This window comes from Tasmannia lanceolata, unplaced genomic scaffold (genome assembly GCF_043159265.1).
Source record: "Tasmannia lanceolata isolate RefF3 unplaced genomic scaffold, GAP_Taslan_0.1 ptg000037l, whole genome shotgun sequence".
Taxonomy (NCBI): domain Eukaryota; kingdom Viridiplantae; phylum Streptophyta; class Magnoliopsida; order Canellales; family Winteraceae; genus Tasmannia; species Tasmannia lanceolata.
The window spans coordinates 17,595,648-17,739,826 of NW_027518714.1; the positions used below are offsets into that span (position 1 = coordinate 17,595,648).

General features: G+C 39.3%; 4 protein-coding genes and 1 long non-coding RNA gene across 5 annotated transcripts in view; 3 read left to right on the forward strand and 2 right to left on the reverse strand.

The window, feature by feature from the left end:
• The first annotated feature begins 11,927 nt into the window (after positions 1-11,927).
• On the forward strand, positions 11,928-13,536 carry LOC143860870 (uncharacterized). The gene is made up of 2 exons (XR_013239823.1): positions 11,928-12,173; positions 13,231-13,536. It is a non-coding gene; the product is annotated as an uncharacterized LOC143860870 (long non-coding RNA).
• A 10,002-nt stretch (positions 13,537-23,538) lies between these two features.
• Positions 23,539-42,617, reverse strand: LOC143862621 (ankyrin repeat protein SKIP35-like). The gene is made up of 4 exons (XM_077373680.1): positions 42,461-42,617; positions 41,133-42,316; positions 40,041-40,473; positions 23,539-24,580 (listed from the first exon to the last, which is right to left on the reverse strand). Exons 2-4 carry the CDS (start codon positions 41,771-41,773, stop codon positions 23,777-23,779), a joined length of 1,878 nt encoding a protein of 625 aa, XP_077229795.1. The 5' UTR covers positions 41,774-42,316; positions 42,461-42,617; the 3' UTR covers positions 23,539-23,776.
• Positions 42,618-44,252: 1,635 nt separating this feature from the next.
• URH2 (uridine-ribohydrolase 2) lies at positions 44,253-64,936 on the reverse strand. The gene is made up of 9 exons (XM_077371972.1): positions 64,777-64,936; positions 64,485-64,600; positions 64,194-64,253; positions 62,713-62,898; positions 62,525-62,629; positions 54,350-54,446; positions 46,344-46,451; positions 46,131-46,266; positions 44,253-44,604 (listed from the first exon to the last, which is right to left on the reverse strand). The coding sequence occupies exons 1-9, from the start codon at positions 64,820-64,822 to the stop codon at positions 44,496-44,498; spliced, it is 963 nt and encodes a 320-aa protein (XP_077228087.1). The 5' UTR covers positions 64,823-64,936; the 3' UTR covers positions 44,253-44,495.
• Positions 64,937-69,504: 4,568 nt separating this feature from the next.
• LOC143861280 (uncharacterized) lies at positions 69,505-80,588 on the forward strand. The gene is made up of 4 exons (XM_077372220.1): positions 69,505-69,858; positions 77,778-77,984; positions 78,179-78,370; positions 80,070-80,588. The coding sequence occupies exons 1-4, from the start codon at positions 69,505-69,507 to the stop codon at positions 80,586-80,588; spliced, it is 1,272 nt and encodes a 423-aa protein (XP_077228335.1).
• Positions 80,589-141,320: 60,732 nt separating this feature from the next.
• Positions 141,321-144,179, forward strand: part of LOC143860459 (MLO-like protein 1) — a 14,335-nt gene continuing 11,476 nt past the window's right edge. The window contains exons 1-6 of the mRNA XM_077371125.1: positions 141,321-141,757; positions 141,869-141,926; positions 142,857-143,080; positions 143,690-143,806; positions 143,920-143,980; positions 144,164-144,179. The exon at positions 144,164-144,179 is cut by the window's right edge and continues 76 nt beyond it. Coding sequence (XP_077227240.1) covers positions 141,629-141,757; positions 141,869-141,926; positions 142,857-143,080; positions 143,690-143,806; positions 143,920-143,980; positions 144,164-144,179 — 605 coding nt within the window. The 5' untranslated portion in view covers positions 141,321-141,628. The remainder of the gene's footprint in view (positions 141,758-141,868; positions 141,927-142,856; positions 143,081-143,689; positions 143,807-143,919; positions 143,981-144,163) is intronic.

The following is a 144,179-nucleotide window of genomic DNA, read 5'->3' on the forward strand; positions in this document are numbered from 1 at the left end:
CCCGTGATAGCGTTCCTTCAACCTTAACCCAACTCAACCCGATCCTCGGGTTGAGGATGGTCAACCCTAACCCAACCCGTCTCTAAATCTCTCAACCCTAACCTAATCCTTCTACCCGAAATCCTGGGTTGGGTTGGTTTGGGTTCACCTTAGGCCAAACAAAAAAATATAATAACCCAAAGAAAATCAAGATAAAATTAGAAGATGGAGGTCGGGTTCATATCGGGTTGGGTTGCCAAGGCCTCAACCATAACCCAACCCGAAATAAAACCGGGTTGGCTTTTCGCAACTAGACCTGGAAAACGGGTGGGTCGGGCCAGGTCAACCCGCGGGTGATGCGGGTGCGGGTCACACGGGTCGGGTGAGAAAATGACCCGCATTTTTGCGGGTCAGAATTTAGGTGACCCGCGCAGCCCACGGGTGGGCCCGGTCAACCCGCGGGTCACCCGCAAATTCAAACAGTTTCTTATTTTGGGAAATGTTATCACTGGATTTTGATGAGGGTGGTATGGCTGGCACCGTGGGATGATCCAAACCGTCCATTAGATGGCCCACAGGCTAAATAGGTGTTGCCCCAAAAATCATTTCAATAGGTTGATCCTAACCCTCCGATCTATAGAGGGTCAGGATCAAGTGATCAACCCTCTAACATTCAAATCGGAGGGTCGGGATCAACCTATGGTGCTAACCATAACCTATTCAGGCATCAAACCCTTAAAAAATAGATTAGCATGACAAAATCACCATCATTGGCATTAGAAGAAAAAGCCATCTAACTAGATTAGCATAACAAAATCACCACCCTTGAAAAAGCGGGTGCCCGCAGGTGCCAGCAGGTTGACCCGACCCGACCCGTGTTTTTGCGGGTTCGGTCACCCGCGGTTTAGTTTTGACGGGTCACTAAAACTCAGACCCGTGCCCGCAAATTTGCGGGTGGGTCGGGTCGAGTTTGACAGGTCTATTTGCAACCCTAACCCAACCCAACCCAACCCAACCCGAGGGTATGCCAAACAACCCCAAGCCAAAATCAGGTTTAACCCATCGGGCGGGTTCGGATTGAGCCCGACCCAAGTTGCACCCGTAATTCCTACGTCTCTCTCTCCAATAAATGAAGTGGGCCGTCTTTCAAAAAGCTGCCGTTTGTTGTCATGATAAATTATGGAACCTCATGTCATGATCGAGCCACGGATGGATGAGAATTTAATTATTTAATTGAGGATAGGGATTCTTAGTCAAAGTTCATGGAATCATGTCTCTTATCCTCTGTCTTCGGTATCATAAGTAGTGATTTGATTTTGGGAGAGAAACAAGGAATCCAAACCTAACCAGTAACCACCAATATCTCACTACGTCTTCATTTTTCCATCAAAACAAAAGAATCTTCCCTTTCCAGTAAGTCAAGACAAAGACCCAATCTCTAGAAATCTCGCCCACAGAATCTCTAATACCAAGTCCTCCACGCCCCTTGTTTTTCTATTCCTTTTCTCAACACCCTTTTCACTACCATCCATTGTTCTGATAAAACCACCCATTTCTTATGAGATAAAGAATCGAACCTTCATTAGTAGGCGTTTTTCTTCCTTTTTAGCCGAAGCCCCTTCATAAAGTGATGATGGGTCAGCCTCACATGCTATCAGCCACCCTTTTTTATTGCTTTAATTCGAATGCTGAAGTACTGACGAATGGGGTGTGTCTATCAAAGCAAGGGGGCATAAATAAAGTTTGTTTTTGTAGGCCCACAACTGACGGGAAAACATTTTCAAAACCGAAAAATACAGACCAGAATTCAAATGACCAAATTACCCTTTGTAAAGGGTTATATTTTCTCTCAAATGTTACTACTTGTATGGCTGCCTCCGGTCGACCATGCTTAGCAGGCCGGAATTTCCTCCATTGCCACAAGAGCTCTACCCCTGCTAGCATTGGTTGCATCCCGTAACCAGAGATTGCTTTGTATTGCTTTGAAAATTTCATCTAAAAATAGGGGTATTTTTGTCATTTTAATGGAACCCAAAATCCACACAGATCGAATTGTTCCCTAAATACACATTATCTAACAAATTGTATTACCTCATTATTAAGTTTCCCCGAAAAATCTGATTTCTACTAAGGGAAATGATAAATGCAACCCTTTTCATCACTTGGGACACCCAGTAGCAGTGTATCAATGACTGCACAGGGGCTGATGTACTTCACGTCCGAAGGATTCAATGGATTTGATTGCCACGTAAACTGCAGTTGGGTGTCCCATGTGATGAAAATGGCCTCAGGCAGGCTGATCCATTATCCCCCCTGCTCTTCAGTTTTGTAATGGAAATGTTATCCCATCTTCTATCCTCCTTCCAAGCCCAAGGCCGAATTTCCTCCCCCTTCTCTAAAGGAGATTTAACCATTTGCCACACCCTATTTGCTGATGATGTTATGATCTATGCCGAGCCTACCATCACTTCAGCTGCAGGGATCATAAAATGCCTAGAGTCATTCAAGATTTGCTTGAGCCTTGAATTTAATCCTGGCAAAAGTGAGGTCTTCTTTGCAGGCATCCAAAACAACAGCAAGAGAACTATTTGCAACATTCTTAAGATCGAAGAAGGAAAGCTTCCAATAAAATACTTTGGTCTTCCCCTAATCACTTCAAGTTTGACCTCTAGAGATTGCCAGCCTATCATGGACAAGATCAAACAAAGGATCTCTTCGTGGTCAAACCGTCACCTTTCTAGAGCTGGTAGAGTGGAGTTGGTTAAATCTGTTCTCAGCACTTATCAAACCTATTGGTTTGCAGCGTTTCATATCCCCAAAGAAACTCTCAATAATATTGAGAAAATCCTTCGAGACTTTATCTAGGCAGGTTCAAATCTTGAGAAATCTCATCATCTAGTATCTTGGAACACAATCTGTAGCCCAAAATCTGAAGGAGGCCTAGGGATCAGAAAGGTATCAGATTTGAATCTGGCCGCCCAGATCAAACAACTTTGGCACATCCTTACCAAGAGAAACTCTCCCTGGGTTACCTGGTTTGATCGGAAATATATCAGAGGAAGAAGTTTATGGCCTCTCCCCATGCTTGCATCCCTATCCTGGGCAGTAAGGAGCATTATAAAATCTCGTGACATGGCCAGCAAGCATGTCTGCTTCATTGTCGGAACTCAGGCCTCTCTACAATTTTGGACAGATCCTTGTCATCCAAATGGTCCCCTCTCTGCCCAGTCTTCCATTATGACATCCTTCATTCCCCAGAAAGCTACTATATATGAGGCTAAATTTCAGGGTGGGTGGGATTTGATTCAAGTGCTTCCTCATCTTCAAGAGCTTAAGCAGATCATCAATACATTTCACAGAAGCTGCTAATTCTAACCCAATTTGAAAGCCGGGATCTGATGGCAAATTCAAGCTACGTAGTGCTTGGAACGGTAATAGATCTCCTAATCCCAAACCTCCTTGGGTATCATCAGTTTGGTTCGCCGGTCACACTCCGAAGTTTAGTATCACAGCATGGCAAGCTCTACAGGACAAATTGAGTACCAGAGATAACCTTTATTTCCTCCGCCCCAACCATGATCGCTCCTGCCTTCTCTGCAATTCTGCCCCGAAAGTGTCAACCACATCTTCTTCAACTGCTCTTACTTGCCATGGATTTGGCGCTTGATTCTCCGTCACATCTCAGATAGAAGAAAGCAAAAAAAAAATCCCCATCTGATGAGGAAAACTGGATTAGGAGCAAATTCAAGAAAAAATGGCAGATCAACACCCTTGTCCGAACACTTCTCACTGCTTCAATCTACTTGATATGGCAGGAAAGGAACTCGAGACTATTTCAAAAAAAAAAAAAAAACCCATAAAAGGTTCATTCTAAGTAGAATTATCAGTGCAACGATATCTCGTATTTTGGCCCTTAAGCTGGAAGACGAAGACTCTGAAGAAAACCAAAGAATTTTCAACACCTTTAATCTTCCCCTGTTCAATAAAGCCACTGAACCAAAATTTGTCATTAGGAACCTCCTGCTGCCTATGAGATCAAGTTGAATTCAGACGCTTCCCTCCCTAGTGATACTGCCTCGATTGGAGGCCTTCTCCAAGACCACAAGTGTGCAATCCTTTCTCTCTTCTCTGTTAACTGCAATCCTCACGCAATCCAAGAATTAGAAATCGAAGCCATCCATCATGGAATCAAATTAGCCGCACAACACCAAGTTAAGAGGCTGTGGATAGAATTTGATTCGCTCATCGCTGTTGTGGCCATAAACCTGCTTTGGTTGTGCCCATGGCGGAAAATCCCAACGCTCGAAAAAATTAGATCCATGCTCAACTCTTTTGAGAGCTGGAAGCTGACCCACATTTGGTGTGAAGGCAATAGAGCAGCTGACTTCTAATCCAAACACAACTGTATCTGTAAAGGAGACTCAATTACTCTTGAATTGGTTCCAGAGGAACTTGCAAATATTTTTACTGATGATGTATCCGGAATGATTTATCCTAGATTGTAAATTTTCTTTTTTTTAATATAGCTGGTGGGGGTCTGCCTAACCCCAAATTACCGATCAGAAAAAAAATAAAATAAAATGGGAGCATTTATCATTTCCCTTCTACTAATCATCTTTCACTATTTGGATGCAGCATTATTTTCTAAATAAATGAATTTTCCAGGGTTTGGCAGAAGTTCTATCGGTCTCTCAACCATTAATCCCTCTCCAAAGACCATCTCTCTTTGTGAGCCAATCATACAAAAAGAAAATCCAGAAAAAAAACCCATAAAAAAGTTTCCATAAAATATTAATTCTTGTAATTTTATTTTCCTTAGATCCAGACACACCCTACGTTTGGTTAGCCACTACTCATGTGACAAGGATGCAAATCCTAGTTTGGACACATCGGACACCGTAGCATATATGTAAGTATCGGCTATTGATCTTAAGGACTACAAGTGTCTGGTTTCATGAAATCTTGTTATTTAATATTCCATTATTTTGGGGTTGGAATAGAAAATGCTAAAAACAAAGGGAAGTGATATATTAGCCCTATTTTCTTTCCTGGCCACCCCGTCTAAGAGGTCCCGGGCAAGAGAAAGGGGAAAATATATCATTTCCCAAAAGAAAGTCACTTACATGCTCCCTATAAGCTACTTGCTGGGTCCCTCTTCTGTCTTATGTATCGAATCGTTGATCCGAATGGCAATCATAAGTCCAACGTTGCTATGGAGAGTACTTTAATCAGATGATCCCCGTGAGAAGCTTGAGACTACGTGGTGAGACACGTTGCCTTCCAGCTATGATGATCCCCATGAGCTAGCATAGTTCTCTCCAAACATGGTAATGCCAGAAGTCGTGCGCCTCCCCACCTGCTAATCAGGAGCCACCAGGAGACCTAGGGAAGAAGTAGCACTAGTGCCAATCATGGCACCCTCTAGAAATATCACGTTCATGGTCAGAGCCACCATGAAAAAGGATGAGCGGACCGGCTGCACCGGGAAAGGCACCAATCCCAGCCCTCACCGAGATCACACGGAATCCACACGTTCCAAGGGAACTCCGCCTATAAAAAGGAAAACCCACAATCAAGAGGAGAAGAGGCTCAGTGCATAGGCCATTGTTTTGAGCTTATTTACATATGTTACTTCCAGAGCTTACTTGAGTGTCAAAGGATTCCCTCAAAATTCCCAAGCACTGGGTGGCCTTAACCATTAAGCGCAGGTTCCTCCCTCAAGATCCCTTGCAAACATTCTGAACTACTGAGCACCCCAAAGAAGGACCCACTTGGAACAGTTGATCGGATTTGGACCACGACATACGAGAAAAGCTAAACCATTAATTTTCTATAGTGCTTTATCTTGCATATGGAATATCTTAGATATGGAATGTTAATTTGTTCGGGTTGTGACCAAGATCATGCAGCTTACCTCATGATCTTCTGCAAGATCAACGATCTTGATTTCGTAACTCAAATTTGGGCATTCGTTGTCAAACTTGAGGTGGGTGAAACTCAAGTTTGAAAAAAAAAAAATCTTGGCAAAACCCCATGTTATGTGTATTTTCTTATGTTGTATGTGGGGGTTAGTTAGTGCATAGTAGTGGGTATGTGTTTTAGTGTAATGGCCATTAGTTGTAGCTAATGTGTTTAAGGTAGTGGGAGTTAGTTACTTGTGATGTGTCTTGTTAGTGGGTAAGTGTGCTTGTGATGTGGCACTCCCTCTTGCTTGTATTTATGTAGTAGAAATTCAATGAAAAGAGAGGAGGAAGAATTCTACAGCAAAGGAAACTTTGTTTTGGAGAGCCATGGCTCCTCTCGAATTGAGCCGTTAGGAGGTCTGGTTGCCTCGAAGCAACCTCTCTTTTCTATTTTCTTTTTGTTTAATTTTGTTATGGCCAATTAGGCACGTAACAAATTGATATCAGAGCGGTAGATCCTACAACATAGTTGTACCATAAGAGATTTTGGAATCCCTACGTGATGATTTTTAGCAAATCAAAGTGTTTTTTTTTTTTTTAAATGATTGAAGAACACCGACAATTTGCGGAAAACTTGAAAAAAATCAGCAAAGAGATCAAAGAAATGCGTAAAGAAAGAGAAAAGTTAAATCTTGAAAGTGTTGATGTTCATGTGGAGAAAAATGCGAGAATCGATGGCGACAAGAATAGTTTTGCTGAAGACACCACTAAGGATCATCATGATCATTTCATCATTTTGAAGCGGCTTCATGAAAAATCTTATTTCGTCCCAACTTTGATCACGATGGATTTTGGAGGCGAGGTTCAACTGATCGCGACCATTAAGATTTGGGACCCTGGTGGAATAAATTTTTCTCCAATAATTCGACCTTGAGGAGAAGGACGTTTGTAAGGGGGAAGGAATGTTATGTGTATTTTCTTATGTTTTATGTGGGGTTAGTTAGTGCATAGTAGTGGGTATGTGTTTTAATGTAATGGCCATTAGTTGTGGCTAATGTGTTTAGGGTAGTGGGAGTTGGTTACTTGTGATGTGTCTTGTTAGTGGGTAAGTGTACTTCTGATGTGGCACTCTCTCTTGCTTGTATTTATGTAGTAGCAATTCAATAAAAAGAGAGGAGAAAGAATTCTACAGCAAAGGAAACTTTGTTTTGGAGAGCCATGGCTCCTCTCGAATTGAGCCATTAGGAGGTCCGGTTGCCTCGAATCAACCTCTCTTCCCCTCTTTTCTATTTTCTTTTTGTTTAGTTCTGTTACGGCCAATTAAGCACGTAACACCCCACGTGGATGTTTGGATCTATGGCAACAAATTTCTTAAAAAATAATTTCTCCCCTGTTTGGCTATTACTCATTTTTGCGTACTAATCTCCCTATTCTCTAGAAAAAGTTCAAGCCTCGTGTGGACCTTGGTTTTTTATTTTCCAAGAATTTTTATGCTAGATCCAAACACATAGTAAATTTCACCCTAATCCAAAGATCCCTTTAAATAAAAAATTTCAAACCCCAATATACGTAGGAAGGAGCCTGAAAGTGACTTTCCTTTTAGCATCTTCCTATTAGAATACACAGATATCCTTACCCTTTTTAAGAAGAACATTTAATCGGCAAGCAAACAAATGCCCAAGAGTAGGGCTGCAACTCGAGCCGGGTTTTACCTGACCCGCATCGACCCGACCCGAAAATAGCCTGGGTTGGGTTCAGGTTTCATGGGTTTCGGGTCGAGCCGGGTTGAGCATTCAAAAGCCCGCATGAATCTCGGGTCGAGCCGGGTTTGAAGGGGCCCGACCCGACCCGACCCGAGTAACATAAGTTACAGTATGTACATTTTTTTTCTATTGTTAGTTAAAAGTTAAAAGTGAAAACCCATGCACCCACTGTTATTGCGTGTGAGTGTAATTTCTGCTTCTATGAGTTGAGCTGATTCAAGTGTTTGATTCAGCATTGTTTGATTGTAATTACAACATTGTTTGATTACAGCATTGTTTGATTCAAGTGTAATGCGAGTGTAATTACGTCATTGTTTGATTCAAGTGTAATGTCAGTGTAATTTCTGCTTCTATGAGTTGAGTTGCCTTGCCAAACAAGAATTTTCCTTAAAAAATTGCGTCAACGTGAAAAAACCCGAACCGACGAGACCCGACCCGACCCGAGATATTTCTCGGGTAGGGTTGGGTTCTCGAAAACCCGACCCGCCCGACCCGAGTTGCAGCCCTACCCAAGAGGGCAAGAGGCTCGACTCTGAACTAAGATCCACTATTTGACTTGTATTGATCATTTTCGATCAAGACCAGGTTCCACCATTGCCTTAGCTCCACCACAGTAAATCATGGTGGGCCTAGCTCTATCATATATGTGGAACCCACCTTCATATACCTGAACCATCCGTTTAATGATCTAAACTGTTTCAATCAATAGTCAACAACTAAAATGTAAAAAGATCTAATCTATGGTTCATTTTTAAGAGCTAATAAAAGTTCTGTTGATTACATAAAAAGTATGCTAGGCCCCATCATAATATGGTGGATCTGCAGTCTATTAGGGGTGGTTATTTGGTTATAACCGAACCGATTAAAAATTCGGTTATTCGGTTATAGCTGAATAAACCGAATAACCGAATAGTGGGAGAAAAAGAGGGAAAAAAGCAAAATCTTGGCTTTGATCGGAGGACTAGGATCATCCAATCGAAATGATTTTTTGAGCACAACCTAATTAAATTGTGATCAATCAAATGGACGGTTTTGATCATCCTTTGGAGTGCCGAAACCGAAACCGAATAACCGAATTGCCAAAAAAAAAAAACTGAAACCGAACCGAAAAGGGAAAAAACCAAACCGACCGAACCAATTCGGTTCGGTTCGGTTATTCGGTTTTAACCAAATAATGAACACACCTACAGTCTATTACAAGAAACAATTATATTTTGAGGAATGATAGATGCATAGGCCCTCTTTATGCAAGGGCCGGAGAAAGGCCCTTGAATAGTTCCACGTCATTTTTAAAATCGGTTGAGAAACTGCATGTAAGATCACCGACTGTTGATCTTACAAAGTGTGATTAAGCAGCACGACATACTCACATGATATTGGTCTCATCCCCAATAGACATCTCATGTGTAAGATAAAGGATCCTACGAAAGTGGGATCCAGTAAGTGACTTTTAGGAAAGCGCATAAAAGTTATAGCCGTCTAGGTGGACCGAGAATTAAGGCCCCACATTCACAAGGGTGATGGTAGGATTGTCCCATATGGAGAAATTTTGTGGTGTGGATCATTCATGATGGCCCCACGTAAATGAACGGCTTGGATTTTATCTTCACTTGCCTGAAGACATTAATAATTCCTCCTCTGAAGATCCAAAATCGCTTACTTAGGCAAGGAGCGAAATTCAATTTTTGTTTGAACAAAGACCACCATACTTTTCTCTTTTGAATGGGGACTTTGGATATGTAGAATTTTGCAGACAAGCTGGGTTAGGCAGGTCCACCTAAATGGTTCCCTTCTTCTATTTGATAGACAAGATGAGTTTGGGCAACCAAGTTTTCTAAGATCCATGCATCTGTGAAAACAAAGAAAATCTTACAGCCCCATTTCTAGACATTTTTCATTTTTCTTCACTTTTGATTGGACTTTCTGCCTCAAAACCACTCAACATAACCATCTCTCAAACCCCATTTTCCATCTATCAACAGTCCATACATTGAATATCGCAACCATTAGGTGTAGTTTGTTTTCTTCAAATCCAGAAAAGTGGATAGTGGCCCAGACACATAAAGTAAGATCCAAAAACACTCCGAAAAGGATCGGGCAGGTAAGGAATCTGATTGGATCATGACAAGACATAGGTGGACCCGATCTGAGTTAGACCCATTGACCCCCTTCCCATTAGAATTAATAATGACCATCGATTATTCTTTTAAATTTGATAGCGAGATATCTGAACGTGGCCCACCTGATCAACGGCTCCAATCACTATGTTTTTTTTTTTTTAAATGACAAGAATTTTATTAAATAAGAAGAATCGATTTTGAGTCATCACAACATAACCCACAAGAAAAAAAAAAAAACATAACCCATAAGAGTAAGAGATGATTCTTTCTTTTTCTATCTTCCAAATGAGTATAGCTTATAAATTCATTCTATCTTTCCCGTCTGATATAGTTGGCAGGCAATTTCATTTTAATACTATATGTTTCTATATTATAATACTGGCAAAAAACCCCGCGCATCACGACAAAGAATTGTACATACCACATCATAGGTTGATCTAAACCGTTCATGTGATGGAACACAACATAAATAGCCTGTAAAATAATTTCCATAGGCTGATCCTAGCCCTCCAATCTATAGAGGTTTCCATAATTGTTGTTCCTCTTAACGTGCGCAGAATTCATCAATATTTTTACAGGTGTCCTGCATTCGTAATATCAACCTTTTCATAATTTGACCTGCACATAGTGAATAAGGAAAAGTAGTTCCCGATTTCCAACCCGACTGGGTTCAACCCGACCCAACCCGATTTTCAATTTCCTCAACCCAACCCAACTTGATTTCCAATTCGGGTTGGGTCGGGTCGGGTTGACCCGAATTGATATGGTACCAATTGTTGACGACCTCAACGCAAGCCGGGTTGTTTTGGATTTTGAGAACCAATAGTGAGTCACCAATAATCAGTTTTTAACTCACAATCGGTTCTCAAAATCCAAACCAAACAGGGACTAACAATTAACAAAGGAAAATGTTATCCGCACTACTATATTTTGATGATCACACTCCTCACTTTATTAAAGTACGGTATGGCCCGCACCATAGGATTATCCAAACCGTCTATTGTGGACTGTGGAGACTATTGCAATGTTGAAAAAGAAAAACACATATACAGAACTTCTTCAGATGGAACCCAAATTCGGGTTTCGGCTCGGGTTGGGGCGGGTTGCCCGGCAGCCCAACCTGACCCGACTCGATTTCCAATTCGGGTTGATTTTTCCCAACCCGATTTGCGAAAAAACTTAACCCGACCCAACCCAAATTCGGGTTGAACCTGATCTGCATGGGAACATCCAAGTAACAACGATGGTTTCAAATTATATAAAGTGCTAATGTCCTCAGTACCATATTTTATAATGGCACTACTCACCGTATTTTGGTGATCGCCCTCCTCACTTTATTAAAATGTACAGTATGCCTGTACCATAGGATGATCCAAACCGTCCATTAGATGGGCCACTGCCTACATAGGTTGTGCCCCAAAAATAATTTTCATAGGTTGATCCGAACCCTCCGATCTGTAGCGGGTTATAGGTTGATCCAAACCGTCCATGTGATGGAACACAACATCAATTGGTTGTGCCCGTAAAATCATTTCCATAGGTTGATCATAGCCCTCCAATCGATATAGGCTGATCCTAGCTCTCCAATCGATAGAGGTTTCCATAATTGTGGTTCCTCTTCAGGTGTCCGGAATCCGTCAATATTTTGCAAGTGTCCTGCATGAGTAATATAAAATAGTTTTTTCGTCATTGTCATACTTTTCGTATGTAGATTACGATTTTATCCTCAAATAATTTCTCATAAAGATAGATGTTAGATATCAGCAAAGGGGTTAAGTGGTAAAAGAGTAATGCTGATTTCTAAATCTCACTGAAATATAAAACAAATTCCTTTTTTTCTCTAGCTATATAGTAGTAGATTTGAAGCATACAATTGCATAAAGGAGTAAGGGTACTCATTTGGAAAGAGACATTGTATAAGAGACAAAAGAGCCAATATTTTTTTTTCCTGGGAGACTATTTTTTTGGATAATCTAAAAGGATACTCTAAAAAAATAGAGTTGTTTAAATAGAGAAGGTAGGTAAAGGGGAGACCAATTTGGATTTTAGGGAGAAAATTCCTCTAAGGTCAATTTTTAAATGGGAGAGGGTAAAAGTACAAAGGCCCACTTCATTGTAAGGTGATTTTCTAGACCGAGATCATAAAAACATAAAACAGAACATGAAGTCACTTTCCTAGAAAGAAAGAAAGAGACGTAAAAGGAGACAAAAGAGGCCAGGGGTGAAGAACCTTAACATGCACACCGCTTTTTATTCAATACTGTCCCCTTAGGCATGGAATGAACCCACTTGGATTGAATTCAGTGAATCCACCCAACGGCTACATCACCCTTTGCTTTTATACCTCTACATACATATCCTCATTCCAAGTTCCAACATCACCAACAAAAAAGAACATCATCATCAAGGTATTGGCTTCTCACCTTCCATCTCTTTGCACTCCAATCTCACTTTCTTTATTTCATAAATAAAACTTATGGGTTTTTCTCATCCATCCCTTTTGTGACTTGGGTTCCAAGGGAAGATACATGAACCCTAATCTCTCTTTCTTTATAGCATTAAAAAAAACATATGGGTTCTTCTTATCTCCTCCTTTTAAGTTTGTGACTTTGGTTTCAAGGGAAGATTCAAGAAGTCTAAAGTGTTATTGGATTTATTTTCTCTAGTTGCCTGATTTGGAACCACATCACATGTATTGTTCTTTTACTTTTATTTTCTCTTCCTATATTATCATGGGCTTCATTTTTTATTTTTTTTTGCATAAAGAAGATCATCTGTTTCCTTCTTATTCCTGTTCTTTTACTTTGTATTCTGGTTTTTTGATGGCTGAAATGCAAATGGTTCATGAGGGATCCTTTGTTTGTTGACATTTTTGTTGGCTGATTTGGAAAATTTTCACTCCTCATCTCAACAGCAACAAAAACACCATCAACATCAATATCATAGTCAAAAGGAAGTTATCAGTTTACTTCCTCTTTCAGTCACCATCATCACCACCATCATTTTTCTTGTTACTTAAAGTAAATGTATTTCATTATCAAATATCATGGTTAGGGTTTCAAGAGAGCTGAAATGCAAAAGATTTTGAGGTTTGAGGAAACCTATTTTTCTTATTGCCTGATTGAAAATTTTCCATTTCCTTATAGTGGGTGCATGCCAAGGGTTGTAGGTAAATGGTTGATCAGGGCTTCTATTTTTCACTTTTTTTTGTAGGAACGATATGGTTAACACCCATTAACTGTCAACAAAAAAAAAAATGAAATTTCAATTATCCTTTTTGCGAGATTTAGAGATCTTTGGGCTGAATTTTGTGGCATGTTGAAGTTGTTGGGGGATATTATTGTTCTCGATTTTTATCATGATAGAATTTATTTTCTATTTTTTTCTTCTTAGTTTCATGTTTGTGCTTTGAAATTTGAATGTAATTGTGTGGTTGATTTGGGATGGTCATTTCATTTTTCACAGGTTGAAGTTGGGCCAACAGCTTTCACAGCAGCCTTGATCTCATTCATCTGTGAGGTGTTTTTGAGGATTTAAAAGTCTCTTGCTGGTCGATTTTGCTAGACGCTCTTCTTGTAAATTTATGTTTGGTTATGGTTTGGAAAATGAAGCTCAAGTACCATTGCAAGTCTTTTAGCATCTACTTATTTCAGCATGGATGTTAGGTTCATGTAGTTTATCAGAGGTTGATGATTAGATGCTTTGATATGTTCTGATGCTTTGATATGTTCTGAGAGGTAGAGGTGATAAGGAATTTCAGAATTGCAGGTCTTGTATAGTGTTTCAGTGCGGCTGTTAGACTTGTATGGTTCATTGTTTTGTAAGTTAATCGACTTGGTTCTTTGATATGGTATGAGCTAGTTCTGAGAAGGAATTCGAGTTCCAGAATCTTTTCAAAGTATATCTACCCAGTTCCAGATTGTTTCCACTTTCCACTTTGCAATTGGAAGGGGAGCCTTGACTAGTGATAATCCTCAAGGAATTCTGTGACCTGGTTGTGAAATTCGCGCTCATTTGATATTTCCTAGAGAGAAATTTAAATGAGTTTTGAGTCCTCGGATGTGGAGTTGAAGGTATCACAAGGTCTAATTAATCCACAGGCTCGTTGGGTTGGTTTAATGGAAGGGACAGCAAGGAGGAATTTGGTGGAGGGAAAGAACAGAGATTATAAGCCTATTTCACGTGTTAACAGCAGGAGACCCTTATCTTTGAATTATTTCAGTATTGAATCCTTCCTGGTACTTCTCTTTCTCACGGCTTCCTTGTTGATTCTTCCTGTTATACTGCCACCATTGCCTCCCCCACCCTTCTTGCTGTTATTGCTCCCTATAGGCATACTTGTTGTTCTTTTGATTTTGGCTTTCATGCCCTCAGATGTTCGAGATATTGCTTCGTCTTATGTGTAATGGGACTGCAATGTCCATTTTCTTTTTTACTCAATACGAATAATTTTTTGTTTAGAAAGAGCGCAATACAATGATTATTGACTATATTTTCCCTGTCTTCATGTTCAATAGAGAAATCTGCTTTAATCACAGCATAACTTTTCCCAAAATTTCTTTCATACTCAGTTATCTGAAATGTGGAATGTGGATACAGTGATACTTTGTGGTAATAATCGCAAAGGGGGTTGTTGAAAATGCAAAGATAATAACTGTGAATCAACTGCAAAAAAGAGGTTAAAAGTGGAGATGATCAAGCACTGATTCCTTCTTCCAATAAGAGGACAAAATGGGATGTGATGGAGCTCAGGTTTCTCCTTATAGGGGATTTCTTGCTCTTGATGTTCGAATTTAGCTTGCATGGGGGAGAGTCTCCTTTTATAGACTTTTCTCTCCGCAACAATCATGTTGGAATCGTTCATGCTTTTCCCAAATATTCAAGAGGATTTAATGTTCATATGTTATAATGCATTTCATTAAATATCCAATAATGTCATCTCCTATGGATTCGGTTGTAGTTGTCATAAACTTACCTGGCAAGAAATTAATATGAGAAAATCTTCCACTGATGTTGGGTGCGGAAGCTGAAAAAAAACTTAAGGGAAATCAATCTAAAGCCATGTTAGTTGCCACATATTCCTCTGAAAATATCAATCTATGAGAAAACAACTTTAGAAGGGCAAAGGGGAAGGCAAATTTTATACCAGAGAATAACGAATTCATGAATAATAAATTTTTAGGGGAAGGGAAATAATTGTAAAAACCATGGAGAGTAAGCAATCTGAAGCAATGTTAGTTGTCCCATCTTTCTCTAAAAATACCAAGCTCTAAGAAAACAACTTTCGAAAGGGAAAAGGGAAGGGAAATTTTAAAGCAAGGAATGACAAAGTAAAAAATAATTAGTAAATTTTTAAGGGAACAGCTATAATTGTAGGAAATTTGGAAACCTTGAGTTTAACTGTTTTGAATAAAAACAAAGGAAATAACCATAAAAATGAGTATAGAGACACTGTCTGCATAGTTTTTGAATCCCTTTTAGCATATGGAGATGAACGCGCATGGTTGATTAATTCTGGCTCCAGCCACCATGTGACTAGACCCATAGAGGACTTCATAGAGATGAAGTATAAGCCAACGATCGTGTCTTCATGTGGATCACCACCTACGGTGATGTTATGGGAGTAGGAACACTCTGCCTAAAGATGCCTAGATATAACAACCCTCTTCTCTGAGTAAAAGAGTTGCTTCATCTTCTACATGTTTTTATGAGTCTTTTAATGTAGTTGATCATTTTATATGATGCATGAGATTAGGATATAAACAAAGAAAAAAAATGAAGAGAATGTGTTAAATTAATTTAATCCCTCAAATGAAGATATAATGTTCTACATGTAGACCATGTTAGAGTGGTAAAATAACAAGAAAACCTTTTTTAAAAGGATAAAGATCGTCTAAACTATTAGCTATAATGTATTAAGATATATCCGTGCTATAAATATAAAAGGGAGATGATATTTTCACCCCCTCTGCAAGAGAGAGTCAGACAGCTAAGTGGGGCGAAAAAAAAGACGACAAAAAAGGCGATTTCAAACGCTCCCTCCCTAGGTCGACGGTAGCCTAGGGAGGGAGGCAGTCTCTCTCTCTCTCTCTCTCTCTCTCTCTCTCTCTCTCTCTTGCTCGTCTCCCTCTCCCTCTCTCTCGTCTCCCCCTCTCTCCCTCTCTCATCTCCCCTCTTCTTCTGTATTTTTTGCGCCTCGCCCTCTTTTTTCTCGTCTCTCCCCATTGCTGGCTCTCTCTCATCTGCCTATTTTTCTCTGTATTTTTTGAGTCTCCCCCTCTCTTTCTCGTCTCTCCCATGGTTGGCAAAAAATGAGCCGTGGAGGCCAGATCTGGAGTATGGCTCTTTCGTGGTGGCTAGATCTGGGGCCGTGGAGGCCGTGAAGCTGGATCTAGAGCCAAGGAAAATCATGGAGGTTGCCGGAGGCCGTGAAAGGCGGTGGAAGGCTAGCTATAGGCGGTACGAGGCCGTGGAGGCTGTGGAGTATTGGATTTGGAGGCCGTGGAGGATTTGAGAGGCTGTGGGTTGCCAGATTGGCAATTGGGTTGTTGGGTTTGGCTGTAGGAGGCTGTGGTAATCGTAAGCAAGATCTTGGGTGGTGGCCTGAGGACGGGCGTGGTGGCCAGTGGCAATGAAGGTTGCAGGATTCTTGATGACGATGGTGGTGGCTGAGACTTCGCCGACGGAGATGATTTTTGTGGAGGAGATGGAGGTGGGACTGGAGGTGGTGCCCGCGGTGATTGGTCGTGGTACGGGATGGAGGTCGCCGGAGATCCGACGATGTTGTTGGATGGTTGGCTATCGTGCACGGTGAGGGCGCACGATAGCTCTGGGCCTTCGAGTGGGATTTTTTAAAATCGAATTCGGAATGTGGTGGAGACGTTTGTGTGACGTGGTAGGTCACGACCTTGGCTGGGTGGGCCCCACAATATGGCATTTTTTGTTGGATTCGATGCAAATTAAGGCTATTGGGTAATGTAAGGGGTAATTCATACTATGTAAATCTCGTGGGACTACTGGTCCCCATTGTAAATTTGCAGGTATGAATAAATTTGTCAATTTTAAAAAAAAAATTCACCCCTCTGCATTACACCTTCGCCCCCCTTATGACGTGAACAGTGGGCAACTTAAACGCTTTTTGACGTCAAATCACCTTAAAACGGGGACGAATGCGTACTGAAAGGGGGTGAAAATATCATCGCCCATATAAAAAATTAGAGTAATAGAATATTTTATAACATTTACATATGACTACTCAAGATATGGGTATGACTATCTAATGTATAAAAAATATCTTTAAAGTATATAAAAATGAAGTTTAAAAATAATAAGGCTGATGTGGGATAATACACTAGACAACTTGAAGGTGATATCGTTAATTAACCATTTCTTGTGTGAAGATTCTTCGTTACTTCATGTTCATCTCCAAGTACGACCTTAGGCGTAGTTGGATAGAGATCTGCGCTAGTAGTGAGTAGGCAGAAGTCCCTCTCCTAGGTGGGGATCCCTCCTAAACCTGGGTTGTTGAATCTTAACTTTGATGGGTCTAATTTGGGTAACCAAGGGCTGGTTGGAGTAGGTACAGGTCTTAGAGATGAGAACAGAGTGGTGGCTTTCTCGGGCCCAATTGGGATCACAAATTCCAATGAAGCGGAGAGGGCGGTATTACATGGGATTGCTAAGAGTAGAAACTTCGGCAATATATGATCGTAGAGAGAGTCTCCCTTAACATCTGCAGGTCATTGGATGACAGGCATCCTCATCCTTGGAGAATTTCACACATGATTGATGAGATCCAGGATCAAGTGGTGGGCTTTTCGATCACTTTCCAGTGCTTTTGGAGATCGGCTTACGGTTATGCTTACAGATCGGCTTCCCCTTTTCTTTTTCTTAATAAAATTATCTATCTTTTTTTTTAATGATAATAAAATTATCTATCATTCAAAAAATCAAGTGTTGGGCTTTTCGATCACTTTCCAGTGCCTTTGGAGATCGGCTTACAGTGATGCTTAAAGATTAGTCCGGACTTTCCAGTGCTTTTGGAGATTGGCTTACAGTGATGCTTAAAGATTAGTCCGGGCGAGAGTGGGCAGGGACATCTCGGTGGCTTCCCCTTTTCTTTTTCTTAATAAAAATCTATCTTTTTTTTTTGAATGGTAATAAAATTATCTATCATTCAAAAAAAATACACCAAACAACAATACCTTATACACTACCACCAAAATGGTGTTACAGAAAGACGAATCAGAACCTTAATGGTTCTAGTAAGCTCTATGTTTAGCCATTCAAATCTTAGTTCCAATTTTGGGGTGAGGTTTTATCCGGTCATGTATATTCTAAACAGAATTCCATCTAAAGCTATAAAAATGATAGATTATGAGCTTTGGAGAGGCTTTAAACCTAATTTAAGTAACCTAAAAATTTGGTGATCGAGCGCTCATGTGTGGGTGCCTAGTCAAAGGAGAGATAAACTGAGTTAAAAAACAATTAAGTATATTCATATGATATCCCTAAACTTCTAAGGCTAATTTATAGATTTGCGATTCATCATGATGATGGATCAGTTAGAGTAGGACAAAGTATAGATGCTCATTTCTAAGAGTGACATTTCAACTTCTAAAGCTTCATCATCCCACCTAGCCACGACGACTCACTAAATAATGTGGCAGACATTGACGCCTGTCATCCTATTAATGGACATGCTCTTGGATGCAGCAAATTATTCGATTAAAAACTTCATAGTGATGTATAAATACTTTGTAAATTAGATCATTCATATAAACAGTGTGTGCAGGCTGCAGCAACTGTGTTGGAAATTAATTCCATAACAAACATTTTCTGCGCATTCATCGCTGTTGATCGAGGGCCGATGACCACACAATCCTACACTAACTCCTGTAACAAATTCCAACCAACCTACATTCTGTAATTTGATTCTTAAATTTAACGCCCTCATTTCAAATTGAGAACTGATGTTGATTTCATTGTAAGTTTCAAATCTGTCATCAGGGACTTGCTTCTGAATGGCTTGTTTTTTTTTTTTTTTTCTAACTATAAACCCGGTAGATTTGTACTATTTCCACTCATCATATTTGCTGTTTTCATGAGTTTTGCATCCATTAGCAGTTCAGCACTTTAACTGATTGTGCAGAGCTTTTAGAATCTAAGATAATTTTATGTGTGAAGCATGATACCTATGCTAATTTCTGGGTTTAGGGGATTTCTATCCTCCGTTCAAGATCTTACCGCCTCAAAAACGTGGATATTTTGAAAAGAGCTAATAATATATAGTGTTGAAATCCCATTCTATTTTTATATGCATGAATCATATGTTGGAACTGAAGAAACATCATTGTAAAAATCAACTTAAAAGTGGAGGAAACAAGAAAGCTATTGATGTTTACACTACCATGTTTTAATAATTGCACAAACCCAGCTTGTCTTTTCTCTTTTAACTGACTTGTGTTGTGTTAGCCTTTTGGAAACTGTAATAACCTTTGGCAGCCCTTTAAATAATAAAAGACAAGATGAGTTATTTCAATTATCAAAAAATGATGTGCTGATATCATTTCCTAAACAAGAATGATGCGTGGGTAGAACATACAACAATAATACAGAACAGTTACAAATCAATTATTGGGACTCCTAAAGAAAATCAATACTTCAGCAGAACTGTGCAACAGTGAGAACACGCCGTTTACCCCAACTTTCACCCCCTTAACAAGGAACAGAGAACCTGAAAGAATGCCCCCCTCCCCCCCGCTGCCCACACACACACCAATTTTCCAGCCTCTACAACCATTCACTTCCATGTCAAAATTTCATGGTTTCTGCTCATAAAATTGGAATTGGGATTATCATGAAATATAATCTAATGTTTAAGAGAAAAACCTATATTTAGTTCAAACTCTCCCCCAAGAATCTACCTTAAAGCCCCACTAATGACACTCTGAGCATGTCTATAAAGCCCAATCCTCTAGGTTTCTGTTTTCGGCCCAAGTGATGTCTCACCAAAAGGAAATGCATTTGTAAGCAAGAAATTCTCCCAAAGCCCCACTAGCAAAACTCTGAGTCTGTAAGCACCAATCCTTGCACAATTTTTGGGATTTACTAGATCTTTCGACCTGTTTTGGGTTGCCACATCATCTACTAATGGTGTTTTGTTGCAAGTTTTAATTCCAACTACTAGAAGATTACTTGCCTTGTCTCTTCCTTGTCTGCCCATGTGGGAATGAGTTTTGTCCCCCACTAAACTACTTGAAGAAATGTGGAGGTTTGCTAGTAGAATCTTAGGATTTAGCACTTTTCTATCTTTTTATCTATCTTTTCTCTCTATGGGTAATGACATCCCTACTGCCCCTTATTTTTGGTAATGACACTCCGCACTATGAAACTACTCCAGCTGACAAACAAGCACTACTATTACTCTATGAGGAGATCACAAGTTCACAACACTGTTATTACAAGGCAACTATGTGTAACCAAACTGACCCGAAGCTTCTCCTTTGGCATGGCTTCATATGTCTTAGCAAAGAGGGGCTGCATGAAAAACAAGAAATCTCTCATATCTCATTTGAAAAATCACATCGACCAGAATTGGTAATGGGAAAATTGAAAGGCCTAAAACCTGACCCCAAAATGTTTCAGAGAAATACCAATAATTAATGAATCACATTCAATGATCCACCTTTGAGGCCCTTTTGGATTTTGAGAATCAATTGAGTTCAAAACTGATTATTGTACTCAAATTTTTTTTTTCCGGCTACTGATGTTGCCACTATCACGTTTTGATAATTCCACAAAATCAGCTTGTCTTTTCTGCTTTATAATTGGTTTTTAGAGCTTTTTGGGAACCGTGATAAGCCTTTGACAGCTGTCAAAATAATAAAAGACAAGCTAGTGAAGATGGAGAAATTATATGATGAAGGGCTGTATGAACACGTACTCATCATCTCATCCTAGCATCCTAGATATTTGATCCGACAGCAGCTCTCTTAATGAGGAGCTGAAGTTGGATCAAATATCAAAGGTGGTACCATTGTCGTACCACCTATATGTGTTTATACGTCCTTCATCATGTGATTTCTCTTAAAAGAAGGCTAAGGATTTTTCTGGAAAAGTTTGGAGAGGTAAAATATTTGTAAATTTACTTACCTTTATTATCCATGAAAAAAAAAACTTACCAACCTTGTTCAATTTTTATTTAGTTGGACCTTCAATTTATGATGATATTCTTCTAAATTAATTAAGCATTATCATAATATTTCCCTCTAAATTGTGAAAAGAGAAAAAAAATCAAATAAAAAATATTCCATTAGAAAAAATTTTCTTGCAATCCAAACAGGGACTAATTGAATAAGAATAAAATCCTATAGTGTCATCAATTGAGGAAGAAGACACTTTGGCTTCTTTTTCCCTTATTAAAGGTTTGTACTGCCGTTTCCATAAGGTTAAAAAATAAGGAGGCTTGCAACTTACGAACTTCTAATCTCTCACACCCAATACGACCTCCTCTAGCTTCATATTAGTAAGTAGCAAAAGCCAGCTTTGTTTTTATGTTCAGTACCAGAAAATCAAGCAATGCATGGGCATCGAGAATGAGAAAACAAATGCAGAACAAAACAAACAGCATGTTAGCTAAAGTTTTAAGAATATTATTGCATGTATATTTTTGTTTATGCATGCAATAATGATAAGTCGCGGTACCACCCTTGATATTTGATCCAACATCAGACCACCTTTTAAGAGTCTGCTGTTGGAACAATATCAAGGGCGGTATTTTAATCGTACCGCCCACACTGGACTTCTACGGCTGGGTGTTGGTGTATTTTCAAAATAAAATAGCCTTTGAAAAGTGTTTTCAAAGAAAAGTGCCTTTGTTTTGTAAAAGTGGTTGATTTTAAGAAAGAGAATAAAGTAGCATTGAAAAGAAAGTCCCAAATCGGTCAGGCAAAAAGTAAGAGAGAAGTTTATATAGCTTTTCTTACTTCTCTTTATTACTTTAATGCACAATGGGCTTTAGCCATTGGGTAGACCCATGGGACGGTGCGTTACCGTTCGCGCACGCGCGGCGTGGGCAATGGGCTATAGGGCGCTAGTGGCGCAAATCAAACAGAAAGGGTGCTAGAAACTCTATAAAAACATCAGAAACGATCCATTGCATATAGAATGGTCAATGAGCTATAGGGCACTGGTGGTGCAAATCAAACAAAAAGGGTTCTAGAAATTCTATAAAAACAACAGAAACGATCCGTTGCATATAGAATTCGGAAATACACTTGTGGGACTTATGACTGTTTTCTGCATAAACAATTTTCTACAGAAACAGTAACTAGGGTCTCATAAACGATCCATTGCATATAGAATTTGGAAATACACTTGTGGGACTTATGACTATTTTCTGCAGAAATGGTAACCAAGGTCTCAAATACTTGTTTCATCTGAAGGTGATTCCTTAGTGCAAATTGTTCGGTCTGAAGGTGATTCATTAGTGCAAAGCGTCAAATACTTGTTTCGTGGTACCCGTTGCACACTTTATTGGTGGGGGCGAATATTGTCATTTTGGAGGCAAATTCGTGGTACCCCTTGCACACTTATTGTTGGGGGTGAATATTGTCTTAAGGAAAGTGACATCAACATCGTGCCTTGAAGCATCTCTTGTCTTATCTATTTTCCCCATCTCCACAGCAGACATTTCCAACACTGGGCAAGATATAAAATCTCTACAAAGATGTACACATCTTTTAATCCGTCCTTATAAGACCAAAACGCTTATATCCATTGAATATGTTTCTGTTTAGAGTTTCTCTAAACTGAATGGTGCCCTCGCAGAAATGGGGTGAAAGGGCGCCCCCATTGGCTGGAAGGGGCGGTTATGCACTCTGACTTTCAGACATTATAAATGCACGACCGCTCCAATGGGGGCACCCTTTCACCCCATTTCTACAAGGGCGCCCTGCAGTTTAGAATGCCTCTTCTATTCATTTAAGCTTTTCTTTTTTACTATGTTTGCTTGATGATTTTCTCATCCCATTTGTCTGTGATATCACATTTTGCTAACCATCAAGTACAAGCATGTTCGGCCGCTGGGTCACCCACTTCAGGGTACGCCTTCAAATAACAAAAAAGTATCTGCCCCAGGTTTCCAAACTGTAAGAAGAGCTTTGTGAATTGACTAATAGGGTGAAAGGTAGAGTGACACCATTGCACGCCCTATTAGTCAGGCTTGAGAGGGGTCCGACCCCTCTCACATAAAGGTTTCGAAGCATGCTTAACATTAATGATAGGCCCTGTTGACCTTTCGAAGCACTTTCTAGTGTGAACAGAATGTCACCACGACCCCATGACCCTACAAGCCTTTCTCATTTCAGTGCTCGTCAAGTTGGAATGTTTCTGCCAACCTTAACACAAACGTGTTTTGAATTTTGATATCGACTTCCATGCAAGAGTTATCAAAAATCTAAGCTAAAAAAAAAAAAAACAGTAAAATGAACTACCACACTGGCTATTGTAATCACCGACCGCAAATCAACCATATATCTTAGACCAGGGGAATGATTGGTGGAAGCTAGCAACTAACGTCCAGTGATAAATAAAACAGAGAAACAAGTCCCCCTCTTACAAAACTCTGGTTACGGGTGTTGTTACAACTGATAACCCACCTTTAAAACTATATACACATACAAAACAAAGAGCAAAGGAATTTTTTTTTTTTTTTTTAATCTGTTTTATGACTGATGCTATATATTCTTAAGAATTAAAGGGTCATGGGTCTTCACCCTAATAACTTTTCTGGAATGCTGGATATATCCTCATGTTTTATCTTACAATGTTCAATATACCCTCCCATTTCTATCTTCTTGATCTTACATACAGATCAAATACATAGCATAGGAAAAGAACACACCATCCCACAGATTAGCAAGTTGTACTCCTATTGTAGGAAACATTAAATCACTTGATAATCAGTCACCTTAACCCCTCCCAACATATATAATCAAAGATGGATGATCTAAGGCGGAGACACATGAGCCAAAAATGGGGGAAGGTGGTGCTCCAAAACTGCCAAAAGCTCTCTCCCCTGGCTCCCCTCGTCAACAGGTCTATTCCCAAGCCTTCTCACTGCTTCCACGAGATGCCCTCGAAGCCGTTGTGGCAACAGGCACCCACCCATCTCCAAACACTCCCTGTACAGCGGCAAGTAAGCAATAGTAGTTCTCAGAGGCGCCGGCAAATCCCTCAGGCAAATGGGCGACTCCCCTCGCATTAAAACCCTCATGACATTCACATAGTGGTCCTGCCCGTAACTCAATCCATACACAAAAGCTGCCTCTGACCAGTGTTCTTGCAAGAAAGCTCTCAACTCCGTTGCCACGGCTTCATCGTCTGACCTAGCAATGGTGTCTGCAACAGCATAGGTGGCAGCAGGGTCCCCAAGGAAGTCAGAGCAGAGGAGGAAGGCAACGCCTTCGAGGGACCCACCACTTCGTTCCCCAGCAGCTTTGAGAATCTCAATGCTAAGGGCCGCGAGGACATGGCGGGGCACATGGGGGAGGAGGTAGGCGGCTATTCTGATCTGACTACTGGAGGTGGCGGCAGTGAGGGCAAGGCAGAGCTCCATGTCTCGACATCCTCTTTCGACGAACCACTGGACAACCTGCAAGCATCCTCTCTCTGCCGCTCTCATTAACGGGCCCAAGAAGGCCATGGCATTACCTTCTTCGACTAGACACTCCATGGTGCTAATTTTGCAATAGTGGGAAGCAAAGCCCAGAGCCAGATCGACATCCACATCTAAGCTGTTCCTCTGAGCAATCTAAACAGAATATCCAAGCACTTGAATTAAAAAGATAATTAAGGCAACTCAGAAGAACAATATGCGATTTATAGTTCCACCAATGTTCAGAAACCGGCTCATCAGCTTGGGAACCAGTTTAACTCCAATTGGTCAGGACAAGCTCTGTTACTAGAGCCGGACCCAAATATCAATTATAAAAAAAATGGTTGTCTGGTGACATTCGGACTCAAAAACTGGTTCCAAATACTGATTTGGGTGTGGGTTTTTTTAGCACGTGTACTATCAGACAGTAGGCATACACTTCAACAAGTTTTTTTAAAGAAAAGAACACTGCAACAAGTTTAGAGATAATGAAGTTTGCATATACGTGAAAATGAGATATTCATGAAAAAAATGCAAAACTTTTTCTACTTGGTTTATGTATGTTTTGAATAACTATATCGGAGCATTAATGCCAGTCAAACCAGAGATTGTGGAATGACCTTAGTTACCAGAAGTGGCAAGCAGGAAGCAATGAGTGGTAACATAAAGTAGAAAATTAAAATCCTGAGAATACAAACTGAGAGCATGCATTTAGTAGAAAATTCGTGCAACGATAAGCAAAGAGAGTGTAACAGATACTATATTCAAGACATTCAAGTTGACCAACGGTTTGGTATTTCTCATCTGGCTTTAACATATCAGGAACACATGCATTATGTATGCCTGTTTCAGCAGCATGTCCTATCTAATGTATCGGTAAGAAGTACTGATTCTCAAATTATAGCAAGACTTAAAAGAGAGATATTTATGCGGAAAATGCAGAGAGTAAGGTACAGAGAACCAAGTGCAAACTTATGATTATCAGAAGACAGATTTACAAGAGAATGAATAAAAATGATGTGATTCGGCCTTGTCTTCCCACTGCATGTAGAGACTTTTTATTTATTTCACTTTTTATTTTATTTAGGACTCCATATTTCAGCATATTATTAGTCTAGAGCCTAGATGTGGGGGATGTCGACATCATCTAGGGCACACGTCACTCAATCAACACCTCACCCCTACCCTTTACTTTGCCTTGACCATGATTTCCATTTTGACCTTTAGCCTACTTTTGAGGTATCAAATCTTGTCCATTTGCCTTGATTTTAGTTCCATTAGAAAAGTTTTTCGATTACCAATCTAACAAGCCCGACACGCAATATTGACGTGAGTTGAGAAAATTGTTGACGATTCATGGTTGTGGTACACGTTTTTTTTTTTTCATGGTTAAGCTGGGGTTAGGCAGACCCCTACCAGATATATTAATAAAAGGAAGGATATAACAATAAAAAAAGAGGAGCAAGCCCTAACACACATAAGGGGGGACAACATAGAGAGCCAAAAGGCCCACAACAACAAAGGTTCAAGAGAGCTACAAATCACAACCAAAATGAACACAAAACTAAAATCAGAACAAAGGCTCAAGGTGGTACATGTTTATTATCGGATTTCTATTTTAGGGTCGTTTTACTATTAAGGATAATTAGGTCATTATATTATAACTGAAGTTAAGTTACATCCTATTTGTCTATAGGGTGGGACCACTCATTTAAGTTATAAAATAACCCATTGACTTTTAGAAGAGGGCCCACTTTTCTCACTTAAAACCTATTTAAAAAGGCCAAAGGGGACGAAAATTCAATTTTTGGAGAAAAATTGTGAGCCCTTTTCTTCCTTGTGCGTTTGACACAAATGGGAAAAAAAACCCTCGAGTTTTTTTTTACTTTATTCATTTCTTCTTCCCCAATCGACACCTCTTTTACCTTCTAGCTTCTTTTCTTCTTCTCTTCCCCTCTTCTTTTCTCTCTTTTTTTTTTTTTTTGAAAGAAGGTAGTTTACTCTCTTCTTTTCTTTCTTATCCCTCTTCTGCCCTTTGTTCTTCTCTCCTTTTCCTCATCTCCTTTTCTCTCTTTCTCCTTATTATTTCTTTCGTTCTCACGTTTCTGCCCTCTTTGCAATCGTGTGGAGAGATCGTAGTCCACGACTACATCTAGCCCTTCGATTCTCCTCTTCTTGACTCCCCTTCTTCTCCCCCTTTTTTCATCCTTCTCATTCCTTTCTTGCCATCCCTTCAGTTTTTAACTACTACGCAGAGTTTTAAGGTATGTTCAACATAACCGTCCCTGTTTCTCCTATCCTTGTCTTGGTTCTTCACTTTGGTTCCTCCTCATTCCTTTGTTATCCGAGAGTGAACGATCATCTCCGCACCATATTCTCCCCATCTTGGGTCTCCTATTTAGTACGATTGCGGCTCTCTGGCTATCTTGGGAGGATCGGACTTCCCGGCTTCTCCACCATACGTCATGGCCTCCCACGATCGAGATCTGAGGGCGATACACATACTTCACCAGGTGAGATCTAACCTCTACTGCTTCAGCCCTTATTAGACATGATTTTTGTCATCGTCACCCATGGCTTGCCACCCGTACCCTTAGCCTTATCGCTAAGACTGTTTTCCCTTAGATTAGTAATTGTTATCGGGCCCTAGATATGACATTTCCTTGGTTTTATTATTGCGATCAGACCTTACATTTGTGCTGCTATTTTATTTGATGTGATCTATTTGAGCCATGCATGGTCTGGACAGAATTTAATTTTATTGCTGATTTAACTCTAAGGTTGGATTAATTTGTCAATATGAGTTGATTAATTTCTAGACTCCTAATCTGAAAGCGAGACTGATTTGTACTAACATACCAAAAGAATAACCCATTTAACTCCTAGGGTACTCCAAAAATATTGAGGACTTTGGATTGGGAACCCAAGGATGACGTGTACTTTGTATTGCGGACCCAAGGATGACACGTAAGGCCCCCTTATGTAAGGGGCATTGGAGGTTAGGTGCATCTTGAGACAATCTTTGATTTGGGTTAGCGAGTCTCAAGGTCGATTTGTGGTGAAGTCTTCCCTCAGTTCTCTTAGGAGGTATGATGACTTCATTGCACCAGTGGTTGAAGTGTGGAAAGTTCTAACTCCCCACAGAGTTGAAGCTTTTCAATGGCATAGCTTGGCAAGATTAAGGCTCCTGACAAAATGGAAAATAAAAGGTGTGCTTTCTAGATGACCTAATAATTGCTCAGTGTGCAAAGAAGAAGAGGATCCAAGCAACTACTTCAATGCAGAACTTCTTAAGGATTGGAGGGCTGATCACCTAGACAATAAGGATCTTATTCTATGGGCCACAACGTACATGATAGTTTGGGAGATTTGGAATAGTCTAGTGCTTGGGTAAAAAGTGCATCAATGACAAAAAATAATTAGGAGCATCGAAGCGCTTCTTATAAATTGGGGTCTAGCCAAGGAATGTAGGGTTGGTTTCTTTATCAACATCCCGCATGTGGTCCTACATGATGATAGTCCTGCCTTTGAACATGCTTAGGATTTAGTCTTTGAATGAGGGCCTGGCTGTTAAAGTTAGATCTACTTGCCTACAACTATTCAAGAGATGCGGGATAGGCTTTTTGTCAAAGGACATTCATCCAACGCCAGAAAATGGGGCATCAAAACCATAGCCAGAGTCCTTGGAGTCTTGAGCATCCAACGCAAGCTAAGATACAACCGACACTTCGAATTTATTGCTGACACACGTGTCCTGCCGTGTCCGACACGACACGCGTGTCCACCCGTGTCGACACTCCTTTGGACACTTTTAAATGTATTGCCACTTAATGTGGGTGTGTGGACACGTTTTGTGCCATGTCAAGTGTGACATTCTGTTTTACTATTGCATATTGTGTTTTCCTCTTTTATTATTAACTCTTATTTTAGGGGAGTGATAAATTGACTCCCAAATTTCTTAAATCGACTCCCCATGTGTCTTTCTCTCTCCACTTTCTCTCTCTAACTCAGAGGAGAGAGAAAGGCACACAGGGAGTCGATTTAAGATATTGGGGAGTCGATTTATCACTGCCTTTATTTTATTATAAACTCTTTCTTAGCTCTTCTTTAACTAATTTTTGTTGTTGTATCATATATACTTTCTATTTTAGCCGTGTCCTCGTTTCTAAATTTTGGGGGTTCGCCGTGTCCGACACCCCATGTCAATGTCGACACACGACACCTGTGTCCGTGCCCACAAATCATAGAACGCAAGTAAATAAGTATAGGTTGCTGCTTCTTTTGTTCATATTGGGAAAGAGGCTAATGATTTAGCGGACAGCCTTGCAAGAGAGGTTGTAAATAGACCAGCATTATGTATTAGCCCTACTTTTTTTTCCTGAAAACGATAACTCGATAAAACAAAGATATATACGAGAGGGACGAGCTGTACAATTACATAGAAAAAGCCAAGCTTTAGACAATTGGAAAATGATCACTGATTGTTAAAATAGATATGTTTTTTAATGGTTGAAATAGATATGTTTTCTGATTAAAATAGTTGTCTTAGCCCTAATATAATATTTTGTTCTAATATAGTTCTTTGTTGCTGTTTCAGGGGAAAAAAGGGCTTCAAGTAAGACTGCTGTTATGGTCCCACCAATTATGGGAAGCCTGAAGTTCAACTTCATAATCAGTTCTCTTAAAAGCTTTCAATTGTTTCCTTCTTAATATCTTCTTTTGTCCTGAGCATCTATGGCAAAAAATTCACCTCAACAATAGAAAACATCCTCCACAACTTGATCCTACTGGTAAAGTTTATGATATCTCATTCCTTTTCCAAAAGTAGTAAGCTTTCTTCCCTTAATATCACGACATGGTTGATATCTACGAGATCAGCAGCATCTGCTATTTGGGCATGTAGAACAGTACAAGCACTCTTGGCAAAATGAACCGAAGCAATTCAAGCCAAACAAAAAATACCACAAAGAGCGTAAGAGACCATAAATCACATGCATTATGCGGCCTAAACTATGAAACTCCCAACATAGTTGAGTTTAATAGTGTCCTCCGAGGGTGATGCAGGTGTATTCCTGCTACAATGATACTGCCCGATTTTCATGCCCATTTTCGAGCTATTAGAAGGAAGAATCTGGAAAATTGATAAACTAGGAAGTTGTAGCCCTTTTTGAAATGTTTCCAACGAATATTTACACTCTTAATTTGGTCAAGTGGTTAGTGAGTTATAACTGTTTTAGTGGACTGTGTCTGTTAGTTCTTTGGCTAGCCAAAGAGTTGTGAGTTCCTAAGCTATTAATGATGTATTTGAGTCCCTAAGCTAGTAGTGGAAATGCTTGGACGTTTTTCACCTTGTATTCCTCTATAAAAAGAATAGCAAACATCTGTAATGGCCATTATTATTGAAGAAGAAAAGTTTCTGAGTATTTTGGAAAGAATTTCACTTCTTGTTCTTCCTCCACAACTCTAAGGATTGAGTTTGTCAATCTAAACGGTATAAGAGGGTTCCACCCATCGAGCGGTTACAACTTCCTTTTTGAGTCCTAACAATACTTTCCAATGTTGATTAAGTCCTGGTACTTTATTTGAAATTCCTTTCTCGCTAAAAAAACACAGTAGTACTGTGCTCCTTTTTCACTAAAGCCCATTTCATTACCTCCAAAGGTGGCAGAGTTGAGACGAGTTCAAACTTTGATGGATTTTTATTTCACAGATAAAAAACAGAACATGTTATTTGTTGCTATAGTTGTGAAAGAAAGCTTTGGTCTTCATCAATAAGGTTCCCTGTGCTTAGAATTATAATCACTATAGACTGTAAGTTCCATCTTTTAGTAATGGTGCAGAGGATGAGTAGTAACTTGGGCGGTCAGTGAAAGAAATGAAGAAGTTTCATGAATCTCATCAGTTTTTTCTTTTTTTTTTCTTTTCTTTTTATTGAATGATAAAATCATCAGTTTTATCCAAGGTTTTAAATTTCGGTTTCGGAATGCGTTTCGGTCCTCACCGAAACCGAAATTTCAGACGAAATCAAATATAGTATTATTTTATACCGTACAAGATCTCGGCCGAAATTACAGAAATTTCGGTAATTTCGGCAGAAATTTCGGGAAGATAATAAATAATGAATAAATCCCAGATTTTTTGGTGAAATCCCTTAAATTTCGGACCGAAATTTCGATCGAAATAATGTAACGTTTCAGCTACTATCGATTTTGATTTCGGTATTGACCGAAATCCGAAATTTAAAATCTTGGTTTTATCCAGTTATGTGCTCCCTCCTGAAAATTTATAATTTCAAAGTTAGATTAACTGCATGCAGAGGTAAGCATCTATTCGGCATAGTAAAAGCTGTTCTTAATAAGTAAATCCTTTCAAATTTGTCACTACTTTTGTTTAATGTTTCAAAGACTTCATGGTGGCCAACCGTGAAGTCCTGTGTGGGCGGTACGTCAAAAGTACTGCCCTTAATGTATGATCCAACAGCAGCCTCTTAAAAAGTGAGCTGCTGTTGGATCAAATATCAAGGGCAGTATCACCCTCACATGACTTCACAATCGGACACCATATGAAAACTCGAGGAAGAAGATCGTGCTTGCTAACAGATCCATTTTAGAAACATTAGATCATGTGTCACTACATTGTAACTTCTCTTTCGGGATATGGAGGGAAATCGTTAGAAGTTATTGAATGCATGGCTGTTCCATAGATCGGTAAAGAAAGCAATTCTACATTGGAGTAATGGCCCGTTTGGAAAAATGGGGTGGACCCTTTGGAGAGTGCTAGCATATGCCTTTATTTGGCACATTTAGAGGGAAAGAAAAGGAGAAGAGATTGGGAAAGATAATAACGGACATTAAAATTGACCTTGTTGTGTGGGGGGAGAATAACTCCACATTAGAGGCATACTCCTTGAGGAAATCCTAAGAAATTATAGGACAGACATTTTGGAAAGAGAGATGAAGACAAGGGAATGCCGAAATGGAGCCCACCACCGACTGGTTGGATTAAATTTAATTTTGATGGCAGCACCAAAAGGCACCCAAGCTGTGCTGGAATTGGTGGGGTATTCCGCGACAACACCGGTCGCAAGATGATCTCATTCTCTGGCCAGTCGTGATTTGTGGATCCACTTAAGATGAAGCAAGAGTCTTCCTTTGGAGGTCAAAACGGTTTGTGAAAGGCAGGCATCATCTTCCTTTGATTATTGTTGAAGAGTACATTGGTCTTTATACGTGTTGAAGGGTATTGTAGTCTTAGTACCATGTAGCCCTAAGTTGGGCCAATATGTGCATCATATTACATGTGAGCTCCCTAGTGGAGACTCATCATCATCTCCATTCACTCTTCTTCTTCCTCTATTCTCTACTCATTCTAACATGGTATCAGAGTCAGATCTGATCTAATAATAAATAAATAAAAAGAGGAGGCAAGACAATAAACGCCTTGTCATGGGCTAGTTGCAAAGCGCAGGGACAGTGGAATCTAGATAATATAATCACTAAAATCCAGGACTTGTGCAAAATCCTAAGCCCAAAGTTCTCACACATGAGGTGGTCTGCAAACAACGCCAGGGATCGACTTGCAAAGGATGGGGTGGAGCAAGAGGCCATGGAGACTCTTGACCATTAGTTTGGACTTTGGACTGCACTGCTTGGGATATTTTAGGATTAGAGTGATTCTGTATTGCAATGGCCAATCTTGTAAGGGCAGCACAACAGGGGTCAATTTGGCTGAATCTATTCTGCCAAAGTGAACAGGAATTGCTCACAACAGCTGGGGTTGCGACTATTCCAGTAACTGCTATCAATATGGGTTGGATTCCTTTCTTATCCAAAGGCAGAATCTGTCAGTGCATGATCGTGATAGATATCAAGCCTTGGGCTATTCTGGCTGCTACTGATTAGGGAAAAGACTACAGGGAGTTGAAGAACAAGAATTCTGTGTTATAGGTTGCTTTCACCTATCAAAATGTATCCAGAACGAGTTTGAGTTGGGTATGGTTAGTGGAGGTAGGTTGATGAGCCTGTTGGTGGTTTTTAAGTACGTAATGGGAGAGGATTGGAGGGCATTCAGACTTCAGAGTCTTCGCTGTACGAGTTTTGAATAGACGCCTGATCAAATCACAAATGCTGTTGAATTTAAAAGGGATTTCCTCTGAAATGGGAAAAAGACCCAAAAGAGAAGGGTTTGTAAACTGATATAGGTATGACTAATGAGTCATGCCATGCCAGCTTAAAGGATTGGAGTAAATCTTTCAACAGTGACAGTCTAACAGCACAGCTTGGATCCTCGTAAATGCGGATGAAGGATTTTGGGGAAAATGTATAGAAAAATATGCAAATGATTGAATTTTAAGTTGAAACTTCAGGAACTCCTAGAATAAGCACAAATACACACTTAGAAATCATTATATAAGCTTATCGTTCAAAAAAATCATTATAGAAGCAAGAAAACCATCCATAATGGCTTGGCAACATCAAACACCTGGTGACATGCATTGCCGCGCAGGTCTAATAATTAAGTACATACTACATTTGTAAAATAATTAAGTGCATACCACATTTCATAAGTAATTAATAAAAATATTTAGACATAATTAATACACACTATTTCAAATGTAATTCATATAAATATAATCATATAACATACACTGATATAATATACCAATAATACACTACGGTTTTGGTTGCATTTCGATGGGGATGGAAACAAAAACTGTATGATATAATATACCAATAATACACTTACGGTTTTGGTTGCATTTCGATGGGGATGGAAACAAAAACATTTCGATCGTTTCGTGTCGGTTTCGGAGAAAATATAAAATCATGCTAAAAATATATGAAAGAATGGGATTTGGTATTTGTTCTACAAAAGAGACTCACCTCAGCTATTTTTAATTGGATTTATAGTGCGGTCCCATGCAAAAATTTCTTAGTGACTTCAATGTGTCTTCTCAAAGAACCCTTGTCATTGAATGTTTTGAGTGGATTGTTGACAAGATCGTTAGATGACTACCGTCATTCTCTTCACAGTGCCATTCTCATTAGTCAACTTGCAATAGCGTTAAGCCCATTGGGAAGGATATATTACCATTACATTCCATGACACCTTTAGAGTGTGCTCTTGCAATGGAACATAAGGGACCACATAAGGAGCTGTCTTCAAAAAATATGTAAGAGACCTTCTCTACACATGCTCACTTATTTTCATCGGTTTCGGCAGGCACAAAAACAGAAACATTTTGGTTTCGATTAGAAATTTCGGTGGAATTTCTGTGGAAATCTTGTAAAAACACGGAAACATATGCAAATGATAAAATCTTAAAATAAAACTTTGGCAAATGCTAGAATAAGCACAAATACATACTTAGAAATCATCACATAAGCAAGAAAGTCATCCATAATTGCTTAATCACATTGAACATGTAGTGACATGCGTTGTCGCACATGTCTAGAACAATAAAGTCAAAAAAGAAGTACAATGTAATTAAGTACAAGTAAGTACAATCACCAGTCTCCCCTCCAAGGACCCTAACTATTTACATATAGTTATGAGGTATTATTGGTCCTATGCCTATCTGACATCCCATGCATAAGATATGTTTAGATATGTTTACTTTGTTGTGCAATTCAATGATGCTACCAACCAAATATCATAATAAAATACAAAGTAAAATGGCTTACAAAAAAACATTTTCCCTTTTTGTCCTTAGTTAGAGATTCATGATGCTTAAGTTTCAAAATTTGAAATTCCTGTGACTTTTGAAATGAAAAGTGGCCCCACCTTCAATTCAACTAGGATGGGACTACAAAGCATGTTGACAAAGATTAAAAACCTTAGATGTTTTTTTACATGGTTTTTCGGGAAAAAAATCCATGAAAAAGCAGGAAAAAACGTGTTTCTTTGATTTGCAGTGTTTTTCGATTTAGAATAGATTATGGCAGGATTTTTTTTATTTTTTTATTTTGAGAAAAAATAGATTTATACGTTGTAAATCATAACATCCTTCTATTTTTTTTGTCGTTTTGACCATTTCGATCAAATTTCAGAAACCTCAGTCGAAAATTTTAAATTCTGATGAAGATAATGAAGAATGAATTCATTGAGATTTTGTTTCGGTGGGGATGGAAACAGAAGCATTTCGGTAGTTTTGTGTCGGTTATGGTGGATTTAAAACCATGATTTTGATTCAACCTATCAAAAGAGCCCATATTCTAGACTCCGTAAATTGGCATGGTTGTGTCATTTTGAATTGTTGCACCCTCTATTTTACGGATAGAAGTAATGGACAATCCTTTTCTAAATTACCTTTTGATAGTCAGGCCCGGGCCTCTACTTTCAGCATGCCCGAATTTGTCATATTTTCCAAGAGGACAGGTACCTTTTGTACCACTGAATCCATCACATCAACTAGTTTCAATGTTTGGACCCTTGCTATTCTCCCAATTCTTTAACATCGTCTGAATGAGAGACATGCTTGTATCTCTAGAGGTAAGGCATTTAACAGACAAGATTTAGAGTAGGGTAATGTTGAGAGAATCATCCTCCATCACAAACCGATTAAGAAGGCAGGCGTCATGATCTGCATACCATGCAAAAGGGTATGAACGACTGCCTCGTTAGAATCAGCCTCGCTAATGAGATCCAAAAGTGCCCAATGAACAAAGCTATCATCACTACAGAGAAGGTCCCCAACGCCCAAAGATCCAAGGTTCCCTAAGTTCGAACGATTGAAGCTAAGCTTCAAAAACCTGAGAATAGGAGGAGACCACCTGGGGACAGGTGATAAACTTGGATTGCACTCAGCATGATCACCATTGTTTAAAAACTCCCCAAGTCAATCGTCAACTCCCTTTTATTATGGCTGAGTTTTTGCTCGAGTCTACTTTTTGCCCTACCAAGTCAATCAGAACTCTTTTGACAAGCCCAAGTTGATGAAAAATTGAATGTGTAAGTCACTGAATTGCCTGAGTCGATTCTCTTTTACCTTGGTTGTGTTCTAGTTCGAGACTGAGTCTAGAATAACGGCTAATTACATCACAAGAATGGAAAATGGATGGCTCAGATATACATCTGAAATCAGGAAGCACTACCACCCAACAGTCCAATGAAGAAAACATACGTTGTTGGATGTTGCACATGCCTTTGTTGGAACCCTTAAATATCCTACTATTTCTCACCCTCCATACCAGCCACAACACTGCTGAAAAAGAAAGATTCCATAGCACTCTCCCCCTGTCCTGCCAAGGAGCAAAAGCTCATGCCTCAAACAAATTGACAATAAAGAGGTGATCCACAATGTCAGCTGCATTACACATGTAAAAACTGTTGTATCATTCAACTATTTGAGACCAACTGAAGTCTAAAATGGGATCCTTGACACATGGACCCCCCATCATCATCCCCAAGCTCAACGCTGAGTGTTGCAGCACAATGAAATCTGAGGATAGCAAGCGAGGGTGGTCAAATAATAGCCAGTTTTATCTCTTAATGTACCACAGGTCGTAATGGTATTAAATAATGAAAAGTCATGGTTTATAGTGATCATGGAAATTCATTTTTGCCTTAACTTTCTAAGTAAGAGCAGCTATTGGTTTCAAAGAAAGCTCAAGAAGAGAAGCTGGTCTTCCCATATCGGGGCATAGATATCATGCATGTGATCTCTCCCTGCCTTTCCTTTTGTATTCTTCATTAGGGATTCGCGTAAAGTCATAAGTGATTTGCCTCCCTTAATCTTTATTGTATAGAGGCTTCAGCTAACACTTATCTATCCTCATTGGAAAGACGTGCCTATCGTTCTTTGTCCCAGGCAGGGGAGATCATTTCCCTATCAAAAACGTTGTAGTTTTTAGGGATTTTTTAATTTAAGAGTAAAGGGTTTCTGGTTTGCAATGGGCTTTGGTCACCCACGACTCCACCTGATCGGGCATGTACAAAGGTGGGGCTTCCACCCTTGATATTTGATCCAACAGCAGCCCACTTTTTCAACTTTTTAAGGGGCTGCTGTTGGATCAAATACCAAGGGTGGATGTATCTGCCCTGCACTTGTACATGCCCGATTCCCAACAGGCCACAATGGGAACCTCCTTAAATACTCAAAATAAACAGATCAGAATATAAATAATGCTCAACTGAAATGAGAAGTACCCCTTTTCTTGTTTGTATAATGCTTTTCCCTTTCGAATTGAACGGCTAGGATCAGCTTCTTATCGAATCAGCTCAAATGAAACTCTCTTATCTCTCTCCTTCGGATCTCCCTTTGCTAAACTCCTCAAAAAAAAATTCGAGAGCTCTTCCTCTTTGCATATCATCGGTAAGATTGTAGTCTGAATCTGGCAGGAGCTCACCGGAGAAGAAAGAGGTTGGCAGAAAGAAATAAGGAGAAAAAATTTAGGGTTTTGAAGCTTTTCTCACACACTCTCTCTCTAGATGTTGCCAAGGTAAAAAGTTATGAAAATGGGCGCATTTAAAAAGTTAAGGATTGAAAGGACCTGATTGCATCATACACTGCATCTGGGTGTCTCAAGTTTTTAAAACTCCTTGACTCGACAAGGAACTCGCTCGAGTCGACTCCTTTTTACCTCGGCCACTTTCCGCATTGCACCACATCCGCATTCCGCGTTTTGCCGTACAGAGTCAATAAACTCCTTTGACTCTCCCAAGTTATGACCGCTTCAACCGTGTCAACCACGTTCTTGGCCGCGTCCAAGGATTTTTCTTGGCCGCGTTCCGCGTCAAATCTGTGTTTTTAAACACTGGTCCCAAGTAATGAAAAGGGGCGCATTTATCATTTCCCAAAGTAAAAGAGAAACCCCAACTCCAATTTATGAGCAACACATGTGCGGGCAACCGACCCTGGCACTTCAAACTGAACTCTTTCTTCCCCCTCAGTTCATATAAGTGTTACTTTGTTTGACTTAAGCATCGGAGGGTTTTCTAGAGCACCTACTCTGAGCATTCCTAACCATCTTCTTTGATCATAAGTCACTGAGTTGGGAAATGATAATTGCACCCCTTTTCATTACTTGGGACACCCAGATGCAATGTACAATGCAATAAGGTCTCTTCAATCCTTAACTTTTTAAATGCGCCCATTTTCATAACTTTTTACTCTAGCAACATCTAAAGAAAGAGAGAGTGTGAGACAAGCTTCAAAACCCTAACTTTTTCCCCTTCTTTCCTCTGGCCAACCTCTTTCTTCTCCGGCGAGCTCCAGTCAAATTCAGACCACAATTTTACTGACGATATGCAAAGAGGAAGAGCTCTCGGATTTTTTTGAGGAGTTTAGCAAAGGGAGATCCGAAGGAGAGAGAGAACAGAGTTTCATTTGAGCTGATTCGATTAGAAGCTGATCCTAGCCGTTCAATTCGAAAGGTATAAGCATCATACAAACAAGATAAGAGGTATTTCTCATTTCAGTTGAGCTTTATTTCTATTATGGAATGTCATCATTTTAGATATTTTCCTATGAAGCGTTAGATTTATGATTAGTCAATATTTATGTGACAATTATCGTCAATAAATTCACTATTGTGGTAAATATCTGAAATGATGACATCCCAAAAAAATGTTTATTTTATCCTTAAAGGAGGCATGCTGAGTTAGTATCTGAAATGAATTGTGGAAGGGTTTTGAAATCCTTAACCAACCAGTTTTCGTCTAATGATTCTCTCATTCATAGAGAAGGCAATGTAATGGCTAAGCATCCTTATAAGTGTTTAGCCGCAAAATTGTAATTCTTGACCTACTATTCAGCTCTTGTTGCTGTAAGAGAATTCCAGATTTCCCCTTCTTTTTGGCATCTACTTTCCAGGCTGTTCTCTATGTTTGGAATTCTATTTTTCTTTCTAAAACACAGTTCATTTCTTTCCACCACAAAACAAATTGCCATGATCTTCGAAACCAAAATTCCAAATTTCCCGCATAATTGTCATTCTTGACCTACTATTCAGCTCTTGTTGCCGTAACAGAATTCCAGATTTCCCCTTCTTTTTGGCATCTGCTTTCCAAGCTGCTCTCTATGCTTGGAATTCTCTTTTTCTTTCTAAAACATAGTTCATTTCTTTCCACCACAAAACAAACTGCCATGATCTTCGAAACCAAAATTCCAAACAAAAAAAAAAGCATGAAAAATGTGGTGACAACAACCAAAATTAAATTCAATGACAAGTCCATGTCTTGCCACTCCATGCAAGCCCGACTGGAAATCCATCTAAATGAAGCCATTCCATCATCTACGTCTCAAGGCTTAATCAATCCCTCGATTCTTAATTGATTACACAATAAATGTTAAATGTACTGCAGCCAGTTGCTACTCTGTCAAAGTAGTGTCAAACTATAACATGCTCTGACAATTAGAAAATATGAAATTATGCACCACTGTCATTCATTTCATTAATCTTAAAAGAGATCCTTCAATAAAAAAAAATCCCTTCAAACAAGTTTTAATTTACCTTTAGCATGATTTTGACATCTTTGAGTTGAATCTTAAAAGAGCTTCACGATCAATTTGGCAAAATGATAAACCATAGATATTCTAAGTTTAAACCTTTTTTTTTTTTTTTTTTTTTTTTGAAAATTGACAATTTCATTGATACTATGAAAATTACATTGGGGACCAGGGGTCCCAACTAGCTTTACATAGAATCAATTAAGGCTGGCTAGGATTATAAACTAAGTTTAAACTTATGACAATTCTAACAAACATGGAGAGTGTCATTTGATCAACAAGCAATCCTACATCATATTAATGACATCTGATCAACAAACGATGCTACATCATATTAACTTTAGGGAAGAAATACTATCAGTTGAGATATTATCAAACCCAGGGCACAGATATGGAATGTTTCTTTACACAAGTGGACATAAAGTAAACTTGAGAAAGAAAATGATATCCTTCAGAAAACCAAAGTCTTTGCCTAACGCAATAATGTTAATCAAGAGAATAATACTAGAAGAACGTTCATATACATGTGGAACAAATAAATCTCAAGCATAAGACTGGAACACAAGCCATTGAAACTTCCACTCAATTAAAGACAAATTGAAATCCATGGGCAAGAACCTTTTCAAAGTTTCCTAAGTAATAAAAATTACCATGTGATAACTACAAAGTGAGCGGTTATATATATATATATATATATATATATATATGAGGAAAATGATTGTGAGCTTGAAGCTCATATAGCTTATATGAGCTTGAGGGCCCAAACACATGGGTCCCACATTTTTTGTGGTGATCCAAACCATTCATTTGCAAGGCCCCATCAAAGATAGGGTGTGTACCAAAAATCAGCTCCATTGGATCATCCTAACCCCTCCAAAAGCGGAGGGCAAAAATGGGCAGATTTGTGGCAAACGATGTCTGTCTATTTTGCCCACCACTTTTGGATGGGTTAGGATGATCCTATGGAGCTGATTTTTGTACACACCCTATCTATGTAAGGGCCTTTTAAATGAATGCTTCGGATCATCCTAACAATGTGGGCCCACATGTGTTTGGGCCCTCAAGCTCATATATGCTATATGAGCTTCAAGCTCACAATCATTTTCCTCTATATATATATATATATATATATATATAATATCAATTACATTAACCAATGCACGTTACCTGCAATAAGATGCGTACAAGCTCAGTGCTTCCGAAGCGTGAAGCTTCAAGAAAGCATTGGTTGACATTGTCTGCGCCCCCTTCTACCAATATTCCGAGCAACCCTTGAATTGCGGTAGCTGAGATTCCAGATGCCCAACCAGGATCAAAGGAGCCAGAAAAGAGAGTGAGAGGGAAACATGCCGCATCAAAAGCCTCTGTGAAGTCCTTCCCTGTAAGTTGATTGCCAGCAAGATCCAGAAATGTCTTGAATGCGGTCAACTGAAGTTGAATCTCGACAGCTGAGCTGTGACTAACTCTGTCTTTATTTCCCTGGCAACGTGAGTGAAATCCGATGCATTTCAAAGCCCATTCTGTGAATTTCTGAACCTTCGCACCAGCCTCCGCTTTCAAAACCTCATCCCCATTACATTCATGGAGACGCTCGTGCAATCTGATAAAGATGCAATGAGAAAAACAAATCAATTGATCCATCCACCCATCCCATAGAACAGAAATATACCCAAGTGTAAGAACAGACATAATGCATCATGGAAAGGTCAAGAAAATAATGCTAGTTAGGGTTTCCAAAAATGTGGAAATAAATCATATCCCATGTTGCATCGGTACGGATACGAGTGTCGGAATCCGAAACAGGTATCGAGTGTCGGATTCGGCAAACTTCAGTAAGAACGATTCGTGGATTCGCCAAAATATTTTAATCAATTTTAAAATTTTGTTTCTAGCATAATAATATGGTTATAACAAGAAATATATTGAAAGATTTATTCAGTTAAGTAGATATAATATTTTATTTCTATTTACGGAACTTACAGGTAGCATGGGTAACATAAGGTAATTGTAAAGTTGTGGTAGTGGTAAGCAGAAAAAACAGATAAAAAAGATCTAGAAGTGTCTCAGAGAACCCTGAAGTATTGGAATCTGAGACATGTCCGACACAGATGCTTCGCTCATTTAGAAGAATCAATGTAACATAGATTATATCTTTTACTTTTTGGATTTTCCGCTAGCTCCCCATGAAATCTTATGTCAGAAATAGCAGTCATTTAATATTACAATTCATCAATGAAAAAGAGTTATCAGAGTTCATACCTTTGAGCCATAACAGTTACGGTATCTGCTAAACTCATTGTCCGGCTCTGACAAGCGGAGACACATGAAGCAAGAAATGATGTTCTCAGAGCTGCCCTTGTGAAGTCATAAGCACCGTTAGAAATAATCTCCTTGATCAAGCCCGTGATTCCAACAAGTTCTTGCTGTGTTCTTAAGAACCAGATAGAATCCAAAGCTATACACAACGCATCGTTGAGCGTTTGTGGATCAGCCAACAGAACCAGGCTCACCGAAAGCTCCCAATCGTGTGAACTCACAGCGCCCTGAAACAAGCGGCCCAACTCAATCCGGTCATGTCTACTCAGCTTCCTATCCTGTCCATTTTTATCCTTGTTGCGTAGCTCAAGTTCTTCTACCAACATTCTTGTTTTGAGTTTAGTGGCACTGCAACGACAAGTGCTGGCAAATCTTGGGTCTTCACTCAAAAGAGGAGATTCCTTGGAGAAGACCACATTGCTCCCCTCACCTTTGTCTGATATGAAAGCTTCCTTATCATCTTTCAGAATTCCGATTCCACTCTCATCGGTTTCCATATCCGAGCACGAGTGATCTTCAGATGGGTTCTTATTTACCAACTGTAGAACGTCCTTTTTGCTAACCAACATGGGTTCCTCTTCCATTCTCAAGTTTCAAACAACAATCAAAATCGACGGTATGTCCCACAACCCAACCTTTGAATCAACGCTATTGATTGATCTCTCCAAATAACACATCGGTCCTCATCAAATCCAAAATCCAAGCATAAAGAAACAGATTGAAAGAATCCAGTCACAAGTACTAATTCTGCGAAACCCAATACTTAATACAAAAAAAAGAAACCCTACACACAAATTCCTTCAATTCAGTCGAGAACAGGCATGCAAACCAGATTGAAAGAGAACCCAGTTAGCAGATGATTCCAATGATCAAAACCAATCCCTAAATGAAAATGAGATACTAGACCTTTTTTCCAATAGAGATCGCCCTAACCCTATTTTTCCGGGGTTTCTTTACCAATCAAAGGAAAAAGCACATCAAAGAACCACAATCACCCACTCAAACCTTTCCAAAGCACCAAATTCCAACATTCCCTAAAAGAACTATAGAAAAATAGCAAAATATTTCAATAGGCCTACAGTAAAAACCCTAAAGAACCCACCATGATCAAATCCACCAGAACATCCCTGAAAATCAGAATCCAACACCAACCCAAAAGACCCAATTCGATTTCATCACCATAGAGCAGAAAAAAATGAAAAATATTAAAAAAGAAAATACAGATAGATAAAACAATGGTGTAATTAAATACAGATAAAAGCACAACTAACCTGGTTGAATGGGGAGAGAGAGGAGAAACCCAGATGGTGAAAATCCCTGAAAAATGAAATGGGTTTTCTCCCTTCTTCTCAAAGACGCAGGGAGCGCGAGCAGGCCCTAGGGGTTCAATTTACTAAAAACGAGTCTCTCATCAAAATGAGGGTCAGCACTACCACAACACAGACACCGCTAAAGGCTCTTTCATTGGTGGGTCCCACCCTCTTTATGCTGATGAAATCACTTTATTGGTGGGTCCCACCCTCTTTATGCTGATGAAATCACTTTATTGGTGGGTCCCACAAACCCTCTCTCTCTCCTCCTCATCTCTCTCCTCCTCATGGAGAAACCACTTCACTCGCACCCTCTTTTTTATAGTTTGCACCTCCTCTTGTTTGTTTTTTCTTCACAGGAAATACTGCATTACCACCTATTTTATTTGTCTTTTTCTAAAAAATGAAATGAAATTCAGAAAAATAAGATGAGTAAGAGGCAGAGAAAGGTGTGGAAATATATTTCCCTGAGATTTTATACAGATTTTATGTGCATGAAGACTGGCGTATTTTTTAAAAATAACAGTGGGTCCACTTCAAAAGATGATCTAAATCGTTCAATTGTTGGGCCACAATGTAAATATGTTGTACCCTGTAGAGCATCTCTATGTGATGATCCTAAGTTCCTAACATCTTAACCAAAAGAAAGATGACACATTCAGGTATGACAACCGTTATCCCAGTCATTGAGACACACAAAATAGGAAAAACAGAGGACTCAAATTATCCAAAAATACTAATGAGCAAACTGATGGCGAATAAATATATTTCGAGCTCATCGGATTTTCTTTGGATTCCAAAGGAGTCAGATATACCATTTTTTCCACTCGGTGCCTTTAATGTTCTAGGAGGTCTATCATCTCATGAGTGATGACTCAACTTCCTAGTTCTCTGGCTCTTACCCTACTTCTGGGCCTTTAGGGGTGAATTTTAGATATCTTCTTGGTGAGCTTTGAACTTGATCTCTTGCTCTTGCTCTTGCTTTGTTTTTGAAATATCCTCATCATTACTTGTATGTGTTTATGCTTCTGATTCAGAGGAGTCTTCGATTTCAGGGTCATCTTCTGAATTTAAGATTGTGAAACAATTTTTTAGGGAAATATGTTCTTGTTTTTTCAGGACTATGTGTTAGGATCATCCTATGGAGACAATCTATGGGGTATAGCCTATTTACGTTGTGGCCCATCAAATGAACGGTTTAGATCATCCTTGAAGTGGGCCCCACTGTACGTTCTGAAGAATGCTAGACTTCACAGTTCACACAATGAGCATATTGAACCTATTTCTTGTATATTGAAGAGAGAACGTAACATATGTGAGTGTGAAGTCTAGTATTTTCAAAAAGTATAGTGAGCCTTAGCGCAACGGTAAGGTTGCTCCGTTGTGACCTGGTGGTCACATGTTCGGGTCACGGAAACAGCCTCTCTACAAAGCAGGGGTAAGGCTGCATACATCTAGCCCTCGCTAGACCCCGCAATGGTGGGAGCCTCATGCACTAGGCCGCCCTTTTACAGTGAGCCCACTTCATAGATTGATCCACACCGTTCATCTGTTAGTCAACAACAACATAAATAGCCTGTATCCCGCAAACCATTTCCATAGGATGACCCTAACTCTCCGATATCTTGACTCTACCACAAAATCAGAGTTTAGGCATCCTTCTTTGGGTCCTCTCAAACTTTGTCAACTGGACCGAGTGCAAGGTGTAATATTGTTTCCAAACAAAAATCCCCTGTAAATCCCTCGAGCTAAATTGAAGTTCCCAACCCAGCAGTCTCAAGGAAGACAACTGCTTACTTCCCAGATTATTATCAAATGTCATCTACACATTTCAAACGAACAAAGCTAAACAGAATTGAGGTCCAAACTTCGATTATATTGAACTAGTCATATAGGCCCATCACCACATTCCACATAAAAACACAATGCTGCTGTCAAATCACAAACCGCCACATGGCATTCTGTCACAACATCGGCCACCTTTTGGTTCCCACTGCTATGAGTTCATTAGCCGTTCCATGACCAACTTGACAACTGCGGGAGCATCCACCGTCACCGCAACCTTGACAGTGGGTTTTTCACACCACTCTGTAACTTCAGCAAACCTGATTTAAAGAGCACATGTGTTAAAAACATATCAATTTCTTCTTTCTTCTGTTTCTGCATTTTGATCTATTCCCTTTGACATATTAAAAAATAAATTGTCTTCATTTTTCTAAAAACCCATTTTGGGTACCAAGAGATAAGGAAAATAAGACTGAAAAGTGAAAATAAGAGAAAAATATTCAGTATCCCTTTTCTTATGTGGCAATTTTTAACCATACTCGGAAAAATTTCTCGGGAAGGGTGTATCTCGTGTGTGTGTAACACTTTCTACACACAAGTGTAGATAAGTTATCTACACACTAGCTTAAAATACAGTGGCAGGCATATTGTTTGGGTGATCCAAACCATTCATTTGTTTGGCCCTCACATAGATAGGGTGTCCACAAAAAATCAGCTCCATAGGATCATCCTAACCCTATGATTTGTGGAGGTAAAATGGACGAGTATAAACCTTCACAAATCTGTCCATTTTTTGCCTCCACGGTTCGAAGGGTTAGGATGATCCTATGAAGCTGATTTTTTGGGCACACCATATCTATGTGAGGGCCCATCAAATGAATGGTTTGGATCACCCAAACAATGTGGGCCCCACTGTATTTTAAGCTAGTGTGTAGATAACTTATCTACACTTGTGTGTAGAAACCGTTCTCTCTCTCTCTCTCTCTCAATCTATATATATATATATATATATATATATATATATATATATATATATTTGTTATTTTGAGTCTATACTGGGGAAAAAGCTGGGAAAATAAATTATTTAAGAATATATACATTTAGAAAAAATCAGGGCAACAAATAAGATCTTGAATGTATCACGATATGTTCATGATATTTTGCAGTAAAAATAAAACATGACGATATCTCGATATTTTTTCCAAATCTTGAGAAAATTTCCGGATTTTATTATTTATCAAAAAATATTGGAGATATCACGATATTTCCAAAAATATCAGAGATATTTGTCCATATGCTTTTCGCATACTAACAAAAATATAAGTTGTCTAAATACTCTCACATTCTTCAATCACGTAATGCTGGTTTCATGTGAACCTACGTCCATATAGTTACACGAAAGAGAAAACGCGAAATATACAGAAGTATAAAGTGTGAGATATCTTTTTCAAGCACAAGTGCCCAATAAGCTGTTTTCTCAAATATGGATAATATAACTACAAAGAGAACAACCATATACATTGTACACATGCACCTTTCCCTCCAGAGTTTCTTCATTCTTGTTCTATTTATAATTTGTTGTGGCTGCAATCATAAATAAAGAAATTATACAACAAGTGAGCTTACAAACACGTAAAGGTGGTACGATGGGAGGAACACACTTGATATTTGATCCAACAGCAGCTTCTCAAAAAGTGAGAAGCTGGTGGATCAAATATCAAGGGCGGCACCACCATTACGTGTTTGTCCGCACACTCATCATATAAAATCCTCATTTTTTTAATGGCATCATATAAAATCTCATAAATAAATGTTTGGATTTTTGGAGGGAAAAAAACCATCTGACCTTTTCTTTTTGTTATCAAATATGGTGAGGCCCCTTGTGATGCCACTAGTCTGCACCCTAACTATGCCCTCAGTGTAAGTAAGCAATGAAGGATCCACAGCTGCAAGAAGAGTCGTTGGATCATGAAGGTAAACCCCTGCACCCAATCCAATACATTCATCAGCACATAAAGAAACATGATGGTTCATTCCTCCCTCATCCTCAAAAACTGACCTCGAGTGTCATAAGCATCATGGTGGTAAGAAAAGTATACATCTAAGATCTTGCATAGGTATTGTGCAAATTTTCCCTCAGATCGAGAAAGTTTGTCACGATCAGCATCTGCAATATATGTCGATGACAATTAATGTGGAATGAAGAAGAAATTGCATCACTAACTATGAAGTATACATCATTAAACTTTAACAAGGCACTTATCTTGGGACTATATTCAAACCAAACCGCAACTCATGTGGTGTACTAGAGAGGCCCTAAATTGTTAAATAAGATAAAAATAACCAAATTCATTGGGGGCAATCAAGCTTCACCAAGGCAGAAGCAGTATTTCCTAGAGGAGTTAACCTTCCTTTTAAACAGTACATGAACATCATAAAGAATCATTTCTTTTTCTACACAAGAGAAGGGGGACACTATTTTGCATGTATTCCATGGCTATTGGATCATGTTCAGATATGACCTTTCCTGGGGGGGACACAATATTGAACCAACATAATTGAATTAATGGGCATGCCACTGAACACATATAGTAATCCAGCAGTGATAAAGTAAATAAAGCAATTAAAAAATAACAGAGAACCAGTGTCTTTAAAATCATATGCATAGTTTTTTATATCTTATAATTTAAGGTGAAATGCAAATATAATCCATTTTGCCTATTGGCATCATATTACCATGGTTTTTTTTTTCAATTTTTCATGAGCCATATCCAGACTCCATGCCTGAGGAAAAGAAAATACTCATGAATATTAGATCTTAAGATTTTTGTTGATAACGTCGATTTGAATACCTGTCTAGATGGTAGGTGGTGTTGTACTACAAACACACGTCAAATCTCCTACACAACGTCCTTAAGAAGTGACTAAGGAACTCATTGTCATGATTTGAAGTAATAGTAATGGAGGACCATCTGAGATGCCAATGAGAATCAAGGAGTTAAGAAGATAGATTAATGTTAAAAGAGTTTTATTTAGTTTTTAAAGCGTTACTTGAGTCTTTTTAAGTCATAGGAGGTAGTGGTCTTTTTCCTTCAAAATCACTGAAGTTCTTTGAGTTATGAGTGTTTTAGATAGGAAATTTTAGATGGAGAGAGTCTTTTGAGTCATAAGAGGGTATTTCAGACCAAAAGTTACGGTCTTTGCATAGGGTTTTAAAACTTTCTTGCTCTTTCTTTTCTTTCACTTTTCTTTGATGCATGTTATGGATGAATGAATGAAAATCAATTTTTTCTTGCTTTATTACAAATCATGGATGTGAATTCTACTTTTCGAAGGTGAGGCGCAATGCCTCATAATAACTAGTGGGATTCTAGCACAAACTTCTTTTTCAGGTGCAAACCCTTGAAAACCTGGGTGTGATGCCTAGACAAGATATAGAGTGATTCCATGTCTGATCTTTCTCTTTAATTTTTAGCTTTAATCCTCTTTACTTTCAATTCTTGATCTCTACATGTTATTCTTTGATCCCTGCGTCCCTTAGTCTCACCAAAAACCCTTGCCTGCACCTTCCCGACATATGTACCTTCTCGGCATACGCCTGCACATTCTTGGCATACGTCTGCACCCTTATAACCTAATAGAAATAGTCTTCCAATCTGACCACATAATTTCCAAAACCCTAATTTTCACACATCAAATTCACCCATAATGTCTTTTCTATAGATCCTACATCAGGTTGGCATCAGAGCGAAGTATTAGTCCTTCCTTCGATCATCCTACATCAAATAGTCATGGGCACTACATGCAATCTAACAACCTCTCAGAAGATTAGGTTAGCTATAAGGGTTGCATCCGTTGTCTTCTTACAGACATCTTGGAAAACCTGTCAACCACCACAAATACGAAATTTATACCTCGTCGACTCCGCAGAAGAGCCAACAAAAAGAACATGGATAAATCCTCCTACCATGTATTTGGCACGTAGTGGGCTGTATAGACCAGAATTCTTAGCTTGGACCTTAGCAACTTGACACGCATCGCACTATTGCACAAATTTCCCCACGTCTCGCTTCAACTAGGGGCTGATAATACCTCTCATTCATAATAGCAATACTCTTATCACGACCCAGGTGTCCTCCTAAGCCACCTGCATGCAGCTAGTGGATAATCTGCTCCCTGAATGAATGCCTTGGGATGCATTTTTATTTGAAGAGATAGCCGTCCTGAACATGCAACTCTATAGTTTGCCTAATCTGATGACTAATAATCTCGTCATCCTACTCAATGTGTTTCCTACCTTATCATGCTGAACTAATTTATGCGTCAACGCAAAGGTAAATTCCTACAAATAAGAAATCCATCAAGCATTCATTCGATTTACATTAGACTGACTGTGAATATATCTTAAAGCTTGATGGTCAGTATAAAGAACAAACTCCCCTTGGCTTATATAATGTTTCCAGTGATGCAAGGCCTGATACATTGCATCAAGCTCTATTTCATTAGTCAACCACTTGTTGCAAGCATCACTCACCTTCTCACTAAAAAGGCGACTGACCTGTTCTCCTAGGATAGGATAACTCCTATACTTACATATGATGCATAAAAATCCACTATGAAGGCTTTCTCAAAGCTTGGCAATGCTAAGACGGGGGTGGTAGATAATTTTTCTTTGTTCAGTGCACAGCTCAATGAAATTCCTCCTTCATGCATTCAATAATGAGCACTGTTATGGTGTTGAAATTTTGAACATACCTTCTGTAGTTGATCGCCAATCCAAGAAAGCACCACATATCATTAACATTCCTAGGAGTTGTCAACTCCCTCATAGCACTCACCTTCTCCTCATTCACACAAATGCTCGAGGCACTCACAATATAGCCCAGGAACATGAGGCTCTATGTCATGTAACTGCACTTCATGTATATAAAAATTTTATTTTCTTTCAAGAAAGTAAGCACCTCTCTCAAATGATTAAGATGTTTTTTCTCCTTACGGCTGTAAATTGAATTATCATCAAAACATAACACGACTCACCAACCAATGTAGGGTTTTAGACTTTGAGTACTTTATTCATCACTTGCATGAAAGTACTCGGGGAGTTAAGAAAACCCAAACAACATCCATAGTCGCTCATACATTGCTTGTTTAGTTTTAAAGGCCATTTTCCACTCGTTGCATGATTTTATCCTGATCTGGTGATACCCACTCTCGATATCAACTTTGGAGAACGCCTTGGATCCTTCCAACATGAACAGTATTTTTCTAGCCAAGCAATTGAAAATCAATATTTACTTTAATTTTATTTATGACCCTACTATCAATGCACATTCCAAATTTCATCCTCCTTTGGCATCAGAATTGTCGGTACAACTCATAGGCTCATAGTCTCCTTGGTCACCCTTTTTTGGATCAACTCTTTCACCTTTACGTTGTAGAATTTCATTAACTTTTGGGATCATGTTGTGATGTGAAAGCTTAGGCAGACTAGCACCTATGATGAGATCAAGATGATGTTGTATGTCCCTCATAGGAGGTAATCCATCAGGAAGATCCTCTGGCATAATCTTCTCAAACTCTCATCAACGGGTTTAGTTTTTCGGGACCCCTGTGGCCACCACCACATCTTCACCTCTAGACAATAGGGAATAAATTAGTCTAGTCTCTTTTGATTCTTCAATAAAATTACCCACGATTAGGAAAGACTAGGAAAGACTAAGTTTCCGCTTTGGAAGCATTGGGAAGAGGGGGCTAGAGCATTTTTTCTTCAGTGAGTGACATCTAGGTTATATTGACATGGCCTCCCATGAAACATATGGCATGCATCCATAACTCAACTCAACTCAACTCAACTAAGCCTTTGTCCCAAACTAGTTGGGGTCGGCTTATGACGTGCATCCATAATATCTATAAAAACATATGCTACTTCATCCTAATAATATTTTCTAATTTAAAAAAATGTGACATTGCTTACATACCTTTGTCACATTGACCTTCTTGATCCAGGCAATTTTGCAGGGCGTATAATGCCTCTCGGTTTTTAAATGCAGTTGGTCCACTATGGCTCGAGATACAATGTTTGCATTGCTACTGCCATCTATGATCATACCATAACCCCTTTGATTGATCGTACGTCTGGTCTTGAATATGTTGTGACATGTGGGTTACTTTCTTGCTTTGGCATGTACATCAACCTTCGTAGGATGAGGGAGATTCCTTCATCTCCATATGTCACCTTCTCATCTTCTTGGTCATACTTGGCATCTCTTTTTTTCTTTCGTCAATCTCCGAATCACCCCCTTGGCCTTATTTACCATCCTCCTCTTAAGGAACTAGTTAGATCTATGCCCAGGTTCTCCACACCATAGTACTTGCTTGGCTGAGTATAAGGATTCTCTTCAGTAGATACCATCCCTTCAGTTTGTTTGGCCTTGCACTCCCCGAATCACAGTTTATGGGTGTCATAGGTCCAGATTGATCCCTCATAGGAACCTTTCCTCAGCTCTGGATCGTGGATTGTGATGAATCAGAGCTAGTGGAACACCATTGGTCGCCAGATAATCAACCCTTTGCATTGGACCTTTCTAATTGCATCATAACCAATTTCAATCTTGACAACATCGAGTAAGGGCTTGACTAGTAGTATCATAAGACGATCCTATATAGACAAGCATAATCGGCCCATGAACCCTGCCACCTGTTGCGATTCGATTTTTACCAGATCGTTACGAGTGAATTGTTAAAATTCCACGATGTACTTTTTCATGGATCGACTCTCTTGTCTGCAATTTGGTATTGGTGGAACATAACCTGATCATAATTGGGTGGTAGGAATATCCACCGTATCACTTGCTTCTTCTGCTATCACATTCAAATGGGTGCCTTGCCTTGACGAGTCCTGGAGAATTACAGTTGCATCCAATAGGTCGAAGCTCCACCCTTAATCTTGTACACTACAAGCTTGACTTTCTTTCCTCCTGGGATCTCCATGTAGTCGAAAGGTCACCCAATATGTTGAGGCTCCACTCTTAAGCTTGCACACTACAAGCTTGACTTTCTTTCCTCCTGGCATCTCCATGTAGTCAAAAAGTCATTCAACTTACAAGAGTTAATCGAGCAAAATTCTCATTGTGAGATTTGGCCATTATAGATTTGAAGATTCACTCTCATCAGGTAGTTTATAGTCCCAGTCATGATTAACATCTTCTAGCCCTCCAAGAATAATCTCTTCGAGCTCTTCATTGTTGGACTCCCATGTGTAGGTTTGCAGCCTATGCAGTTCTCTAGAATTGATACCGCATGTAAGAAGATCACGAGCCTCTTTGATGATCTGTGGCCTACTGTCATCACGAACCTTAGTACGTCCCATAACTTCCACCAACCGAGTGATTGTTCCTTTCATCCCTTCATTGATCACTGGTTTTCACATTGGAAGGCCTCGAAAGCTCCTACTATCATGGGTTGATCACCAGGAACATCTTCTGCGGAGTTGTGGCTATCTAATCCATTATTCGACATCAAACCAGGGAAAATCTGGTTCAACTACAAAATAGCTTCGTAGGGATCACAAGAAGAGAACAAAGGAGAAAACCTTCAACCTTAAGCACACTTTGAACCCACAAGGAAAATAGGGTGATTCATATTGTATTCTATGGAACAACCAATTACTCCAAAAGCTTAAGCTGTTAGAGATGGTGTTATTTAATCTTTTATACTTTAACACTCCCCTTCACGTGTGGCCCCTCTGTTTAGGGTTGGCCTACATGTGGCACATGTGGCCTTTGGGTTGGCCATTACATGTGGATTTTTATTATCAAGGAGTTTTGAACCCAGGACCTTTGTTCTGATACCATGTGAAACAAACAATTGCTCCCAAAGCTAAAGCTTTTAGAGATGGTGTTATTTAATTGTTTATACTTTAACATATTCAAGAGAAGAAATGATTTTTTTGTTACAGAGCAAAATATAAGAGTCCCAACCCCTAATTGCTCCAAATAATATTTTTCCCAAAAATAATAAAATTTTTAAAACAATTAAAAGAACTCTCTTGACTTTAAATTCGTAACTAAGACTTCCCTAAAAAGAAATAACTCAAAAGCCTCTATATCGGCTAAGAAATAAATTTACTAAAAATGGTAAAATAAATTAAATAAGTGAGATTCTTGGTTTTTCTTCTGTTTTTTTTTTTTTTTTTGCAATAATCTTGGGCTCAATTCGGAAAATCTGGATCAAGCCATTGTAGAGCTCGTCGAGGCAATTCCAAATGTATCTTATAAGCCTGATCCAACAGTCGGATCAAAAGTTATGAATGTTTGAAATTTTAACCCTCTTAATTGCTTTCTTTTGATCCTGAATGCTTAGAAACTCTGGCACACTGTCCTGCACGCTACATGACACTAGCCAGATCACAATCCACCCACAATCTACCACGCACACCTGGATATAATAAGAAGAGAACACACCTAAGCTTCATTGAAATTCGTGATTCGGATGGGAACTGAGGCTTTCACAATTTCACCTCTATCTGTCTCTAAGCACGCAACTACTTTCAACCAGGCCTGGAATTCATGAAGTACAACCTTTGATGGTGAGGTGTGGCTACAGAGTCCATTTTTGAATTTTCTATTCATTTGGATTTCGTAAATAACTTCACTCCAATTTCTATAGAGATCTTGGGTCGTCAGTCGTCACTACTCACAAATCACCAAGCAATAGTGCCCATGAAAAAATTAAGGTTCTTCTACAGGATATAATTTTTCCCATGGAGGGAACCTTATCCCCAAATGTTCACTTATTCTTCTCTTTCCAAATTCTCTAATCCATCGCAAAAATAACTGAAACCCATGTTTATAAAATGTATTTTTGGAACGCAACCTATAGTTATGAAAATTGAAACCATGATGAATTCGATTGAGAAAACCTAAACCCAATATCTTAGTTGCACAACATGGGAGCTAAAATGCCAAAGTTTTAAAAGAACATACAAAGCATTGTCTACAAGGGGAAGCACCTGTATAAACCATAGTTTTAAAACTCTCCCACGCCATCGTGGACTCCCTTTTCCCTTGGCCGCATTCTGCCTTTTTCCATCACGATCCGTGTTTTGCCCTATAGAGTCAATAAAAACTCGTTTGACTCTCGCGAGTTATGGCCGCGTCAACCGAGTAATCAGTTGTTTGACTCTCCCGAGTTATGGCTGCGTCAACCGAGTAATCAGTCGCATCAACCGAGTACTCGAGCATGTCGTGCCGAGTCGACTTGGATTTTCTTCGACCGTGTTTTGACCCGCATCTACGTTTTGAAACACTGGTATAAACTAGCATCAATAGAGATACAAAAGTCAATGAATACTAGATGGAGTAAAAACAAATCTTGATGGAATCATAGTAATGGTAGATGTGGTGGGAGTAAAAAGAGGTTTTCAAGTGGTTTTGGAGCGGGAATGACACCTCGGTAGAAAGTTCCTACTACTAAGCTTAGGAGTAGATGTGTTGCTAAGTAGTATTTCCACAGTCAATCTAACTATTGATAGATCCCCTACAATTGAGGAGGTGGCAAAAAGGTAGTAGCTCCATCTCGCTGCAAGGAGTCTAGGAAGAAAGAACGAGTCAGAGAACCCAAAGTGTGGCAGATATTGGACAATGCCGTAACCATGGGCACGCTTTCTAGATTAAGCTTAAATAGGAAACAAATGTGACTCATGAAACAGCTCCTTTCTTTCTCTTTTTCTTCTTTTCTTCATTTTCAGATTACATGAATACACAGTTAAAAAATGATTTCCATTAAGCTCTGGGATAAAAAAAACTTTGGGCATTAACAGGCAGTCAGCTCAGTTTCTTATAATCTCATGCAACCTAATGAAAATGAATGGTTCATCTACCAGCCTAGTCTCTAGAAGCACCCTCTCAGCTATGGAAATTGGAAAATGAGTCCTCTCTCAGTAGGCAATGAAGTTGATAGGTTTACAATTCAAACAAAATAAGGCATATGAAATTCTAAAATTAACTGCTTAAGCTACAGAAGAATGGCCTACTAAATGGACTATACGAGATTCACAAAGGGTACCTGTCAAAACAACTTGATGAGTAACATTTATTCCAATGGCCAAAATGTCTGCTCCGCATGTGAACACAATATCAGCAGCCTCTGGGTCACCAAATATCTGATTATCTCAATTCAAAGACCAAGAAGGATAAAATGATAAATAGTCTGTAGAAAGAAAGCAAAATCAAATCTTAAGTCAAAATACTCGATGGCAAAGTGGATTGAAGGGTCAAAACCCGTTCAGGTAGAAGAGCCAGAGATAACTTAAGACCTCTTTTAGATAAAGAATGACCGCAAATGAATGTATCAGTACCATTTCACTGATCACCGTTGTTCAAATTTTATAAACCGGAACCATGGCAACTCTAAGTGACCCAAGGATACAGTTGATATAGAGTAACCAATTGGTAAGATGTAGAAGACCATCGAAAAACTAAAAAGAAATGACAGCTTTATTATGTTGGATTCATCCATGACATGTTTAAATCTATATTTTGAAGATGGATTGTCATCGTCAGAGTCCGTATCAATAGCAGGATCTTTTTCTTGTTTAGTCAAAAGAGGAAAAACTTTAGTGGCTCTTGAGCACGAAACCTGCTCTGAGTAGTCTTTGAGAGGCGTCCCTTTGATCTTTCTCAAAGATGTATGGGTAATGTCTGGCTTTAACAGCGCCCGTGTTCAAAACGTGTTAAAGGCTGCAAAAAAGCCCTTATAGAATGAGATTTGAGCTTAGCGTATGAGATCAAGTAGCAGTACACCACCAGTACAGGCATATATATCACCAATCTTTAAGGAATTATGTATCGATGGATCATCAGTATTTACTAGAAATATATACATCATTATTGTTAACCGAGAGTTTAGAGAGAGAATTGAATAAGTTAGGGTAATCTCCCCCTGACTCATATCTTTATACTAAAACATAAAGGAATGTACAAAGTCCTAAATGCCCTTAGGCAAGTTACATATTCCAACACTCCCCCTTAAGCTGGAATGTAGATATCATACATTCCTAGCTTGTTACATATATCACTCAATTTTGACTTATTTAAGGACTTTGTAAACATATCAGCTAATTGGTCCCCTGACCGAGTAAACACAGTACAAATCTCTACAAATCTCTCTTTTCTGGATTCTTTGACGGATAAAATGACAATCCACTTCAATATGTTTGGTGCGCTCATGGAAGACTGGATTGTTGGCAATGTGTATTGCAGCTTTGTTGTCACAATAAAGCTGCGAAGGAGAAGATGAAATGAAGCCAATTTCAGAGAGAAGTGAACGTAGCCAAATAAGTTCCGTGCTTGTCTGTGCCATTGCCCTGTATTCAGCCTCTGCATTGGACTTAGGTATAACATCCTGCTTCTTACTCTTCCATGAAACAAGATTGCCACCTACAAATGCACAATACCCAGTGGTGGACCGTCTATTTGCTGGGGATCCAACCCAATCAGCATCAGAGAAGCCTTCAACTTTCATATGGCCATGTCTTTTGAACATCAATCCCTTCCCTAGAGCCCCTTTCAAATACTTGAGAATCTGTATCACCGCAGCCCAGTGAGAAGTACGTGGAGAGCTCATATACTGACTGACAACTCCAACAGCATATGAAATATCTGGCCGAGTAACCGTGAGATATATAAGTTTACCGACAAGCTTGCGATACCTGCCAGGATCCTCCAACAACTCTCCTTCTGGAACGAGTTTCACATTAGGATCCATGGGTGCAGAAGCTGGTTTAACTCCAAGATTGCCTGTTTCTTTTAGCAAGTCCAAGACATACTTTCTTTGTGATAGGAACAAGCCTCTAGAAGAACGAGCAACCTCTATCCCCAAGAAATACCTGAGCTGACCCAAATCTTTAGTAGAGAATTCCTTTTGCAAGAAGGTTTTCAAACGTTGTATACCTTGTGAATTGCTTCCTGTGATGATTATGTCATCAACATAAACTATCAACAAAATACACCCAGCTGAAGAGTGATAACTGAAGACTGAGTGATCCACTGCGCATTGTTTCATGCCAAAGTGCATGACTGCTTCACTGAATCTCCCAAACCACGCACGCGGAGATTATTTGAGTCCATAGAGTGACTTGCGTAGGCGACACACGTAGGAGGAAGTCTCCCCCTGAGCAACAAACCCTGGTGGTTGCTCTATATACACCTCCTCAGTCAGGTTGCTATGGAGGAAGGCATTCTTTACATCCAGCTGAATAGCTGATGAAGGGGTCAGCTATGATTAACAGCAAGAGACAGGAGCACATGTACAGAGGGAATTTTCGCAACTGGACTGAAGGTCTCAGTGTAGTCAACACCAAAAGTCTGAGTGTATCCTTTCGCGACTAACCGTGCTTTTAAGCGCTCGACAGTACCATCAGGGAGGTATTTGATGGAGAAAACCCACCGACAACCAACAGGACGAGCACCAGGGGGTAGGGAAACCAAATCCCATGTATCATTACTATGAAGAGCGCCTATTTCGAGGTGCATAGCATCACGCTAGCCAGGATGTTCTAGAGCCTCGGCCATTGACTGTGGTAAAGACATAGAAGACAAGGAGGAAACAAAGCTCTGGAAGATACTGGTGAGCTTATCATAAGAAACAAATTTCGAAATAGGATGTGCAGTGGAACGGGATCTCCTACGAGATGCAATAAGAGAATCAGAAACAACAGAGGAAGGTGGAAGAGAAGATACCTGAGAGCAGGAGAGAGGGATCATCGGCTCAGAAGATGATTGTGCGAGAGGAGGTAGACGAGACTTATCTGTAACTTGGCGCCGCTGATACTGCTGTGTAATTTTAGGTGGAGCTGGCTTCTCCAACGTGGCAAAATAAGTAGAATCTGCAGAAGCTGGCTGCACGAAAACAGGAGATGACGGAAGAGAAGCAGATAGATCGGGTACGGGAAGCGAGACCTCGGACTCGAGAGAAGGGGTGAAAGATGCCGCGCCATGTTGGAAGAATGCCTCAGACTCAAAGAACGTAACATTGGCTGAGACAAACCAGCGACGCAGACGAGGGCTATAGCAACGATAGCCTTTCTGCGTACGGGAATACCCCAGAAAGACACAACGCTCAGATCGGGGATCGAGTTTGTCACGGCTAGGTCCAAGGTGATGAACAAAACAAACGTCCAAATACACGAGGTGTCAGAGGAAACTGTTCCTTACCAGGAGATAAAATCTCGAAAGAATAAGCACCCTCTAAGACGGAGGAAGGAAGGCGATTTGCTAAGAAACACGCCGTGAGAAGGGCATCACTCCAGTATGCCTTAGGAACACTCATCTGAAAAAGTGCGACCTACTTCAAGCAAATAACGAAGTTTCCTCTCAGCAACACCATTCTGTTGAGAGGTGTACGCACATGAAGACTGATGTAGAATCCCATGTTGGGAGAGATAGGATTGAAAGCCATTAGTATCAAAAAAGTATTCTCTAGCATTGTCAGTGGGAAGACATTTAATATTGCAACTATATTGATTCTTAACTTCAGAATGAAATGTGCGAAAAGCAAAGAACACGTCAGATCTACTCTTCAGTAAATATAACTAGGTCATGCGTGAGAAGTCATCAATAAACACAATAAAATACCGAAAGTCAGTACTAGACGCGACCCTAGAGGAGAGGGTCCCCATACATCAGAATGGACTAATTCAAATGGACTAGATACTCGACTAATGACCCGGGACGGAAACGACACACGACGGTGTTTCCCGAGTTCACAGGACTCGCACTGAAAATTAGAAAAAGGTCCGGGAACCAGAGAAGTCTGCAGCAGCCACTGAAGTGAAGGATGCCCCAGGCGACAATGCCACTGAAATGTATCCATAGAGCTATGTAAGACAGTAGGCGGCCGGCAGTCAAGATGATAGAGTCCATCTACTTCACGACCCGTTCCAATCGTCTTCCCAGTCGAAAGATCCTGAAACAAGCAGTAAGAGGGGAAAAATGAGACAGAACAATGAAGAGATTTCGTAATTTGGCTAACTGAAAGTAAACTAAATGGTGATTTTGGTACGCATAAAACAGAAGATAAGGTAAGAGCAGGATGAGGGGAGATATGACCAACACCAATGATAGGTGTAGTGGACCCATCAACAAGGGTGATAGACTGAGAGGGAGACGAGAAAGAACGAAAAGAATGAAGATGAGAAGAGTTACAAGTCAGGTGGTTAGATGCGCCAGAGTCAATGATCCATGACCCTGAGCTAGATAGAAGGGTAGTGGGTGAACTACCTGGCTGGGCGAAACCTGCAGAGGGAGGACGAGAACTGAGCCTCAGATGCTGGAAATCCTCATAATCGGCATGGGATAATGTATAGGCGGAATCCGCTGGCGCAGGAACAAAAGCAGAGGGAGCGGAATCTGAAGCAGAAGCAGTAGTAGCACCCATGTGAGCCAAGCGTACCTGACGAAGCTCGGGATGCAGGGTATAGGAATGGTTAATATAATGTCCCTGGAGATGACAGTGAGTGTAAAAAGAACGGCCACAACCAGCACAAAATGACCACCACCACGGCCACGACCAGAGGAGGCCCCACCACGAGGCGGACGAGTACTGCCATCATAGGTCGCGAGAGCAGAACCATCAATAGGAACAGATATCACTGGATCACCAGGAGAGCACTGCTGGACGCGGGAGTAAACTGCAGTAAGGGAAGGAATATCGCCAGAACCGATAATCTGCTGACGAAGATGCATGTACTCTGGACCCAAACTCTCAAGGTACTGCACAACACGGATCTGATCCCTCTGACGGGCAGCCTCTATGAGATCCGTGGTAAGCGGCATGTAAACATCAAGCTGCTGACATAGGCCAACGAAGTGGCTGTAATGGGTGGCAAGAGGGAGATCACCACTGCGGAAACGCACCCACTCAGAATAGGTAGAGCAGATCCAACTAATATTTGCCACGCCAGAGTAAAGAAGAGTAACCTGATCCCAGATCCGTTTTGCAGTAGGCAGAAGCATCAATGGCCCAGAGACGTGAGGGGCCATACTCTGCCACAAAAGGGTACAAACAAGAGCATCCTTCTGTTCCCATCGATCAAAGGTGGGATCCGTCGTAGGAGGATCACGACGAATGACGTGGGTTTTTCCACGGGCAATAAGATACTTTTCGACGGCTGCTTTCCAAGTAACGTAGTTTGCCCCATCCAACTTAACAGTAGTGATCTGTGGGAATGAGCCATCCACAGAGAGAGATGATGATGAAGAAGACGCCAAAGAGGGTGTCGGATGAACACCAGGAGTCACTCCTGTGGAAGGATTGTCAAGCACCTCCTCCATAACAACAAGCAAGAAAGAAACAGACAAGCCAAATAAAGACGAATAACAGTAGATAACTGAATAGGTGGGCAAACTAGGACACGCCAAGAAAGCTAGACGCGGCTCCAAGAATGATGGTCATCGACGAAGCTTGACAAGAGGGAAGACATGGGGCACACAGAGGAGCCGTAAAGACAAACAAGAATCAAAGTAGGATAGGAGATGAAGATCTAACACATAGTAAGATGGAGAAAAGAGTTTTAGACTTTACCGAGGGATGAGAGGAAGAGGAGGAAAAATGAGGTGGGTTGAAAAACTTGGGGTGGGGGGCTTACCTGCAAACCTAAGAATTGGGGGCTGGAAAAAAAAATTCAAGGGCAGGGCGGATTGCAGCACTGGAAACTATTTTCTGGGAAAGTAAATTTGTGTGTGTGTGTGTGGAGGGGGTGCAAATCCTCGTTCTTGGAAAAAAATTTCAGGGCTGGGCGGCTGCAACGGGGCGAGCAAAGGGAGAACCAGGGGGTATGCGCGGGGAAGGAGAAGATAGTGGCGAGGGAGGACTGATACCGTCGGGTCGATGGAGACGACTCTTTCTCAACAGAAAAAAGACAGCGTACCGTTGTGCCTCAGATTTAAGTTTGGCCGGAGTTGGGGTTAGGGTTTCATGACGAGAGGGAAGGGGGGTTCGGCTATGTGAGGGTGGCGGAGAAGGTGGAGGCTGATAGAGAACCCTAGGGATCAGAAAACCCTAAGGCTTTGATACCATGTTAACCGAGAGTTTAGAGAGAGAATTGAATGAGTTTGGGTAATCTCCCCCTGATTCATATCTTTATACTAAAACATAAAGGCATGTACGAAGTCCTAAATGCCCTTAGGCAAGTTACATATTCCAACAATTATGCATGCCCAAAGAATGAGTACAAAACAACCCATTTGTTTGTATTTCTTTTATACATTTTACTCTTGGAGGTTTATCGGCTTCGTATTTATAGGGATAAATTCAAATTTTGACATTTTTATCGTCATAATTATTATCAGAAAATTATTGCAAAAAAAACTCTTCCACCTCATATCCAAGCTCACAAACATAGCAGCGGACCCCATTTTCCCTTTCTTCTTTTGTCATGCTTAAGCTCTAGTTCTGGTTCATGAACAGCCCTTTCTTTTTCTCTTGTTTATGCTTTGATCATAGTTTTAAACTCCCTCGCGTCATCGTGGACTCCCCCAAGTCGACTCCCTTTTCCTTTGGCCGCATTCCGCATTTTTCCACCGCATTCCGTATTTTGCCCTACAGAGTCAATAGAAACTCCTATGACTCTCCTGAGTTATGACCATGTCAACCGAGTACTCAACCGTGTCAACTGCGTTCTTGGTCACATCAGCGCCTCGAAATTTTTTTTTCTTGCCCGCATTTTGACCATCATCCGCATTTTTAAACACTGGTTTTGATTCACTTCAGGTGCTCTAGTTCTTGTACATGCTGCTCCACCATATCTTCAACCTCAATGTGAGTTTTAGTATATCATGAATCCATTAGATACCAAAGAGAGAAAACAACTGGCAATACACTCCTCACAAACTCACAGTGAAGAAAAATGTGGTTACAGGTCTCCTTGGCTTTCTTGCAAGGATACATACTTGCTAAATGAAACTTCTTCCTTTTTAAGATGTCAAGCGTGTTTGATTTTCGATGCCCCATCATCCAACAAATACCCTCGACTTCTAGTTAGAGTGAACTATATCCAAATCTTCATCCAATTGAAACATGGGGGAGCCCCTTTCACCAAACAATGTTAGAAGGACCGAACTTGAAGGTCCACTTGGGGTCCATGGCTGAAAAACCTCCTATCCATAGTGGAAGAAGATACAAACACCTCACCAAGGATGCTAAGAAGGGAGATAAGAGATGCAATCTCCTCCTTTTGAAGTTACATTGGAACATGGTTTAAAATTTCGGTTTCGGTAACCGTTTCGGACCCCACCAAAAACCGAAATTTCGGTCCGAAATTTGGTAATTTGGTTCCAAATTCCGGACCGAAATTTTGTAACACTTTTTTTTTTTAATAAATAATGCCATTAAACCGAAATTTCGGACCGAAATTTCGTAAATGGCAAAAAATCGAATTTCGGGAATTTTCGGTTTTGGTCCCCACCGGTATCCGAAATTTCGGATTTCGGTCGAAATTTAAAACCATGCATTGGAAAGACCAACCCCCCACACACATACACAACAACCCCCACACAACCACACACTACTACCACCAAAAAAAAAACTCTCTCAGAGTAATCCACAATATTGACCCCCCATCGCAAACCTATATAGTCTCGGACAGGCATGGCACAACAAAACACTACATAACCACAAATCTTCCAAAAACCTAACCCCGTCCCCTTCCCAAAAACCCACTCAACATATTAAGTACCCATACAATATACTTTCACTTTAACTCATGATACTTATCAATGTTGCCGCACTTATGACCGCGAAGATGTTTCAGACCAACTTTAATTAGTCAAAAATTTGTTCAGAATTCTCTTCTTTCTTTAGAACAAAATGCTTATTGATATAATGGAAATTCAAATCTCTGGAAGGAAATTTATTTGATGTCCACCATGATGTCTTCATCAAACTAGCATTTGCGAGCAAATAAGTAGAGGCTGCCTACTAAGGGTTTTTCTTTTTTTAATGAAGAATTTTTTGTTCCTAACCAATCTTGCATCTAGTAACTATTTTTCTTCTTCATTTAGTATTATTTTGTCTAATATCCACTTCTAGACTTCCAGTAAATGTTTTCCTTTCTTTCTTTCAAAACGATATTTAATAATGATGAAGATACGACTACAATCTAGCTGAATTAAAATATCCCCAACCTAATATGAATATAAACTACAAAATGTACCAAATCGATCAGAAATAGATTTTGCATACATTGGCCTCAGCAGCAGAATTAACATTCCCATTGACAGAAAAAGCACCACCAAGAAGAACAATCTGCTCAATATTTTTCGAAAATCCAGGATCCATTTGAATAGCCTGCAAAAATGAAGGCATTCATTGGTAAATTTCAAGGAGTAGTTGTTTATTCAAAGCTCGTGTTCAAAGAGCAAGAAACTTACCAAGGCAATATTTGTAAGTGGGCCAAGTGCAACCACGGTAACTTTTCCAGGGTATAGGTTTGCTTGCTTAACAAGAAAAGCTGCAGCGGACTGTTCGATTGGCTTTCCTTTTGGTGGAGCAAAGTTTTGGTTGCCAAGCCCATCCGCACCATGGACAAAATCAGCAATACGAAGCTTTGTACCTTTCTTTTCACATCAACGAAAAATTAATTCAGGAAAGTATTGACATAAAATTCTGATTCATAACTATTCCAAGTAATTGTGTGTGGGTGCAGGCATGTATGAATCTGCCTTTTCTCTGCCCATATGTGAGAAGACATGAAAATCTTGTTATATATTCTTTGCAAAATGAACCCAATATGGAGGATTCTCTCCAGCGAGGATGAGAGAATGATGAAACATTAAACATCGATGGAACAATCAGATTAAATGAACAAATCAGCTTCCTACTGATAAGTTAGCTAACTAAACCCACCCAAAAAAACTAAAAAGAAGTTTATCAACCTAGAAAAACTTCAGAACTCTGGAATTTCTGAATTAGAACTGGAATAGATTTCCTTCATTGGTCAAATAGAATTGAAAATTGCTTTCCTTGATTGGCCAAATAGAACTGAAACTAACGCAGCAGCAGCACAAAAATAAGACTTAAGAGGAAATACATAGCTAAACATATAATATAAGCTCTGGAATTTGAGGAACTAATAGAAACTTATTGCCATAAAAATGAGAACGGAGTACTGTGAAATCATTTACTGACCACAGTCAATTTATATAGACCGAAATCTCCACCAACTCCTCCTACTTCAATTCAAACTTCTATGCTACTCTAACTAAACTCCTACAACTACTAGGACATAAAATTCCTATCACAGTAAACAACTGAAACGTTAAATTTCTGGAGTTAACTCAGAAGCTTTACACCTTCCTTAGTCAATCATAACTTATAATCAACCAAAAACATCCAAGTAACCTTTAAACTCCAGGCTTTAGTAGGATCTCCCTTCATCGGGTTGTGTTGATCCAGATTTCAAGATTCTTCTGAACATGACCATTCCAAGAGTCAGTCATGACATCCACCAGACTACTTTAAAGTTTAAACTTAACCATTGAAGGCTTGGACAGAGTAGCCCCACCCCAATTCAAACTATCAGAGCAAACGTAATTTTTATAAGATTTGCTTGCCCATTAATGAATCTCTTTCTCCAAAGAAGGGAAAATGACTTCAGACTTCCATAAAAAAGAAAAACATAAGTTTGGAAAAATCCCACTTCCATTTAGAGCAGAATTCATAATGGATCGAAAGGTACTTCAGTAATGACATGGCATCATATGCCTGATGTGTAACACATAATCAGATCTATCAACTGCATGCTAGGATGGACTTACTAATGAAATTTCTTGCTTAATAAATAAAATATATGCATATATAGTGAGCATATGTATGCATGTATGCATCCATTCATGGAAGGATGAATACATACCATGATTGTCATGTGTGATCCCTCAGCTACTGGAATATCAGTCCTCCCAGCAACCTCCAACTAAACCAAATAAAGTGTAATCACAATAATTAGCAAAAGAGAACTACAATTAGTAGAGTGACTAATAGACCGAAATAAACCAATCGAAAGATCAGATCGAGAAAATTGATTGCATGAAGAGAATCAATGAACAGTACTAATCTAATCCAAACTTTGATTGGTTTTCCTTTCCTAATCTAATCATTGCATTCACATAACTCATAATTCAGATTAATATAGAATGATGATTACCAAATGCAAAGCGTTCCGCGTGGCCAATGTGGTATAAACATTCCCAAATATTGTTGTGAGTCCAATCACCTCCACTTCAGGTGATTGTAATGCCAAAAGTATCGCCATGGCGTCATCTGAATTCATGAACATAGATAGAGAAAAAAAATGCATAAAAGACCTAATTATAAACCCTACGGATCGGAAATTACAGCCCTAAATCGACAAAATCAAAGTATGAGGTAGGAAATTACAGAAAGACTATAAACATTGAGAAACCTCTTTTTTTTTGTCTTTTCGTTTCTATTCTTACCGATTCCTGGATCTGTATCGATGATGATCTTCTTTACAGATCCCATGACGTCTGATTCAAATGACAGAAAGGAAACTACGCATGCTGACTTTATAACTGACGAAAACGGAAGGGAAGTACGAAGGATATGCTTTGTGACTATTATTTTTACAGTAAAAGGGGGTGGCTTGGGGAAGAAAGGGGGGTGACTATATTATTTGCCAGATGGAAGGTTAAATAATAAATACGCACTGGGTGAGCGTTAGAACCTAGAAGTATAATAATACAATGGATTCAAAAAAAAGAACGTGGCACTTTAAATGTCGCTTGTATCGATACCCTACGGCGGCGACATTGCCCGGTCTCGCCCATTGCTTGTTGTGACAGTTATGGACATTGTGTTGCGTAAGAGAGCCTCAAAGGCTACCGGATCAACGGCATTGATTCAATCATGGAGCAACTTTTCTTCTTTGTAGACCTGGCAAATGGGTGGGCCCGGCCGGGTTTGACCCGACCCGTACAGGTCCGGGTCATAAGGGCCGGGAAAATTTACGGGTTGAGCTACGTTTGGTTGCCGGAATTTTTTTGATTCTTGGGACTGTTGTGGAATTTCCGCAGCAAACCCACGTTTGGTTGGTGGGCCCAAAATAATCCCAGGAACCAAAATAACCCGGCACGAAACCCTAGGAAGAAAAAAAAAACTCCCTGGAACCAAAAAATAAGCTTGCGTAAGAATTTTTATTTTACTGGGATACTTCCAGGTAGTTTTTATCCCCACCAATCTCACAGGAAGTTTTTTGCTCCGCAAAAATCCCAAGAACCAACAAAATTGCAACAAAATGGAGTTACATTTGTTGCTAAAAAGGACAAGTCACGCACCTTTTCAGAGTTTATGCCATTTGTCCGCAAATCTCCCAATATAATAGGCTACAAGTTTTTTTGGAGGAGTTATATGGAGTCCCCACTTAAATTTCCAACATGTAGGGTCAACTGGTTCGGTGATGCAAACCATTCATCTGCTGGGCCGTACAATGAATGAGTCATAGACCAAATATCTCATGCAGAGACAACCATAGCCTTCTAATCTGTCGGTATTTTCTACACATTTGTTTTTTAAACTTAGTGTGACCATAGAGAAGTGACCCAAAAATCATGACAGTGACAAATAAAACTGCAAAACAACTGAAAATCCAAAAGCAAAACCATGATAGTGACAACTTAAAACAACTGACTGACAAATCATGAAAGTGACAAATATTTCGCTTCATTTTTAAGAAGAAATTTGTACTGTGTTAAGGGTAAAATCAGTATACCCGGTACCGATCCTCAAACTTCTTCTCGACCACTCAACTGAATCGATATAACCCCCGCAGTAACTCCCGATAACGAACAACTCCGGGCCTCCTTGATATTCTCCCTTAACCGGTATCGAGTTACTAGGGAAGTTGAACACAATTGCGGGGATCTCGCCCCCAAACGACTAATCCGGACGGCCGTTACATGTAAGGCGCAGCTTTTGAATTCAAAACATCCCGCCTAAGTCACCATCCATAATCTCCGCCCAAAATCATTAGAAATCTATCTCCACGATTTTATTCGCCAGCCATCACGCTCCACGTGGGCTAAATCCAGGGCATGATTGATATCTTCACGATCTTACTCTCCAGCCATCACGCTCCACATGGGTGAGATCAAAGGGACGATTGATATCTCCAAGATCGTGGATCTCCTCCCCTATAAAAAGGGGGCTACGCACTCAAGCAAGGGCATTGAATTCTCCCTCTCTTCTTCTTTGGTCTGGTAACTTGACTTAGCCCTCTCCCATTCCCTGTCCATTGTCTGTGATTGCCCATCCCTGACTTGAGTGTCGAAGTGGTCGTCCGGAGCCACAACTCCCGGCCCGCTGACACTTTTTCTGTGAGCGCAGGATTACAGGTTCTGCAAAGCTAGTTCGTGTAGTTAGATTTTGGACGTCATCAGATTGGCGCCATCCGTGGGACACGACTATGCCAAAGTCGAAAGCTACCTCCAAACTTAACGGTGAAATGGTTATGAGAAGCCAAGCAAGTCAACGAGACCGCGAGCCACCAGAAGAGATGGGAGAGATGGTTGCTTTCGGCGACTCTCCAGTAACAATGACCGTCTTCAACCAACTCACACATCAACCGGGAAGTGTCGCGGCCGTCCTCCAACAAGTACTCCAAATGATCCCTCCCCAACCGGCAGCACCACCTCCGCCCGTAAACCCGCTGGGCAAAGGAATTCATCCTGTCGAGATTTCAGAGGAGCAGGGATCCTCAGAAGGATGAAATCCTTGGAGTCAAAGACCCTGCCAACGTCAACAAGGGTCTGCCTCAATCACCAGCTCGCCACCCGACCATCGCCGTGATGATCGGCATCGAAGGGGTGACAACTCGATGATGGAACCAGCGAACCTACCTCCGCAAATAAGAAGCCTGACGAAAAGCATCCAAGCAGAAGAAAATCCCGCCATCATGGCTGATCTCCAGCGTCAGATGAGAGAACTTCAACAGCAAATGAAGGCACCATGTGATCCGAACCTCTTGGCGGAATGGGATAGCGAGATCGCTTCCCCATTTACCCCAAGAATCGCCAACGCCATCGTCGCTACGAATTCGGATATGCCTCGGTTGGACCTCTATGATGGGTTATCGGACCCTCTTGAGTTTCTCCGAACTTACCGCTGTGCGATGGTAATCAAGAATGCTTCAGGCGCGATGATGTGCAAAGCCTTTTCCGCCTACCTAAAGAAAGACGCTAGCAATTGGTTCAGCTGATTAAGGCCCAACTCCATCGATTCATTCCACGCACTGGGAAAGGAGTTTGTCGCTTACTTCATTAACAGTCGGCCCAGAAAGAAACCGGTCGACCCTCTTCTGGCTTTACGGCAAGGTAAGGACGAAACATTACGGAAATTTATTGATCGGTTCCTAGTGGAACTCCACCAAATTAACAAACGGAACTTCGATATGGTTCGCGCTGCACTCCGTCATGCCATCCGAAATAGAGAAATGAAAGTCGCCTTGAACGTGAATCCCCCTCGCGACCTCCAAGAACTCATGGCCACTTTGGACAGATACATCAACAATGAGGAATCATTTGCCATGGAAATGGAGTTGGAGAACACCTGAGGAACCGAAAAACGAAAAGACGACTCAAGGGCGCTACCGAGTCATAAACAGGCGAGGCACAATGATCGACAGAATCGTTGCGCCCCAAATCCTCAGTTTGATAGGGTCAACTACACTCCTTTGAACAGCACCATCTCAAATATCCTGTACGAAATCCGTGATAGAAAACCCATACACTGGCCTGAAAGAATGAGAAACTCGGGAAAAGGTAAAAGCTCTAACAAATATTGTCGTTTTCACCAAGATCATGGGCACACCACCGACAATTGCTATCATCTAAAGAATGAAATCGAAATGCTCGCGGGACTGAGAATGATTGACCGTTACCTTCAAAATCCCCCAAGGAGCTAGCAACAACCCCGATCTGAAATACATCGTCCGAATGAACGTCATCGCTCTCCAAACCACCATGCAAAAAGCAGTCGGCAAAGAGCTTCGAATCAGGAGGAAGCACCTAAGATCACCTGAAATATTGCCACCATCTATGGAGGTCTTACCGACGAAGGACGCGCTCTTTATGCAGGACAAATTAACTCCATAGAAAACCCCTCCAAGAAGTCAAGGACGGACCCAAGTACCAGTGCGCCTATCACCTTTACCGAGGCAGATTATAGAACAATAGATCGGCAGCATGATGACGTTGTGGTAGTCCGACTCACCATCGCTAACTTTAACGTGTGGCAAATCTTGATAGACACTGGAAGCTCAGTCAATGTCCTCCATCAAGACGCCTTCGCCTAGATGGACATCAGCAGTGATAGGTTGGAGCCTGTTGACTGGTCCATCTACAGATTCTCCGGAGGAGAAGTTAGGGTACGGGGGAAAATCAAACTTCCTGTAACATTTGGGGCTCACCCGACCCAACGCACCATCATGCAAACCTTCGTAATAGTTCGCGTCCCTTCCACTTATAATGGAATCATCAGAAGGCCAGTGCTGAATGAACTGGGGGCAGTGGTTTCCACTGCCTACTTGAAAATAAAGTTTCCCACAAAACTTGGCGTAGAAGAGGTTATCGGTGACCAAGAAAAAGCCCGTGAATGCTACGCCGCCCTGCTGAAAAAGAAAAAAGGCCGTCAAAGAAACCTTCTCCATAGGCGGTACCGACCCTCAAGCTGAGGTGAAGCAGGGAGAACCGGTCGAGGAACTCACGAAAATTCCTCTGTTCCCCGGTGTCGATGAACAAACCGTCCAAATAGGTTCTCTCATGTCAGGTAAGCTTAAAACTGACCTCGTCAATTTCTTAAAAACTAATTCGGATATCTTCGCCTGGTCCGCCTCCGATATGCAGGGAATTCCCTCCAATGTTGCGGTCCACAAATTGAATGTGGATCCAAACTCTAAGCCGGTCAAGCAAAAGAAACGCAATTTCGCCGCCGAGAGACAAAAGCACTTCGAAGTAGATAAACTCCTTGATACCAAATTTATCAGAGAGATTCGCTACCCGGAGTGGCTTGCCAACGTTGTGATGGTCAGGAAATCCAACGGCAAGTGGTGAATTTGCATAGATTTCACGGATCTCAATAAAGCATGTCCCAAAGATTATTACCCGTTACCGAGAATCGATCACCTCATTGACGCCACCGCCGGGCATGAGATGCTGAGCTTCATGGATGCCTTCTCCGGGTACAACCAGATTCAGATGTACGGTCCTGACATTCCAAAAACTTCCTTCGTCACCGACCAATGGCTGTTTTGTTACGAAGTCATGCCCTTTGGCCTCAAAAATGCTGGCGCCACGTACCAATGCCTCGTCAATAAGATTTTTGCCGAACAAATTGGGAAGAACATGGAAGTATATGTCGACGGCATGCTCGTTAAAAGCCTCAAAGCACAGGACCACATCGCCGACCTTGAAGAGGCCTTCGCCGTACTCCGGCGGAACCGAATGAAATTGAATCCCGCCAAGTGTGCTTTTGGGGTTACCACCGGAAAATTCCTAGGCTTCATGGTTAGCCAGCGAGGAATTGAAGCCAATCCCGAAAAAATAAAAGCATGAAATTCCAAGGGTGGTCCCTAGTACGGCAACTATGAGGAGTGAGAATTAATTAGGTTTCTAACAAGTTTTAATCTTTTGAAAACTCAAACCTAAATTGAAAATTAAGAGATCAAAATGAAATTCAAGCACACAAGTTAAATCTAGAGGTGCAATGCAAAGTAAAGAGCTAGAGTTCAAGAGAGAGTTCACCCGAGATTTAAAGTGGTTCGGTCCTCAAAACGCAAGGCCTACTCCACTCCACCAACAAAGACCCGTTGATGGTTTCACTAAGAGATCTTCTTAACTTCGGCGAAGATCGGTGCCGATTACAAATTTCGATCACCTTTAACCTTGGTGGCAATCCTCACTACGGAGAGTGGGCTACGCTTCTCCGAACACTCGCCCGAATACAATTTCTTGAATACGAAAGAAAGAACAAAAATCTCTCACAAGGGTTTACAACTTTGCAGAAGATGTACAAATATAGCCTATAGATCCGAATCCTAATCTTAGATGATGAGAGGCATAAACAAGTTTGATTCACTCTAAGGATGTTCAAGTAGGTTTTTAGAGTGTTAGGATTGATGATTTGAATGTTTGGAATGCCCATATATATAGGAAAAACCAAATATGACCGTTCAATGGCATTGTGGTAATTCCAGCAAAATTCCAAACGGCTCTTTTTCCGACCGTTGTAGTGTTCTCGGAGTTCCGAGAATATTTCTCGGAGTTCCGAGAAAAAATCTCGGAGTTCCGGGAATACACACAGAAGTTGAAAAAAGTCTACTGGACCATTTCTCGGAGTTCCGAGAAGCCTATGAAGAGCAAATTTTCACTTCATGTTTTTGGGCTTCCAACTTAACACCGAGATGGGATTGCTATTAGGGCTGCAACTCGGGTCGGGCGGGTCGGGTTTTTTTTCGGAAAACCCACGATTCCCAAACCCGGCCCTACCCATGATAAATCTCGGGTCGGTTCGGTTCGGGTCGGGTTTTTTCACGTTGACGCAAATTTTTAAGGAAAATTCTTGTTTGGCAAGGCAACTCAACTCATAGAAGCAGAAATTACACTCACATTACACTTGAATCAAACAATGATGTAATTACACTCACATCACACTTGAATCAAACAATGCTGTAATCAAACAATGTTGTAATTACAATCAAACAATGTTGAATCAAACACTTGAATCAACTCAACTCATAGAAGCAGAAATTACACTCACATACAGTAACAGTGGGTGCGTGGGTTTTCACTTTTAACTTTGGGATAATTACATTTACACCCCCTCTAGTTTCTGACACATCCACTTCCACCCCTATAGTTTAAAACGTGACAAATACACCCCTGTAGTTTCAATTTGTTTAAGGTTTGCCCCCTCAGCTGAAGGTTCGTCCATAAATTGAAGGGTTAGGATGATCCGATGGAGCTGATTTTTTGGGCACACCCTAACTATGTCAGGACCCATCAAATGAACGCTTTGGATCATCCAAACAATGTGGGCCCACATTATTTGGATGATTTTTTGGTAGTGTTTAGATTCGGGTAGGGGCCTACATTATTTGGATGATCCAAAGCGTTCATTTGATGGGTCCTGACATAGATATGGTGTGCCCAAAAAATCAGCTCCATCTGATCATCCTAACCCTTCAATCTATGGACGAACCTTCAGCTGAGGGGGCAAACCTTAAACAAATTGAAACTACAGGGGTGTATTTGTCACGTTTTAAACTATAGGGGTGGAAGTGGATGTGTCAGAAACTAGAGGGGGTGTAAATGTAATTATCCCTTTAACTTTTAACTAACAATAGAAAAAAATATACATACTTATGTAACTCGGGTCGGGTCGGGTCGGGCCCCTTCAAACCCGGCTCGACCCGAGATTCATGCGGGCTTTTGAATGCTGAACCCGGCTCGACCCGAAACCCATGAAACTTGAACCCGACCCAGGCTATTTTCGGGTCGGGTTTTACCCGGCTCGAGTTGCAGCCCTAATTGCTATGAGGGTTCCAAGGTGTTGGAACTCCACAAATACAATCACTTATATTTTTAGGGTGTGTGTTTATTTACTTAATTATGCCTTTCAAATCTAAAACTAAGATTGGATCTTAATACAATCTAATATAACTTGATCTTCAATGGATTCTTCAAGTCTTCATTTGTCTTGGATTTTGATGTCTTTGGCCTTCATGAAGTGGTCCAATGAGTGCTTCTTGGCCTCAATCCAAGCAATGTTGTCTTAGCACCAATGTGATCTACAACTTAGACAATCAAACACATTAGAGATCATAAATCACTTGTGTATTTTAATCATCAAAATAAGATGGGAATGCCAAGGTGGAAACCATTGGGCTTACAAAGCACTTTTAGAAATGATAGCACCGAAGGAAGTCAGAGATGTACAAAGACTCACGGCAGAATCGCGGTCCTCAGCAGGTTTATGTCTAAATTTGCCGAAAGGTGCCTGCCCTTCTTTAAAACTCTCCGAAGCGTGAAAGACTTTCTATGGACAGAGGAATGTCAGACGACCTTCGACCAACTAAAGGCATATCCCCAAGCGCTTCTGTTACTCTCAAAACCGGTACCGGGGGAAGATTTATACCTGTACCTAGCTGTTGGGCCTGCCGCGGTAAGTTCTGTACTTGTTCGTTAAGTAGGAAAAACGGAGCAACCTATTTACTATGTATAGACACCCCCATTTTGCTCTGCTTTAATCAACAAAGAAGTTAGTGTTCTTGTTATTAGTCTTTTTCAGTGTTTTCCATTCTCATGTCCGTCCCTTAGGCTTTCTCAATCTTTCCGATCATTTCCGCAATGTTCCGCATTTTTCTTTTCGCTAAGTGTTGAGAATGGTTATTCAAAAGAATCCAAGCCAGGGGAGAATTTGGACCCATTCGGTGGGCCCGCATTGAATATTTATTGAAATTTGGACCCGTGTGGTGGGCCCGCATTGAGCATTTCGATTAAATATTGGATCGAGAAAGTTGGCCCATATAAGAAATATTCGAGTTATCTATGGAGTTTATCGTGGATGTTAACGATCAAATTTTATAGGAATAAGTGTGCCCAACATGGAGTGGAGTTCACTAAGTTGAAACAGGTGGACCCGCCTAAAATTTCGATGAATGGATCTCACGGGAAATTCGGCTAAGGAATAGGCCTAGCATTTGGTTGAGGGATTTAAAATGGAGTGGCCCACTAAATATGCGTGGGGCCCACCCAAAGTAATTCAATCTTATTCTTCGGGATCCATATTGAAATCTAACGGAAAAGATTTGTGGGCCACCAATTGAACAATATGGAGTGAGTTAAGAGGTGGTGTAACCGATCCACATTGCAGCCTATCAATTGGACAGCCAAGATCAGCTTGCGACAATAAATTAGAATAGCGAATCATTTGTAGGGCAGCCCATTGAAATGGATGGTTTGGATCATCTCGTGAAATTGATTTAGAGGGGGCGTATACCATATATATTGAGGCCTACAAATTGGACAAGTTTGATCGTTTTACAGACATGATCTGAGAGGTACGGTTGGCTTACATCGAATGGATGGCTAGGATTGTATAATGGAAATAGCTTAATAGACAAGCTCTCATTGAAGCCTACAGAATGGACGGTTTAGATTATCCCTGTGAAATCAATGTGAGAGCCTAACCTGCTGACATTGTGACTCCACAAATGGGCAAGTAGGACAATTCGATTGGGCAGTTTTTTTTGGAAAGCATCAAATTAGTAACTCTCCCTCTCTTTTCCAGCCAGCAAATCTATCAAATCTTGGATACATCAAACAAAGATGGGAAACTGGCGTGGAGTCTTGAGGAAAGTTTTGGCCGAATCCTTTGCTTTCCAAAAAGTGACCGAATATTGTTTCCATTGAATTGTCTTTGTTGCTATAATCAATTCGGACCTTCCCATAGATGGGGATTGATCATCAGGAAAGAAAGGGAGGGAGGCTCTGGATTTTAAAGAAGAAAAGAAGAATCGTGTCCTCGACAGCAGCGAGGAGGAGAGGAGAGGAAACGAGAGAGGACAATGGTGGTCTTCATCTTCCTGATGTTTCTCACAAAGTAAAAGTTACCCCCATAATCACCTCCTCCATCTCTCAGTTTTCATTTTACCCTCCTCCTCCCACACTCTGTTCACCCACCCTCTTCAACCCAGCAGAATAGAAGCTTGAAAAAAAAAAAAAAAAAACGCACAAAGAAACAGAGGCTCTGTTTTTTTGGTTTTGGAGAAGAATACTAGCTATCGGTCCCCCTCGTCTCTGGATCTCTCCCATTCTAGTATCTCCAGCCATCTATCCCTCTCTCTCTCTCTGTTTGGATCTATCTCTTATTCTCATTCTCCCTCCATCTCGAAAAACAGAGCATCGGTTTCTGTTGTTTTGTTTCAAAAAATATATATATATATAAAACCAAGAAAACAGAGTGTCGGGTATCTGTATCTTCCTTTCTAGATCCCTCAAGCTTTGTTTCTCACACCCTCTCTACATCTATCTCTCTCGACCCATCTTTCACTCCCTTTCTTCATCTCTCTCACCCTCATCAGCCCACCAACATACAGAAAGAAGGAAAAAGGCAAAAGATCGGTGTTGGCTTTCACTCTCTCACTTTAACCTCTGTGTTTCTTATCCCACTCTCTCAAATCTGTCACATTCTCTATACCCCTCTCACCCTCTCTTTGTCTCCCACTCCCCCACTCTCCCACTCTCTCATTCTCTCGATCACCCTCTCATCACCCTCTATCACCCTCTCAACAGACCTCTCATCACCCTCTCATCACCCTTTGCTCATTCTCTCTCAGTTTCTCTCTGTCAACCTCTCTCTCGTTCACTCTCACACCCTTTGTCTCCATCACCTCCCTCTCACTCTTTCTATATACTCATCCCTATCTCTCTCTCCTAATCCTTGTTAAAAAAAAAACAACAAAAAAAAGAAGAAGAAGAGAACGAGGAGAAAAAACAGAGTGTCTCACAACACTCTGTTTTTCTCTCTCATTTCTCTATCTCTCTCTTTTGCTCTCTCTCTCTCTCTCTCTCTCTCTCTCTCTCTCTCTCTCTATTCCTCCTCTCACCCTCTCTACCAATCTCTTACTCTGCCAATCCCTCCCTATCTCGCACACTCCCTCTCCTCACAGTGGTTTGAATTTTTCAAAAAAGAAAAATAAATAAAGAAGTAAAGAGGAAGAAAAGCGGAGCGGATCGCAAGTCAGCGGGATTTTTTCGGACTCTGCAGCTCTCGGATTCGGCGTGGAACTGTATCACAGGTAGGTACACTGTTCTCGAATTTTTCTGAAATTATTTGGTATTTTTTTAGATTTTTGCATGATTTTTAAGCAATTAAATGATTTTAATTCAATATTAAATGTGTGAGCTAAAAATCATGATCTGCGTGAGTGTTTCAAATCCGTTTCGTCCCAAAATTTAATACGATGTTCTACTTAAATAGAGTAAAATAACTATCGGATCGGATCGGACATTGGATCAACGGTTTTTTAGAATTTGAGTGAAGAGTGGTAATTTATTTAAAATATTGGCTGAGTAATTATGAAATTCGAAAAAATAGCCATCTCAGGATGATCTATTTTTTGGAATTTTAAAATTTTTTTGCGTTCATCACATCAGAACAAGGTTGGAGGACGTTTTTCGGAATCGTAATTTTCTCGAAAATCGTGTTTTAAAAATAGAAAACTCTTCAAAAATATCTTTTCGACGAAAAAAAATAAAATATATACTAAACGAATTCCAAAATTAATGAAATTTTGTGGGAAAATAATATGATACTGATACATTCTACCATGAATTGTTGAGAATTTTTAGAATTTTTTTGGTATGTTATTTTATGTTTTCTTTGAAAATTATCAGATTTTGGGGAAATTTTTACTGACATCAAATCACCCTTAAAATTCACAAAATGTTTACAGAAGTCTTATATTCTATATTTCTTGTTGCTGTAAAAGTTTCAAGTACTTTGGACCTTTTGTTATATGGGATGTAGTGTTAATTCATAATCTAGGCTGAAAATTGAAAAATTCTAAATTGATAGTAAATAGTTTCTAAAATTCATGAAAATCTCACAGCATGCTATAGTTACTTATATCTTATTTCTGTAGAAATTTCATTGGATTTTGATTTCTATTTCTAGTAGTTTCTGTGTTATTTTTGCAATCTGATTAATTAATTATTAAATCAAAATTACATATGGGCTTATTGTAAAAATCTGTAAAAATCTTTCAGTAAGCTACATTTCATCATATCTTGCTGCTGTAGAAGTTTCAACTCATTTCGAATTCGTTTACAACAGTTTCACTTGTAAAATCACTCATATGTTTAAAATTGGTAAAATTCGTTGAAAATCCGAAATTAATTGAAAATCATCTGAAAATCTCTAAAGAACCTTAAATCTCTGTCACATTTTAACTCCTTAATCCATTGAAACAGAAATCTTAGGATCTTTAGATTTCCCTGGAAAAATGGCCAGCGCATTCATAATCGTATCCCAATTGCAACCGATCTTTGACAATTTGAATATTTAAGCTATAGCACGTTGTTGGCTCCGAGGTTACTGTCCACGGAAATCCTGAGATATGCCAAGCAATAAGGTGCTATAACCTAAGTATTAAATTGCACAAGGAAAGAGCGCACGATTCCCTTCCTTGGATGCTGTTCTGGGCCGAAATTGATGAACCCTAGAGCCATTGGTAATCCTTAAATGTCCAGAAACTGAAAATCCTTGAAATCTGAAATTCATTAACTTCAAGAACTTAAATCGATTCATCTCGTGTCTTTCGGAACCATTGGATTATGGTTTCCGTCGTAAGAACCATTAGAGGCCAATTTAGGAACGCTGGTGTCGTGTCGTGTCCTAGGTTTAATGGAGTCTTAGGTTTTAGGTAGTCCTAGAGTTAGGAGTCCAGCCTCATCACGGACGTTTGCTATGTATAGCAACCGTGTCATAGGTCTAGTTACACTAGTCGCCCAATCTTTCCCTAGGACAAGCCTAGTAAACTAGGATGTAGGCTAACCTGCATTAGTCTAAGGAACAACTTGCATTTAGATAAGAATCATATAGCATCTTAGATAAAATCCTAAGATAATAAAATCCTCAACTTGAATTAAATAACTTCTCCTAAAACTGTTGAAACAGTCAATCCCGTCTAGGTCGGTGTCTAAGTTGAGTTAGGCATAAGTAGCTTAGCTTAGGTGCACCGAACTACGTCGACTCTGATCCCAATGAGGCTTGGGTACGTAGGCAGCTTGGATGTCTGATGGCATACCAACCGCGAGTCGGCACTACAACAAATTGTGGTGTTTTGTATATTAATTTTCTTGTAAATGCTTAATTAAATCACTTAGGATTTTTTTATGAAATTAGAATTTTAGGAGAACTTTCACTTAGATTGAATCCAGATAAATTAAGAAATCAAGATACACATTTAGGATTCACATTGAAATTAGATCATAGGATGCATGTCCCGTAGTTAGCACATTAATAGAGAGTTGAATGAGTCATTTAAAATAAATTTAAAAGAGTTGGCTTTTGGAATCGAAGACCGATTATCGGACAGGAATGGTGCATGTGGTGGATAAATCCCCATACCTTCCATTCTTGTAACCAGGTAGCGAGTCTAGATTTCTGGTTAATTATGGGTCCTAGATCCCACATCTAGGTGGCGACTCTGTCAGTCTCTTTTGTGTGGAATTCGGATTGCCTTAGTGGTCCCAAGTTCACATAAAAGATGAATTAAAATCAATAATTAAAATGCACACGCCAATCGCGTGGGTACGAGAGACCAAGAGAAGGCGTGGCGGCTCGCGCCCCACCCCTCTCGCGGGATCGGGTCCCACACTATGTTAGTAGAGTACTCCATGACGCTGAAACTCGATATCAGGAGATTGAAAATTTTGCCTTCGCTGTCGTCATATCTGCGAGAAAACTCCGTCCATATTTTCAAGCTCATCATGTTACCGTACTTACTGACCAACCTCTCTGGAAGATATTGCAGAAGCCCGACACTTCAGGGCGTCTAATTAATTGGGCGGTTGAATTGGGCAAATTCGACATCCAAATAAAGCCCCGTTCAGCGATCAAGTCCCAGGTGCTGACGGATTTTATAGTGGAACGTACGGTACCGATAGAGGAATCCGAAGGACCAAGTCTCCCAGCCGAAGGAGCAAGTCTGAGCCAACAGAGCCAAAATCCACTATGGATGTTGTACGTGGATGGCTCCTCCAATCCTGGGAGCAGTGGTGCCAGCCTAGTCATAACAGGGCTAGACAATTTTATTGCTAGTACGCCCTACGCCTAGATTTCAAAGCATCCAATAACGAGGCAGAATACGAAGCTTTGATAGCAGGAATAGCTCTCGCCATCGAATTACGAGTTAGTCGGATCAGAGTCCACAATGATTCACAATTGGTGGTCAGCCAAGTAAATGGATTCAGCGAAGCTAAAGAAGAGCGGATGATCAAATATCTAGAAAAGGTGAGAAAGGAAATCTCCACCTTTGAAGAATTCCAGATAGTGCAGGTTCCCTGGACCTTAAATACCCGCGCCGACGCTCTCTCCAAGATGGCCTCGTCCGGAATGTTAGAACCAGGAAACATCTATACCGAGATCCTCTCTCAGCCTAGTGTTGAAAAAGAAGAAATCCTGCAACTCAACGAGGAACCTAGTTGGATGGATCCAATAATACGATACTTGAAAGACGGTGTCGTACCCTCGGATAAAAAGGAAGTGCGACGCCTGGTTGCCAAGGCCACCCATTACATCTTCGATGGATAGGAGCTGTACAAGCGGTCCTTTTCATGGCCTTTATTGAAATGCCTCCGACCCTCCGCTGCGGAACTCGCCATGAGAGAAGTCCACGAAGGAATCTGTGGCGATCACTCAGGCGGGAAGGTATTGGCTCACAAGATCCTCCGCCGAGGTTTTTTCTGGCCAACTCTCCAGCAAGACGCATCTGACTTTGTCAGAAAATGAGAACAATGCCAGAAGTTTGCTACCATACCTCGTCTCCCTGCAGTTCCCTACAAACCCATCTCCAATCCGATCCCCTTTGCTATGTGGGGAATGGATCTGTTAGGACCTTTTCCTAACTCAACCAAGGGACACCGAATGATGTACGTTTCCATCGACTACTTCACTAAATGGGTCGAGGCCAAGGCAGTGAAGAAGATTACTGCCAAAGAAACGGAAAACTTCTTCTATCATGATATCATTTGCAGGTTTGGTATTTCGCAGGTCCTTGTGACCGACAACGAGACCCAATTTGTGAGCCGAAGGTTCAAAGATTTTTGCGGGAAACTCGGTATCGGCCAACGATTCACCTCAGTCGGTCATCCACAAGCTAACGGACAAGTGGATGCGGGTTCGATTCCCGCTACCCACTCCATATTAATTATTATTATTATTATACGTGCATCGTTGATTTGGATATGCATCTTTTCTTTATCCCCTAAAATCTCTCACATACAATACAATTCGTTTATAGGAACGGGCGATAGGAAAGCAAGAATGCGAAAGAAGAAAATCAGAATGAAAAGCAAAGCGCCCATTGTCTAATGGATAGGACAGAGGCCTTCTAAACCTTTGGTATAGGTTCAAATCCTATTGGACGCAATTTATTTCCATCTATTTTTGTAGATTGCTATGCCAAGAAAGATATTTTGAATGATTCGAACCGGAAACACTTCTCAACGATTCCTTTCCTCTTGTACTCAGAGTGATCAATTTCTTTATGTTTGTTCCTGAAGTATAAACAGTTCCATTTGTTCCAGAATAGCTTCCTTCAAAAGGGCTTCTGCTTGTTCGGTGAATGTCTTGGTAGAAGATATGATTTCTTAGAACTGAGGTTTGTTTGTTTTTAAGTGGGTACGTAACTGAACGAGAAATTTCTTTACCTGTCCAATATCTAACGGATTAAGATACCCATTCGCCCCAGTATAAATAGTAAGTATTTGTTCTTCCACTGTGAGAGGGGCTGATTGAGATTGTTTGAGCAACTCGCGTAATCGTTGACCTCTTGCCAACTGATCAAGATCAGCAGCGAATTGTGCAAAGGCTTCTAACTCTGCGAATTGAGCCAGTTCCAATTTTGATTTACCAGCTACCTGTTTCATGGCTTTAATTTGAGTTGCGGATCCTACTCTGGAGATCGTTAACCAATCAGACTCTCTTACAGGGGTTGAAGAAACGCGCAGAAAACGCCCGGGGCTTATGGGCGGACGAATTACTGAATCTCCTCTGGGCCTATCGAACTACCCCCAGAACCACAACAGGAGAGTTGCCATTTAGTCTCGCCTTTGGGGTAGACGCAGTCATACCCATTGAGATTGGAGCCCACTCTCCGAGGCTTGAAGCATACAATGAAAGGGCCAATCCCAACCACCTAAGGAGCAGTCTCGACCTGGTTGAAGAAACTAGAGAAAAAGCCCGAGTCAAGATGGCCACGTATCAACACAGGGTTGCCCGATACTACAACTCCAGGATGAAAGAGAGAGCAGTAAGAACGGGCGACTTGGTGTTGCGACAATCCGAAGTCTACTACCCTCGCAACTCGGGAAAATTGGCTCCCACATGGGAGGGACCCTACCGCGTATCCCGCACTCTCCAGCTGGGATCATACCAACTGGAAGACTTAGAGGGCAATCCCATTCCTCGCACTTGGCACATTCCGAATTTGAAGAAATTCTACCAGTAGGCAAGAATGTAATTCATTTTCATTTCCTTACTTCCAATAAATCTATGTGTTAGTTCTTTTCTTTGTGATATTGCAGACATGTAATCATTATCCCCAAGTAATGAAATCTCCCTTTCGATTCTCCATCCACAAGAGTGGTTACTTCCCAGCATTAACCAGTCTCCAAATTGAACAAGCTACTGTAGACACCCTCATTTTGCTACACTTTAACCAACAATAACCTAATATATTGATCCGGAGAATTTCATTGGTAAAATAGGCATCCTCAAATTTTCTGAAAAACCAAAATGATAAAGAGATGTACCTGGTGAGATGATTAGATCCGAAAAATTGAAAAATACCCTGATTGGTGAATTTAGTGTGTTAAATCCATGTGAGAGCCCCTCTATCATGGATTTATATGTTTTGTCATTATGTCTCGATCTGACTTTACGGATCTTCAATCGGGACAAAATAAGCTAGGATCACTTCACAGCCCGGGACCTGATTCCATTCCGAGAGCCGATTTTCGTAAATCGTTAGACCAAGGGCAGATCTTGACCCGGGTGTTTTTCCTTACCAAGAATTTGTGATCATTTAGTCAAAATAAGATCGATCAAGGTTAATCTCAAATTCAGATTAAGCATTGTGTCACTTAATTAAGCAAAAACCCAGTGAAAAATCACGGATCAATGTGGGTGAACGAGAGCCGTCGAAATAATTTAACCAAATTATCAACAACGATGCTTTCAGTACTTTAATTGTTGACAAAATTCATATTTCAAAGGTTAGGATCATTCATAAAAAATTTGATCAAGTTGGTTGGACCAATCGAATCGTCAATTTGATCAACGGTTGGAAAAACGATTCGCTGTTAAAAACCGACGGCTCGCATTGGTCAAAAATTCTGAAAATAATATTTCTATGGCAATATTGGGCTTAAATGAAAGAGGAAAAATCAACGATTTTAATGGTGAAAGAATTATCGAAATCGGACTTCAAAATCTCCTGAAAACCGCGTTTTTCGATTTTTACCTTCAAAATATTTAAAAAATCTTTTACAAGATTCTAGGAGATTTGGAGACATCATCTCGTCCATTCTTTCGATCAAAATTGATCTCAACCACCCAATCTTATTCCATATCATTGCAAAGATTTCAGAATATTTGGAGACCCGATCTCGCCCGTTCTTTCGATCACATAGAGATTGCAGTTAATCGCAACCATCCAAATCGTTGTCATTCTCTACAAAGGCAACCAAATTGGACATTTTCTTTGCCTTGAAATTTGCTTCCAAAATCTACAAAGATTCTAAGGACAAATGTCATCATCTTGGACCTTGAATTGTTCATAAATCTTTAGTACTTGATCCTGGCCGCATAAGTGCCTGCCATTTTGAACATAGCCATGGCTTAAATGGAAGATGCCAAAGAAGAGGGAGAATATTTTAGAAAAATCCGATCTTGGCCATTCTTTCCCCTTCTTTTTTCCATCACTCAATCTCCACCCTACACCTTTAGGCCCTAAAGATGGCAACCTGGCTCATCCATCACCTATAAATACCCATGCTCTCTTCTTTCAAAGAAAAAGAGGAAAAAAAGAGGAAGAAGACTCAAAGAAAACTACTAGAGAAATCCTCCATATCCCCGCCTTCAAATCTTGTCCTATTCAAAGGATACCCAAAATCTCCATCACAGGTAGGTGCACTATTCTCAGATTTTTTCAGGATTATTTGATATTTTTTTAATTTATTTTTGCACTATTTTTAGCATTTAATTGAATTTAATTCAATATTATATGTGTGTGCTCAAAATCACGATCTACATTAGTGTTTCAATTCCGATTCGTCCCGAAATTTAATACACTGATCTATTTAAATAGACTAAAATAACCATCAGATTGAATCGGACATTGAATCAAAGGATTTCGAAAATTTGAGTGATGAGTGGAATTTTATTTAAAATAATGGCTGAGAAATTACAAAATTCGAAAAAATAGCCATCTCAGGATGATCTATTTTTTGGAATTTTAAAATTTTCTTGCGTTCATCATATCAGAACAAGATTAAAGGACATTTTCTGGAGTCGTAATTTCCTCGAAAATCGTGTTTTAAAAATGGAAAACTCTCCAAAAATATCTTTTCGACGAAGAAAAATAAAATATATACTAAATGGATCCCAAAATTAATGAAATTTCGTGGGAAAATAATATGGTACTGATACATTCTACCATGAAGTTTTAAGAATTTTTGGATTCTGTTTGATATATTATTTAATGCTTTCTTTGAAAATTATCAGATTTTGTGAGAATTTTTACTGACATCATATCACCATTAAAATTCACAAATTTTTTACAGTAGTCTTATATTTCATATGTCTTGCGGCTGTAAAAGTTTCAATTTATTTGGATCTTTTTTCCTATGGGATGTAGTCTTAATTCATAATCTGGTCTGAAAATTGAAAAATCTGAAATTGATAGTAAATAGTTTCTAAAATTAATGAAAATTTCACAGTATGCTATTTTTACTTATATCTTACTACTGTAGAAATTTCAATGAATTTAGATTTCTATTTCTAGTAGTTTCTGTCTTATTTTTGCAATCTGGTCTCGTTATTGTTAAATCAAAATTAAATATGAGCTGAATGTAAAAATCTGCAAAATCTTCCAGTAAGCTACATCCCATCATGTCTTGCTGCTGTAGAAGTTTCAATTCATTTGCAATAATTTCACTTGTAAAATCATTCATATGGTTTAAAATTGATAAAATCTATTGAAAATTCGAAATTAATTAAAAATCATCATAAAGTTTCTAAAGAACCTTGAATTTTTGTCACATATTAATTCCTAAATCTATTGAAATAGATATTTTAGGATCTTTAGATTTCCCTGGAAAAATGGCCAGTGCATACATAATCGTATCCCTATTGCACTCGATCTTTGACAATTTGAACATTTAAGCTATAGCATGTTGTTGGCTTTGAGGTTACTGTCCGCGGAAATCCTGAGATATGCCAGGCAATAAGATGCTATAACTTAAGTATTAAATTGCACAAGAAAAGAGCGCACGATTCCCTTCCTTGGATGTTATTCTAGGCCGAAATTGGTGAACCCTAGAGCCATTGGTAATCCTTAAATGTTCAGAAACTGAAAATCCTTGAAATCTGAAATTCATTAACTTTAAGAACTTGAATCGATTTGTCTCGGGTCTTTCGGAACCATTGGATTATGGTTTCCAATATAAGAACCATTAGAGCCCAATTTAGGAACACTGGTGTCAGGTCATGTCCTAGGTTTTAGGGAGTCCTAGAGTTAGGAGTCCAGCCTCATCACGTACGTTTGCTATGGATAGTAACCGTGCCATAGGTCTAGTTACACTAGTCACCCAATCTTTCCCTAGGACAAGCCTAGTAAACTAGGATGTAGGCTAACCTGCATTAGTCTAAGGAACAACTTGCATTTAGATAAGAATCATATAGCATCTTAGATGAAATCCTAGGATAATAAAATCCTCAACTTGAAATTAAATAACTCCTCTTAAAACTCTTGAAACAATCAAACCCGTCTAGGTCGGTGTCTTAGTTGAGTTAGGCATAAGTAGCTTAGCTTAGGTGCACCGAACTACGTCGACTCTGATCCCAGTGAGGCTTGGGTACGTAGGCAGCTTGGATGTCTGATGACATACCAACCGCGAGTCGGCTCCACAACGAATTGTGGGGTTTTGTACATTAATTTTCTTGTACATTCTTAATTAAATTATTTAGGATTTTCCATGAAATTAGAATCTTAGGAGAACTTTCACTTAGATCGAATCCAGACAAATTAAGAAATCAAGATACACATTTATGATTCACATTGAAACTAGATTTTAGGATGCATGTCACGTAGTTAGCACATTAACAGAGAGTTGAATGAGCCATTTAAAATGAATTTAAAAGAGTTAGCTTTTGGAATTGAAGACCGATTATCGGGCAGGAATGGTGCATGTGGTGGATAAATCCCCATACCTTCCATTCTTGTAACCAGGTAGAGAGTCTAGATTTCTGGTTAATTATGGGTCCTAGATCCCACATCTAGGTGGCGACTCTGCCAGTCTCTTTTGTGTGGAATTCGGATTGCCTTAGTGATCCCAAGTTCACATAAAAGATGAATTAAAACCAATAATAAAAATGCACACGCCAATCGCGTGGGTACGAGAGACTAAGGGAGAGCGTGGCGGCTCGCGCCCCACCCCTCTCGCGGGATCGGGTCCCACAGCTACGAACAAAGAATAAAAGATGTGACCCATAAATCGGTGCCCGAAGAGGCCTGTAGAGAGTCTATCTATTTGAAAGATACGACCCATAAATCGGTGCCCGAAGATGCACAGTAGAGAGTCTATCTACTTAATAGATATGACCCATAAACCGATGCCCCAAGAGACTCGGTAGAGCGTCTATCTACTTAAAAGATATGACCCATAAACCGGTGTTCGAAAAGGGCCGGAGAGTTTATCTACTTAAAAGATATGACCCATAAACCAATGCCCCGAGAGGCTCGGTAGAGCGTCTATCTACTTAAAAGATATGACCCATAAACCGGTGCCCAAAGAGGCCCGGTAGAGAGTCTATCTATATGAAAGTTACGACCCATAAACCGGTGTCCGAAGAGGCTCGATAGAGAATCTATCTACTTGAAGGATGTGACCCATGAACCGATGCCCAAAGAGGCTCGGTGAAGAGTCTATCAGGGGAAAACAAATCGCCCATAAATCAATATTGCTTCAAAAAACAAATCAATAAGAATCAGAAGAAAATTTACTATCACCAGCAAAGAGGTAAAAATGTCTCAAAAGCATCACCATGAGTAGGGATCCCCTCGAAGGACGAACCCTTCCATCTACACCAAAATAAAGTTAAGTTTTTTACAGAACCAGTTCATGAGAAAACTGAAAAGGGAATTGTGAGGGCCCCGCCCCTAAACATCCTTCCTCAAGTCCTCTCCGGGAAAGGACTCGGCAACAGGAGGAACAGAGGATTCCACTCCAGGAGAAGTCACCGTGAAGTTCGCCTCGGTCGCTTCAGTCGCCTCAGAATCCTCTCCCTCGGAAAGTTCAGTCCCCGGTGGTCCCTCCAGCATGTCGACGGGAAATGTGGAGTCTATGGCCTTAACCTGGTTTTGGCAATCGATGAACCCCTTTGCCTCAAACTCCAGGACGTGAAGTGCCATATCTGTTTGATATTCCTGAGACTGGAGAAACTCGGCAATCGCTCGGGACCGAATATCTCCTTCTCGCCGCGCAACCTCGTCCCGCACCTTTTCGAGGTTAGCACGGATCTCCTTTCAACGGTTAAGCTCGTCCTTAACCCTATGAAGCTCGCCCTGGGCATCTTCCTGGAGCTTTTTCGCATCTGCCAAGGATTCCTTTAACACTTTCCTATGGATCGCCCATGAATCCGCGTGATTCTTCACCTTCTTTGATGCATGAGCATAGAGAGATTGGTACTTATTCATGCTCCGCAAGGCATGAGAACAAATATCTGACAATTGTAGGCAAAAAGAGAAAAGGTAAACATTTGCAGAGCCTAAATGTCATGTGGAGAATTAAAAAAAAAGTGCCACCTTCTTCGCCAAAGCGTCCATGTCCTGGCCCAAGACGTAGTGTGAACACTTCTCCATCTCCACCGAGTCTCTTGGCAAGACACTCGTCATCGCCATCTCTACAGCTACCCTGGGGCTACGAAGGGCAGAATCTTCGGTACGAACCTTCCAGTTAGGTTCGAAATAAGACCCCTGTTGGGTCGCTTGGTCCTTTGGAAGGGTCACCGGCCGAAAAAGAACCTGCGTCCCATCACAACCCTCGATGGGCAGGGTCTCCTGAGTCACAATTGGGTCTTTACCCCTAAGACCCTCCCCCTCTACCGACTTTCCCTTCTTACTAGGACTCTTCCCCGCCAAATCCGCTTGCCGCTTGCCATGAACGGGCCTCTTCAGAGATGCAGCATCCTCAGACCCTACGGTCGGAGCTGGCCCTTTTCCAGCCTTAATTGCCTGGCGCTTCAAGGCTCTCGCATGTTTTTGCCGAGCTACTTCATCGGCCTTCAGTCTTCTCGCCCCCTCCATGGCCGAGGCAGAAATATTAGTGCCTGAACCTTGTGTTGCCATTTCTACGATAAAACCAGGAAACAAGTCACGACACAATAAAAAGGGAAGCAAACAAAAACACGGAAAAGAAGATCAGAAGAGAGAATCACCAGACTGACTCTCGTCAACACTTGTATCATATTCCTCCCCCCTTCATCACCTTTGCCCCGAGCCTCATCATCCGAGTCTAACAAACGTTGCTTAAACCGAATTTCACCAATACTCGTTCGGATTTGAAATTCCGAACATCGAACCTCTCCTTTCCTACGTCCACACCCCTACCTACGCCATCGTTGAAGACCAGCTGACTTAAGGTCCCTAAAGAAAACTTCAGTCCTATCTTTTCCCCATTGGGCTCCCTCCAATCAAAAGGAAACCTCCAGCCAGCCGACTGAGGAGGTTTCACAAAAAAGAACTCATTCTTCCACCGTTTAATGGAAGATGGAGCTCCGCCCATGATCATCAGTGTCCGCCGTTGGGCTACATCTACCCAGCAATCCTTTAACTTGATAAGAAAACATTTCCTAATCACATCCAGAGACAGCGGAGCTTTCACTATCCTGCTTTTGGCCACATATGCCATGAGGCCTCTCCACCCGTTCGGATAAATCTGAGACGGAGCCAAGCCGAAAAAATCCAAAAACTCTTTCATAATTGGATGAAGGGGAAACCGGACACCCGCTTCAATAACCTCCTTGTAAAAAGCCGTGTCCCCCTCCACGCCCGTTCATCGGAAGTGGGGAGCTGGACTTCATAGTCGTCCGGAATGTGGTACTTCTCCCGCAGACGACCAAGGTCCGAAAGTTGAAGAATACCTACCGAACTCATAGCTACTTCAGGGCGATATACCCCACCAGGCTTATGAAGTTCCACAGATTTCTGGGCCAAAACTCTGGCCTGAACATCCATCGGTGCCGACCGTGAATTACTCTTATCATCATTTAAAGCGGCAATTATGGGGGCATCGCTCGGAGGCTCAATAGGGAGAATCGGATCCACATCTTTCTTTGGACGTGGCGCTATCCTCTTCACAAACCCTCCTCTACTTTCGATCATCGTACCACCACCAACTTTCTTAGCCCTAATTTTACGCTCCATCTCCGTCGGTCGCTCCGGCGCGCTCTCCTCTTTCGTCTCCGACGAGACCTGGGGAGAAGAGGATGATTCCTCCATTCCCACGGGTTCAATCGACTAGTTCTGTGAATCCGTACTCTCCGACATGACTATTTTAAAGAAATGAAATGAAAAGATCGGGTTGAGAAACACACCGGTGAAATCAAAGAGGAAGGCTGTGAAGCTCGCCGGAAAAAACGAACCAGCGCCTTGGAAAAGGGGAGAAATCGGACTAGAAAACTTGAAATCTTATAAATCCTCGACCGACACGGGAGAACGAGGCAAAATGGAATATTCCGATAGAGAAAGGAGGACGATTCGCCGGAAAAAGAGAACTCTAGGCCGGAAAATCCAACGGAATCTCACCGGAATAGAAGAAAGAGACAACAGAAAGGAAAAAGGAATAAAAATAAAAAATAAAATAGAAATAGGCGGGCTTTTATAGACCTTCGCGCGGGAAAACCCAAAGGTCACGTCACTCTGACGTTACACGCCACGTGGCACTCTTTAACTCGCACACGGTTATCAATGCCATAAATACGCCGTTTTACCATCATTATTTAAAGCGCCAAACCGTCGTTCCCCAAGAGTCGCGACCATCACACGTGTCTCCTTGAAGTACCCCTCAGGACACGTCAACAAGTACTCACAAAGCGAAGCTTCCTCCGGTGCCAAGTATCGTTTCATGAAATTAACCATGCGACGCGCTCCAGTTGTGTTACATCCACGCCAAGGTTAGAGTACACTCGGGACCGAATGTGCTCACTTGTGCCATGAACATAACTCCAGCTATCGACGATCCCTTGCATGTTGATGCACGAATCGCGATATTCGATTCCGATTATTAACAATAATGTATTTACTGTACATCTACGTGCTACTTACGGTATTGAATAAAAGCGTGACAAGGAAATATTGGAAATAACAAAGATCCTTTTATTCACAAGTAAAAGAACCTTTACAAAAGGAGGGCTTCTAGGCCAGATGCGAAAAAAGAAAATACATTCGGGACCATACTAAACTACGACTAACTACAAAAGACAGAAAGAAACTATGAAGAGTCGACGCCCGGAGCTTCAGTATCATACGTCTGGTGAACCACCAAGTGCTACCAGACGTAGGACCCCACCATCGCCACGGCACCCACTTGGCACGATCTTCTTTGCCCCGGAAGGAGGCCTCAAACCGATTGTGCCAAGGTCGTGGCTGAGGGTGCCATCATTTGTCCGGATCTTCTTCAGGGTCTTCCTCAGGATCCTCCTCCGGCGATTTCGCCTCCAAATGAGGCTTGAGACAAGGGGATGCGGATCCAGCCCTCGCATCGCCTTCAGTCACCCCTTGTAACATCGCCTTCAGAGCCTTGTTCTCCATCTCCAATTCTCCAACTCTGGCTCTCAACCGGAGAACCTCTGTGCCCTGTTGAAGAAGCTAGTCCGCCACCCTATGCCTTCTCTCCATCGCGTGCTTCAATGACCGCTTGTAATTAGCGGCGAAACTCGGAATATCACCAGGAGGAGGGCAACTCCCAGCAAGCGAAAAATTCGAACCGCTACCAGGGTTAGCCTTCCGCTTCTTCTTGCTTTGTGAATCATGGTCCACCCTTTCCATTCCGGCCGTAGGGGAAGCCACCGGCGAAACCTTCACCACCGGAGTTACCGTTTCCGGTGAACTAGGCTCTACCGCTGGTGAGTCTTTCAGCCTTTGCGACCTCCTTGTTCTCTGAGACACTGGTTCCCCTACGAAAATCCGACGCTCCTCTTCTCTATCCGATGGCGAATTCACTTCCACCACTGGATTTATTGCTCCTGATTGATCATCGCCGACGAGCTCTTGAGAGATTTTCAACAAGGAAAAGCTGAGAGAGAGAGAGAGAGAGATGGGGAAAAGGAAGAAGATATACCGAATAACTCTTCCCCTCACCTCCCTTTTATAAGGGCTGCCAGGCGAAAAAAAATCGAGCGAGATTTAATATCCCGCCGATTTTTGAAATCTCCCATAAAGCGGGAAATAATAGCCTAACCTGCTTTTCGAAAAAGCATTTAAAAAATAGGCAGGATTTAAATGCTTTCACCATCTCCTGAAAAACCATAAGGATAGAGTAACGCGCCAATCAAACGAAGTGACATTGAATCCACCCGCCGATTCCCGAGAAAGGCGCTTCGACTCCATCATCTCCAGAGAGTCGGCACCGACTCACCGCTTGAGAATTTGACTACTTCCTTGTCCCTTGCAAAGGGACAGGAAAGTAGGGGGCAATATGTTAGGGGTAAAATCAATATACCAGGTACCGATCCTCAAACTTCTTCTCCACCACTCAACTGGATCGATATAACCCCCGTAGTAACACCCGGTAACGAACAACTCCGGGCCTCCTTGATACTTCTCCCTTGACCGGTATCAAGTTACCAGGGAAGTTGGACACAATCGCGGGGATCTCACCCCCAAACGACTAATCCTGATGGCCGTTACACGTAAGGCGTGGCTTTTGAATTCAAAACATCCCGCCTAAGTCACCATCCACGATCTCCGCCCAGAATCATCGAAAATCGTATCTCCACGATTTTATTCGCTAGCCATCACGCTCCACGTGGACTAAATCCAGGACATGATTGATATCTCCACGATCTTACTCTCCAGCCATCACGCTCCACGTGGGTGAGATCAAATGCACGATTGATATCTCCAAGATCGTGGATCTCCTCCCCTATAAAAGGGGGCTACGCACTTAAGCAAGAGCATTGAATTCTCCCTCTCTTCTTCTTTGGTCTGGTAACTTGACTTAGCCCTCTCCCATTCCTCGTCCATTGTCTGTGATTGCCCATCCTTGACTTGAGTGTCAAAGTGGCCGTCCGGAGACACAACTCCGGGCCCACTGACACTTTTTCTGTGAGCGCAAGATTACAGGTTCTGCGAAGCTAGTTCGTGCAGTTAGATTTTGAGCGTCATCATAGAGTAAGAAGCGTAGAGCAAAAAAACGTCAAAAAGCGTTAAAGTCGTCAAAAAACCCTATTTGACTTAATTTTTACGGGCACCCGCGGGTCCACCCGACCCGGCCTAGCTTTGACAGGCCGGGTGGAACCGCGGGTCAAATTGAAACGGGTCACTAAATTGGGACCTGGAACCGGAAATTACGGGTGGGCCGGTGGTGTAGTAGCAGAGGGAAACTAGTTGTAGTAAGTGGGAATGTTTGCCCTGAACCGCTTAGAAACAATGCTGCATGCGGCCTGCGGTTGGGAGATGTGCGAGCTACGGGGAAAGTGATGCTTGGTTGGGAGAATTGGCTATCCAAGTAGCCTGTGAAACAAGGTCTCTTAGGTAAGGCTGATCTTACTTTTGCCAATGTGATGGAGAAGGGGGGGCTAATAAACTTGGTGGACAGTGAAACATTGAATGGAGAAGGCTCAAGTCATTAAGGCATTAAAGCAAACACAAGGTCTACAATTGAAGAGGCCAATTAAGAGTGGGTTAGAGATATATTGGGATGGGCATTAAATCAAGCAGAAAGGCTGCAACAACCAAAAAAAAATACCAATTGCGGGCTACAGAGAAGATGGAGTTTTTGGGTTTAAATCCCTCTCTAAAAGAACATGTAATTTGATTCAACAAAAGGAAACTTCTTCAACCTTTACATGTCTATGAAATTGAAATTCTAACAAGCAAATGAAGAAAATCAAAATCAAATCAAGAGTACTCACTAAACAGATTTGTAAAATAACTATGCAATTTGGGAGTGAATAAAAGGCTAGCACTCTAGCCGACAATGTCCAATTCTCCAAGAAAACTACACCATAGCAGTTGCTCCACCGGGCTTACAATCTCCACACATAACCTAAAAAATGTTATTCTCTTCCTCCTCTCACCTTCAAAAAGAAAAAAACCAAAAGAATGGAAAACCCTACTTATAGTTGAAAAGACCAAATTACCCATAAGAGTGACCAAAGTGGTCATATGACCAATCAAATGCCAAATCTGGACTGGGGTCTTTATATTGCTCTCTTACCTTGTTTTTGTAGCCGCTCGGAGCGCCGAACTTGCTTCGGGTGGTCCATTTGATGGTCGAGTTCCCCGACAATCTCCTCGGCCACGTCATTAGCATCGGGTGTCACTACATCACCCGGGTCGCCCCGCGGGTCCGGGTCACTTCTTGCCAGGTCTTTCGTGCGGAAAATAAAAAAGGGACTAACATGACCGTTGATTTAACTTTCCAAGAGATGCTCTTTAAGATTTCCTATCCGTTCAATTTAATATTGCAACCAAATGTTGAAATGAAGATTTCGATCAAAGGGTCCGTAGGAACCGAGAAGTGCCTTGAAAAATTACAAAAAATCCATTGCTGATGGACAGTTCCCAAAATGGACTCACAACCCAAAGCTCACATTCAACAAGCTTCAGCAGAAACTGATAACATAAAACTCCTCAACTTTAGTTATTGCAACTCCATTCAGTGTCTGATCATCTGCATCGTTGAGCCATGCCACCACTCTAAGGGGCCGTTTGGATACGCGGATTTTAGAATCTTGAATTTCCTCAAAATTGTATGCGAGAGACAGAGAAGAAGGAGACCGACTACTTCAATTCCCTATAGAATCTTGGATTTTAAGTAAGAAATCTAGGTTTTAGAAATCTCTCCCACATCCTGAGATTTATAAAACCTGGAAACATGGGATGATGTCTTGCTCTCTGTTGACAGAAAGAAGGGCGAGAAAATAGAAAACGACAGCTAGTCTCCTTCTTCTCTCGTCTCCCAACTACGATTTGGAAGAAATCCAAGATTCTAAAATCCGCGTATCCAAACACCCCCTAAGTGTAAGTATGAAAAACTGACTGTACGCAACTAGTCCTCCTTGCGGCTAAGATGCATGATCAAACTATGCAGGCCAAGGATCACAAAAATTATTCCTCCTCTAAGAACACTTCAAGTTCTAACACCTATTCAATGATGAAGTCACTTTGTTGTCTTCCTCCTCAGAACCTACGTGTAGACTCTTAGATGGGTTATTTTGAGAAAGATGACCCTTTCCCTGCACGAGAAGCAAATGATGCCCGTGTTAAGCTTTTGATGCAGTAGACCCGTGCGATGAAGCTGCAATTACCCCTTGGTGCCGCTCGTGGAACGTTAGACGTAGGCTGTGATTGGTATTAGGCGAAGGTGTTTGGCCATGGCCTCAACCCGTGCCTACCTTCTCTTTCTCATCTTCCCTTGGTCTGTTTGGATGCTTAAGCAGTACTCACCATGGAGGGGGACAAGATTTTAAATGTCAGGTAAAGCAAAGCAAAGCAAAGAGTAAGTAAAGTTCATGTTAGGATGCCAAGTGAACCAGTGGAGAGGAAGAGATAGAGAGATAAAATGAGAGAGAGAGAGAGAGAGGAGGGAGGGGTACCAAAAAATCTCTTCCTCTTTTAGATATTTCATATGAAAAAAGAATTGCCGCCATATTACCAGACATGCAATTATTGCACCTCTTTCTTGTCTGGTAATCTCTAAGGATTTATGCGTTACTTTGGCAAACAAACACTAGGGTCTGTTTGGATGCCAGTAAAAGAGATCTCAAGCAATCCCTAAGTACTTTTTGCTTTACACGTGGTTTACTTGTAGCCGAATAGTAAAGCCTTGAGGGCCCATATCACCACCAAATTCTTGTGATGTGATGCGAATTCAGTGGGTAGTGGGTAATGTCACTTGAAGAATCGTGATCCGGTCACCATCACTCAAATAATTTATGGAGATCGTCTTCGAAAGTCGGCACGGGCAACCCAGGGTGCCTAGGGGCTCCTTGTAACATTTGAGTCATGTTAACAGGGTCGAGGGGAAGCTCTACAAGATCATTCATTTTGGCTCAGTGTTGGGGTCTAGCGTTTGAAGTCATTGTAGGTTCAACTCCTCCTCCTCACAACTCACGATAACTTGGGTTGATAAACTGTTGATTATGTCTTGACGACAAATCTCGTTTTGTTGGTGCATTATACCATTGTGAGTAGTCATAGAACCTAACCTTTGATGCGAATTGATGTAGGACGACCAATAGGTAAAAAATTTCGGGAGATGTAAGCTGGAATCAGTTGGGAACAGATAGATCAGTTCAAGGTGAAGAGAGAAAATATTATACAAGATATAGATTGGGGAGATAGGTTTCAACACCATTTATCCTCGACTGCATAGCCAACCATGTGTGCACGAAAGATCATGGTTTCTATTTTGTCCAGTCTTGGTTGCTCTCGACAGTTGTTCTTACATAGTACGAGATAAATACATAGGGCATGTTTGGATGTCTATAAAGTTTTTCGTGGTTTCTTTTCCAGAAAAGTTCCTTAATGGATTTTTTTTTCTTGGAAAGCTTTTTATTTTTTGGTTCATATCCTTCACTTTTTCTTTTTCTTTTCTTGAATTTTAGATTCTACACTTCTGTTGATGATAAGTAAAATTTTCATGAAAAAATACTAGAGGGATGCTAAAGTGAAGGACGTCTCGCAGAAAAATGATCAAAATACTCTTTTCTCTATCCCATGAAAAATAACCAAAATACCTCTCGTATAGAAAATGACCAAAATACCCTATACCTCTCTGTTTTTTTAACGTTGTTTATTATTTCAAGTTTTTTTTCCCATTATTTTAAAACATATTGTGATACACAAATGGCCTTCTAGGAGACTGGATATTCATTTTCTTGGAAAAGAAAATAATTGGTAAGTTTTTTTTTTCCTATATTTTGAAGAAAATTATAAACCAAGAATAAGAAATCCTTGAAAAATGAGTTAACAAAACGATGAAAAACTTATATTAATCTAGAAAAAATTTCCTGAGAATATAGAATTCATACATCCAAACATCCCCTTATATTACCCACTAGATACATGGATTCCATTGATTCGATATCTTATTGGTCAATTAGAAGTTTAAAAAGGGCGGCCTAGTGCACGAGGCTCCCGCCATTGCAGGGTCTTGGGAGGGCTAGATGTACGCAGCCTTACCCTGCTTTGCAGGGAGGCTGTTTTCATGACTCGAGCCCGGTCAATTAGAAGTTTGCATCTGAGATTAAACCACTCAATATTTAACTCATGTTTTCCTAAAAAGAGCTCCCATTATACCCCATCAGAATATCATTAGAGATACTAAGAATTTTTGACGGATATTATTGGCCTTGCCAATGTATTGGCACCTTCAGGGCTTCTTCAGATACCACCAAAGTTTGTTCTTATTTGTAAATAATATTATTTTGATCTAATCTTATTTGCAAATGGGATAAATTAAGGGCCTTTTTTGGAAGCCATTAGTTATAGCATTTCTAAAACTATATAACCACTGTTTCCAAAATAATGAAATTTAACTCCAAAACCATTTGTAAATAAGATTATTAGGAAAAATGATATTCCCACTCCCTTTTGTTTGTCATTTTCTGAAAAAAGAAATTATTTTAATGAAAAGACCGATAGGGGTATCCAAAAAGACCCTTGATTTAGTTGGGATAAATTGCCAAAAATTAACGTTCAACCCCAAAAAAGAGAGTCCAAAAAAGCTCCATTAATCGAATATCAGGACTCAGGATCATTAGAGCGCCCCTGTTTTAGAAAAATGTAGGGGTGTTAATGGACCCAGATGGTCCGATGGACAGTCCGAATCCGAACCTTAATAAACGGGATCTAGGCACATGAAAATGATCCATGGACATATTATGGATCCTCTTCGTAAGATCCAAAAAAATTCGGATCGTGATCAAGACATGGCAAAAAAATCCGATGGATAGTCACGATCCGAAATCCTTTTACTAAAATACCCTCAAAATATTTCTTATATTAATACTTAAAGGAGGGGCATTTTCATAAAAATGAACTAAATATTACTTAGCTTCAACTTTCCACTTCCCCCCTTTTCTAGGCATCTTTTTCTCTTCCTATCCTCAATCAATTTTTCTTCCTGTAAACTTGCCACTCACCTTCAACAAGAATTAGTTACTCGAAGGTTTTATTGTCGCGCACCCTCGAACATTGGAGTTATTTTCAACAATAAATCCTATTCTTCATTAAAATCATGGGTTATTATTAGGTATAGTGACTAATTCTTTTTTGAATGAAGGAAGTTTTGGAGTTCATTTCAAATGAAGATGGCTGAGATTTTTGTTGTTTTGTAAGTAGGACCTACTAGGACACTCCGATGGACGGTCCGATTTGAAATGGATCGTGACAGGGACACAAGAAGTAGGGATCCGAAGAACACTACGAATCCGATCCGACCGATATGGGATTTGAATGGATCGTGACTAAAACATAGGTGGATCCGATCCGAAGTGGATCTGTTGACACCCCTAGAAAAATGTGCATATAACGAGTGCAAAGGGAGTTCATTTTGTAAAAGATATGTAGAGAACCACATAAAACGTCTATAGATGGCAGGATTAGGATCATCGTACGAAGATGAATTACAGTCTATACGTTGGGGCCCAACAAAAGGATGGAAGCCAACGGTTGATATGTGGGCTCCACTTTGATCAAGCACTCATCATGCGGCAAGGATTCACTGCCACACTTGTAGGTGTCATTGGGCCCATGAATAGATGTCAGGGCTCTGACATTTGGTCTCGCTCTCATCGATGATTCTAGACCGTTGATCAAGCATGATGAAGAAGACATTCCTTAAGATTTGGCATGATATTTTTCATTCACCAAGACTAGATTGTCTTGCTAATCAGTCTCAGGAAAAACATGCAGCAGTCCCAAAATCAACAACTTTATGGTTGGTTTGGATTGCTGGAATCGGGAATCAAAATCGACATCATATTCCGATCCTCCCTTGTATTGAATGGGAGAAAATTAAAATAAAAGCTTTAATTTAAAAAATTGTTAATAAAAATTTCATTCCAACCCAGGTGGAATCAAAATACCACCTCTTGGGACGGGAAACAGATTGAGGCATTTTTTGCCCTTCTAATTCCTATCCGGTCTCAATTCTGCCCCCATTCATTCCATTCTTCTTTCGAACCGATCATCAGAATTAAGCGGAATTTGTATCAGATCATGATTCCAATGTTTGATTCTGCCAATCCAACCACGCCCATTGAATCACATCAAATTTCAATATTTTGTTAATTTTTCCTGTTCTGTGTTAACTTATGATTTTCTCAATTCCAATTCTTAATTCACTATTATTTGCTTCATGATTTGTTATTTCTGAAAAAAATGTAATATCAAATCCATCATATGAAAAAAAAAATAAAAAAAATTAACCCAAACTAAAACATAGGAAAAATAAAAATAAAAACATATTTTTTAACATTTTTATTTCAAAATTCCTATACAAACAATCAATAAGGCATGTGCGTCCTACGCACCATTTATGCATAAGAAAATCCTATGGCTCTTGAAACCAACAAGCTCTTTAGACAAACGAGGCTTTTCGGTCTCCGGCGAGAAGAACCCGCCGGAGAATTCGTCGAGGGACTTCTGTCGCCGGTGACTTACTTGTTCTTCATGGAATCCGTTGAACTTTTCTGGCTGGGGCGTCATAAATCCGTGACCATTGAAATGAGAGCTTTGTAACCTTTGTACAGGACCTTGGGAGAGACACCTGTATTTCTGGCGAGTTTTGTTTTTCTTGACTGCCCGGAAAATGAACGGAATCAGACCCTCCATCTATGAAAAAGAGAGGAAAGAAAGCATTTGGCTAGGTGGAAGCAGTTAGAAATAATTCTCATGGGTTTACTTTATATAGGAAGCTCTCTATGTCATGAGAATTGACTTTGTAAACGTGGAAAACTAATCAAATAGCCCTTGAAGATTAGACTTTTATAATCTATTATGGATTTAGCAAGATGATCTAGTCTTGAGGAACGATAATGACCATGACTCAGTGCACACACACGGCATATGTGCTTGGTGATCGGGACCTTTCATCTGATACATTATCACAGATTGACCCAGCGGGTCAAGGTTGGGTTAAGGTTCGATGCTGAGAATATATCTCAATTTTAAGATTGATGAGTTAAAAACACAACGGATTAAAATGATCCTGAAGGCATCTTTTGCAGATCAATGGCCTAGAATCGACCGACATATTCGCGAACCCGATCACCGATCACCGTACATGTGGAAGTGGGTCCATCCGTACAATCATTGATTTTGTTAAAGAAGATAAACATTGATCGATCAAGAGGTTTTTCTCATTGATTTATAGAGTAATTTTGTTTTGGATCAGTGAAAGTTTCCTAGTGGATTGAAGCCTTTAATTTTTAGTACTATGATATTGATTTAAACGATGAATTATTATATGTTAAATTTCAGAGATCTTCACTAATCTGTCATATTTACAGACAACAATGACTAGTGCTTAAATAAGCACCTGGAGATAAACATAAAATCAAATCTAGATAACTAAGGAAAGATATTATTCTAACTTAATCTAGTAGCCTAATCTATCTAGATTACCGGCCAAAACTAACCAACTTGCCCAATCTACCTCAAGATGATCCAACGGTCAGACTTTCCCATATCTGATATGACAAATCTTTACATTATATGGTGTCATGCCTTAGTATTTTCCAAAGACAAGAGTCCGAGTAGGCAAGGCCTTGCTTGGTAACTATGATGTTTTTTCTTCTCTAGGCCTCTCTCACCAGTCACCACTAGGTAAACTAAGATTCCATGGAAAAAAAAAGAAGTTAAAAACCATGGCAGCCAAACATGGCCTAATTAGTTGTTACTTGCTAGATGGGGTCATTGAAGGAGTTGGTCTTCATTTTTTTTCTAACGAAAATCTACAGAAAAGGTTTGAATTGAATTGTGAAACTCGTGAAACACACCCACTTTAATTATTGTAGAATTTTATATTGACGCATAGACTTAGAAGACTTTTAAGTTTTAAATTGATTTCTCTCAAAGATGTATTGCTCTAGATGAAATCTTTCAAGGCTTTTTGTTTTTGTAGGAATTAGGAATTAAGAAAGCTCTCTCATGACGTGTAAGTTGGAAATATGAAATTGCGTACTGAAGTTTCCTTCCCTGATATGCTTTCCATTTGTTTATAAAGCTTTCATTGGCACTCCTCTCTTCATTTTATTCTGTTTGTTGTAGTTGCTAACGAGGAAATTTTAAAATAAAGAGAGTGCCAATATAAAAAAACCCTTCAGAAAGAGAAAATCAAAATATTAACATATGGAGCTGTCTATTTCATCTGCTTTGGCCTGCTGATACAATATGTGGTTAAATGCTAAAATTTTACACTTCTTCCTAAAAGATACTTATTGGGCCCCACTTATTCACCATTTATTTAATCAGATCCATTGATCGGAACGGCAAGCATAAGTAAGTCCGGCTAAATGACATTGAGAACAACTTGATTGGAATATTGGATAATCTTAGGCATGGTATGGCTTGGACTTTTGCTTGGAATTTGGATGTGACATCTGTGCAAAACCCCTTGTTTGGTTGCCAGTATAGCATTGAAATTTCTGAGGAGACTACCAATGTTGTCTCACGGTTAATCATTCCTTGTTTTGTGCCATGTCACCCTTGTCTCTAACAAAATCCAAGCAAAAAACCTCAAAAAATGTGTTTTTTGCTCGAATTTCAAGGCAATGATGCCTCTCTTTCTCTCTCATGTGTCTTCTCTCTCTATATTGGTAATAACACCCCTACAACTCTACGAGGTTGAAAACCAAACATTACGTACAATATACTATGAGGTAAGTTCCAGGTAGATCCAAGGCTTGTCTCTTCCGCTTTGACTACTTACTACACTAGTCTATGAGGCAAATGGTTTATTTCCAAATCAGCTACAACAGTGCAAAAAATTCTGATTTCAAATCTGTTCTGCGAGACATTATTTGGAAATCAGTATTTGTGGCAACTTCCTTCACCATCGCTATTCCTCGATGTTGCTCCGGCAGCAGCGAGACATCTCTCTCTCTCTCAAAACATGATCATGAAGATGATTGATGTGTTTTGTATCCAAAACTCAAATGCATGAGGTCTCCAACCGGGCCCTAATTGATTTTTGTAGTTATTTATCTTATGCATGGGATTTGTGTTTAGGATGACTCCAGGACCATGTGGGCAGCCTCATGGTGTCCATTCATGAATTCACATATGAAAAAATACTCAATGAAATATCAGTGGGAACTATTGCATGAAATGGGCCAGAAGGACAGACTTGGGAGAGTGGGTGAGTGGGTGGGTGGGTGAAAAGACACCGTAAAATAAGAAACAAAACCCAATTTGAAGTAGTTTATTTTTTTTCTCATTGTTTTTAAGGTTTTCTCATGCTCTCTCCCTTCTGCCCTCTCAAGTTTAACCTCCTCCCTCTCCCTCAACTCTTTTTTCACAATTGGACCACCAATATTCCATGAAATAATTTTTCATGGTAGCCAAACATTCCATTATGAAAAAATATTCCATGTAAAAAAATCCGGATCTTGTAAGGCTGAAAATTGCCTACAAGAATTTTGATTTATGGAAAGTGAGATAGCCAAATGATAGAAAGCTGATTTCCAAGAAAAAAAATACTTCACATCCAAACAGCCCCTCGGAGTCTAACCCTGTTTGGATTGCAGGAATTTTCTGGAAAAGTTTAGAAAGGAAAAATATTTCTAAAATTCTTACTTTTTACACAAGAAAAAAGTAAGTTAACTTGAACCAAACCTAATCATTTTCTACTTAAATGGGACTTCAAATTATGATAATATCCCTCTAAATTAACCATAATATATCATTTCCCTCTAGATCGTGTAAAGAAAAATTTTCCCAAGAAGAAAATTTCCAAAGTCACATGCCATCCAAACAAGGCCTAAAAAAAGATTATTACACTCAACGTAAGTTTCAGTGTATCTTCCACCAGGAAGTGAATGGATCTTTGTTCTCTAGTGATGGGGTGTTTTCAAATTAGCTAGAAAATAAAGATCAATCATTTTCACAAGTAGATGGATATAATTTTTATACATGATTTCCTCATTTTTTTTTTGCCATTGAGATGAAGGTGGGTAGAGTTCTTTGGAAAGTCGTGTGCCCCCACCTTTCTTGTTTACCTAATCCATTTGAAAGGTGAATATAAGGTAGTAACATACACATACCATATCCCTTCTTCTTCAAGCTACTCTACATTTTAAATTCTAATCTCTACTTCACCACAAAAGGTCAATCAACTAAGCTTTGAAACTCTCAAATCTTAAACCACTACCAAATAAAAATCATAATTTTTTTTTTCTACAGCATGTTTTCAACACTGAAACAATGAAACTTTGACCCGTTAGAGGCTTGCTTGCAACTTTGTCATTGCTTTGTGGTGGGGCCATTGCTCAATTAAACCCTAGTTGACATGGTCATGTGTAAGATAAACTTGGGGGTGTTGAGTTACATGTTCTAGATATGCCATTGACATGGACAGTGATCAAAATTGCCACGCCAGGTTCTGTGTAAGATAGGCCAGTGACTTTTCATGGATGTATTACACTTGTCCTTTTTGAGGAAGGTTACAGGGGATGTGTAATTGCAACTTTTCTAGTGGTGTACAACCAAACTTCTTCCTTGTTTTGTCTTTTGTGAGGAACTTCAACCAAACAACTTTTTCCCGTTTTTATTTTTAGGACAGTTGTTTACTCTAGTTTTTTGAGCTAGATTGACATAAAAATTACTAAAAACATAGAAGAATGGTTATGTGCATGTGTTTGCTAGATTAGAAATTTCGAACTCTTAATAAGATTTACAAACAAAATATAAGAAACTGATGAAGGAAAATAATACCAGCACAACCATGTTTTAATAATTGCACGGACCTAGCTTGTATTTTCTTTTTTAATTTCCTTCTTAGAGCTTCTTGGGAACTTTAATAACCTTTTGACAGCTCTTTAAATACTAAAAGACAAGATGGGCATTTTTTTAATCCAGAATTTATCGGCACCTGAAATTTTATTAATAATAAAAAATAGTTACAAGAGGACATAAATTATTGCCTCTAACCCATCAAGATATAAGAAAATGATAAATAAAACTTCTTTACCCTTTTACAAATAAACACAACAACATTATTTAGCGTGAATATAAGGAATACATAGTTGATCGCATCTAACATCTCCTCTAGAATTCTTAGGAAGAGTGGTTCATTCCCAAGAAACTTCATTAGTATTCCGCTGCAAACTTACCTTCCCTGAAGATTTTAGTAATAATAAAATCCATAGTAGATAATAAATCTGGTATCTCTTTTAAAATATAGTGAATGAGCCAAGGGATTTTGGTTTCGGCTATAATTTCAGGCATCACCGAAACCGAAATTTCAGTCGAAATTCGGTAAGAGTTATCTAAACAGCAGATTTTTCTCTCAAAAATTCGGCCGAACTTCCCGAAATTTCGGCTGAAATTCCGGAAAGAAATAAAATAATAATATTCTATTGAAATTTCGACCGAAATTTTTAAAATTTCGTACGTTTCGGGAATTTTGGTTTCGGTTTCGTTGTTGACTGAAATCCTAAATTTCGGATTTCGGTTGAAATTTAAAACCTTGGTCTTTACCATAAACGATATTGTTGACAAGGACAAGCCTATTAGATACAATCCAGATTTTTTTAACACCTAAAGCAGCACAGCAACAAAGACCATCTCTCATAGCTCTAGTTTCCGCTATCATGTTAGCATTCGCGTCATAGAAATGAGAACAGGTAAATATGACCGTACTATTATTATATCTAATAATACCCCCTCCTCCAGCAATACCAGGATTGCCTCTAGCTGCACCATCAACATTCAACTTCAGAATAAGCTTTCCATGAGGTTGCATTTAGATGTTGTTATTGCATTGCCTCCGAGATTCTTGAGCCATGGTATGATTTTATTTTTAATTTGATTAGTATGCATTTTTTTATTTTCCATTCTTCTTTTGCATCTTTCTAACCAGATTTCCCATATTATAATAGAGGGAGACAATTTTGACAATATTATTGAAAGTTGGGTGACCTTTTTTAGCTTTTTCATGCCCAGATGGCCAGATTGAATTCTATTTTTAATGGATTGGCTAGGGATTAGATTGACATTAAAAGTACTAAAAAAGAAACTCCAAATTAAAGATCACTAGCCAAATCACTTTTTATAAATAAATGCTTAAGATTTTCATAATTACCTCAGCCACAACAGTTAAATTTTGAGGCAATTTGAATTTCTACAGCCCTAATGCACTCGTCAATCAGCACAGCTCTATTTAAAAGTTTTCATATAAAAATGATGATCTTAGGAGGGGGTGTTATTCCAAATATTTTTATACCATGTGTAGGAGGGGTGTTATTCCAAGCTGATTTAATGAAATTTGGACACCAAACATGATACTCATCACCATTGCTGGGTTGAAGTTTAGAATTCATTAGAGAATCCACAACACTCTGACACAAACTGTCAGGGATTTTATCCCAATTTGAAAAACCATTCTCATTTAATATTTCATTAAGTTTAAGTTTTTTAGTTTTATGAATGTTGATAGCCTCCTCATATAAGGGTTTCCTACCAACCATTTGTCAAACTAAAAACAGGTGTTTTGTTTACCAACTATTCATCTGTTACTGTCTATCCATTTTTCCTTAACATTTTTAATATCTTCCCAAATTTTTAATCCACTATTCCTCACATTTGTGTAGTTAATATGTTGGTTTTCAAGCATATTTTGACATCATAAACCTACTCCAGAAAGAATTTCTTTCGTAAATGTGGTGGAAAGATTTGAGTCTAAAAGCTTGACCGACATTAGCGAGGGATTGAATAGCCAGGCCCCCTTCTTCTTTCTTCCTACAGATTCTATCCCAAGAAATCTAATAATGAAAGTTTCTGCACCAAATGTTGGATAAAATAGTTTTGATTCTTTTATAACAGTCATAGGACGGCTAAGAATGGATAGAGTGTAAATGGGCATTAGGCATTAGACATTTTGTTCGAAACTATGAAACAACTCTTATCTTTATTGACTTTCTAGCCCGAAGCTTTTTCATATCATTCAATAAATTTTATAATATTATTTATTGAGGATTTGTTACCATTAGTATAAATCATTACATCATCTGCAAAAAGAGTGTGAGTAATGAGAATATTAGTTCTGCCAATATGAAAGCTTCTTTGAGGCTTCTGCTTAGAGCTTCTTCTGCTATGATGAATAAATAAGGGGATACAGGATCTCCCTGTCTCAAGCCTCTAGAGGAGGTGAAATAATCTTTTGGCTCCCCTTTAATTAGAACCGAAAACCGGCAATTTTGAATCATAGTTTTGGTTAATTTAATAAAAAAAAATGAGTTAACACTGAACAGTTCCGAGACTTTTGATATAAAATTCCAACCCATTATGTCATAAGCCTTTTCCATATCAATCGCACCTCTTATTTATGATTTATGCTTCGAGTTTTTCGTGGGCAGTATTGATATTGTCTATAATGCTTCTGCCCTAGACAAAAGCTCCTTGCTCTTGGGATAGTTTTAGGAAGCGCGAAATATGCATTTAATTCAAAAAAATACTAGGTTTTATGAGGGCTTTTTAAAGTTTGTAACGGAGCATAAAAAACTACGGATTTTTTCAAGGATTTTAAATTAATCAGAGAATTTTGTGACTCTGACCAATTAACCTAGAATCACCTGTGTTCCTCAGAGTGAAAGAATGCACTCCATATGGATTAAGGTATCAAATTGAGTCGTGATATTTATTAAGCCTCTAGAAATTTATGAGCATCCCTTCGGCACTTTAGATCGGATCTACCCATGTCTTAGTCATTATTTCTATAGATCCTTCATTGGTTGGATTTTATTCACAGTGCTTTGGGATGTTACATTTCGAATCGGACCGTCCATCAAAGTGTTTTACATCTAAGGATTAGGGCTACGGTAGGGGAAGGGGAAGAAACTACAAAGAGAAGTCTTCATGGAAATGGAACTAGAAAGAAAAAATAAAAATAAAAATATTGGCAGTCATTTTGAGTTGGTTTTTGGAACATATATTTCAAAAATACTCCTTGAGAATGGACATAAATGATCAAAAATATGAAAGGTATTTTCATATATTGGCACCCACCATTCGGATTTAGGATGTTCCATTGGACATTGTAGCTATGTTCACGATATGAAATAATTTCATACCTTGGGATATGGATCCAATGGACTTGGTTCGGATCCAATTGTTGTGCCCCTATCCTTTCCATTAACATTTGGATCCATCAAACAATCAGGGGTCCATTGACAACCCTTACGCCCTATTTGTTTTGGAATTTGAGAAGCGATTGTGAGACCAAAATTGATTATTGTACTCAAAATTAAACGTAAATTTGAGTCCAATAATGAGTTTTGGACACACATTTGGTTCTCAAAATCCAAAACAACAAGGGCCTAAGTGTACTTGTTGCAAAATTTTAGGTGATCCTAATGAGGCATGTAGAGATTTTAGGTTGTTTGCAAGTTTTGTTGCAGGTATTTACATCGTAGATTAGTGGGGTAAGCAGCCAGTAGGAGAGAGACAAGCATTGGATTTACCTGAAACAGTGGTAAGTAGCGTTTGATTGTCAACCTCGTAGTCGGCGGGGGGGAGGGGGGGAGGGTGAGAGAGAGAGAGAGAGAGAGAGAGAGAGAGAGAGAGAGAGAGAGCATCATTCCCAAGAAATCCAAGCAAAATTTCATCTCTTTGTGGTTTTTGTCTTGGATTTCATAAGGAGGTGGTTTTTGTCTTGGATTTCATAAGGAGGGGAGAAGGGTGACACGTGATTAACTAGGAGACATACTAGGTAGTTGTCAGGGATTTCAATGCTATATTGGCAACGAAACAAGGAGTTTTCTGACGTGGCACCCAAATGCCAACAAAGCCCCTTAGCCATCCTGGGATTTTATTATTATATACTCTATATCTTCCTTCCATATTGGGTTATCCATAGAGGCATTACATATGCAAACTACCTTGTTTTGAAAATGGTACTCTTCTCTTTACAGATTTTTTTATATTTCCTTGGGCACGTTTGGTTACCATGATTTTTTTTTTTCCATGATAAACTGGCGCCTCCAAGTGGTGTGAGAGGGTTTGGGAAGGTGAAGTGGCTAAAAATTAGAAAACAAATTACAAGAAACTAGCTTCTCCAAGTGCTGAGAAGGGGCTGAATATCAAGTAAACAAAAAATTATACTAAAAATCTGATCGACCGTTTCCTGATTTTTTGCCACTTCTCATCGCCGGAGACACAAGTTTCATGTTTTTTGTTTTCTGATTTTTACCCACTTCACCCTCATCTCCACTTGGAAGAAACCGATTTATCATGAAAAAAAATTCAAGGTAGTCAAACGTGCCCTAATTGATAAGATTGTGTTTCATTTATACTTTATTTTACTCAATTTTTAAATGGTTAAATTTTATTAGAAAGTCATCCTCTATTTTTACTCGTTGGTAAAAATATTTCCAATTGAGGTTGTTTCTAATTGATGTAGGCTAAGAAAATGACCAAAAGAAAACAACCTACCTCTAGATGATTGGTGAGTTTTGATTAAAAATCTCTAAAAATAGGCTGGGCTTTCTCTTGAGCCCAATCTGGGTTTAGTCAAGAAAGTCTAGTCATGTGTTGAGATCACCTAGACCCCACTTCCAAGCAGCAAATCCTAACCTCTCACCCAAGGTTTAAAATTTCGGTTTCGGTACCGGTTTCGGACCTTGAAATTTCGAAATTTCAGTCGAAATCTGGTACAAAATGAAAAAAACAATATTTTATTCATTATTAAATTTCGGTAATTTCGGTCGAAATTTCGGTGAAATATTAAATTAATATTAAAAAAAACAGATTTTTCGTGTCAAATTTCGGAAAAACTGAAATTTTGGATTTCGGTCGAAATTTAAAACCATGCTCCCACCTAGATGTATAAGGGTGCACAGTTTGGGCCAGCTAAACTCTGCTTTACACCATAGCAAATCAGGCCCAGCCCTATGGGCCTGCAAGTTCATTCCAAACTAAACCCAGATTGGGTTGGACCAAATTACCACTGGTGAGGCTGGGCCTTTTAGTCCAAGCCCGAAATCAGCCCAAATATTAGTTGGACCTAAAAAAAGCCCGTACAACAAGACCCAAAAGGCCTATATTTACTTGACCCAGACTGAGTTGGGCTTGATCAGGCCCATTAACAGAGTGGCTTATGCGGATTTTCCTCAGCAGAAAATGGCAAAAGCTAGATAATGAAGTTCGACAATGGAATATAATGAAGTCCATTTCTCCTGTTTCCGCTCAACGCAAGGCTAAAATATATATAGAAAAATGAGATTTTCAAAAGCGGCTAGGAGTCACTCACGAAGATTCTCATTTCCTTGTTTCCACTCGGATTTTCTGGAGAGAATGAGAAGTCTTAACGAACACACCATAAAATTCTTTGTTAGGGTAATTATAGTTAAAATTCATTAAAGCCCCAAATTCATTCAAGTTTTTAAAAGGGTGGGATTTTTGGGGTTTCTAGTTCACCACTTTCAGATATTACCTTGTAAGGAGGCTAGTATTCAATCAAACTTCATCCTTTTTTCAGCAAAAGCTCAACCCAACAAGAAACATGATGCACCACTAATTGTAAACACAATAAGCAGTATGAACTAATTGTACTACATTACATGTAGAAGGTAACGAGGGTGCATCTCCGTTTCTTTCAATGTAAACTGGGCGTAAAAAATAAATTTTACGCAGATTTTATACAGTCAAAATGGGGATAGAAGTTTACTTTTTACGCCCATTTTATTTAAAAAAACAGAGCCAAATTGTAATTAGTTTGGGTATAAATGAGGTCTTGATTATCATATGGAAAAGCGGAATGATTTTAGCACTCTACTATTTTGATCGTAGCGTAGGTATTGTCCTTTTGCCTTTAAGTGGCGCTGTCAGAGCTTTATGGGAACTGTAAATAACATTTTGAAAGCCCTATAAACACTTAAAGACGAGAAGCTTTCGCTACCTATCAAAACAGTGGAGTGCTAAAATCATTTCCCTATGGAAAATGCTAAGACTATTGTGCTCCTTAAGAGCGACTTATTGAGCCATGCTATGTATAGTTTGTGGATCTGAACGGAAGCCCTTTAATTATGCCAGCCAAATGGCATTGAGAACAACACCTTGATCGGATGACAGAAGCCCTTGATCCATAAAGTCTTGAACTCTTGATCAAGCCTCATTTATGGTTCTGCCAAGAGCAGCTAAAATTTTTTGTAGTCTCATGCATGGAGTTCAGTTCAGGATGAGACCAAGGCCATGTGGGTTGCTTCATGATATTCTAAAAGTTCAACTGTCTTGCTCTACACGTGAGAACATAGAATCTACCATCACCATTGATCCCGATGCTGTTTCCCTAATTGTCTCTATTGAAACGTTGTATCACAATTTTTACTTCAGCTATTGAGCATAGGGAAATGATATATTTGCCCCATTTTCTTACTTGGGACAGCCCCTTCTAGTGTAAAAGAGTAGTAATAAATAGTTAAATACAAATAGGGGCCTGTCCCAATAAGAAAGGGGGAGAATATATCACTTCTCTTAACCATATTATTGAAAAGTATGCCATTTGTATTAGGGCTGCAACTCGAGCCGGGTAAAACCCGACCCGCATCGACCCGACCCGAAAATAGCCTGGGTCGGGTTCAGGTTTCATGGGTTTCGGGTCGAGCCGGGTTCAGCATTCAAAAGCCCGCATGAATCTCGGGTCGAGCCGGGTTTGAAGGGGCCCGACCCGACCCGACCCGAGTTACATAAGTTATAGTATGTATATTTTTTTCTATTGTTAGTTAAAAGTTAAAGAGATAATTACATTTACACCCCCTCTAGTTTCTGACACATCCACTTCCACCCCTATAGTTTAAAACATGACAAATACACCCTTGTAGTTTCAATTTGTTTAAGGTAGGCCCCCTCAGCGTAAGGTTCGTCCATAGATTGAAGGGTTAGGATGATCCGATGGAGCTGATTTTTTGGGCACACCCTAACTATGTCAGGACCCATCAAATGAACGCTTTGGATCATCCAAACAATGTGGGCCCACATTATTTGGATGATTTTTTGGTAGTGTTTGGATTCGGGTAGGGGCCCACATTATTTGGATGATCCAAAGCGTTCATTTGATGGGTCCTGACATAGATATGGTGTGCCCAAAAAATCAGCTCCATCGGATCATCCTAACCCTTCAATCTATGGACGAACCTTCAGCTGAGGGGGCAAACCTTAAACAAATTGAAACTACAGGGGTGTATTTGTCACGTTTTAAACTATAGGGGTGGAAGTGGATGTGTCAGAAACTAGAGGGGGTGTAAATGTAATTATCCCAAAATTAAAAGTGAAAACCCACGCACCCACTGTTCCTGTATGTGAGTGTAATTTCTGCTTCTATGAGTTGAGTTGATTCAAGTGTTTGATTCAGCATTGTTTGATTGTAATTACAACATTGTTTGATTACAGCATTGTTTGATTCAAGTGTGATGTGAGTGTAATTACATCATTGTTTGATTCAAGTGTAATGTGAGTGTAATTTCTGCTTCTATGAGTTGAGTTGCCTTGCCAAACAAGAATTTTCCTTAAAAATTTGCGTCAACGTGAAAAAACCCGACCCGACCCGAACCGACCCAAGATTTATCATGGGTAGGGCCGGGTTTGGGAATCGTGGGTTTTCCGAAAAAAAACCCGACCCGACCCGACCCGAGATATTTCTCGGGTAGGGTTGGGTTCTCCAAAACCCGACCCGCCCGACCCGAGTTGCAGCCCTAATTTGTATCAACTTAGGTGTCGATAGATGTGATGGTGCTTGTGTTATAAAAAAAAGGGTAATAAATGATAGTGCACACGCAGCACATTATGGATAACTGATAGGGATCTCCTTGACTATCGTGGGTCTTCTCAGGTATTAGAATTTTGAAAACAAAAGTTACTTTTTGAACCAAAAATTTGGAGGGAAGATTCAAAATAAGAATCTCCCTCTTGTTTTCAAAAGCTCGTCTTTTATAATGCTTTGAGACTTGAGCCCAAGACTTAGAGGTGTATGAAGTAGGTTTCAACTCTAATGCAAGATTTTTTATCCCAACTCCAATGCAAGCCCTAAATTCGGGTTCGATGAATCAAATTTGGGTTCAAGTTGCACCAATTTGGGTTCAACTAATTTTTTGGGCACACCCTATCTATGTGAAGGCCAATCAAATGAATGTTTTAGATCACCCAAACAATGTGGCCCCCACTGTATTTTAAGCTAGTGTGTAGATAACATATCTACACTTGTGTGTAGAAATTCTTTTCTCTCTCTCTCTCTCTCTCTCTCTCTCTCTCTCACACACACACACACACACACATCTCTCTCTCTCTCTCTCTCTCTCTCTCTCTCTCTATATATATATATATATATATATATATATATATATATATATATATATATATATATATACAGGGAAGTGATATTTACGCCCCTTTGATCACCAGGGACACCCAACGTCAGTGTATCAATGGCAAAACGGGAGATGATGTACTTTATGTCAAAAAAATCCAGTGGCTTTGATTGCAAAGTACATTGGCAAATGGATGTCCCTGGTGATGAAAGGGGCGTAAATATCATTTCCCATATATATATCTACTACAATAAGCTGGGATGAAAAGAAGAGAGTTTTTTCGATTTTTTTGAAAATTACGTGAGATTTACACGTCACATTTTTTGACTTTTTTGAACAAATGCACCCATTCAACTCATATAATTTCAATCTTACCCCATATACATGTAGCTTCTGTGTATACCTCCTTTTAAAGAGAAAGATATACACTGTATTTCTGTGTATAGAAGGAATACGTCCCCTCAAGCCTCTCTCTTCACGCATCTCACGCTCTCTGTTTTCCACGTGCCTCTCTCTCTCTCTCTCTCTCTCTCTCTCTCTCTCTCTCTCTCTCTCTTCATCTCATTGTCTTCATCTCTCTCTCCGATCAGCAGGTTTGATTTTCCCATTCACAGCCATTGAATCATTTTTCATCATGACTTTTCTCGCCAGAAAAATACTTCCTTTGTATCAGCTATTCTATCAAGACAAAATGGACCTCTGAAAATATGGATATGTTGTAGTTTAGTTTTAAAATGAAAGATACTACTGGGTTTTGGTTTAATTTCTTTTTGCTCTTTGAGTTTTCATTTATTTATTCTCTTGGTTCTGGTTTGTGGGTATCTGAAAATGAAAGCTATTTCTGGGTTTTATTTTATTATTATTTCTGTTGCTTTGTAAATCTGGACATTTGGGGTGTCTTTGCTGTCTGTTACTTTCGAGGAAGAAGCCCTTGGCAATATTATAGAAGTGTTAGATGATTGGGGTTTCTGGGTTTTAAATGATAGATGCTTTTGTGATTTATTTTAATTTTATTTCATTTCTAATCACAACTTCTCCATATCCCTTTATCAGCTGCATGTTCTAATGGAAAATGCAAGGTCTGTATTTTTCTTTTTATAGCTTTTCTGTTCTTAGGTTCATTTGAATTTTATTTGGTTTTAATTAATTTCTATTCACAGCTTCTCAAAGAATTCATCAAACAACGATTGTGAGATAGGATTGTATAAGAGGCCTTTCATATAATTTCAATCCTACCCCCTCCTTTATGCTTTTGAAAATTACATGAGAATTACACGTCACATTTTTTGACTTTTTTAACAAATGCACCCATTCAACTCATATAATTTCAATCCTACCACCTCCTTTTATGCTTTTAACAAAGGCACCCATTAAATCATATAATTTCAATCCTACCCCCTCCTTTATGCTTTTAACAAAGGCACCCATTAAAGCCATATAATTTCAATCTTACGCCCCTCCTTTATGGTTTTTTAATAAAAAATCTATAGGGTGATCTTAACCATCCGATTTAAGAGGAATTATGGAAACATCTATAGATTGGAGGGCTAGGATCAGCCTATGGAAATGATTTTTGGGGCACAACCTATTTATGTTGTGTTCCATCACATGGAAGGTTTGGATCAACCTATGGTGTGGTCCGTACAGTTCTTTGTCGGTCCGTGCATCGCACGGGTTTTTTACTAGTATATATATATAGAGGAATGGAAACAAAGAGAATTATTTCAATTTCTCCCAAAAATCTGTGAGAATTACACATCACTTTTTTGACTTTTTTTTAACAAAGGCACCCATTCAACCCACATATTTATAATCCTACCCCCTCCTTTATGCTTTTTAACAAAGGCACCCATGAAAGCCACATAATTTCAATCTTACCCCCCTCCTTTATGCATTTGTCATAAAAAATCCATAGGGTGATCTTAACCGTCTGATGTAAGAGGAACAACATATTATGGAAACCTCTATTGATTGGACGACTAGGATCGGCGTATGGAAATGATTTTTGGGGCACAACCTGTTGATGTTGTACAGTTCTTGGGCCGGGTACGGGTCCAAGATTCGTGACCTGTAAATTTCCCCTAGTCATTTTGACCTGGCCCGTGTCACCCGGACCCTTACAGGTCGGGTAAAACCCTCCCATTTTTTTCAAAATCTTTTTGATGGGCCCAAAAATTAATTTCTTCTAATCTTTGTACTGGTCTATCCCCCACAGTTGGTGGGCCCAAAAATTATTTTCTTCAAATCTTTGAACAAGGTAGGCCCCACCTGTTTTTTTTCAAAATGAATTGTACGCACCACCCCATGATCCAAACCCTCCATTTGATAATCATAGCCCTCCGATCTAAAGAAAAACTGCATATTACAGAAACCTCTATAGATTGGAGAGTTGTGATCATCCAATGGAAATGATTTTTGGGGCACAACCTATTTACATTGTGGCCCATCAAATGAATGGTTTCAATCATCCTATGGTGTGGGTCGTGCATTAATATTAAGGGCCAAATTGTAGGCCCCACCCAGATTTTTCAAATTAAGTTGGTGGTCAACGCCATAGGATGATCCAAGCCATCCATTTGATGGGCCGTGAGGCAAATAGGTTGTGCCCCCAAAATCATTTCATTGGAATGATCGCAACCCTCCGATCTATAAGGTTTCCATTCAACCCACATATTTACAATCCTACCCCCTCCTTTATGCGTTTTAACAAAGGCACCCATGAAAGCCACATAATTTCAATCTTACCCCCCTCCTTTATGCTTTTGTAATAAAAAATCTATGGGGTGATCTTAGCCATCCGATGTAAGAGGAACAACATATTATGGAAACGTCTATAGATTGGACGGCTAGGATCAGCGCGTGGAAATGATTTCTGGGGCACAACCTGTTGATGTTGTGTTCCATCACATGGACGGTTTGGATCAACCTGTGATGTGGTCCGTACAGTTCTTGGGCCGGGTACGGGTCCAAGATTCGTGACCTGTAAATTTCCCCCAATCATTTTGACCTAGCTCGTGTCACCCGGACCCTTACGGGTCGGGTCAAACCCTCCCATATTTTTCAAAATCTTTTTGATGGGGCTAGAAATTAATCTCTTCAAATCTTTGCACTAGTCTATCACCCACAGTTGGTGGGCCCAAAAGATAATTTCTTCAAATCTTTGAACGAGGTAGGCCCCACCTGTATTTTTCAAAGTGCATTGTACGCACCGCCCCATGATCCAAACCCTCCATTTGATAATCATAGTCCTCCGATCTAAAGAAAAACTGCATATTACGGAAAATTCTATAGATTGGAGAGTTGTGATCATCCAATGGAAATGATTTTTGGGGCACGACCTACTTACATTGTGGCCCATCAAATGAATGGTTTCGATCATCCTATGGTGTGGGTCGTCCATTAACATTAAGCCAAATTGTAGGCCCCACCCAGATTTTTCAAATTAAGTTTGCGGTCAACGCCATAGGATGATCCAAGCCGTCCATTTGATGGGCCGCAACGCAAATAGGTTGTGCCCCCAAAATCATTTAGATGGGATGATCGCAACCCTCCGATCTATAAGGTTTCCGTAATATGCAGTTTCTCTATTGTCTATCATGAGAAGCTAAATATAATGTTTTCCCACTCCTCGTGCATCGCACGGGGTGTCCCACTAGTATATATATATATATATATATATATATATATATATATATATGAGAATAGTGTTCCTGTGTGTAGACACCCCATTTTGACCGTGCCATAATCTTTCCAAATTTGTGCAAAACCTAATCAAACCAATGATTGAGATCCCCAAATTTCATCCTAAGCTAGGTTAGGGTCCCACCAAGGTCCCCGCCAAATTTCATCGAAATTCCAGCAGAGTCGCCAGCCTGTGGACCTCGATCCGAGAGAGGCGGGGGACGAGGGTGAATGGAGAGCTCTACCATGGAACTCTCGAAAGAAGTGCCTCTCACAGCATGAGTGACGATAAAAGGTGAGATACCTCTCGATTCGGGGACTAGCCCAGATTCGAGACGTACCTTAAACAAAGAAGAGTCGCCATCCAAGGAAGTGGGCCCTGGATCCCATACCATGCTCTGTTGCAATGGATAACTAGAGATATAAAAGAAGGTTCGTGCCTGGTTACGAATTTGGAAGGTCCGAAGAGCACCTCGTCCGCCCAAGTGCAAGCACCTGGTCTCTTATGCCATTTATTATTAATTTTGAAGAGTTTTGGGCGAAAGTCATGTAAATGGGAACATATATCTCCGAGAAAACGTCTACCTAATCATGCATGTCTCAGAGATGAATAATAAACACACACAAAATAAATAAAAAAAGTGACACTTAAGAATAGCTAGATTTTGAGTGAATTATCTAAATGATGTCTAAGTTCTGGTGTGCAAACACATGCATGCTACAACTAAAGGTATAGGGTCTGTACATGAAAGTAAGAAAACACAACAAAACACTCATCACAACTTGACTTCACACACAACTCGACACAACAAACCCTAAAACTCTAATGCAATACTTGACTCGGACCAAGATGGCCATCCATCCTGGCTGCTCTACGTATCCTGGCCTCGGAAAGAATCAGAATCAACGTAGTTCGATGACCTATTCTAAACTACGATGCCTAACCATCTAGAACCGCTATCCTAGACTCGACCAACTAGACCTGACTAGTTTTTAAAGCTTTTTGCATGATCGCTTAAGTTCAAGTGAATTGTAATTTTTAGGACTCTCTATATGCCCTAACTAATGCAAGTTTGTTAGCCTTAAGCTAATGCAGGTGGGCCCTACATCTTATGTGTAACTAGGTTGTGCATCCTAAGGAAAACCATGGGCTAACTAAATGCATCCTGGTCTAACCATCGGCTCGACTAAGTGTCTAACCGACCACAACTGGAGGCCTCCTAACTCTGGGGACACTCACACGACAAGACACACCATATCAACACAAACAGAACAGACTCCTAACTCTAAAACACCCCAAACATCTAGGACAGACTCCTAACTCTAAGGGAAGATCTTTTTGAGAGGGTTTTGAAGAATTTTTGTATTTTTGGAATGTTTGAAATGTTTATTTTTAAAGGTTTGGCTGGACCTGGGATGTAGATCCCAAGCTGCACTACGTACCCTGTGGAAAGGGATCAAGCCAACGTAGTTCGGAACTGACTTTCCTAACTACTCCTAATGACTCAAGACTTTTGAAAATGGTTTTTAGATTTTTCAGATGTTTTTTGGAATTTTGATATGTTTCAATGTTTTTGATATTTCAAATTTCTGATGTTTTGAATTTTCAAGAGTTTTAACCCTTTTAGCCAAAGGAAAATAAGGAGACAACCAGAACGAAAATAACACTTCTGTGATCCATAGCCTGGAGAAGTGTCAGATTAAAGACGGGACCCTTTTAGCCTAAGGGTTGTCCTAAACAAGCAAATCGGTGTCTCAAATAGATGATAGAATGGATGAAGTCCTGAGAAGGTGTGAAAACCTAAGAAGACTAAGTTAGACCCTAAGAGAAATGAGAAGAACCAAATAAAAAATATAGTCTTGCACTGCTCTTCTCTGAAAGAAGGTGCAGATGAGACAAGGCATGTCTCTCAAATTAAAATGGTCATTAGGATCAATGAGACATAGCTTGTCTCATAAAAGATAAGAATCGATAAGAAAATGAGACTGGGCGAGTCTCCCTAAATGAGAATGACCATCTAATGAGACACTGAATATCTCCTATGGAAGGCTCCAAGTATCCTTATCATTGCCCTTGCAATGATAAAATAGGGTAAGATATCTAACAGGCCAAGTCGGTCTTTAACCTAAAGGAGGTGCTCTACTTGAGACTTGGATAGTCTCTTATGTATGACTAACTAATGAGACAAAGTCTGTCTCCAAATGGTGTGACATTTCTACACGAGATATAGCTTATCTCCTAAAAGAGGGTTCTAGATGACTCTGTCATTGCCCGTGCAATGAAAAGGACCTAATGTTGGGTATCTAAAAGACTGGGCCAGTCTTAAAAATAAACGAGGGGACGGCTACTTGGACTAAGCAAGTCCCCTATGGATGGGCTTGGGCTAACGCCTTCATCGCCCTTGCAATGAAGGGAGCTAAGGTCTAAGGGTCTTAAAGACTAAAAAATCTCTATCTAAAGAAAAAGGGAAGAAGAGGAAAGAGGGTACTATCATGACCGGATAAGTCCCTCTAATGATGGGCTTGGGCTAGCGCCTTCATTGCCCTATGCAATGAGAAGAACTAATATCTAAGGGTGTCTAAAGGATTAGGCTAATCCATTAGATAAGAAGGGGTGCTACTTGGACTAAGCAAGTCCCCTAAATAATAAACTCTAGATAAGTCTCAAGATGATAAGGGTATATTCCAACCGGGTTTTTAATTTAACAAAACAAAGAACATATCTTAATAATAAGGTCTTATTCTGATTGAACTGCTCAAGATTCCAATTACTTCACCCTCATTTCTTCATCTACTAAATGATTGCTCAAGAAAGAAACTATCAGAATCTTTTAAGATATGAAAATCTACTAGCTATTACCTCTAAATTCAACTGTGCTCACTTTAATTCTAATGACAACTTACCAATAAGAAACATGAAAATGACTAACTTATGAACCTCAAAATACATGTTAGAGAATAATATTCAAACTAATAAATGAAGTACAGTCAATAACTAACAATTATAAGGAAGCATATATCAACACTCTCATCTGCTAAAACACATGTGACTGAACCAACATGAAATACTGATATTGAAGATGGAGCAAAATTTGTACAACATATAGTACCACATATAAAAAAGGAAAACAGAAATTCTGCAACTTGAAGCGCCACATATGAAATGGAAAATTTGTGCAACCTATAATGATGATTGTGAAGTAAAAAAAAAAAAAAAAACTGAGTTTCTGCAAATTTGTAGTGCCATTTGTGAATAGAAAAACTGAATTTATATAATTCAAGACTCAACACTAAAATGAAATATGAAGAAAATCACTTATTATAACTTAGCCATACTGAAAATAGCTTCTGTCAATTACTTACAATAACAAAAGAAAGTGAATCTATTTTAATGCCTATTCATGACAGTGAAAAATGTCAAAGACCATAATAATAAAATAAGCATATGACTGGGTTTGTGGTTCAAAACACGGAAGATAACAAATAGAGATAGTTGTGATGATAATGAGAATGGTGTAAATAGGGTCTGGTAGTATAAGCATTGAGGGAAAGAGGTGGGGATTTAGAGATAAGGCCTTGAATTCTTAAAATTTGTTGGGATACAGAGAAGCTTATTGAAAATGTGAGAAATTAGGTTCAAATTAGATAATTGAAGGTGGAATTGGGTTAGAGCTTAAGAAACAAGGACTGGAATTGGATGGGAGGGAAATGAAACTTAACTAGTTATAGATGAATCTTATGATGATGGTGGCTGAAATCCATAAGAAAAATAAAGAGAATATAAATGATGGAAGTAAAAAGATAAAAATAACACAAACAGGTTTAAGATAATTTGAATACCAAAAGGATCAATAAATATCACTATTAAAGCTAAATGTTATTGATCAACTTCAAATAAATAAATTGGAAAATTTTCTATACGTTGAACTATAACCATTCTTAAATTCTATAACCATTCTAAAAAAAAAAATTATTTCACACCCAAACCTGTAATGAAAACATTTTCTCTTGATTAAAGAAGGCATCATTTAGAAGGAAACAGGGACTAAGTTTACCAAATTATAGTGGACATTACAATGCTTTGATAATTATTTGGTCTCTACTCATCTTTAGAAACTCAAGAAAATTATCATATGACTCCAACTCTAAGGAAGCAAACTTGAAAATAAAATTCCATTCATTCCTACAAACTAAAACCTTTCTCAGGCTAATCAACTCAAGAGAATTGTAAAGGTTTAAAAAAAAATCGAGACATTATAACCAGCTATGAAGGAAATATACAGCAAGGATTTCAAGAAATCATGATAAAATGAAATTCTCGTTTGGCTCTACACATGATCGCAAAAATGAAATCTCATTATCTACCCATTCAATCAAACGAAAATTATTATCTACTTATAGCCTATTAACATAGGGAAGAATACATACAAAATATAACCTAGACATCAACACATTCCTGCATTTTGAACCCCCATCACACATTCTAAAGTAGACATACTTATCAAATCTTTTCTCATGCATCATAAACGTACTAAACACACCTCTAGACATTAAAAAAAAACTGAATTGGAATCACCATTATGTCATAAGATCAGGAAAAAAAACTGCTCTAATTCACAAAAGATCTATAACATGCAAAATAGAATCTAAAAAAAATGAATATTAGTTCCAATATGCAGCAATGTATTTAGCAACCTTACCCATTTGCTTCTAAAGGAACCAATTAACCATACATTTATCACAACCTGAGATTCCAACCTACCAAAATTTAAACAGAATCTGCGATATGAAGACCAGTTCGTTTGAATAACCTCCATTCACCCTATACCATTTCATTAAAAATCTTTAACTCCCAATAGTTCTGCTAATAACAAAAAAAAATCAATAAAAATGGATGCAATTAACATAGCGTGACTATATTGACATCACCTCAAGGTGAACAAGTAAAGGAAAATTAGAGTATTGTGTATGTCAATTCATGATCCACCTAATAGCTCTTCTTAAAGAATATGTTAGGAAACATTTACCTACTATCAAAAGAGAGCAAACACCCAAAATTTCATCATATTTCAGCCACAAGTCCCCCTTTTTTTTTTAAGTACTACTAAAGAATCAAAACAGGTCAGGTTAACATCTACTTTCACATTCAGAAATTAATTGAATCTTACTAATCTCGAAATAATAATCATAACTTTAAAGAATTTATCAAAGAATAGGAAGAAAATCTTTTAGATCTTCAAAAATGTAAGGACTTTGATCTCTATTTGATTTTTTTTAAACTTTAAAATTCGTTTCATAAAATGCTCCATTCATCGTCTAGATGATCATTAGGCATTAATCACAGATTCAGCATTAACATTGAAATTACCCTGTAAACATGATACATTTTTCAAACAATCACCAAGCATTTCCATTGAAATTGAAATCTACAATTAGCTTATATATCATAATTCAAAGATTAAAATTGAAGAAAAAGTAAGACAAACTGAAATTAAATCCACTGATTAATGCTACCAAATCATACAAAAGAATAAACAAAAGAAAAAACTATCATAAACAATAAGAGAATAAAGAAAATTGGGGAAAATACCTGTAAATATAAATACAAATGTTACTTTTTCTTTAAAGTTGATTATCTCTTCTCTTATTTCCTTCTTCTCTCAGAACTTCACTTGAAATCTATTTTGCATGACACCTCAAATTCACACAAAAAAGAAAGTAAAAAAAAATCGAGCAATATGATCCGAATTCTACAGATTTGTAGAGATACATCCAATTTGGGTAATAGAAGCTCAGATTTAAGGTTTGGATGTGTAGATCTGAGATTAAGAAATTAGGTTAAGGTTCGGATGGCTATGAAAAGGGATCTAATGCATTGATCAAGATAAAGGTGAAAAACAAATGGCCGGAGCTCCGTTTCTTGCCAAGCTACTTACCGGAGAAGAAGAAGAGCAAAAGGGGTTAGAGTTTCTTAAGCTAAAGATAACAAAAAGAACTAGAACAATGATGTGCAATAGAGCAAAAAAATGTAAACAGTGAAGAGGAAGAACGGAAACTAGCCGAAATTTGACCGGAATATGGCCGGAGATTAACACGAAGGGTTAGGATTAGGGTTCGTAGATCTACTTTCTCTCTCAAGCTTTTCCCTTTCTCCCTCTCTCTAAAAGATTAGAAAAACCTTGATTTTTCACAAATGAAGGCTTAACTTAGTATTTATAGGAAATCTGAAATGTGATATTGGCACTCCAAGTGGATTAGGCGCGTGGATTTGCGCAATTTTTTGATGAGCTCGCGATACAATCGTGTCTTTTCTGCCCATGCTCGGCCCTCTCCATGATAAGTTCGCCCTCTCTCTCAGGATACATTCACCCTCCTTCTGAACTTGCACTACGACATTGCATCGCTCGTCTTATTTGGCAAATCTGCTCGGATTTCGATAAAATTTGGCGGGGACCTTGGTGGGACCCTAACCTAGCTTAGGATGAAATTTGGGGATCTCAATCATTGGTTTGATTAGGTTTTGCACAAATTTGGAAAGATTAGGGCATGGTCAAAATGGGGTGTCTACAAATGCCCCTCTTTGGCAAAGCGTGCTTTTCGCACGAATGTCAAAGCTGAACAGACAATCCATTTTGGCCGACCTGAAAAAGAAGCAAATCAAATTTTAATTTTTGGTTTTGAAAACAATGATCACAAAGAAAATTGGCGAAATAGCTTTTCACCAGACTCTGACTTAGATGCCGTGTGAAAATAGACTTGAATGCCGTATGGAAATGGACTTGAATGCCGTGTGGAAACAGACTTGAAATGCCGCGTGGAAACGGACTTGAAATGCCGCGTGGAGACGGACTTGAAATGCCATGTGAAAACGGACTTTGAATGCCGTGTGAAAACGAACTTGAATGCCGTGTGAAAACGGACTTTGAATGCCGTGTGAAAATGGACTTGAATGCCGTATGAAAATGGACTTTGAATGCCATGAAAGGCGAAGTGAGGATGGATTCTGTAGAAAGCAAATGTTGAATGATTAAAGAAATCGGATTAAATTCGAGATTAGAAGATGATTTCCAATTGACTCAGCAGGGGATTGATTGATCATCTCTTGCCGAGAGAAATAAAGAGTTCGCGTTCTCTGCTGAGAACAAAACTTGAATGACTTGAAAGGATTTTGGGTATTAGCCCTCCTCCATTTTCAAAATACGACTGCATTGTAAAGATTATTTAGAAAACTAATTTTCAAAAGCATTGACTTTGCTGAAAAGAATTCGACTAGAGAATGCTCAAGTTTCTCTTGTCTTTATTTGTTGAGAATAACCATCTCAATTGCCATTGTTAGCTTGACATCTTTTATGACCTGGCTACTCAGGTCATAAAAGATGCCCCTAGTATGATTTTACCTCCATGACAAATTCATAAGAGAACAAGCTATAAAAAAAGGCTTTCATTTCTTGAATGTTTGAGGTTACAAAGCTTTTCACATGTACAACAAGCTGAATCTAACTGCCAATTTTTCTTATGTTTCTGACAGCTACCAGTGTTTCAAATGGGTCTGAGAACCTGTCATTCTTCTGAACTCAGTTCAGCTTTGTATCACCTTTGAGGAGATACAACTGTATAATTTTTTTCTTACCACCCCAGCTTTGAGAGGGATAGTAACCACACAGGACTCCCCGCACAGGACTCTGGAATTTGACTTTGACTCGACAGAGAAAAGACTTTGACAATGATATCAAGAACCTCGATGATGATATGACTTGAACTCTAAGAGAGACTGAATCTGCTTCTTAGCCTGATAAGTGTTTTAAAATGGTACAGTCTACCACTCTTAGATTCTTTTGAAAACCGTATTTAAAGGTGTTTCATTCCTCTTTCCGGTATTTTCGTCATGGTTATTATCCCTTTGGATTGCTTAGTCTTAACTCCCTAGCTTAGAGTGTGTCAGAAGAATCTCTACTGGCACTTACTCAGACTTTGGAGTATTGCCGCCGAAGAAAATGAAAGTCACTGCCATGACCAAATCGCCATTTTCAGGTTTTCGATTCGGCGGACCGCATGCCTTATATTTTGCCTGGACTGTCTGCCCTTGCAGATTTTCTATCCAGCAGGCTCAGCACCCTAATTATTGCCTAAACCGCCCTTTCGGGTTTTCAGCTTAGCGGGTAAATGACCCTAACTTTTGCCTAGACCGCCCTTGCGGGTTTTTAGTCTAGCGGGTCTAAGACTCCATCATTTTCTTTTCTTTTCTTTCTGTTTCTCTACAAACCTGGGCCTAAATACACCAGAAGGACTTTTAGGTAAACTTGGGTTCAAACAGGTTACACATTGGTGAGTTTTCATGTATTTGACTGAATCTGGCCCTCCAGACTGCCTACGTATCCCCAAAGAAATGGGAATCAGGTCCGCATAATTCGCCATTTTGCGTTGCAAGGATTGTTTGTTTTGTTCTTTCTTTCTTTTTGAAGATTTGAAAGATTTGGAATAACATGACCGAACCCGAATTAATCAGGTTGCCTACGTACCCCTGTAGAAAGGGATCAGGTCATGACGTAGTTCAGGTTCAATATCTTTTATGACGCAAGTCATAAAAGATGCCCCTGGTTTGAGTTTATCAAAGAAAGAAGGTTTTTTTTAGGCCCAAAGGGTTTGCAAATGATTTTTTGACTTTGAGGTTGTTGGCTTTAAGCTATGATCGTCTAAGGATAGCCTCTTGGTGTATCTAAGCATAGTACTTCTTTAGTTGGTCCAGGTTTGTAGGTTCTGTTAATTTTTCTCCATTTTCATTGAGGAGCCTTACGGCTTTTCCAGGCAGGACTTCATCAACAATGTAAGGACCAGACCAGTTTGGCCTAAATTTCCCTCTAGATTGGTAGAAGAATTGGATTCCTAAAAAATGGGGTGAGGATTGGTAGATGAATCGGCAAAAATCAAGGGATTGTTGCTTATTTAGAAAGAAAAGAGCGAGAGAGATTTTAGGAATATCATTCCTTATTTTTACCTTTTTTAGGAGGGTGCCACGTTGTATATACGCTGGATGGGGGAGCTGTCCACGTCAAAATGAACAGTGAAACCTCCATCCTGCTATATATATATATATGCACATGCTTAGGGAGCTCCCTAAGCACAAGTGGCTTAAAAAGCCACCGAATGGTTGGTGGACCCACCATACGAACCAATCGGTGGCTTTTTAAGCCACTTGTGCTTAGGGAGCTCCCTAAGCACGTGCTTAGGGAGCTCCCTAAGCACGTGCTTAGAAACACTTTTCTCCTATATATATATATATATATATATATATATATATATATATATATATATATATGGACCCCGATCCGAGAGAGGCGGTGAGGGACGAGCCCCACACGAACAGTCTCAGGATCATCCACGTGAATGGAGAGCTCTACCAAGGAACTCTCGAAAGAAGTGCCCCTCACAGCATGAGTGGCGATACAAAGGTGAGATATCTCTCGATTCGGGGACTAGCCCAGATTCGAGGCGTACCTTTAAACAAAGAAGAGTCGCCATCCAAGGAAGTGGGCCAAGGATCCCATACTATGCTCTGTTGCAACGGATAACCAGAGATATAAAAGAAGGTTCGTGCCTGGTTACGAATTCGGAAGGTCCAAAGAGCACCTCATCCGCCCAAGTGCAAACACCTGGTCTCTTATGCCATTTACTTAATAATTTTGAAGAGTTTTGAGCGAAAGTCATATGAAATGGGAACGAATATCTCCGAGAAAACGTCTATCTAATCATGCACGTCTCGGAGATGATTGATGAACACGCTTAAAAAATAAATAAAATAAGTGTCACCTAAAAGTAGCTAGGTTATGAATGTCATACATAATTGGTGTCTAAGTTCTGGTGTGAAAACGCATGCATGCTACAGCTAAAAGTATAGGATCTGTACATGAAAGTAAGAAAACACAGCAAAACATACAACACAAAAACAACTATATATATGACTGGACAAGATGAATCCTAAAACTCTAATGCGACTTGACTCGGACCAAGATGGCCGTCCATCCCAGCTGCTCTACGTATCTCGGCCTCGGGAAGAATCGGAGTCAACGTAGTTCGATGGCCTATTCTAACTACGATGCCTAACCGTCTAGAACCGCTATCCTAGACTCGATCCACTAAACTCGAACTCGACTGATTTTTTAAAGTTTTTTTATACGATTGTTTAAGTTCAAGTGAATTGTAATTTTTAGGACACTCTATATGCCCTAACTAATGCAAGTTAGCCTGAATTGTAAATTTTCAGATATTTTGATGTTTTTGAAATTTCTAAATATTTTTTGAGTTTTTGACACCAGAGGACAAAATCCTATCATCATAAGGGGAGGATAAACTCCTGAATATCCCGCAAAGGTTGGACAGCATCCTATGCTTTGCGAGGGGGAAAAAACAGAATAACAACTCTGCAAGGGTTGGACAGTATCCTATACCTTGCAGGAGCGGATAGAAAAACACATGATTTGATTAGAGGTTGGACAGAATCCTAACCCCTATGATGATAGGACAGACTCTTGAAAGACTGACTCTCTGGCTACGGACAGACATCCTATGCTAAAGGACTGACTCCTAATGCACAACCCTAAGAGGGGAGGTGCCAACGAGACTAGGCTAGTCTCCTAAAAGAAGAGCAGATAAGAAGGGTGCTAGTGAGACTAGGCAAGTCTCCTAAACACAGAGATGGGCTCCATTGCCCTTGCAATGATAAGAAGGTACGGTTTTTAACAGACCAAGTCGGTCCTTAACCTAAAGGAGGTGTTCTATTTGAGACTTGGATTGTCTCCTATGTATGACTCGCTAATGAGACAAAGCTTGTCTCCAAAGGATTTGATTATGTTTTCGTGAGACATAGCTTGTCTCCCTAAAATGATGATGATCAGTAGGATAAATGAGACACGGCCTGTCTCTTAAAAAAGGCTCTAGATAGCTCTTTCATTGCCCTTGCAATGAAAAGGAGAATCAAAATATCCAAGATACATGCCTAAAAGACTTAGAGAGTCTTCTAAATGAGAGGGGAAAACGCTATTTGGACTTAGTTAATCCCCTAAGGATGGGCTTGGGCTATCGCCTTCATTGCCCTTGCAATGACTGTCTACAATATGTAAAGACAACACTTTCTAATCAAGACTTTGCATAGCTATACTTTCTAAATGACTCTTATTTATAATATCTCTTCCATCAGTTGTCGTTATAAATTTTAGAAATATGTAATTCCTCATATAAAATAGCATTAGCACAGTACAAAATATGACAAAATTGGGAACACTAAAAAAAAATCCTCAAGTACACTACAAACAGTTAGATAACCAAAGATGAATTACAACAATGTGCAGAATAAGCATAAGCTGTACTGATATTATCTTATTCTAATACATACTTTGACTTTACCCATTTTAAAGTATAGACAAGGACATAGGCATAATATCAAGTCCATCATACAATCCTTCTCGTAAAATAACAGAGCATGAACCAAGTTAAGTTTTCACATGAACACAATCTCAGGGACAGCAACAGACTTTAACATTCAAGTACACACATATCCATGTTAGATGACCACACTGCTTTGCTAAGACTATTTTGACTCAGGAACTGATCAAAGAGAAACAGATAATGGTTTGCAAATATAAGGGCATTATTACAATGAGACACCTCTAATGGTCAAGCATAGCATGCTACCTAATTAAAATGAAACAGGTTGGACTTGCGCCATTAATAGAATATAGTTATGTGCTAAAACATGGATATGCTAACAAAATATGTGTGTGGACTGCTATAAGCATTTACTATGTTCTAACAAAAAGATGAAGGCCGTTATATTCACTTTCCCATTCCAATAATAAGATGAAGGTTGTTCGTATCAAAATGACGAGATGTAAACACTATAGGGACATGAGGACATATCAAAATGAGGAGATGGTTACCCAAAATCAAAGCTATTAAAAGGCTGTCATTACCAAAAGGGTAAGAGTTGTCATTAACAAGAGAGTGTATGGGCTGTCATTAATAAGAGAGTGTATGGGCTGCCAAAAGAGTGTGTACGAAATGAGAACTCACTTTAAAACAAAACAATAGTTTTAGTGAATTTGTATCAAATCAAAGGATGTCTTGTAACTCTTTTAACCATGAGCACACAATCACATTTTGAGATAAAAAATGAAAGTTATAAATCAAGTGAAAGAAGAAAAAGAATGGGTACAAAATATTGGCATTAATCCTCTATATTCTAGGAAATATGATATTAGCACCACCATGTTTGTTCAATTGCACCAACCAATAGGGTCTTTTAGTAATTTAAAATTATGTTGAGAAATCCCAACAGTCCTTGTGAGTGGATAAAAGTAATATATAAGCCAAATGGTATAATTATCAACACAGCCACATTTAAAGTGTTGTTGAGAAATTCCATTGGTTCTTGGGTTCTTGTGAGAGGATCAAACTAAATAAAAGGGATAGCTAAGCCAAATGGTGCTATCAACAACACATGGCTGTGTGTGTGTCATTTTCCAAAGACATAGAGAAAGAGAAAAATAAAATAAGATGACTTATAGACCCTTAACTATAAAAGAGGGTGAGAATGCTACCTGAGCTGAAACAATACTCTGAATTGGACACATAAGTGAATACAAGGACATATCTAAACTAAAACATGCTTTGGACTGAACACATGGGAACCAAATGAAATCAAAACATGAGGATATTGAAATTTTTTTTTTTAACCTGTGTTTCTACTAATACGATAATGTAGGTGAAATGGAGTGAACTCATACTGTTATATTTGGGACAGACTATACAGTAACTGTTCATGGTGGTCATCACAGGCATACACACTAGCATCTGAAACACTTTGAGAATATCCAATTCAGCTCAATGAAATCAAACTTCAATAGTTTTCAGTTTGGACACAATGAAAATGAACTACAAAGATTTTCATTTCCACACACTGAAAATGAACTATGTTTAACTTTTAGTTTAGGCACCACAAAAATGAACTACAATGTTCCGGCACAATAAAATGAACATGTACAACTATCAAATAAACAATGCTACCATGAAGGGAGAAACTAAACTTGGGCCACTACTTATACACATAGTGCTAACACTGTAGAGAGAAAACTGAACTTAATGAATTTGGCCAGCAAACATCAAAGAATTCAAAAAAAAATACAAATCATACCAAGATAAAGAAACTATATGACATCAACAAGGACTATTCCACAAATCGATATAAAAAAAAAACTAGTGAAAATACCATACAAATACTGAGATTCTCCCTGATAAATCGAAACGATGAAATTAACAATTTGACAACTCAAAACAAATTAATTCATGAGTCCTTTGTATGTGAAATTCAATAAAAAAAAACCGATTTCTAAAATTGTCCATTTCACCATTCTCTTTTTTTTTTAGGTATACAAACAAATGATTCAATGAAGTCACACATGCAACTAAAATACCAAAAACACAACTGTAGCTCTCAACAAATATATTCACAAGGCTTTTACAAATATAGAATCACTTTCTATGAATTCAGCTAGCATACAGGGCAGTTCAATAATGAATTTAATACCCACTTGAAAAACATTATCCAAGTTAAAAAAAAAACGAGATAACTGCTTGACCAATAGCACGCACCTTCAATAGCATGCATCTTGAGAACTTAAGAAAGCTTAAACACAAGCCAACATAAATACTATGATCACCAGTTCAAATTAGAAAATTCAGCATAGAGCTCTTCAATGTTGAAAAGTATTCCCTTACTTTCACTAAACTTGTCTTTTAGCTTATTTTCAAAATGATCAAATGCTATAATAGTTTCCACAAACAAATTCAAAGAAGAATATAACTACGGTCAATCTTGGAAAATAATTAGAACATGATAACAATTCATACTAACAGGTTAGAGCACAAATATAGATACTATCAAAGAAAATCATCACTAAAGAAGTAACAAAAATAGTAAAACCAAATCAACTTTCTCAATGGGTCAGAAATTGGTTCTCCTAACTCAATTTCAAGGTCAAGATTATTGAAACGACAAAATCAACATACATATACTTAGATCAAATATCATGCGTACAAACAAAATTCTAAATACAGAGGAATCAATTACCAAGACATAATTTCCAAAGTCTAAACTATATAAAAAATAAAGAAAAAACAATCTGAGAAACATATACATCATTCAACGAAAGAATTCTTAAATCTATTTGACATTATTTCAAGAATTTAAAAGCATAAGACATTAAAATACCTGTAATAATCTCTTCCTTTCTTCCTTTACCTAATTCTCTTGCAATTTGAGCGGAGATTCTTCAAATTTTCCTCAGATCCGAAGTGAAATTGGACTAAACTTGAAGAGAAGTTAATGATTCAAAGCAGATCAGAGGCAAAGTTAACAGATGACAAAGCCAATGGCCAAATCTGAACTTCTGAACTATAAGAAATTAAAATTCTTCACGAATTGCCGAGATCTAATAGATCCTTTTGATGACAAAAACACTTGGAGCTATAGAATCTTGTCGGAGAAGCTCGGATCTTCGCCGAAATTGAACGAAAATGGGGGATCTAAGGTTTCAAAGTGGTTGTCAACAAGAACTGGCCGGAATCCGACTGGAATCCATCAAGAATTTAGTCGGAGAAGAAAATGGAAGGAATTAGGGTTTCAACGGCCGAAACTAAGGGTTTTGCCTTGAAAAGAAACTGAAAATTAAAACTAATAAGAAATGAAGTAGTTTAAGGAAGGAGAGTTGGCCGGAGGATGACCAGAATGTGACCGGAATCTAGTCGAAATCTGATTGGAGAATATGAATTTGTGATCGAAAAGAGAAAATAGGGTTAATGTTCCTAACTAAAAGGAACAGCCAGATCGGAGATCAATCGGAAGTCAGCCGGAGAGAAATAGCTAGCCAGAATCGAGCCGGAACCAGAATCAGGTCGGAATCTAGTGGATTTGGCCGGAGAAGATGGAATTCCGATCGAAAAAGGTTAGGGTTTTAATCCAGATCTACTCTCTCTCTCTAAGCGTCTCGCTCTCTCTCTCTTTCTAAAAAGAAAAACGAAAACCTTCCTTTTTTCTTTTTTTTTCGAGGATTAAATGGTTATTTATAGAAAATGAAAAAAAAACAAATATCGGTACAACTGGTTATGATTAGCACGCGGTTGCGCGAATTTTGATGGGCGCGTGATTGAATCATGTCTTATTCTGATTTAAATCGCACCGTTCCAAGATAAATTCACCCCCCTCTCAGGATAAACTCACCCCCCTTTCCGGCTTATACTACGGTCTTCTCTCAGTTCGTTTACTAGGCAAACGCACTCCGATTTCGACGAAATTTTATGGGGGGGACCTAGCTGGGATCCTAACCTACATTGGGGGGAAATTTGGGATCCTAAAGCATTGGTTTGATAGGGTTTTGCTCAAACCTGGAAGGTTTAGGGGTTCGGTCAAAATGGGGTGTCTACAATATATATATGAGAATAGTGTTCCTGCGCAACTGCTCAGATAGCTTATATTAGCAGCTGCTTCAAAAACTCATGTGGCCCACATTTTTGGGGTGATCCAAATCATTCATTTGAAAGGCCCTTCCATGGATAGGGTGTGTACCAAAAATCAGCCCTATAGGATCATCCTAACCCAATCAAAGGTCGAGGGGAAAATGGGCAGACACTGTTTCTGACCATTTTTTCCTCCACAAATGACAGGGTTAGGATGATGCCAAAGGGCTCAATTTTGGTACACACCCTATCCATGGAAGGGCCTTCCAAATGAATGCTTTGGATCACCCAAAAAATGTGGGGCCACATGAGTTTTTGAAGCAGCTGCTCAGATAAGCGCATGAACACTTTTCTCTCTCTCTCTCTCTCTCTCTCTCTCTATATATATATATATATATATATATATATATATATATATATATAGGTTTTGCTAGCGAGTGCCTCGTTAAGGAGCATTTAAAGCACCTATTTTCATGTACCCATGCTTTTATCCTCAAAACACATTTATTATTAGAGAACCGTTTCCCACAATTTCATTTGTCTAGGGAAACATTAAATTTGTTGTTTATATTTCGGAAATACAATTTCAACATAAGAGGTATGTGCATTGGGGGAGGGTCTGGTTTTTACAAAAATACCCCCATTACGAGAAAATAACAAGAATATCCCTATCTCATAAAAGAGAATAGCCAAAGTACCTTAACCCATTTTCCATGAGATTGAAATATTTCATTATTTTATATGAGATAAGTTGATTTTTGTCATTTTTATGAGAGTGTATTTTGTCATTTTTGTGAGATAGTGTATTTTGTTCATAGGATCGATGATCCTAACCTTCCAATCTATGCATTTTTTTTATATTGTGGTGTCCATTTTAAACTTCCTCAAATCAAAGGGTTAAGATCATTCTATGGAGAGGATTTTATGGGCCCACACTATCTACATCAGGGCCCAACAAATGAATGGTTGGATCACCCAAACAATGTCGGCACTAGTATTTTTTTCATTTGTTGGGGGGTGTGCCTAGAAATATTTTTCATAGGATGATCTAACCCCCCGATCTATGTAGTTTTTTTTATATTGCGGTGTCCATTTTAAACCTCCCAAATCAAAGGGTATCATTCTATGGAGAAGATTTTATCACTAATAGTTTTTACGGGCCCACACTATCTACATTAGGGCCCAACAAAATGAATGGTTGGATCACCAAAAAAATGCGGCCACCAGTATTTCTTTCGGGTTGCATGTACGTGCAGAGCCGTCCACCATATAAATTCTCTTGCATTAGATAGGGTTTTTTTTTTTTTTCTATGAGATATAAGTATATTGATATTTTTTATGAGTGAGTGGTACTTTGATCATTTTCTATGAGATAGGGTCTTTTTATTTTCCATGATATGAGTATTTTTTTATATTCGAAGAGATAGGTGTATTTAACACTTTCTATGAGATATAAGTATTTTTGTCACTTTTCATGAGATATAAGTAGGGATATTTTCGTTATCTTTTATGAGATAGGGATATTCTTGTTATTTTGTCATGGTGGGGGTATTTTTGTAAAAACCACCTCGCCCACTGAAGCCTCTTTTGTTGAAACTGTAATTGTGGAAATAAAGTCTCGATTACAATCGTTGCTCCAGTAATAAATGTATTTGAGGATATAAGCATGGGGGTGCATGAAAATAGGTACTTTAAATGCTCCTTAATGAATGCTTAGCAAAACTATATAGAGGAAACTGTTGGTGAGCTCACCAAACTTATGGTGAGCTAGCTTGCCCAATCACATAAGTTATCTACACACTAGCTTAAAATACAGTGGGGGCCACATTATTTGGGTGATCCAAACCATTCATTTTTAAGGCCCTCTCATAGATAGGGTGTCCACAAAAAATCAGATCCATAGGATCATCCTAACCATTCGAACTTTGGAAGCAAAAAATGAACTAATTTGTGATGGTTTAAAGACATCCATTTTACCTCCACAAATCGTAGGGTTGGGATGATCCTATGGATCTGATTTTTTGTAGACACCCTATCTATGTGAGGGCCTTTAAAATGGATGGCTTGGATCACCCAAACAATGTGGGCCCCCACTGTATTTTAAGCTAGTGTGTAGAGAACTCTCTACACATATGTGTAGGAACCGTTTTCTCTCTCTCTCTCTCTCTCTCTCTCACTCTATATATATATATATATATATATATATATATATAGTGAGAGAGAGAGAGAGAGAGAGAGAGAAAAGGGTTCCTGAGGTTAACCTCATATTACTTATATGAGGTGGAGCTTACAAAACATAAGGGGCCCACATTGTTAGGATGATCCAAAGCATTCATTTGAAAGGCCCCATCATAGATAGGGTGTGTACAAAAAATCAGCTCCATTGGATCATCCTAACCCATCCAAAAGTGGAGGGCAAAATGGATAGACACTTTTTGTCCATAAATCTGCCTATTTTTGCCTCCACTTTTGGAGGGGTTAGGATGATCCAATGGAGCTGATTTTTGGTACACACCCTATCTATGATGGGGCCTTGCAAATGAATGGTTTGGATCATCCAAACAAAGTGGGCGCATTATGTTTTGTGAGCGCCACCTCATATAAGCTTATATGAGGTTAACCTCAGGAACTCTATTCTCATATATATATATATATATATATATATATATATATATATATATATATATATATATATATATATATAAGTATATATAAGTATTTCTACGCACGTGCGTAGGGAGCTGCCTGTGCACAAGTGGCTTAAAAAGCCACCGGTTGGTCATTTTTTGTGGACCCCGCAGAGGTGGACCCGCCATACCAACCAACCGGTGGCTTTTTACGCCACTTGTGTGCAGGGAGCTCCCTGCACACGTGCGCAGAAACACTTCTCTCTCTCTCTCTCTCTCTATCTATATATATATATATATTTATATATATATATATATATAGGGAAATGTTATCAGCACTACTGTATTTTGATGAGGGCACTCCTAACTTGATTAAAAGTACGGTATGGCCCGCACCATAGGATGATCCAACCGTCCATTAGATGGCCCACAGCCTAAATAGGTTGTGCCCCAAAATTCATTTCCATAGGTTGATCCTAACCCTCCGATCTATAGAGGGTTAGGATCAACCCTCTAACATTCAAATCGGAGGGTTAGGATCAACCTATGGAAATGAATTTTGGGGCACAACCTATTTAGGCTGTGAGCCATCTAATGGACAGTTTGGATCATCCTATGGTGCAAGCCATACCGTACTTTTAATAAAGTGAGGAGTGCCCTCATCAAAATACAGTAGTGCTGATAACATTTCCATATATATATATATATATATATATATATATATATATATAGTAAGGAAAGTGTCTCTAGTTTGCCGACTAGAGATCATTCTCTAGTCCGCCGACCAAAAAAACATGGGTCCCACATTTTTTTTGGTGATCTAAAGCATACATTTGATAGGCCCTATCATAGAGACGGTGTCCACAAAAAATAAGCTCCATAGAATCATCCCAACCCTACGAATTGTGGAACTTAAAATGGATGGCTATAAACCGCCACAAATCTGTCCATTTTTTAGCTCCACAAATCGTATAGCGCGTCCCCCTTTGAAACGTATAGCAGGTCCACAAGAAAGGAACCAATGGGAGACTTCATAAACCATTAAAGCGCAGTTAAGGGCTTTTCTCATATATTATATAGCATCCGTCTATATTGCACCATTACATACATTATATGTAAGGGAAAATTGTTAAAAAAAATGCAAACATTTGTTGAAATTGTCAATCAAGGGTAGCTTTTGAAAAATTGTAAAAGAGGGGTTGTCAGGTACTGCTTTCTTAGGACAAGAATACTCTCATTCCCTTTCCCTTCACCTTTTAGCTCTAATCTCCATGCACTTTTCACCTACCATTTTTACCTTTTCACTCCATATTTTACCTTCTTCTTCCTCAAGCCATCCCAAACGTGAGAAACTCCATGAAACTCCATTGAATCTTGCCAATCCATACGTTAGAAACTCCATTGCCATTGCCATTTGAAAAAAAAAAAAAAACTCCACTAGTTCTCTTTAGTTTGCTTTGGGTGCTCCGGTAGTTCCATTCTCCTCCACTTAGGTTTTAGATGTTCTTTTCATGTTTTTATGTTTTTTGTAATTTGGTGTATTTCCATCATATTTACAATGGTGTCTTTGTTTGGTTACATGTATGTTTTGACCTCCCCCCCTCTCTCTCTCTCTCTCAATGGTTCAATGGTTCTAAATGTTTCAATGGTTGTAAACATTACCAAAGATAGAGTACTTTATTTAGACACTCAGAACAGCCCATTTATACAATTGGAACCATTATATAGACCTCAGAACCATAATTTAGTGGTTTTGATTGATTAAATAGTGGTTCCAAGAGTTTAAATTATTGTTCTAATAGTGTAAATATGGGTTCATACATTGTAAAAGTGATCATAATTGTATTAATAGTGGTTTAGGTACTCATAATCAGTATGTATACAATCAGAACCATTATGTAGATCTCGGAACCACAATTTAGTGGTTTCGATTGATTAAATAGTGGTTCCAAGAGTGTAAATATGGGTTCATACATTGTAATAGTATTTCAGTGGTTCCAAAAGTGATCATAAATGTATTAATAGTGGTTTAGGTGCTCATAATTAGTATGTATACAATCAGAACCATTATGTAGACATCGGAACCGCAATTTAGTGGTTTCAATTGATTAAATAGTGGTTCCAAGAATGTAAGTTATGGTTCCAAGTGTATAAATAGTGGTTTTGATTGTTTTAGACTTTTATTTAGATTTGAACAGCTTTTACAATAGTACTCATGCTGCTATGTAGTGCAATTATCAAACCATGGTGGTGTAGAAATCAGCTGCCTGTGTGTATGAATGTATGTGTATTCTCTAGATACTTGACTTTCACTCTCTCTCTCTCTCTCTCTCTCTCTCTCTCAATAAAGTACACTCTGCATATTTATATACATTATAATGAAATGGCATGTATCATTCCTTGATCTAATAATGGCACTCCTTACCGTAACTTGTGTTTGACTATTGAAATGTCATAGGCTGTTATAATTCCCTGCTATCTACAACCAATCAAAAAAGTGCTTGATAAAGTGCGGAGTCTCATTATCATAAGCGAAAGGAAATATTATTTCTCACATGTATACAAATAAAGTGTACATGATGCGATGAGAAAGTATTGTTCATGTATAAGTGGGCATTCATGCCTCTCCCTCTTTTATAGAAAGAAAGAGTGAGAGAGTGTGGATACATGTAAAATCGTAGATTTAATAGGCTAAAACCTAGATTTTATGAGTTTTTATATGGTGTCAGCCCTTATAGTACCGTATTTTTCACAAAGTATTGTACGAACAACACCATAGGATGATCCAAACCGTCCATATGATGGAACTCAACGTAAATAGGTTGTGGCCCAAAAATCATTTCCGTAGGATGATCCTCGCCCTCCGATCTACATAGGTTTCCATATTATGCAGTTCCTCTATAGATCAAAGGGTTGGGATCATCCTACAGAAATGATATTTTGGACACAACATATACATTATGGCCCATCACATGGACGGTTTGGATCATCCTATAGTGTTGTCCGTACAGTACTTTGTGAAAAATACGGTACTATAAGAGCTTACACCATATAAAAACTCAGATTTTATAAGATAAAACCTGGACTCTATAAGATAAAACTTGGATTTTACAATCCTGTAAATGTACTTAATCTAGGTTTTAGCTTGGGTAGGTGAAAAGTCCTTCAATGGAGTTTCTCACGTTTGGTTGGCTTGGGTCTTGAAGAAGAAGAAGGTAAAAGGTAAAAAGTGCATGGGGATTAAAGCTAAAAGGTAGAGGGAAAAGCAAGGAGGGTATTCTTGTCCTAAAATCACTCTAAAAGTACCTGACAACCCCTCTTTTACAATTTTAACAACTCTACCCTTGATTGACAATTTAAGCAAATGTTTGCATTTTTTTTAACAATTTTCCCAGTATGTAAATAAGCTATAGATATTTGCATACCATGCTTTGATGATAAGACAAAGTCATCTACTCTTTTATTTTTAATTAGCAGCTGAGATCTTTATGGGAATTGTACCAAGTCTTGGGAGCTAGTTAAATAATAAAAGAAAGAGTTCTTCTCATTATCAGTTGAGGTGGTTTGTGATCATTGGTCTAACCTCGCATTGAAACCAGCCATATAGGTTGATCTCAGCATTGCCCCATATCTTCAATTCTAGAGTCCAACTAATCAATCATAACGACCAATTTTTTGGGGCCCACACCAATACATATTATTTCAAAAGAACTTGAGTTGAAAGTTGATCGAGTCTGGTAAGCTTGAACGAGTTGTCGACTTGTCGGTCATAAAAATAAAGTGAAAAAAAAAAAAAAAACAATATAGGAGTGGATGGCTAAAAAGGGGTGGAAATATCATTTCCCTTTGAATAATTAGCTGTTTCGGTGCAACAAATCCCGCTGAGAATGAAGGTTGTTAGGTCAACCTGTATGGACGCGGATACTCTTCATATTTAATTGTACAAATAAATATAGGTTAGAGACAAGAAAACGTGTTTGCTAGAGCAGAGGAGCAAAGGGCAGTGATAAATTCACCCCCTTCTAGGATGAATTCACCCCTTATTTCTCAAAATGGACTGTACAGCCCACACCATAAGATTATCCAAACTGCCCATTTGATGGGCCACAATGTAAATAGGTCGTGCCCCAAAAAGCATTTCCATATGATGATCCCAACCGTCCGATTTATAGAACTTTTCATAATGTGAGTCCCTCTTTAGATCAGAGGGTTAGGATCATCCTAATGGAAATGATTTTTGGGACATGACCTATTTACATTGTGGCCCATCAAATGGGCGGTTTGGATCATCCTATGATACGGGATGTACAGTCCATTTTGAAAAATACGGGGTGAATTCATCCTAGAAGGGAGTGAATTTATCACCGCCTGAAAAATAATGCCACCTTTTTCTCACACGCGTAAAATCGTGGTCATGTAGGTACATGTTCCAATTCCAAATGATATTGGCCATTGATTCACTATTGAAAGAGTCCATAACTCCATATCAATATATCATTTCCCACTTTAAATTGAATAAGGATTTTGGGACTTCAAAGTCCACATTATTATCCATGAGGAGCCCCCACATTACATGTGACACGCGGTTTTGTTTACGGGTTCCTTAAAAAAAAGAAGACAAGTTTCTCCTAGATGGTCCAAACTCCCAACAACCCAAAGATTCAAAACAATGTCCTGGAAGGATTGATATCTATCTGTACCCGAGCACTGCTACCAAAACGGGAATCCGTTTTGTTAAAAAAGAAGGGGACCATTGGTGCCATGTTCACAAAAAGAGAAGAGGTCTCGAATCCTCATGATGCATAATAAATGCATTGAAAATGACCGAATCATTCGACCATTTCTCTATGGTTTTTACTTTCACGGGATTCCTTTTTCAATATGTTTTCCTTTCTACCCCTTTTTGTCTTATATGGTGGAGAACATATTGCACCGAAACACCTTCCATATTTTTATTTTTATAAAATTTGAAAAGCCTACTAAAAGAAGACTCGAAAGACGCCCCTTGATCAAGGTTTTAAATTTCGGTTTCTGAGGCAATTTCGGTCCTATCCAAAACCGAAAATTTAGCCGAATTTCAGTAATGGGCGCTCGAAATGCTGAAATTTTGGCTAAAATTACCGAAATTCGGCTGAAATTCTGTAAACGAATAAAAAATATATTTTATCTTAAATTTCACTGAAATTTGGTACGTTTCGGGAATTTTAGTTTCGAAACGTTTCGGTTTCAGTGTTGACCAAATTCCAGATTTCGTTCGAAATTTCAAACCTTGCCCTCGATCTTCTCTCCTTGGCACTCACTTGGCTGATGGGAACCTTGCATTTAGAGATGAAACTCTCTCTCGATTAAGAGGTGCAAAAAAAATGAGTGAAAGTAAAGAAGGCTCTCATGAAGCTTTCTCAACTTAGCCAATTTCCTTTTCCTTTTTGGAGCTAACTTTAGCATGCCAGAGTGAAAAACTTCAACCTCAAGAATTCCCAAAAGCATGATCAAGAATTTTCTAATGCAAGTCCACCAGTATTAGAAACTTCTACACGGTTATGTTAACTTACCAACTTCTCCAATAGCTCAAGAAACTTCTACACGGTTATGTTAACTTACCAACTTCTCCAATAGCTCAAGCTGTTGGAGAAAGGCAGTATTTAATCTTTTATACTTTAACACTCCCCCTCACGTGTGGCCCCACTTTCTAGGGTTGGCCTACACGTGGCACATGTGGCCCCACGGCATATGTGGCCCAACTTTTGGGTTTAGCCATTGCATGTGGATTTTGCTATCAAGGAGGTTTGAACCCAGGCATTTGCTCTGATACCATGTTAACTTACCAACTTCTCTAATAGCTCAAGCTGTTGGAGAAAGGCAGTATTTAATCTTTTATACTTTAACATTGTTAGAATATGTGTGTGAGATCCAACGGTTGAATTGGGTTAAGATCTCACCGTTGGATCATCTTAGAGGTAGATTGGGTAAGTTGGCTAAATGAAGCAACTAGATAAATTAGCCAAGTGGATTAGAAGAGGCAAGCAAGAGAGATTAGGAAAGTAGATTTGATTAGGATTATTTCCTTCTATAATTATCTTAATTCCATTCTATGTTTATCATGTAAGTGCTCTATATAAGCACACCTTGAGATTATTGTAAAGCATCCAAGAAATTCAAGAATAATAGAAATTCTCTAAAACTCTTCATGTATCAGAGCAAGTGATCCCCTTGGCCTGAGCAAAACCCTAGAAATTCTGTTCTCCGGCGGACGGCAGATCTAGCCGTCCGCCCGGCCCCATTAGATCTAGGAAACCATTGTTTCCTCCTGCAAACTTCAACCTCTTTTCCATGTGTACATCTTTCTTAGACCCGCCTACGAATACCTTGTGGCATCTCACGCCAATCTCTTCTCTTCCTCCGAGACCAAGCTCCCTTTGTCTTCACTTTGTTTCCCTGTTCTTCTTGTAAAATTATAGCAACGAGGCACGTTAGGCTGCAGCCCATCCTTCCTGGTGGTACTATCTTTGTTGGCTTTGGTATTGTGGGCATGAGAACTCACCATCGACATTACTATTGCCGGCAATGGAATCCGGCATAGGTTTCGGAGTGCCGTTCCTGGTCATGCCCAAACCTTTCCTAACCGAGGAAAAGAAAGTAAATGAGCCCTTTGTTCAAGAAGGCATTTAATGCCTTTGAAGCAGAGAAGTGTTGGTTGTTTACTTGTTTGCCAAAAGAAAAAAACAAAAAGAGGTGTAAAATTTATCATCCCTCATTTTTAGTCCATACACCCCCTTCTCTTTTAAAGAGCCTTCTGGTATTTGCACTCTCTTAGCTTCATTGTTTTCCATTCAAGTTATTTTTTTATTACCACAAAATGCCAAGTGCTTTCTTACACGTGGAAGGAGGAAGTTGGAATTTGCACTCCATTGTTTGCCTTTTACAAATTATCTACCCTTGAATTGATATCAACACTCATCTTTCCATTTTTAGATTTTCCCTTTCAAGCTTTAGAGGAATCACATCTCTTGGTATTGTTATTGGCACCCCTCTTCATTTCATCACCCCATTATTGATACTTACACCCCTACATTTTGCACACTATCTAATTTCTCAAGGTCTCGTTCGATGTTTGCCACTAATTGTTGTCCTTAAGCAGCTGGTTGCCGTTCTTCTCTATCTTCTTTTTCTTCCATTTTTTTTTTCCTAACTATTTCAGTTGAGGTGCTTCAGTCCATTAAGGTATATGCCTCGGACCCTTGGGGTGCGTGCCTGAAATAGTGTTGTACTCGGTTGAGGTGCCTCGGTTTGAGGTGCGTGCCCGAGAGTAGTTTCGAATTCCCATGAGGATCGGTATTCTAAAACCGACCCATGTTGTCTTGCCCATTGTGGCCATTTCTTGTCCATTCCAACATTGGTCCATAGTGACCCATATCTACTCGCCTACCAAGGCTTGAGTATCCTCTAGCCCCATCGAGGCTATGATCTAATGGCTTTTAAGCCATCTTCGTGACAAAATGTCAAGCGGCATCTTCTTTGCAGGCAACCATCATCAATCATCATTGGCAGCAACATCAATCTTTATCAGAGGATCTTCGTCATCGAATTCTGGAAGTGTGCATCAAATCGGTTGATTTTGATTACATTTGTAATTTGGGGAATTCTATTGTATTGGGATTTTTATTATTGTCAAATGTATATCGATTTTCAATCCATATACGTTTGAGGGGGCATGTTAGAATATGTGTGTGTGATCCAACGGTTGGATTGGGTTAAGATCTCACCGTTGGATCATCTTAGAGGTAGATTGGGTAAGTTGGCTAAATGAAGCAACTAGATAAATTAGCCAAGTGGATTAGAAGAGGCAAGCAAGAGAGATTAGGAAAGTAGATTTGATTAGGATTATTTCCTTCTATAATTATCTTAATTCCATTCTATGTTTATCATGTAAGTGCTCTATATAAGCACACCTTGAGATTATTGTAAAGCATCCAAGAAATTCAAGAATAATAGAAATTCTCTAAAACTCTTCAATCCCAACATTCCCTTAGGCTATGTTCGTTTTGGGTTTTGAGAACCAATTGTACGTACAAAATTGATTGTTGGACTTTTGAGTCAATAAATTTATTTGAGTCAATAAATTTATTTGAGTCGAGGGATTTGTTAGGGACTATCGCAGAAGCCAATTCGTGGACTGTTGCATTAGAGAGTAGCCACATAGGATGAATTAAATGAATAGAGAGTAGCCACATAGGATGAATTAAATGAATAAGACAAAACTATGTGGCTGCTCTCTCATGCAACAGCCAGTCCACGAAACATGCCTTCTGCGCCTGTCCTAGTAAATTCCATAATCATTTTTGACTCAGAACTGGTTCTCAAAAGTTAAAATCCGAAACAAACAGGACCTTACTTCTGTAGTACTTAGAACTCTAATGAATGCAGCGGCATTGATTTCTCATACAAGTCCTCTTGTGGGACCCTAACCATTGATTCCAACCAAGGTTTTAAATTTCGACCGAAATCAAAATTGGGTTAAATCGAAGCGTTACAAAATTTCGATCGAAATTTTGGTAATTTCGCCGAAATTTTATACGGGATAAAATATTACTTTATTCTGTTTCGACGGATTTCGAATGAAATTTTAAAATTTTGGTTTTGGTGAGGACCGAAAAGCATTCCGAAACCGAAATTTAAAACCTTGATTCCAATAGAGTCTTTACTTATTTGAGAGAGAGAGAGAGAGAGAGAGAGATGACCACCCTAAACTTAAATGGTCACACGACCACTGAATCCGGTTTTGACAGTCCTTACTGATATAAAAAGAAAAAGAAAAAAGAAGGGCAGTGGCATATTCGCCTCTATTTTTATTCGGGACAGCTCCCTCTAGTGTAAAATAGCAGTCATAAACATGGTTTTAAATTTCGGTTTCGGTACCAGTTTCGGGACAGCTCCGAAACTGAAATTTCAAAAATTTTGCTGAAATCCTACGAAATGTAAAAAATAATATTTTATTGTTTGCAAAATTTTGGCTGAAATTTCGGAAAAATAATAAAAAATAAAAAAAAATCTAGAATTCTGGTTGAAATCCTAAAATGTCGGACCAAAATTTTGAAAAAACGAAATTTCAGGAATTTCAGGCGAAATAAAATTTCGGGTACGTGTCATTTCGGTTTCGGTGTCGACAAAAGACAGAGAAATAGATGCCCATAAAAAAATAAAAAAAAAAAAAAAAATAAAAAAAATAAAAAAAAAAAAAAAAGACAGAAAAATAGATGTTCATTTGTTGGAGCCAAGTCTACGTCCGATGAAATGACCAAATACCCATAAATTAAGAAAGTGATACATTTCCCCCGATTTCTTCTCCAACCCACCCCCTGAAGTTTATTTATGAGTTATGAATTATGACTACTCTTACCACACTAGAAGGGGTGGCCAGGGAATAAGAGTTAGAAAGTACAGCATTTGGTAGTTTGAACATCACCACCCTCTCTCTCGCTGTTTCTCTCTATCTCACGCGTGTTTTTTTTCCTGGATTTCTGCAGAAAAAAAAATCTCTTGTTTTCTCAAGATTTCTACAGAAAAAATCTTAGATTTTCCTCATCTACCCCTTTCTTCTACGTTATATAAACTTGTAACGTTGTCAGTGCCTACTCCTCTGCTCCGTTTATCATATCCCATACTTCAAAAAAGAAGAAAAAAAAAATCACAGAGAAAGAGAGAGATGACGGAAGGTGACGGAGGGAGCTCGATGCCGTTAGAATATACACCGACGTGGGTGGTTGCTGCTGTTTGCTTCGTTATCGTTGCTATATCCCTTGTTCTTGAACGGATCCTTCATTTCCTTGGAAAGGCAATTCCCATTTCTTATACTCATTCTTCAAATCTAGATAACACATCCTCTTTTTTTTTTCTTTTTTTCTTATCTAAGATTTAGCTCTATGGTTTGAATTTCTTTCTGTAGTATTTGAAGAAGAAGAATCAGAAGCCTCTCTTTGAAGCGTTACTGAAAGTGAAGGAAGGTTAAAAGCGAATCCCTTTCTTTCTATTTTTTGTCTTTATTTCTACATTATCATCCCCAAATTGAGCTGGATTCAACTTTTTCTTATGTAAAAATTTGATTTTGGGTAAAAAAAATTACCTTGTTTTGGTGGAAGAGTTGATGATGGTTTTAGGGTTCGTTTTTCTTCTGCTGACCTCAATTTGAGCTGGATTCAACCTTTTCATATGTAGAAATTTGATTTTGGGTAAAAAATTTATGCTTTTTTCGGTTGCAGAGTTGATGGTTTTAGGGTTCATTTCTCCCAATTTGAGCTGGATTCAACCTTTTCATATGTAAAAATTTGATTTTTAATCAAAAAAGATAACGTTTTTTTGGTTGCTGAGTTGATGCTTTTAGGCTTCACTTCTCCCAATTTGAGCTGGATTCAACCTTTTCATGTGTAAAAATTTGATTTTTAGTAAAAAAAATCATGTTTTTGGTGGCAGAGCTTTGATGCTTTTAGGGTTCATTTCCCTTCTGCTGACCCCAGTTCGAGCTGGATTCAACCTTTTCAAGTGTAAAAATTTGATTTTTAGTGAAATTTTACTTTTTATTGGTAGCAGGGTTGATGCTTTTAGGGCTCATTTCCCTTATGCTGATCCCGATTTTAGCTGGATTCGACCTTCTCATGTGTAAAAATTTGATTTTTAGTAAAAAAAAAATTACGTTTTTGGTGGCAAAATTTATGCTTTTAGGGTTCATTTCCCTTCTGCTGACCCCAATTTGAGCTGGATTCAACCTTTTCATGTGTAAAAATTTGGTTTTTAGTTTAAAAAATCACGTTTTTGGTGGCAGAATTTATGCTTTTAGGGTTCATTTCCCTTATGCTGACCCCAATTTGAGCTGGATTCAACCTTTTCATATGTAAAATTTTGATTTTTAGTAAAAAATTACGTTTTTTTTGTTGCAGAGTTGATGCTTTTAGGGTTTATTTCTCTTCTGCTGACTGTCTTCCAAGGAGCTATCAGCAGAATGTGCATACCAGAGTCCTGGACCCTTCACATGCTTCCTTGTAAAAAGGAGAATCAGAACGTCGAGACTACACAACACTTGAAATCCTTCTTCTTCTCTGGCATCTTGGGGAGTGGAAGGCGCCTCCTCTCCGAAGGATCTTCCGTGGTTCGTTGTTCAAAGGTAGTAATCACCATCTGGGTTCTGCAATTTTACCCCACATACTTGAATTTCACTTTAGAGCTTCTTTTGATACCTCTAAAGCTTATTTGCTTATAAGGCTCTATGCAAATGGTTTTGAAGTTTAATATGATTATTTGGTAATAGTGGTTACAATATTTTTTTTGGAAGTATAATGGTGGTTACGATATTTATAGAAATGTAATAGCTAATGGCTTTCAAAGAGGCCGCCTTAGTATCCCATCTGCAAATAAGATTAAATTAAACAAATTATTTGTATCTAAAGGCCAATTTTGGTGGCATTCAGGCCTCTTTGGGTAACTTCTAATGTTACTCGTATACAATCTTTCAATGCATGCTAATGGTTTTGAAGTTAAATATGATTATTTACTAATAATGGTTATTATAGTTTTAGAAATGAGATAGTTAATGGCTCCCAAAGAGGCCTTAGTGTCCCAATTGTAAATATGATTAAACTGAATTAATCTTATTTGCTAAGAAGAACCAATTTTGGTGGCATTCAAAGAGGCCTTTCATATCTAACATCGTGTTCCAAATTTCTGGACTTGCAGATTTGATTTTGTTTTTTCCTTTTCCTGTTCCTTTTTTCAGGGGAACGCCCCATTTTTATCTCTTGAAGCATTACATCAACTGCACATCTTCATCTTTGTGTTGGCAATTGTCCATGTGATTTTCTGCGTTCTCACCATGTTTTTGGGAGGGGCAAAGGTAACTTGTCTAAGCCGCTTCATCCTCTAGTTTTTAATATGGAGGACAATAATTGGTGGTAGGATCGATATTAAGATTAACGGGCATTAGTTTCTTTCTCTATCATGGATTAGATACGACAATGGAAACATTGGGAGGATTCTATTGCAAAAGAGAAATATGATACCGACAAAGGTAGCGCTTTCTGAACTCTGATGCTTTAAATTAATTCTCATTCTCTGTTTTACCCCATGTAGTTTTTAGCAACGACCTATACCTGTTTCAAACTGAATCATATAGTGCTATGGATCTTGAGAAAATCATCTGCTACTTTCAATTGTCTGTGATTTTCCTGACCTGAGAGCTATTGACTGGCAGTTCTGAAGAAGTTTAC

Coding starts and splice junctions, on each gene's coding strand:
- LOC143862621 (XM_077373680.1), bottom strand. CDS start 41,773: ATGGAAGAGGAACCCATGTTGGTTAGCAAAAAGGACGTTCTACAGTTG. Junction 40,474..41,132: donor GTAACTGTTATGGCTCAAAG/GTATGAACTCTG, acceptor CATCTTTATCAG/ATTGCACGAGCGTCTCCATG. Junction 24,581..40,040: donor TTGTACGCATCTTATTGCAG/GTAACGTGCATT, acceptor TATTCTGTTTAG/ATTGCTCAGAGGAACAGCTT.
- URH2 (XM_077371972.1), bottom strand. CDS start 64,822: ATGGGATCTGTAAAGAAGATCATCATCGATACAGATCCAGGAATCG. Junction 46,267..46,343: donor TGATGCTTATGACACTCGAG/GTCAGTTTTTGA, acceptor GATTGGGTGCAG/GGGTTTACCTTCATGATCCA. Junction 44,605..46,130: donor TTTGATAACAAAAAGAAAAG/GTCAGATGGTTT, acceptor TCTTTAAATCAG/GTTTGCTGAAGTTACAGAGT.
- LOC143861280 (XM_077372220.1), top strand. CDS start 69,505: ATGCTGAGCTTCATGGATGCCTTCTCCGGGTACAACCAGATTCAGATG. Junction 69,859..77,777: donor GAAAATTCCTAGGCTTCATG/GTTAGCCAGCGA, acceptor ACTCGATATCAG/GAGATTGAAAATTTTGCCTT. Junction 77,985..78,178: donor GTTCAGCGATCAAGTCCCAG/GTGCTGACGGAT, acceptor TTTTATTGCTAG/TACGCCCTACGCCTAGATTT.